Raw genomic sequence first — 102,235 nt, forward strand, 5'->3', positions numbered from 1 at the left:
TGATCCCAGGTGTCCCGCCGCCTTGCGCAGCATGCGCCGCTTGTGCTTTCGCACCAGTGGCCAAGGAGCTTGAGTGGGGTTCTTCTTCGAGCACGGTGGAAATCCCCTGTACACCGTTCTTCCTTATATGCGACTTGGTAATTTCATTTTGTGATAGCGTGAAAGATGTTCCATTGCCTCGAGATACTACATGCGGTACATTAGTCCGACCTGCGGAATTCTGTGATGCACCACTAAATGAAATTGTGTCCTTTGCCGACGCGCGTTTGTCGCTTACGCTGCCGGCTCGTCTTTTACCTCCTCGACTTTTGACGTGGAGGCTTCCCCTTCCTCATCCTTCAATACTTGTTGATACATTGCTCGGATTTGGGCACGAGAGAACTTGGGCTGGTGTTTGACGAGCCAGGTACTTTCGTCCTTTGGGCACTTGTTGTCTTGCTTCCGATGACCCTTGTGACCGCAGCGGAAGCATCTCCCTTCTTTGCGCAGTCTGTCGATCTCCATCGGTTGCCCTTGCCCTCCGTACGTGGTCCCCGTACCTGTCTTCTTGTCACTCTGGAAATTCCCAGAGCTCCCGGCTTTTCCCGTTCCCTTGTTCTGCTGACCCTGCGTTCCCTGGTTTCTGCCTGCGTCCTCCGCTAGCCCTACGCGGTAGTTGTAGTCCATTTGTTCTACTCGAAACTTCCATTCGGCATATGTACGGGGCAGCGCGGTGCCTGTGGCATGTATTGCAGTTTTCACGTTCTTGCGGATTGCTGGTTTGAGTATCTCGATCATGTATTCTTCGTTGTGGCGCTTTCCGGACTCTTTTGCTAGTCGCTCAAAGTCACGGAAAAATTCCTTTGCCGATTTGTACGTGTTTTGGCGGATACGCTTGAACTCCTGTAATTTGAGTTCTATTTCTGCATCGGTTCGGAACTGGTCTTCGATGATCTGCCTGAATACGTGCCATGCGGGATATCGCAGGTATCCGCACGTCTCGTCGTAGAACTCATCCCGGGCGTGATTCCACCAATGCAGGGCTTTGTCCGCGAGTCGGAACGTACAGAACACCACCCGGTTTGGGTTTTGTCCGTGTGCGTTCATGGTGAACTGCTGAGGGAATACGTTGAAATAGTCTTCGCACTGGTTGAGGAATCTGTCCACATCGCTGGACTCCCCTTTAAACTTTTCAGGGGGGTCCGCCAGTTGTGGTTTCACTTGTCCCCACGGGTTCGTGTTGGCTACTCCAACGATGAATGGTGGCGGCGTGTTTGGTGGTTGTACAGGGTCGGCGGGGATGGGGATTGCTGCCGGGCGCGGTAGTGATCGTAAAGCCGGGTTGTGATGTGGGGTTAAAGGTCCTTGTGGCGCAGGGGCTGGTACTGCGGGTGGAGCTGGTGCCGCAGCACCTGCGCTTCCTGGGGTTCCTGCAGCCGCAAATAGCCTGCTAGGGTCAACGTACCCTGTTCTTCTGAGAATGGATAGGTGGCTTAGGTCCACCGTACTTCCACTCGACGCTTCTGATGGAACTGGGACTTTGTATCGTTCTCCGGGGTCCGTGTAGTCGTCTGGGTGTACTTGGTTCCATAGGATGTTTGTGTGGAAAACGGTTTCCCGGTAAATTACCTGGGCCCCAATTTGCGATGTTTTTTCCTTTTGAAAGTACCTTCCCTGCGGTGAACTGTTCCATGACAGTTCTCGTGGCAGCTTCTTTTCAGTCCATCGCAACATTTCCAAGTATGTCATATTTTCTAACTCGGCCTCAGTAGGCTCCCGAGCTAGATCCTTCCACGAATTCGGGGATAATATCCTCCTCTCTGTACTCTCCGACCCTATGCTGCTGCTGTAAGTCGAAGTCCGCCCTATTCCAGGGTTCTCGTAGATTTCGCCTTCTTCTAAGTCTGATAGGTCGGACTCGCTCGAAAGGCTCCGTGCTTCCTGTGACGATGCGGTTCCAGTTTCTGATAATTCGGGCCCACTCATTGACCCTGAGAATGACCTGATCGAAGTCAGGTCTTCGGGGTCGGTCCCATACCCAGGGTGCGATGTAGGGAACGGGGGCCGCAAGGGGGTATTCGGCCGCGAGTGGGTAGATGGCATAGGGGACGATGGATGCGGGGGGTTCAATTCCCTCGTACATTCTCCATGCGTCGGCGTAGTCCTGTGTGCATCTGCATATATCGCAGCTGGCGTCAGCGTCGTATGTGGGCTCGCACTGGTCGAGCTCGGTAGTGGCTTCTCCGGCCCTATCGTTGATGATGATCGGGGTGTTTGGTCACGTGACGAGGTTGAGGTAGCTGCCTTCATCATCTGAGGAGTCACTGCAGGTGTAGTGGTAGCCCCACGTTTCCCCTCTGGAATCAAGGCGGGGAGGGGACCAGTTGTTGCGCGGCCCTGGGAGCTCGTCGCTGTTGTCGTCCTCTTCTGTATCGCTGTCCTCCTCATCTGTACTGCTTCCAGTTCCATCTTCAGCCTCTCCTCTTTCTCCCAGATGATATCTAAGCCCTCTTTGATAGAGGCGCTGTCCGTCTGAATCATACCCAGGGTTGGCGGCTGAGTTTTCGGTTGAGGTGGGGGAAGGGGCATCCCAGGGGTTACTTCCTTCATCTTCCCCTTCTTCTTCCTCGGTAATGGGAGAGAGAACACGCTGGTCCATCCCTTGTTCGTAGACTCCTCGCTCTTCTTCTTCTTCAACGACTGGGCCTCTTTGTGCGGGCCATCCTTCCACCTTGGAGTGGGACTTGTCGGACTCGTCTGAGTCGGAGTCTTCCTCTGTGATCCACTCGTCGTCAGTGATGAAGATGAAATAGATGAGGGGTGCGGGTCGGTCGTCAACGTATTCGGGGGGGGGGGTGTGTTCGGTCGTCTAGCCTTCGGGTTGGGGGCTTCGACGGGGATAGTTTCTTCGGAGACTGGCTCCTCATTTCGTCGGTATTCGTATCCATATAGGAATGCGAGGTAGGCTACGGCAATAAAGCCTTGGAGTCCAAAGAGGTCGGTGAGGTATTGTTCGATGGGGTTCATTTGTTACTGTTCGTCAACGTGGTTGTTGATGAAGAGTAAGAAAGTCTCGAACTAATTGTTAGCGACCGATTACACAAACAAGATTAAACAACTAAGCGTGACTCGCACTTCGGTCAGGCGCTTTATGTTGCTCGCAGGTTTGCGTGCAGGGAGCTATCGCTTAGTAGAGCGAGAGTGAGTTCAGACTAAGTTATCGGGTGAATAAACTTTAGTTCGAGACTGAGGTTTAAGACCTGCAGTCGAGCTACTTAAATACAGTTTGGGTCGTGCTAAATATACTACAAGTGTCTGCAACGGTGCGTTAAACACACGGAACCCTCATGGTGAATGCGATCAAGTCCGGAAAACTGGCATAGCAGGATTACGATGAGGACGATAAGATAAGATAAAGCGTGAAATCGTAATAGTCTCTCCCTCCCATTTGCACCCATACAGCTTCAAGTTCAATTGAATCCACCCAAGGACAAAACAGTACTGAGTGAATGTTTACAGGAGCAGATCTGCAAGCCTGCTTTCTTCACCTTCTGTGAAGAACGTGCTTGAGGGCATGAGAGGTGGCTTGCTTTGATTGGATATTGGGTCATCCAGTGGACTATAGCAGAAGTGAGCCAGGCTGAAAGTAGAATGGAGAGGGAAAATTACTAACCATCCCAAGCACACACTTCTCTAATTCACAACCCTGCACTTAGCTTTGCTCATGTCATTGTCATCTCTCCAGATGTGATTTGAGTGATCTGAATATGAACTTAGAGGTCCTTTTGTTGCATTGCATAGCAGGAATGCCAGATGTAGTAGCTGGGGCATCAAAGAATCTCATCGGGAAAACCACCTCTTGAGGAGGACATGTTTGGATTGGTCGGTGTAGTTTCAGAGTCTGACTGAGACCAGGTGAATCATCATTTCTGATATGTCAGAGGGCTTGCTGATTACAGCTCACAGAGTAGGAAACCTGTGGAAGCGTGCCAGTCTGATAAAATATGGATGGTGTTTGGTCTCAACATATAGAGAGAATGGAGAGCCTGACAAGCGGCCAGTAGGCATGTCGGTTGAAGAAAAGGACATCACTGTCTTCACCATCCATATCATCCTATGACTCATCACTGATGGAGAATGAGTAGTGGTGTGGTGAGGAGAACAGTGGATGGAGTATCATTCTATGGTGAGGTTGTCTTCAAAAGTTTCTGTGATGTAGGTCAAGGGGGCACATGCAAAGCTATCTCTTGTAGTGCTGGTGATGTCGATGAGTCCTGGCATGCATCCATCAACAGATGGGGGAATGCATCAAAGCAAACCGTCAGTGAATGGCTTATCAATATCCTTGGAGTCATTAATTAAAATGTGATAGTGATGTCGTTGAGCTTTTCAATGGCCTTTGTCTTGATGAAGATGAACAGGCTGCCTCAGACACCAGATGTCCATCATGAACTATACTAGATGCAATGTCAATAAGATTTCAGTGAGATAAGAATGACGGACATACCAAAGAATCATACATTCTCCCAACTGAACCATGCATAGCCCTCAGAGGACATCAACACCTCTATGGCCACCCTCGTTTCCTCTCAGGTCATTTTCTGCTCAAATTAATTGACACATTGACACGTTGTCTATGCAAACCAAGTCTGAGTGTCGTTCAGGTTGAGGAGTGGCCACTGGCAGAAGTGCACCATTGAGGAATCTCCATGCCAAGACATTGAAGACAATGTGCACACACAGTTCAGTGGAGCAAAGACAAGCAGACGAGAAATGTTGGTGGTCAATGTGCATGCTTGAGTCAATATGTATGCTCAACAGTAGTGGAAGATGGAAGAAGAGTTTTGATCCTGCTCCCAATCAGTGGTATTTCACCCTCAGAGCTGATTGTCCCTTCCATCTGATGACTCTCTTTCAGAGGAGAGACTACCATGTACTGATAACTTAAATTTCTCATACTCACACAGGCTGGCAATCGAGATAATTTGTGCATTAAGTGTACTATCAAGTACTAAAAGACCCTGGCAACATCATATTAGTTCAAGCTTCTCAGATCTCATTGATGAGAACACCACCATTGGATGAGACCATGAATGCATGCAGAGAAGTCAGAAAGCTCAATTGATGCGTATCCCAAAAAGACAGCCTGAGGTCCTAACTTTGCACCATGTATGTCACCTCCCCATTATGCATTGATGTACTAATCACTCCTGCTCTTGCAGTTACCCATGTTCAGGATCCCTGCTCCTAAAATCAGGCACTGCCAGTCCAGTCACATGTATGAACCCGAGAGTCACTTACCATAATGACTAACATGCCAAAATGCCAAGGGAGCGAAGAGTATCATGAGGTCCAGAGGTCTATCTGGCAAAAGGTCAGTCAATAATTGGAAGGTAATCAATCAAACTAACATGGAGCCACGTCATAGCATATGGGTAAGCTATGGTTGCATTTCCTGTCAGGTCCATTTCGTACTAATTGATATTGTAAATGTCGTTCTTCAGTACATTAGTTTTCACATATAGAACTGAACATTTTCACATTAGCAAAAAGTTCATGGTAGCAGTGGGTGGTGGGTTATTACTGAGGAAACCTAGGAAGCAAAGGCAACGGGCTGACTTGAACACAAAGGACTGTAGTGCTAGCAAGGGCTCCCTGCTTGCGATGCATAGAAGGATGATAGCAGCAAGTATGTGAACATTGTGAAGGACCTGCGCTTCTTGATGTACTTCTTTAACCATTATAAACAGAAAGCGAAAAGCGAAAAGTGATATTAGTACAAGTCAACGAGATGAGGATTGTGAATATACCTATGTAGGAGTCATAGTATGGTGCATCATCCTGTTCTTCACTTGAGTCCTCTCGGCCCCTCCCACTGAACTCACAGCAATGTAAACCAAACTCCGAGAGTCGTTAAAGTTGAAGCATTGTCATTGTTGGGATATGCAAATTCAGGGCCATAAGGTGCTGGTTGGAAGGATCCGAATTCTGAAGTGACAGTGGTGGAATAGGCTCTGTGACTGTGGACCTCCTGTTCAGCAGAGGCTAGGTTCAGAGTGCAGTGCTTGTCATGCATTACATTATTGTGGTGTGAGCTGTGATTTCATAGGACCAAGTGATGATGGCTTTCGGTCAAGAGGTCCTAGTAGCCATGTTGGAGGATGTGAAATGGAATTTCGACTAGTAACATGGCAATTATGAACCATCTCCATTTTCTTGTAGCTTGGACTACTAGTACTAAGCCCTGCATACATTCATAATAGCATTAATAAAGCTAGCAGTACCAATGTCCACAATGGCTACAATGATCAAGCCATGTCAAGGGGCAGCTCGTACAGTAGGTGAAGGCTACAGATATCTCATATGACATGGCTTTGAAGTGGATAGTGACCAGGTCAGCCAAATTCTGAGTTGTTGAGATACTCCTGCTCTGGAAAGACAGCATGATCAAAGTCAAGTCATATGTTCCAGCCACTGCCATTTGATAACTAATCTGGAAGGAAGTTTGCATTCTTGGTGACACAGTAGTCAAAAATTTCTGCATTGGTGTTCTAGGCAGTGTAGGTGAAGGAGAACCAGAGACCAGGGAGGAAGCAGAGAAGGAAGACAAGGTGGCAATGGACTAGGGTGCTCCGGAATGACACTGAGGGCTCTGACAACATTGTCGACAAACAGGCTCTCCTTTGAGTCATTCATTGCTGAAGGATTCCTTCTCCTCTGGATGAACAAACTAAACTGCAGATGATGGTCATGTCAATACGAGTTCAGCATTCAAGATGATTCATAACATGTTAGATGACAGCGACATGACCCTTGCAGTCACTGAACATCCTTCACTGACTTCCTATAGCTAGTCATTTACCTACACTATGTCTCCCTTCCACTATGACCAAGGTGAAGGAATGAACTAATACCAATCTCTGTTGCGACATATAGATGTCTCATTGAAAGGGACGTTCACATTGCATCCTACTTTATTGGGCTGGGATTCGAATATGTGCTGTGAGGTCTTGTATTCCACAACAGGAATAGTGGATGGCCATCAATGCAGCACACCAAAAGGTGGAAGTCGGCCCATCTGGCAAGAAGGAAACAGGCAGGTGCAGGTTCAGAGCTCGCCTCTTTTTACCATAAGGGTTGATGTGTTGGTGAATGATAGCATACCATTCTCTGAGTAGGGTAGCATGCCTGATAAAGTATCAGTGACACCAGGTAGTTGTATTAGAGAGCAGAGGATTTAGCCTAAAAATACAGCTGAAGAGTGATGGGTGGGGGAAAGGGTTTTGCCAATGATCTCATCGTATGGCATCATGTCTGTCATTCGCTGCCAGCTTGGGAAGAAAGGATGTTCAGGACCAGGGAGGAATGATGAATGGAGGTAGTTGGAGATCCATGAAACATAGGCTTGCTAACAAGTTCCAAAGACAAAGAATGTTACTGGTCAGTGTTGTCTGACCAGCCATCTCTCTATGTGTGGCCTGACTCGTGTGTTCTTACTGCATATGAAGTGATAGGCAAGACCAGCCAATGAAAATGACTTTTCGTAGTGGTAGTCTCATGTTCGCTTTGATATTTCAAAGGCACATATCATACAGATGGGAATCACTAGCAACTATTGGAATGTGAGTGACACTGTTAGGTATAAGAGCAACACTGGCATACATTGGGTGGATGATTGCAGAAGGACAATGACAGGCAGAGGGGTGGTTTTTGGAGTCACTGTTCATCAAGAAACAAAGAGATAATCCTTGAACTGGGGGAATCCTTTATTCGTTCTGCCATGCCTTTGATTTTCATCTGTTTTCAGATTCTTGTCGCCTGAGGAATAATCAGGTCAATGTAAAACACCATGAGCCATGAATACTCAGTGTACACCAGAGAGATGACAAGGAACATTGGAAGAGGGCATTGATATGAAGACCACCATAGGAGACTAGTCATACATGTGTGACAGCATATGGATTTTGGCAGATGCAAGAACTAGAGGAGGAAACAAAAGGTCAACTTGGGCATGACATGTGAAGCTCAAGGTGGGAAAGAGGGAAGAATATATTGTGATGGGTGAGAGAATGAGGAGCTGGCATGTCAGGAACGTTGTCACTGCCTACAAAGATGACCAAGATATAATGATAAGTGTTGAAATGTTGACTGCCGGTGTCTTTTTGGACTTGTGTATATGGTGGCTGTGCTAAAGAACTGTTGCGATTACCAAGAAACATGATGAGAGGGTGGCAAAAGTCACATACTCTCATGAAGGAGTTTCACGCAGTGTGTGACAGGTGTAAAGGCTGGTCATTGCAAAAAACCTGAGCTACTACAGCAGTACGTAGCTCTTATATACTACTAGCTAATATCAAATAGATCCTATCAAATGCATTGAGAATGGTGGAGCATGTGGAGCAACAACGAGAGGGAGAAATGAAGGGTAAGGACTAGGCCAAAGGCTGGCTTGTTACATATGAGTCATTCACTGAATGGTCTTCTTTCATGCATCAAGGCCTCAAGATGCCAGTGGTAGCCAACAATGACAATGGCAACTCCCCTCACCTTCTCTCATAGTGTACCAATGAGTCAGTGAACTCAGGCATCGATAACTTTAATATCAGTGCTTCACCCATCATATGATCTGATACTACCGGATTCACAACTGTGAGGTGCCTGTCATTGGTGCTAGAAGCTCAAGTTGTGTGATTCTGTGAAGGTGATTGTTGTCGCTGTGCATGCAGGGCCCTCAGGTACTTTCTCAAGGTTAGACCTTGGACGACCAATGGTTCAATTAATGTTTTTTCTTTTTGGATACAATATATTGACGTTGTACAATTCTCATATGTCCCTGCCTCGACTACGGCTCAGGAGGACAGGTGCCAATCAACAATTATCAAGAATGCAACATGACTCATCTGTTTCCCATCATCATGGAGGAATACTATAGTGCACAACATCACTGGCCCAGTTGTTGTTGAAGTTGTGTTTTTGATCATAACCACAAGGACAAATTGTGACTTGAGGCTTGCATACATCCAACCTTGCTCTTCACCACTAACCATGACAGATGTTGCCCTAGGAATAGCTTCATCCATTACCACCCTCATCCAAAGCATCACTACTGCCATTAAATGTGTCAAGAACGTACACAATGTGCTTACAGAAATTACCCAGTTCTTGACAGAGCTACAGTATATGGTGTTGCAACTGCAGCCTATTTACACATGTAATTTTGCAATCTAGAGTGTTTTACATGCATACTGAGATATAGTGAGCAAGCAGACTAAAACTACGCATCGACACTAATGCTACGTGGTGCAATGATATGGAATATAACTTATGGCATAAGAAGCAATGGGATTCTAAACAGGACTTAGTCACAGCACTGTACCTGATGGGCATGCATGATGAGAAGGCCAAACCCTATACCCAATGCCTTAGGCTCTAACTTACAAGCATGCTCGTGGGAGCTAGATAAAACCTTGAAGATTGCAGTGATGCTGAGAGTACTTAGCGCACTCGCTAACTGTGACATGTTATACCTGAAAATCCAGGGAAATCCTTAAGCGAGATGACAGATATCACCGGCACAAACTTGGGCAATGGGCTTCAGCTGAAGTCCACAAGCCCGCGTCCCATTGTTCTGAGTCCCATTGTTAGAAGACTCACTTATTGCCATGTCTATGAGAAGCCTCTGTGAATCCAAGAAAGAAGTCTTGAACAACATACACCAGGACTGATAGTTCCAGGTGCCTAGACCTGTCAGTCGCTAGAGAACAAGCCCATGGGTGTTGGGAGAGCATCTCTTGGCACACGTTTAGCAAGCTCACTATAGAAATGAGACTAAAACTGGGAAGTCCGACTCAGATGCTCAGTAAGGCAGTGGTGGCAACATGCTATGCATGTAGGAGTCTGGGTACTGCACGATGTTTGTAATTCTAATTCCCCTGTAGTATAAGTAGGCTGGTTACAGTAGGTAGAAGCCAAGTTTCGAGCCCCCAAGTTCCCGTGCACACATTGAAAGCAGTACTGTAACAAAGGATCAGTTTGTGACTTCGAGCTTTGTGTAGAGTTAGTGAGCTCACTCAGAGAAATATGAGATACCCTTGAGAAAAGACTTTTGTGCACTTAGTTCTGAGAGAATAAGAATCAGTGAAGCTGTTCTGTTCCATTTGAGTGTTGATAAGTCCGTTTGGAGTATGTTCTGAAGAGGAAAAGTGAGATCTGTTCTGTTCTGTTCTGTCTGTTCTGTTCTGTTTCTGTTCAGTCTGTTCTGCATCAGTTCTGTTTCGAGTTTCCGTTTTCTGAATCTGTTTCTGAGCACTTCTGAAGTGTTCTTGAGTTGAGATCATCTGTTGAAGTTGGTTGGAGAACCCCTACATACAGTTGTGTAGCAAGTGGGCTAAGTCAGTACTTGCCTGTGGTGTTCTTTTAGTGAGCTCACTAAAGTTTCGGCGTGTATTGCCTCTGTTTCTGTCAGGATCAGTGTCCCTTGTGTATTTTAACTCAAATCTGCCTTGAAGGTTGCATCGTGCCAGTGAACGACCTTCCTGTAAAAGTTCCTAGACTTAGGGATTCATTAGAGAAAGCTTAGCTTTGCTAAGAGCACTGAGAATAAGAGAAACTCTTCGAGATATTGAAGTATAGTTGGATCGCATTAGAAATAATCGCTCCCCCTAGAACTTACGAGGGTGATTGTAGTTTGTGTAGTTGTGTGAGTGTGTGTGTGGGTTTTTGAGGTTTGCCTTATAGCCCACTCACTATTCCACAGGTGCCCACAGCCAGCCTCCTCAACAGAGATCTATCTGTCTGTCCTAGGCAAGCTTATTAAGCTATCCTCCCAAGATGACCCTTGGTTGGAGACATTACAGCAATTGTGTGGTCCTTTCTAGGAACTTATGGAGTTACTCAGGGGACTCAATAGAAAGCTGAGAAGTGGTTCTCCTGGGTGGAAAAAGAGGGCAACGAGATTGCTATGATTGTTTACCAGGCAGAGCATGGACAATGATCTGAAGAAGATTGAACATCTCAAGACCTTGGTCATGAGTGCTGTGCAGCTCAACGACATGTAAGTGACTCCTGCATTCACCTCTTGGAGGCTAAGTTTGGTATACAGCATGTTATCTCATGCAATCAAGGATACAGTTGCAGATGTCAATGGCACAGTTGATGTTATCTTAATGGGTGTGCTCATGGTTGAGATCTATAGTCATATTGACTGCTGATATGCTCATACCTGGCAGACAACAAAGCTGAGAGAGTGGCAAGGTGGCTGACCCCTTTGGATTACATCACCATTCAACTGGCAAAGCTGAAAGAGCATGTTGGTACACTGGAGAACAGTTTCTTGAGTCCTCAGAGTTTAAGAGTTGGAAGGACAGTTCTATGGAGTCCCATACTTTGTGGTGTCCTGGTGGTTGTGAGTCAAATATCACCATTGTTTCCTTGAAGCTGATATATCTCTTTAGCAGGCATTGGAATGACTGTCTTGGCCTCCATCATCATCAACTCTCTACAGTTGCTGGACTATGAGGAGACATTTATCCAGAAGAAGACACTTGTCCTGAATATCTTCTGTGATTACCAATGTGAATGTGTGAATGCACAAACTGTAGAGAACATTCTCCATAGCCTCTTGAAACAACGAGTCCAAGCACATGGCCTCTCTGACTTGATTGCATTCCTCTATGACAATAACACACCCCTTTTCCTCGATAATCTCACCAAAATCCTTGCACAAGAGCTGAAATCATTTACTGTGTCTACATTATCCTTGATGCCTTGGAAGAATTTCTGGAAAATGATAGAGGTCAAGAGAAGCTGATTAATGCCCTGCAGATGCTGGGCAGCAATACTTGACTTTTTATGATGTTGAGAGACATCCCCACAATAGGATCACTGTTTAAGACAGATACCTGGTTGGATATTCAAGCTACCGATGAGGATATCAAGATGTATATCAAGACCAAGCTCTCTTCTGGCCATCTTGCTCACCACATCAAGGGACGAGGCGATCTGCATGAGGAGATACTCAGTGGAGTAACAATGAAGGCTGATGGCATGTGTGTCAACAATGCAGCTGCACATGTTGCACCTATTGACTGACTCTCAGTAGGTTTCTTCTGGCAGGCATGCACATAGACTCACTTGCTGAGATCTCAAATCAAAAATCACTTCGAGATACACTCACAAAACTACCAGGCAATATATGGGAGGTATATGACAATATGCTGGAGAGGGTTAATAGCCAAAGTGAAGACTGTCAAGAACTTGCGCATCATGTATTTGGGTGGATAGCCTTTGCCAGGCACCCTTTGACAGTGTTGGAACTGTGGTATGCATTGGCCATGGAACCAGGGATGACAACTTTAGACCTCAACAATCTCCATGATGAGGACTTTTTGGGAGATGTCTGTGCTGGGCTTGTCATCAAGGATGAAACCCATAGCGAGTGGGAAGATTTTCAGCTGAGTGGAGCTACAATGAAGTTCATGTGTAAGTGTGAATGATCTAATTTTTTCCTACATAAGCTAAAGATGAGTTTTCTCTAGATCAAATGACCTGAGAGTATTTTCATGACTGCCAATGTGCCGAACTCTTTCCTTGCATCCAAGAGACCATCATGCACACCTGCTTGTCATATATGTCACTCGACGACTTTGAGCTTCCCATAGATGTTGATAATGCTGACAATGACAATGTTCTCTGCACTCTTGCTGAAAAGCATCCATTCCTGCACTACTCGTCTGTTCACTGGGGACACCATGCTAGCGGACCAGTGGAACATTCAATAGAAGATGAAATCATTGCATTTCTCACTGATGGTGCTGACTCAGCAAACTGCAAAAAGGTCACAAACATCTTTCATAAAAGAACCATATCCAATGAGGTGCCTGTTCCAATCCAGTTTGCTATGGATTATGGCCTCTTACATATCATGGACATTCTCCTCCTACATGAAAAGTACCCATGCAAGGAACTGCTGTTGCTGACAGCTGTACAACAGGAGGATCTTGAGATAGTGGAGCTGCTACTGGACCAAGACAATGTTGATCCAAATGCCCAGTCACCCTCATCAAAACAGACACCCTTGTTGTATGCTGTAGAAGAGCAGGACCATACATGTATTGTGGAGATGTTATTGCAGTCTGGGTGGGTTGATGTGAATAGCAAGGGCAGGAATGAATGGACACCCCTTATGATGGCAGTCAGTCATGGAATCATACCAACTGTCGAAGCCTTACTGAAACACTTGGGAATTGATGTTTTGGTGAGAGACAATGATGGTAAAGCTGCATACACTCATGCTTGTCACTCAGGACCAGACAGTGGTGGGATGATTATGCTTTTTAAGAAATATGGATGCAGCGCCAAGTTAGATAATTATCAGCCTATCTATTTGATGCCTGTCAACTCCCTATATTCCCAATGAAGGAGCAGGTCCTGTGATCTAGATAGCATTATTTTATGTAGAATTAAATGTACTTTTTACCTGATTCACAGAATAGTTGTTGCGACTTGCAAAGTCATATGAGTTTAATTTGCAATTGTCTCGAGTTGGGCCTCATTACAACTTACAACTTGTATACATTTCTAGCAGCAGCAAGTTCAAGTGAGCCATTGGTCTACTTGATGATAAATCAGTATAGCATACAGAGAATTTGTTCCCAAAGATAAATATGTGAATATGATTGTGGGAGTACCCACATTTTGCGAGTGCAGGCAAGCATGCAGTGACTGGAGACTTGGGTGCAGGCGGTACTTCCAGTAAATCCTAATAAATAAGCTGAGAGTGGACAATACCAGCTCCAGCAAGGAAGAAAGCGATTTCTATAACTTCTGCCATGGCAGGCCCTGGGAAGCTCCCACCAAGGTTTGTTCAGCAAAAACCCTGATTTTTGGCCTCAAATATGCAAAGATTGGCACCTAAAATATGCTAACTTGGACAAGGCTTCTGTCGGTCTGTCCGTGCTGGACAGCACCGTGGGCCAAATTTTGGCATCTTTCGCCTTATATTTTCCAGATGAAATTTCAGTGTCACTTCCATCCATCCTTCAGATCCCAAAAAGTCTTCACTATGTGCCTCTCCAACTACAGGGATTCCGCCAGGTGCCATTCATCCAGGCCTCAGAGGCTCTAAAATATGCTAACTACAGACAAGGGTTTCAAATTTTGGGTCTGAAATATGCTATCTACGGACAAAGATTTCGCTTTTTTTGGGCCTAAAATATGCTAAAATCCAGACAAACCTTGGCGGGAGCTTCCCGGGGCCTGCTGTGGCTGGTGGGAAAGTTGTATGCAGGCGGGCTCAAGCCATGCTTTGCCTTGTGGCCAAAGTCAAAGTCGAAGTTGCAGCCATGCAGAAACTGGCCTATGATGTTGTACTGGTATCCCCTGTGATGATCAGAAACAGTAGAAAAGACTAAACTAGCAGTGATGAACCTTGACAACATCCAACATCTACATCAACCCCCATGATTCCCAGACAATGCCCTAGATGCTTGAGCCTCCTGTTGACCAGCAGCATGCACCATCAAGTGGTTACCAGGTGCCCATCCAGCAGCTCCCTAGTGCTGGCTTCCATCTTCCATTGCAGGGGACCTCTCACTCTGGCTTGCCACCAAAGTATCTTGCTGGACAACCAATTGTTAATTGGGACCCTACCCCCCATCTACTTTGGCTCTGCCATCTTCGATAAATCCGTCCATCCATGCAAGATCAAATACAACCGGCCTGATTTACCTGCACCTTGCTCAGTTGTTGTTGACAATGCAGTTATCTTCCAGGCCCCCAGAAGCTCCCACCAAACTTTGTCCGGATTTTAGCATATTTTGGGTCCAAACGTCGTCGAACAACGTCGAACTTTGTCCGGATGTTAGCATATTTTGGGCTGGCGCTGACGCCATCGCTCTGACATCTGAGCCAATATCAGTCTCGATTTGGATTTCGGACTCCTCTCCGCAATATTTTCCAGGAAAATTCCAACGAAAATTTGTAGTCATGTCGAATACAGGTAAAAACGGACCTCAGTGCTGGCGGATATAGCAGAATCAGACGGCCGGTTCCGGCCCGGGAGGCTCGAAGACGCGACTTTGCCCGAGTTAGCATACTTTGAGCCCCAAAAGTCGCATATTTGAGGACCGATTTTCGGATTTTTGCCGGACAAAGTTTGGTGGGAGCTTCTGGGGGCCTTATCTTCCATGAGGGGCGTTACGATCTGCTCCAGTTCAATCTCGATACCATGGAACTTGTACGCGCATCTGAAGGGCATATCCCGACTGGCAGGAGGCTGGTTAAGGGCGGTTATGAGGAGGATGGGATGCCGCTGTACCATGGTATAGCTATGCACCCTAATAGTAAGCATAGAGTACCAGGAAAGACGAGCCCTCGCTTGTATGTACTGTGTGCTGTCGTGTGCTGTAGCTGGCCAACTTCTTCTTTAGGCGTGGATGCGTGTACTCTTATAGTAACGATGTGCACCTTGCTACAGACTATGAAATCTTGTGCGCACAAATACTTCTTCGCATTGCTTTGAATATTATTTAACTACGTCGGTAGGTGTTGGAAGTAATGATGCAAGTGTATAAGACGAGCGAAGACCCATTTGAAAGTATTTCCCCGAATGCAGTGGGATGTAACAATGGATTCATTTCGGTGCAAAGCATCATCATCTCAGTCATATGGTAGAATGTACAGAGGAGTAACTTAACCTCGCCCATTTTTTTTTCAACTCGGATGATGCAACCAGATTTTGACCAGACAAGCAAGGTATGGGTTAGTGTCGAAAAGAATCAGTGAGCCCATGCCAAGAATGTGCGCAGAAAAAGAAGAGAAAGGTTGCAAGATGCCGCAAGGGTCTTTGAACGAACCCCTGCCAGTAGTGGAGAGATATCACGATGGGGTCATGATACGAACCCGCCCAAAGACACAAGGAAGAGAAAGAGGAGACCAAAGAATGACAATTCGTGAGTGGTCGATACAGGAAGGATTTAGAGAAGTCAATGATGATGTTTGCAGTGGAAGGCCCAGGAAAGGGCGATCCGAAACTCCGATCACAGCTTCCCTTCCGTTTCCCACCGTCATCGAGGACTACGGAAGCCCTCATTCATTGCCTGTTACGTTCGGCTAGCAAAAGCTTGCATGCATGCCACAGAAAACCCTTCCCTCGTTGATGTTTTAGCCAATTTCTGGGCGCGGAGAGTTCTCTAAGGGTAGTGGCTCCCCATCAACGCAATGGGAGAAGGGAGGCGTAGGATTCGGCATCGTGTAGGTGGAGGGCTGAACAGAAGAACGTGTCCATGGTCGTCGTCATCGCTGCTAGTCGCAAGCAGTTCTTTTGGGTGTACTAGGTCTACCATCCATACCCGGCTGAACTTGTACTGATGGTCACCAAGAAGCTTGAGCCATCCACCGAACCTTCACTATCCTTTTTCACGCGTCCTCTGTCCTTCAAAGCTTCACGCCCAAGTCATCCTGCCGTCTCTTGGTCCTCTGTTTCTTGCATATGCCAAAATCTATGCGCCATGCACGGCTAGCCTCCTACTAGATGTACCAGCCGTTGGTCTTCTTACCGATACCTCTCTCCGATGTCTGTTTATGGCTCCCGGCGTTTTACACCGGTGACTTGATTGGTTCACATGCGATAAGGATCATAAAACAGATGAAAATAAAAGACACGGAAGAACGAATAGTGGATCCGTCCGGTCTACAGGTTGTCGCTTTTTTCTCGACGGACCACGACTGCGAAAATCACTCTCATGCCAATCACCAGAATTCGTGAGTGACGTTTCGGTGACTTGTGAGGGTCGCAGGCAGGGTAGCGTGTCGCTGTCATCCAGCATGATACGGACGACTCCAGGGTATGTCTGTCTTCATCATCTCGAACGCTGGACTCGTATTGACGCGATTGTCATTTGCAGTGAAAGTGGGGACGGCGATGAACGACTTCAAGGAGAGTCTGTTTGTCGGCAATGCCGTCGGGGCACTCAGTCCCATTCCGTCGTGGCTATCTCTATATCTTCCTTCTCCGCTTCCCTCCCTGATCTTCGGTTTACCTTCACCCACACTCCGATGCACAAAATACTGACTACCCGAGAACACGTATTTCCTTTTAAATGGTGGTGATTAGAACGTACGGCTTGACTCTCCAGAGCAGGAATATCGACAACTCACGAAATTCGCTACTCCGCTATCCATTTCAATACTACTTCATAAGCAAGGTGTACGATCATTTCTTCCCGTCTACCTACTTCTTTATGCATATCGGAGAGTCCAGAGCTCGGGTTGCAGCGTCATTCCTTGCCCCGCTCGTCTTTCTCCGAGTCCACACGAAGACGCCGTTACAATTATCCCGCTGAACAGCATTGTAGTCCAAAGAGGTTAACCATTATCCCCAAGTGCGAAGTCGCTTTCAATACTGCAGATGGGATGGTGGACTACCTCTGTCTCGACCCTTCCCAGGAAGGAACTCCCTCGTTTCTTCTTGATTTCGCGTCTGGTAGAGAAAAGGGGACGTTTCTGCCCTCTATGATATTCGTTGCCCCCCCGCGGTTTTTACAACATAAAACATCAACAGCTCCTGGGTGGAAACCGCAACATGTTATTGCCCTTCACCGCTACGCGAGTCGTCCAAATCATCGCCTTTATCTTTCTTTTTGTGATGTTTCTCTCCTCCCCAGAATCCCTGTTCGCTTCTATCGGCTTCCTGGTTGAAGACCGCATAGAAGGGGTCTTACCTGTTCTATGTAGCGACATACTGAGTCAAGATCAACATTGCATTTTGTATAATCAGTGCCAACACAATACATTAGGACCAAAATCGCATACATACGTAGAAATAAGTGTAAATGAGGAGAATAAGTAACACAGAAGAGACGTGCAGTATGAACATAACGGGTCTGCAAACCAGCAGGACAACCCGGTCGACCACGATATGTATGGGGAGAGAAACGGGGCCATAGGAGCTTTGTAGTTATTCTCGTAGGACGCACTAGAGTCGGTTTGGGTATATCAATGACCTCTATATATCGTCGACAGGTACTCCAATAGTGCGAAGGAAGACAAAAGACAGACGAAGAAAATGGCGGGGAAACGAGCCGGACCGGATTCAGCATATAGCGTGTACGACGCCCTGTCATGAATAGTCTGTTCACTCAGCGAAAGCTTTCCTCATTCGAAGACACTCGCTTCAACATATCCTTTCTTCTCATCCGCCTCTCAGGCTGTTCCCCCATGCCCAGACAGCGTCATAAAATCCCCTTCTAGCGGAACGCCCTTCTCAAACTTCGCTAAATCCGGGTTCACCACTCATGGAATACCAAAGAAAACTCCATCCACCTTCCCATCCTCAACATACTGCACCGCCTCCTCGCCTGTGAATAATGCATTCGCGAATACATTCGTAGCGGGATTCTTCAACAAGGGGGTATACGTTCCGAGGACATCATGCTTCGTTGCACGCCGAGCCCCGTCAATAACAGGATCGAGATTCCCTGCGTACCGCACGAGTGCAACGTATGCGATCCCGAGTCTGTCAATCTCTGAGATGAGGTACCCGAATATGCCCAGCGTCTCTTGAAGCGGCATTCTGTTCAATTCATCAGTACAAGTACAAGCCACGTCACTTGAAATGAGGACATACCCGACATCATTATACCCTTCGGCGGGGTTCAACTTGATACCGACCCTGTTGGCACCCCAGACGTCTACCGCGATCTATTCTCCACGCTCCGGCCTCATTGATCTGTCCGATGTTTCGCAGTGCTATCGAGGAACTGGTGGATCAGATACCAGTTCGCGCCGTAGATCTTTACGCCGTCGAACCTGGCCTGTTTCGCGTTGATAGTAGCCTGTTTCCATTGGCAAGTAGAATTCGAGGGTCGTCGATTGCAGTAGGTGTGACATAGCCTGGCTGACCAGGGAGGAAACGGAAATTTCCTCCTCGGGCAGAGATTACTGAGGGTGGGAGTCCTGAGGCGATTTGCTCTGGTGCATCGGGGTGGCTTAGGCGTCCAACTATGTATTAGTATATATTTCCTGCAGTAGAAACACAGGGAACTGACGATGCCATAGCTAGAAAGTAGACCGTGTTAGAGGCTACTAACGAGACGAGGGTATAATAAAATATACCTGTGCGAAGATCACGCCTCCCTCTTCGTGAACAGCGTCTGTGACATTCTTCCACCCGTTGACCTGCTCTTGAGACCAGATACCAAAAGCATTCTGGCAATCAGCATTAAAAATCGGCGTAAGCACCAGCACGAAGAAGGGCGTAAGAGAAGGGCGTGCCCTTGTTAAGCAATGCGAATGCCTTCCGTGACAATCAAGCCAGCACCCCCTGCGGCGCGTTGTCGGTAGTACTCGGTGTTGAGACTATTGGGGACGTTCGTGGGGATGGCATGGTTCCGTGTCAAGGCGGACATGAAGAACCCTATTCCTGAGGGTAGTAGGACCAAGTTTGAGGGGTTGGAAAAGAAATCTGAGGTTCGACATCGGTGGAATGCGAGAAAATGCTTGTTGGTTGTAACTCATGAGGATTTTTGAGGAGTAGCATACTTGTTATGTATACGTGTCGCGACCAAGGCCATGCGTAAAGGGACCCAGTATGAAGCATGACCAAACGTAGAAAATTTCGAGTTTCTTAGTAAAATTCCGGTCCTTGGGGTTGACTGTGTCCAGGCACCAAGCGAAAAAGTTGAGTCAGAAGCTACGCGATTTGAAGGATTTGATGACTGGGATCAGCTGTGCAAATATGAACAACTAGTGAATGACCGAGGTATCTGGGGGAGGGGTTTACTTGGGTGCTACTTATCGGCCCGAAGTTCATGTTCCAGCCGGCACCAAGTTCAAGAGTTGAACGTTCTGAACAATCGGCGGTGGCATAGTAGGGCGAAACCATAAGTGTTTGATGGTAAGATGTTCGTCTTGGAAATTTTCGGCGGTGGAGAACACGGCAGCTGTCGGTGAACTGTGGTAGATGCAAGTAATGTTAATAGAAGAGTTCAGTGAGATGAGAATGGCCGACGTACTCAGGACGCCAATAGCCCTCCCGTCCCTCGCTACGCCTGCAAAATGCCACATTATGTTCCTGGCTTCCTCTTAGGCCATCCTCTGCACGTTGACGCGTCGAACCAAGTCTGAGCGTCGTTCAGGTTGAGGAGCGGCCGCCGTTGGGGGTGCAAAGTCGAGGAATCGCCATGCCAAGAAATCAAACGAGGCTTGAAGCTAATTCCGATCACAGCTTCCCTCCCATCTCCCACCGTCATCGAGGACTACATCGACAACACCATGTCGTCCGAGTCCCATTCAAGCTGAGGCGCCGCTATCCTCGGAGGAATCTCCGTGCCCAAAATTTGGACATGACGTTGACGAGGGAAGGGGATTATGTAGCGTGCCTTCAGACGGGCAATACTTTCGTTAGATAAACCGGCGTGGAATACTGGTGGTTGAGCTTCGTAGGAGACATTTTGATCGGAGTTTCAAATCGCCCTCTCCATCCCGGACCATCCGATGGCTCCCTTTCAACACTAGTATACAATTTGGGCTTCTCAGCTCCACACCGACTATAACGAATCGGCGAATACTCCAGTCATCAATGTACTAGGTAGCCTGGCTTGCGACTTCTCCAATCACTACATTTGCCAGTTGCCCCATATTATTTGAGTCTGACAACGTCCCCCTTTCCTACCGTGTTACAGCATGCTTTATTTTGGTTGAACGCTCCAGAAAAATATCATTAACGCACGGACAAGGATGCTGCTGGCAATAGGTGTAGGTATTCGACAGGAGGGAGGACACGTCGTAGTAAGAGAATACATCCACGGCAGACTGCGATTATACCACCTGTGAGCTCGATGACCCAGAGTAGTAGTTGAGAGAAGGGATCAGAGCTGGATGGCTGGAGGCATTTTGACACTTGTATTAGAAGAGCGGGCTACGAAAACGAGGGTTGGGCTCTCTTGTTGTATGACGTCGCCTGGGTTGTACACACGCTCAAGGAGACATATCTACTTTTGGAACACATCCTGCGAACAGTCAGCTCTTGACAATAGGAAGAGTGACAGCGAAGTACGGTTACCAGCGATGTTAGGCAGAGCAACGATTGTGGTAAATCGAAAAGCACAGTGATTCCGTTCCATGGTGGGTTTGGCCGGAACTGACGTTGGCTTTGCAGCCTGTCATATAGCCACTGTCGTCGATCACCTATCTCGAGCTCAACGGGCCCGTCGATACGTGATATCCAGCCCCAACCTCTCAAAGTTTCCTTTCGGATGATCAAGCCATGATCTTTCAATGGCATATTCCAAACGACGCAGATACTCCGCCTCGTACCACTGACAATTACCAGCAATAAAGGGGGCAAAAATAGCCATGATTTTGGTAAACGACACTCTTTGATGGTCGCCCTTGCAAACAAAACCATGTTCGCATACTCAAACCACGGAGGGAACGCGCCGGCCATGCCCCAGTCGACCAACAAACGTCGCCCCTCTTGTCCACGATAATATTACGCATATTGAGATTGAGATCCATATGACATAGGACAAGAGGGTAGGAAGCGTCGAAGGTGGAATATAGATGACTGGAGCCACGGCGCCACCTTCTTCCACCACAGCGAGGTAACCTTCAGCCCTTTCCACCTAGGCTTCGCCTATACTTCATACACTCACAATTCTCGCAAACGTAGTCACAATCATTCCTATTTATTTATACATTCTAATCCAAAAATGCTAGTATCAAAGTAAGTAGAACGACGGAGAATACCCGGTCTTCAGAATCATCTCCACCCCAGGCTTGAGGCTTGCAAACAGGTCTTTGGTGGTCTTCTTTGGAGCCCATCCTATGGCCTTAGACCTATTTACCACACAACGAGAGTTGGATCCTAGGAAGTCAAGCTAGACCATGATAACATGAGAATTGAAGTACCACGAAGGTTGATATGGTATGAACTCACACTGCCGAAATACTTGGCCATTTCCTCTTTCGTGAACGAGGTAGGCTCTTTCTCTGTTGCTTTACCCAACTCAACCAGAACGGCACCTAGATGCAGGGACAAGTCGTACAGAAGATGCTCTCCGCTTGCACCGAAGTAGAATCCTTCGCGGCCGTGACCAAGAGCCGGGTTTTTTCCATCGACGATAGCGTCATAGAGCTTGAGGTAAAGATCAGCCTCTGTGAAAAACGCATTAGAGCGCGACTGGGACGGTAGAAATCAGAACTAAAACCTACGGTCATGAATTTCGACATTGGGCCACAAGTTCTTCCCTTCTCCAACCATCCCAGCACGTCCGCGATCAAGAGACGCACTAATGAGAGACGGTACTTGGATGGATTGACGGTTATGAATCCCTGCGTCGGCGAGCCTTCCCGAAGACAAGCCATAAACAGTAGACGGGAGAATGATATAAGTTTTCGCATAGCCTTCAAACGCATGGGCGTCAGTATGTGCTTGCCAGTACGCGAGTATTCATACCAACCTTCCTTGTCCGCGTTAACGATAGCAAGGTCCACTGGTCTGTGTATCTGAGTGATCGGGAGTGTCTCAATCTGATCAGGGTTTAGATCATCGTAGATAGTTTCTGTAGCTTTCAAGCCTCCCGAATTATCCGAGAGTACACCCGTTCCCGACTGGTTTGGTTTCCTCTCATTAACTTCAATGCACTCTGGATAAAATGTCATAGGACTTACTGTGTTGATAAATACCGGTGCTTTTCCAGTCTGTTCGAACCGTCTTTTGATCCCTCGGAGCGTGGCCTCCGCCCCACGAAGGTCGTCACAATCCGCCATCGCCACAACAGCGTCTGCATTCGCTGCACTATCCTCGAGCAGCTGCAAGTCCGAAAGCGATCCTAGGATGGGCTCGACGCCGAATTTCTTCAGCTTTTCGGCCTTCTCTGAGGACCTAACAAGAGCAGTGATATGGAAAGAGGACGCGTTTGGATGACTTAGGAATCGTTCAAGAACGGTGCCTCCGATGTAACCTTCAAAGCACAGATGAGATTACTTCTGGGTTGCTTAGAGAGTTTGATGCTACATACCGGTGACTCCAGCCATAAAGAAAGTAGTTTTGGTGGTCATCGTTGGAAGATTGACAGTGGCTGGAAGTCAGTATGATGCTCTACGCTCGACTGCTGCCGGTTTTATATCTTTCCTTCGTTGATTATTCATCGAGCTTACGAATCAAGCCTTCCGGTCAGCGAGATGTGCACCAAGTGAAGCTGTGGAACTGTAACGAGAGATCTGAATAGTAATATAAGAACAAGAAATCCTTGATTTCTTGGGTTTGGGGGGGGGAGAACTCGGCTTTGAGAACTGTGAGTTGAGCAGAAGGGAGACCGGCAATAAAACCAGTCCCGAGATGAATACGGGGATGAAGAGATGCCGGAAGCTCAAACTCGGTTGTCCGGGGAAACCTGAAATCAGCTGAAAAGACGTAGCTGCAGCGTCAGGCCAGGCGCTACCCAAACAAAGAAGGGAGTAGGTGGGTGGGTCAAAAGAGAACGGAGAAGTGACGAAGCGACCAAGATGAAGAGAGCGAAGAGAGAACGAAGCGAAAATACTCTTGCACCGAATAGCGCAAGACGATCGCGTTGTTTGGCTACATACCTCTGTTGAGCCAAACATCTGGGGAAATGCGACGAAACGCTGGGGGAAAAGATCTCTCTTGGCACTACGCTTTACTTGGCTAAACACAGAGTTTGAGCCGTTCGCTCCTCACGTCAAACTTGTGTGGCAAATATTCGAGGAGAAGTGTGGTCAGTGAGGCCTTGATGTTCCATGGAACGATACTGGAGCATATTTGCACTTGGGGTTAAGCTAAGCCGAGGTTTTTCGGTGTTCTCCATTTGTTCTCCAGGACAGACTTGGGAGTGTGACTTGATATGACATCCGAAACTGGCGTGATCAAACCCTCGCTTGCCGGGACTGGCTTTTGTGAAGGACAGGGTGCAATCAACGGCTCCAGAACGACTCGGGGAAGTAACGACGATGACTGCAGAATAGTAGATGCCGTCTTGCTAGGGGAAATCGCAAAGGGCGGGGGAAACGATGCGACGGAGGTCACAGATACCTCATTGATTTCACGAGGCAGCTCTGGCGTCGCTGAAGGCTCACGAGAAGGTGCTAATACGAGAGAGTGGCCAAGGATAGGGCTAGATGGTGTAGATGCATCCTGGTTACTGGTGTGTTCGTATACGCCCATTCCTCGTGTCATGTCTGATGATTCAAACCCCAGGTTCCAATCCAGAGGGTCGCTATCTGATTGCGGACCATAGCCATCTTCATCTGCACTGTCGTCAGTTGTGCCATCGTCCTCCGATGATGCACTCTTTTCATGTTCTGATTCACTCGACATCCCATGGGTCTCGTCACCGCTCTCGTTGTCGATCAGCGTGTCGCTGTTATTCGTCGTTACGGTAGTACTACCACTCGAAACCAAATCAGTAGTCCTTTGCAATATAATCAATGTTATGGCTCATCTTATTACTGAAACCGCGAGCTTACCTTCGAACAATAGACGTCGTATGGGCCTCGGAAATGACAAGTGCACCAAGGTCTACTTTTTTCTTTTTATTCGGTCCTCTGGTCTTCGGGACTGCCCTACGCTTCTTCCATACCTTTTCCGTCGCTTATATTTCTCCATTGGTGATTTCCCACAGGCTGGTGAACCAAATTACTTGATCGCCTGCTTCCTCGTTGGGATGCACGTAGGGCTGGACAAGAAGATGGACTGGCATTATCCCAAGACATGAAGGTCAAGAATCTGGAAGAAAGGAAATCAGGAGGGAGAATCATCTTTGATCCTACGATGGACGACTCACCCTCCCTAGTTGATGGTTTTCGTGCCTTCACGAAAGGGACAACACAGAGCCGTTCAGAGTACCGTCCATTCATGAGAACATTGGCCCACTCGTTGAAGACAACACCAAACACTGCGCGCGCAGCTCGTTCGTCAGAGAAGCCAATAATAGAGAAGAGATGTGCAGTGTGAACGGAAAGCGCAAAGAATAAAAACGGAATGGCAAAACATCTAGAATCCGTCAAGGGAATGTTAGCCAATCCAGTCAGACTTGCTGGAACCAGTTTGGGTATATAGAGGGTATCATTACTAGGTGATTTAGGAAACGCTGCGGTGGACGTGGTGGACCGTGGCTGAGATCTGAGAAATGAGCCGGACCGAACCCGGCGAGTAAGTTTAAACTCTCTTTTCGTCTCCCATCACCGAGGACTCTGCTTCGACTCGGCAGGCGCGCCCGTGAAGCCTCTCAAAATCGTTAACATTCTGGCATGTTTCTAGAGAAATTTTGCTAGACACTAAGATGCGCGCGCTTACAGAAGCCGTTTCCTTCGTCAACAATTACCGGGTGCGGAGATTTCTCACTTTGTGCCTCCTGGAATAGCGGCTTCCCAGCTTGAACGGTACTCAGACGACATGTCAATGCGGCAGTGCTGTGCTAGGAGGAAGGGAGGTACAGTCGACGTTGTGTCTGGCTGACGGATGGAAGGGACCTTTCTCCCATCATCCCGTGGGCAATTCTCAGCACCATTCCCTTGTACCCAAGTCTATTCTCAACTCTGCACCCCCAACGATGGCGGCCTCTCAACTTCAACGACTCTAGAACTTGGTTCGCATAGACGACGCGTCAGCGTGTCAATTTTGAGCAGAAGATGGCCTGGAAGGAGGTGCGCACGGAATTTGGCTTTTATGGGCGAAGAGAGGGATAGGAGGGGAGGTCAGTGAAGAGAGTTGACCATGCTAAGAGTTTCCGGCGTTCTGTGCATGGTTCAGCTGGAGAACGTTCTTAGTTGTACGAGTCCTGGATATGTTCACTATTCGTATCTCGCTGAAATCTTATTGACATGACTAGTGCCCCAGGTAGTCTGCTCATCTTCATCTAAGAAAAAGCTGTCGAGAAGCTCAACGTCGCCGTCGGATCCCAACGACTCCAGGGAGAAACCGTTGGTTGGCAGTCTCTGATGTGTCCTCGTTTGTTGAGGGAGCCTACGAGAGATATCATTGCATGTCTCTTCTTCATCCCTTGCCTCCTTCGTTCCCTTGATCCACACCACCGAAACTTTCGAAGACGACTTCGCTATCAAACATCACTCTGTTCATCGTTCTCACAGCCCGGCTTTTCCAAATACGAGACGTAGTTTCCAACGCAATAGATACGACTCGTACAAGGGCTATTTCATTTCTCCGAATGAGATACACACCAGCTGCTCGCCAAGTATTTTGTCCGCTCTCAGGATATCCGTCTGGCGCTAGGCAGTTATCGCAACAGCTGCTGGATACTTCATTCGCTTCAGGATCCTATCCATCGCCGATATTCAGCATATGACCATTCAACCTAACGCAACAAAGAGGATATCAATTACATTGTGATAAGCGCAATATCTCAATCAACTACCAGTACGTATCTATACCTCGTTCATATCGACTGAAAACTGATTCTTGTTCCTTTCCTAGCGGCTCGTCGAAGCTGCATCCTTACTCATGTGTACGCAGGTGTTTTCACATCCTTAGTAAACTGGGAGTCAAGCACCTCGAGATCGTCAAAGTCCACGATATAGAACCTTGGGCTGTCGACTACCTCCATCTGTATGGCTTAGTGTTCTGTTTTCGCTGGCGAAAGGACACACATCGGCCTACCGATTTTAAGGACCCATGTCTAGCTCGCGAAACAGTTCAGCGATGATGCCCGCGCATCCCAGGCCAGTCTACTCAACTGCTCAAAAGTCGATATCGGAAGGGAGCTTCGGAGCGAGTTCAAAGAATACACGTCTCCCAGGGTGAGTCCGAGTCTATGCGCATCTACCTCTCGTCACTCATTTAGCTGCTAGGGCTCGTGATATCGAATTCTTCTATGATCTGAAACGCTCATAATTCTCTCGCTCGGTACGTTCCTCGTTGCTTACAAGTAGTTAAACATTTGATGATAACAATCCAGCCGACATCTCAAGAAAGGGGTCCGACTGTATTTTACTACACAATGACTAAATATCAAAAACAATAAGAACAACTTGAAGAGTTATTGCGGTCAACAATCCTAAGGAAGTTGTCAGCAGATACATCCAAGTCAGTAGAAGAGGGCATCATCACCTTATTGAAGATCCTCAATGGGGCAAGGACAAAGTCATCATGTATAGGAAGGGCGAAGTGAACATCTTTCTCCAGTCCCACAACACGACATACCGTACCCTCAGGTATCATGAAGACTTCGCTGAAGGTTTTGACTTTCAGGCCGAGGGCCCGTTCAATCGAGATCAATTCCTCTGCTGTCCCACCTCCATCTGGACGCCGTACTCCATAAACATGGATGCCACGGGGTGTTGGAACCGGTCGACCAGAGTCGGGGTTGATAAAGGCGAAATGGTATTGACGCATGTCTGCCAGATCTCCGCGCCATATGCCAATTTTGACTTTGTCATTGATATCAACGACGTACATGACCTCGTTAGGAGTAGGATAGCGCTAAATGTCAGTGGAGAGATCAGTCAGAGCAATCATAAGAAAAAGAGCGTACGCACGCCGATCTGCTTCTCCGTTCCTGAAACACTGGCGCGGAACGCCTCAAGGCGGAGTCAGCCAGCCTCGACAGAACCGTACTGAGATACATAGAAATCGAGGATTTCCTGGTGGGTGCGGCCGGGATAGGTGCGATACACCCAGTCCACCCAGTCCTCCGACTTGGAGTCAGCGGTCGTAGAAGACGATGTAGTAGGTTTCATAGCCATGGTACCGGTGGTGGTTCGGAAAGAGCGTTGCACCTGTTTGTGCATTGCCTTGGGTAGCCGGTTAGCCGGAGGTCACCGGTCAATGATCTTCAGCCGGGAAATTGATTATGCCAGCCTGTAAGTATCAGCTGATGACAGAGCTTTTTCACACGGATTTTTTCTCCTCTCCTTGTAACTGTTACCTCCGAGTTGTGAGTCGAAATGAGAAGATACCAGATGGTGATGTGGCCTCCTACTATCCATGCCCACTGAGTGGACGGGCCGTTGTGAGCCATGGGTGGACATCGGAGAGTCGATAAGGAGAGATGCGTTGGTATGAAGACCGATGGACTGTACAGTTAACAGGAGGCTGATCATGCATGGCGCGTGTGTGATATTGGCATGAGCAAGAACTCAAGAACTAGACGACGGTATTGACTGGGGCGCGAAGGACGGAGGGCGCGTGGAAGAAGGATAGGGCGACGGCTTTGGTGAATGACTCAAGCTTCTTGGAAGCTTGGAGACCTTCTTTGACCGTTATGAACTGCACATAAAATCATCATCTGCATCAGTACAAGTTCAGCGGGATAAGGATGATAGACTCACCTAAAATTTGGAGAGCTTTGACGGAGCACGAAAATATTCAAAGACACCCCGACAACAAGCCCTTGCAGGAGCTCAACCTCACTAGACAATACACCTCGGACAACGAACAGTCATGAACATATCCCTCTCTTCCCACCCAAGGCCGGTCCTCCGCCTATACGATGCCGAATTCTCGGCCTCCCTTCCTCCTTCCACACCTACTATCGCGTTGGTCTCGCCGTCGTGTGGGTTCCGGATGTGATCTGATAGATCCGAGTACGGGCATTGAAGGTGGCTTGTTGCATCGCACAGCAGGAATGTCAGATGTAGTGGTTGGGCCAACGCTTCCCATCAGGAGACAGAAGTCAAAACATCTGGCGGGGAGGCCTCAGACTGGCGAGTATAGCTTCAGAGTCTTGTTGAGACCAGGTGAATCATAACATTTTTGGTTGGAGAGGCGACGCGTTGGAGGGAGCACCGATAAAAGCTCGCAGAGTAAGAAACTTGTGGTAGAGAGTCGGTCTGATAGATTGTGGTTTGTGTTCGGTCTCACTGTACAGCGAGAGGACGGCGAACTTGACGAGTGGTGGGTAGGCATGTCGTTGGGAGAAAGGATATCGCCCTGTTCTCGTTATCCATATCGTCATACGACTTGTCACATGTCACCGTTGGCCCGGCACGCTAAATCTCTTGTTTGGAAGAATCATACCGGTCCAAGGTGTACTGCGGTGAAGCAGGGAGGAGGGTGAACGTGAATATTATTTGATGGCGAGATCGTCTTGGAAAGTATATTTCGGCAGTGCAGATCAAGAGAACGGAGGAAGCAAGGAATGAAAAAGAGACGCGTAAAGATATCTCGTAGTGTCGGTGATGGGTCCATCAATAGACTAGGGAATGTGCCAAAGGAGACCGCCAGCCAACGAGACACGCTTGCTGCCGTACTCGTTGCGTAAAACTTAGGGATTTGAAAAACTCGGTGATGTAGATCAAGGAGACGGAGAAGGCGAGGGATGAAGAAGAAACGCGAAAAGATATCTCTTGCCGTGCTGGTGACGAGTCCTGGCCCACATCCAGCGACGCATCAATGGAGACTGCCAACGAACGGGTTTTCCTTGAAGCTGTTGGAATCCGGCTTCTCAATGGCCTTTTCCTCGATGACATGAGCAGGCTGCCTCGAGAAACTGTACGACTACCAGATGCAATGTCAATAATATTCCAGCGAGATGAGATGGTGGACGTACTAGGAATCGGATTCGTACAGCGAAAGACATTCTCCCAGCTGAGCTAGCACACAGCCCTCACGATGCCGATCGGTCCTCTTCACTGACCTCCCTTCTCTACAGCCACTTGTCTCCCTCTCCCTGCCTACAGGATGCCAAATTCTGTGCCTCGTTCGACCTTCTACTCAAAATTGACTCGCTGACGCGTCGTCTATGCGAACCGAGCCCTAGCATCGTTCAAGTTGAGACATTGCCACCGTTGGAGGTGCAGATTGAGGAATTCCCGCGTTAAGGAATCGAACAAAACCTTGACGGGCGATGAGCCGTTGTTTGCGTGCGCATCTTCGGTCGAGCAAAGACAAGGAGATAAGGAATGCTGGTGGTCGATCGAGGTATTGTGTACCCAAGTCGATGCGTATCCTCGGATGGTGGTGGTGGACGAAAAGGAGTTCTGATCCCGCTCCCGACTCCGATCGGTGGGAATTTAGTCCTCCGAGTTGATTGGCCCTTCCCTCCCATGGCTCTCATTCCGAGAAGGCGACATTATTGTACTGATAACTTGAATCTCTCATATCCACGTAGGCTGGCGGTCAAAGATTCCGTGTATTAAATAAATGTACTATCAAGTGTTAAAATGTCCCGGCGACAGCGTCAGTTCAAGCCTCTCAGATCGTGATAATGCACGCAAAGATGTCCGTAGAAGGCCGGATTGATACGTATCCAGCATCGAATGATGGCCAATGCAAAGGTGTTCGATATAGTGCCAGTAAAACGACAGCCTCAGGTCGTCGTAAAGACCTACCTTCGCACAGCGCGCGCCACCTCCCTATTTGCATGCATCGATGTACTAAACTCTCCTGCCCTTGCAGTTGGCGCGGTTGGTCACACGCGTATAAGCGAGAGAACTTGCACAGCGGCAGCGGCAGTGGTATCGATGCCAACCTCTACGAGGACTGGGACCGAGACGCTAAGGGAGCGAAGACTATCGTGAGGTCGAGAGATCTACCTGGTAAAAAGTCAGTAAGTCATTGGGAGGGAATAGATGATACTAACATGGAGCGTATATGGGTAAGCTATGGTTGTCGGGCTCATTCCCTACTAACAGAGTATTACTTGAGGATGAGATTGTCTTGGAAAGCATATCGAGTCGAAGGAGTAATGCATAAAGATAACTCTCGTGCTGGTGACGGGTCCTAGTCTGTATCAACAAAGACGAGGCTTCAAGCTTCAAAGGAGGCTGTCAATGAACGACTGTTCCTTAGAGTCGTTGGAATGCGGTGACGACGAGTATCCTCCCCCGCTTTCGCCCTCGTTTTCTACGGCGTCGTCTTCCTTCGCACCCTCGGAGCGCCTACCAACGATACCCGAAAATGGCAGGCTAAATTTACGAAAGCCTGTTCCAGAGCGTCCTACGGGACTGGGTGCGAGGCTCCTTTACGGTACTCACACTCTCTGTCATGAGGCTCCCTGTCCGCGTTGCAGTCGCCGTGGTCAACCGGACTGTACAAAAAGGTGTACTATTCGCTTGCTGTCCTGTTTGTTATTTATTCTGCAACCCTTACCGTTCATACTGCATGTGTCATTTGTATCATTCTCTTCTGTCATTCTTAGTATTATTTCCACATATCTGGTCTTTGATTTCTTTGCTATAGACTATTTGGGTTGCCCGTGCCCTCTCCCCGCCTCTGTTTTTAGAAGATAATAAGAAAGGAAAACCGAGTGAGAAAGGCGTCGACGTACCATGCATGGTCGCCTGCAGCACGGAACTTCTTACTCTTGGGAAGAGACGTAGGCGAAGAAGGGGTGTCGTACAACACAGGTACCGAAACGAAACCTTGGTCGTAGCTGCCGACACCAACGTGCGTCTTGGGCCGCTCCGGGCTATCCCACACGGGACCAGTGTCTGTGGTCTCAAGCACATCACACTCTGTCAAGGCCTTTCGAATCAAATCCAGCTCTCCTTCCCGTCGAGAACGCTCCGCCTCATAGAAAGCAGTGACTCCGGTGATCTCCTCGTAGTTGTCCGGAAGCCGCTGAAGAGCTTCCTCGATGGCGCGTTGAAAAGGAAGGATCGGAAACCTGTACTCAAAGCCATCTCTGAAGTGGTATGCCAGATTCAAGATATGCCACCATTCCAGGATGACCGGCTTCAGCGGTTCAAAATATGGATCAAAGTAGTCGAGTACATGTTCTTGGAGATGTTCTGGACCGGGATTGTCGAATAGCTTCCTCTTATTATACAGGATGTCGCTCTCAGGGGCATCAAAGAAGAAATAAACGAGGGTACGGATTTTTCTCGTTTCGTAGGTGTCGTTGTCATCAGCCTCGGACAGGGACTTGAGCGCATGTTGCAATGGTCCACCAGGACCTGCACATGTGAGGCATATATATATATCACCACCCAAAAAAAGGATTCCATGTCGTGGATGGCGACATGAACAACATTCACCGCCTTGTCAAGAATTTTGTGACTGATATACGGTAAGGTGCCCTGTTTATATATTTCTATAATTAGTCAATGAACATGAAGGGGAATAACAACGACAAGTATTTACCGTACGTTCACCGTGTTGAGCAACATGACTGGCAAAAGAAGGAGGCATCTTTGTCTGCGGGACTATGTTAAGAGTGGTTATGTAACGAAACGTGTGGCGACTGACCTCAGGCGTTATGAAGATATGAACATCCTTAGGTGCGATTGTCTGTACACGAGTTCATCAGAAATCTGAAAAACGATTGTCGAAAAACTCACAATGCGTGTATTACTCCTTTTGATTTCTATTGAAAGAGACTTGAGAAGAGCCTTATAGTAAGTCACCAACTGCGTGTCATCCATGCTTGAAGGAAGTGAGGCGAACAAGTCCGACAGACCATCCGACATCGGCGGATACTTGTATACTTCAATCACTTTTGGAAGCGGGATGTCAACTTGCATGTTGTCTTGAAGAGGGCCTGGATCATGGTAATCCATGTCATGTTTGGAATGATCCATGTCGCTGATTCGCCCGTTCGTATCAAACAACTTCAACAGACCCGTTTTTTCGTCCTTGGCCAGGCATATCAACATGTTACCTGATGACAATCATTAGTTGTCATAAAAAAACAAAGAGGGTTGAGACGAATCTTACCAAGAAAAGTTCCATGCACCGTCGTCAAAAACTCTTTCATGGTTAGTAAAACCTTTAGCGGCCATCCATAGTCTTTGAGAACCAATCGCGTCAATACACGCTCCACTACCGTCTCTGAGGTGACAGGAAAGTCTAAAAAATCGCGCAAACCACTGATGACATTGACATGCAGCACCTCATCCGGTGTCGCTTTTCGTTTCGCTGTTTTACTTGCTTGGCTAGTAGACCTCTGATGAAAAGGATAGGTATGCACATCCTTTCGAAGGTCGGAAAATGTCCTAGTTCCCGGAACCTCGTGATTCAAGTAGACGCGGCTAATATGGTCACCGGGCCCAGCAATCTCATAGAAAATCATTTTCAGACGTTGATGTCAACGGTCTCCAACTTTGCTTCAGAACGACAACCTAAGGAGCGAGTGAGAATATTTGTACGTTGCGCATAATGTTTTCCCTCACCTCTTTTTTCGCTAAATCCATTGCAAGCCAGACAAGAGTTCCACGTCCGCACATTATTTCTGACCGAGCGACGCTGAGCGCACGGATCGTGACGAGAAAATGTGGTTTAGCGTCCGCATTACGCACTGTAATGAGCCATCGAACGAGATGCAGTGAGGGTAGTATTTCAAAGTAATTTAAAGGTATCTCTGGGGAATGGGAATATACAGCCTTCTCTGAGAGTCCCCTGTATAATTTCATGGTCCTATCCCAGCCTAATTGGAAAGGATCCGCGGTGGAGAAATGCGCTATCACTCGGATAAACTTGTCCGGCTCCTGAAACAAATGTGAGAATATGTATCTTCGGGCGGGTACTATTGAGGCTCATACATTGTGGATGTCGATGTTACTATCAGCTCCCACCAAGCCCGAGCGGTCGCAGTACCACAGAGACAGACTCGAGTGGAAGAGAATCATCCCAAATACATATTAGCGATCATACTGCTCTCTTAGGATCTGTCGCATATATCCACAGAGCTGCGTGATTGTTTTTTGTGCTTCTTCGAGCTTGACCACCGTCTTCGGCTTGATCTCGACAGGCACAATGGTACGGACCCACGATACCTGAATCTTCTTCAGCTAAAGGCGGCATACATTTAGCAAAATTCGTGACGGTCTCCAACGTTCTTACCGTCATTTGGTCCATCTATGCAATGGATTTGACGATAAGTGTGCGGAAGAGCTCATGAAATGACGATTACCTACCGTATCGGGACCAGACTCCGGGATATTGTTCTGTATAGAGACAGTCAGTTTCGTCCATCTCCGCACAATGCTTGAACACATCACAAACTTCGGCTTTAAGGATAGCCTCACTCAGCGTTTCCCAGTCGTCCTTGTTTCCTAAAACATTCACTACATCAGGGCGATTAGCAGCCGCGTGTGTGAACGACTTGGGTTTCGATGAATGCCGGTCTAGCCAAAAACGCTTTGGAGCTTCGTTCTCGCCACACGCCGCCTGGCCAACAGCGTTCGCCGCGTCAGCAAATGCAATATAATACGGCAGTTCAGAACCCCGAGGTTGGGCAGGGAGAGATTTCCATCGACCAGCGGACGCATCGTACGCTCCTATGCCTTTCAGGGTATTGAGAAGAGCGGAGGAACTATCGCATTTGGGAAAGAAAGTATCGAGGAAGTCGTCCAAGCGGGTGGTTCTGGTACTGAACCTGAGGTCAGCTTCGACGCCTTTGAGGACATGTTTAGTTAATGTGGGGACACCAGTACCATCGAGCGTCATAGAGCTCTTAATCAACACGTCAGAACGATATTGGCTAGAAGTCGAAGGCCCTTGTAACTGATAGTCAACACCACTGGGTGGCATGATGTGCTCTTGGATAGACTGACCTAGATGGAGTTTATGTATACACGCATCTTATGATTACCATCGCCCCGGGTCAAGAATTCGCTCGAAAATGGCAAGTCTCTTTTAGCCTGCAGTAAGAAACCGTGATGGTGGATGTGTAGGGATGTGTTGCCAAACAAGGCCACATCCAAGAGTCGGTCCATCCGGTCCGATTCACCTAAACTCACGGGCAGCGAGTGCCACTAGCAAGGGGGAGGCGCGGCACCAATCCGGCAAAGGGTGTTGGAAAATAGGCGCAGCGGTTGGAAGGAACGTGATGGCGCAGTTCGAACGAGGTATATTTCATAGTAAAGTACGCAGGAGGAGGCTGAGGAGGTGGTGGTGCAAAGCCAAGATCGGTAAAAATAAAAGTAAAATAAAAGCACGGGAGGGGTCCCGACCTTAAACGCAAAACCGACAAGGTCGTCGAATGGAGGGAAAGAGTGCGCTCATGATCAGATTAGATTTAGATTTCGCACCACTTTCCCATAATTTATCGGGTCGTATTCTAATTCAGCTTGAACAAGTGGATACATCCCGTTTCTTCGCCCAAAGGGAAAGAGTCGGGGACCCCGCAACTGCCGCTACTACTGGATCGGTACTACGAGTATGCTTCACACCGGACAGTTGAGAATTTGTGTGAAAACAAAATGTGCACAATACAATGATGAAATCCAGGGCTGGTTGCGATAACTGTCTGGCGCCAGATGGATATCCTGAGTGTCTCCCAGCCGACTTATCATGTGTAGCAGTTAATCGCGTCGGCCTGGCATAGATATTACGACAGATGGCTAGCAATTGCCTAGCGAGAATGAAGCTGGATGTATACCTGGGTAGGATTAGCTAAACGCTGGTAAGAGGGGGTAGCTTACGGTGGAAGCGATCTGAAAGACTTGAACAATGGCGGTAGAAAAGATGATACTTCGTTTTCTTATGCAGAATACAGCCTTGTACTCCATGCGAGCAATCTGTATGAGCGCGACGAGGACGTGTATGCAGTCTGGACTGTGAAGCATGGACTGCGAAGCACCGAAATTGTTGCGTTAGCCACGTTTCTGCCTCCTGTTTGCACCCATGACGCTTCGAGTCCAATTGAATCCACCCAAGGACGAAACAGTCCTGGGTAAATGGTTGAGAGACCAGGCGCAAGCTTGCTTTCTTCACCCTCTGTGAAGAATGTGCTTGGGGTTGAAACGCTGAGGGCGCAGGAGAGAAGTCGCTTTGGTTGGAGATTGGATCGCCGGCGGGTGATTAATTGGACTGTAGTGGGAATGAGCACAGCTGAAAGCAGAACGGAAAGGAAAATGCTTGCCGTCCCAAGCACCTTCTTCTCTAATCCACACTCATTGGTTTAGCAAGTTCGCACATGTCGTCATTGTCTGAGCTCCGGATGTGATTTGAAGTCAAGCTGGGATCTGAATACGGGCTTTGACTCTTGAGACGCTCCTGTTGTAAAACGAATAGGAATTTCAAGCATAGGAGTTGGGCATCAAAACGTCTCATCAGGAGATGGAAGCGGAACTATCGGGGGAGGACGCGCGCTGGAGGGCGTAGTTTCAGAGTCCGGCTGAGACCAGACGAATCATATCATTTCCGGACAGATCGGTAGGCGATGCGTTGGAGGGAATACTGATTAAAATTCACAGAGTATGAAACCTGTGGTAGCACGCTTGTTTGATAAAATGTGGACGGTGTTTGGTCTCGACGTATAGAGAGAGAAAGGAGAACCTGACAAGCAGCCGGTATGGGCATGTCGGCTGGAGAAAAGGACATCGCTGTCTTCGCCATCCATATTCTACGACTCGTCGCTGTTGGCCTGGAAGCTACATTCTAAGTCTCGTACTTGGGAAAACAGGACTATCGTGTATTCGGGACGAGTAGCAGAACATGTATGGGGAATGATTATGCGTAATGGTGTGGCAAGAACACTGGATGGAGTATTATCCTACGGTGAGGTTGTCTTCAAAAGTTTCTGCGATGTAGGTCTAGGGAGCGGGAGCCAGGCGCGTAAAGATATCCCTCGTAGTACTGGTGATGGACCCCGACCCACATCAATAGACGAGGGAACGTCAAAAACAAACCGTCAGTGAACGTTTCAACGGCTTATCGATATCCTCGGATTCGTTAGAATGTGATAGTGATGTCACCGAGCTTCTCGGCCACCCTCTCTTGATGAAGATAAGCAGGCTGCCTCGGACACCAGATGACCATCATGTACTAGATGCAATGTTAATACGATTACAACGAGATAGGAATAACGGACATACCAAAAAGTTGTAAAGCTAAGAACATTCTCCCAGCTGAACCACGCACGACCCTCAGGACGCCAACTACTCGTAGCATGGTCGTCTTTCTTCCTCCCTTCTCTACAATCACCCTTTCCCTCTCGTCCCTCTTTCCACTTCAATAAAATGCCAAATTATGTGCCTTGCTTCCTACGAGGCCATCCTCTGCTTAAAATTGAAGCAATGACACACCGTCTATGCGAACCGAGCCCTAGCGTCGTTCAAGCTGAGACCACCGCCGTCGAACGTGAATTTGAGGAATCCCCACGCCAAGGAATCGAACAAACCTTGACGGACGATGAGCCGTTGTTTGCGTATGCATCTTCGGTCGAGCGAAAACAAGCAGACGAGGACGGTTGTGGTCTATCGAGGCAATTGTGTGCCCGAGTCGATACTTATCCTCGGATGGTAGTGGAAGACGAAAAGAAGAGTTTTGATCCCGCTCCCGACTCCGATCGGTGGGAGTTTCGCGAGCCGTTGCCCTTAGCATTCAACAGGATTATCCGCTTGATTGTCCCTTCCCTCCCATGGCTATCTTTCCGAGAAGGCGACACTATGTACTGTACTGATAACTTAAATTTCTCACATCCGCGCAGGCCGGTGATGGAGATACTAAATCGCGTATTGAATTTACTATCAAACACTAACGTACTATCCCGACAGTTCAAGCCTCTCATACGGACATTACGGAAGAAATGGAGGGAGCGAAGTACAAAGAGCAGATGGCTGACTTAAACGCGAAGGAATGTCTTGTAGTGCTCGTAAGGCTCCTCGCTTTCAATGCGTGAAAGGAAGATAGCGATACACATGTGAATGAACCGTACTTCTGGATTCCGACAATAAGGATCATATTCTGTACATGCTCTACTTTGAAATACAAGTTGTGGTATTGGAGGATCACTGAAAACAACCACTTCTTTCTCGAAGCTTAAATAGGCGCTACGGCAGGTAACTTTACAAGTTTACAAACACCTGAGATAGAAAGAAAATATGGAATAACGAGTAGAAGGTTGGTCTCATCAAACTGGACGAGTTCATGAAAAGGTTGTCAAGAAGCTCAAGAAGGCCCACTTTCCGAGGGAGGAGGCCTTCGAACCTCAGGTGTAGGCAACCTGCAAATCAACGTCCCTCTACTTACTAGAGGGACGTTAGGCCTCTAGTGGTAGGTTGTTCACCATCAACGTGTCCACCGCTGACAATATCCTCGTACCCAGGCGGGAACGTTGCGGCACTATTGTTGCCACCATCATCAGCGTCTATCCGACCCGCATCATTTTCCCGCTGAGGCCAGCGTTCACCGGAGGCCATACGTGATGAAGAGGGGTGTGCCTGTCCCAATGGTGCATTTGAAATTGAAGGTCCAGCAGCCACTGAAACTCTTCTTGCTCCCTTTGGCATATGATGAGAGGTGGTCTCCATCACGGTATACGGGGTAGGGATAGGCGTATTTGGGTGAGATATAATGAATGGGGACTGTTGATGGGGACTGATATAGGAACTCGTATTCATGTCGTTATGCTCTGGCTGTGTACGATGGCGATGTCGCTTAAAAAACCATATAATTAAGCAAAGGGAGATGACCGCGACGCCTCCTACAACTCCTCCAACGATGGCACCTGTGGGGGAAGGTGAGGTTCTGGTTGATTGAGATACCGGCGCCGGAGTGGTAGATGAGGTCACAGAGATGAAGGAGAAGGAGGATGCTCCAGACGTCAACGTCAAGCTTTCTGTAGCAGTAACATTGTTATCCTCAATCTGGAGTACAAATTTGGCCAGCGTTAACTCCGAAAGCCCCCGTGCGTCGTCCTGGTTGGTTAAGATTATCTGATGTATTCCTAGCTGATCAAAGGATTTGGTGTACAGGATGATCTGCATGTGTGGTGAGAATGATAGTGCAAATGGATGGTCCAGATAGATGCTCACACTCACCGGAGGATTTTTACCATCGTCAGTGCTGTTGACAGCGTTGATCTTCTCGAATTTGGAACTTTCGGGATCACAGTCGATACATATTGCATACAATGCCCCACAGCAGCGAGGTATGCCGTAATAGTAGAAAGCATTAGCTGGTGCTGAAAAAAAAAAAGAGTAAATGTCATTTCACAAGAGGTATGTCACAGGGTCTGCACCAGGAAAAGTGAAGGTTACGTTGGCTGTCAGGTCCTGTGTCCAAGCCATTACCCCAACCTCATTAACGCTAGAAGCATCATATGCACTGAGTTCCCATGACCCTTCCCATTTGAAAACATCCAGGTTTTCGAGGCTATAAGAGTAGTTACTATAGCTGACCATGGCGAAGTTGTATTGTGAAGCTGCAAGAGTAAGGGAAAGAGTAAGACCAGTGATGAGAAACCACGAGAGAGGCTTTTAAAAACAACACACAGCATCTTTGAGTTAAATAGCATGGAGTCAAACCGCCTGAGTAAGTATCATGATTGCAATCAGGGGTCAAGTAAATACTAAACGATGTTGAAACAGGCCAGTACAACCCAAGTATTACAACCAAGAAACCACCTGTTGAGCTTTTCAGCTTAAGACATGACAGAAGTTCGCAAATACCAAAGGATTTTTTAGTACAAGTCTCACAGTAAGTAAGCTTGAAGCATGAAAATTTGAAAATAGAAAATAGAAACATTGATATCGATCATTCGTAAGGCGGGAAATTCAATTTGGACTTGTAATCGATTTCCTTGGCTGGCGCCAGTAACACCACCTTGGCATGGAGAGCACGACACTGTTAGCATTTCTCCTCATCGTCAGGCTGGAGTCTTAACGAGATGCAGATTTTTACCAAATTCTCTCCATAGCTCGATCGGCGGAGTCGCTCCCAGAAATAAAGGCTGCATATCACAAGATGCTTCGGCGCTCCTGTTGGGACCTAGGCCGGTTATCTATCTATCTACAGCACTGCCCAGACAAGAATTTCTTTCACAAGGAAAGCCGAACCTGCATAGATGTAAGTAACGGTAGATCAACCTTCTTTTCTCGATCAAAGAGGCTTATTTTATCCTGTCAGATTCTGTTCCGTGACACAGGTATGATGTCAAGATCCTTCCAAACAGAGTTACAGGATGGTCGGCTGGCACAGGGTCATCTTGGTTTTGATGAGGAAGCGTTGATGAAAGGTTTAGACCATTCGGTGTGGGTGCACAAATGCCGCTGCGGCGTCTACGCAATAACAGACAAGTAAATGGAATTCGGATATCATTCTATCGCTTGCAGCAGCTGCTCCGAGGTCATATGGGTCGAATACGAGTTTGTGGTGCGAGCAGAAGTCAGTAGAGGGTCTTTCGTAGCAGTTTTCTGTAGGCTGATGTCACACAGGCTTATCTAAATTGGGGTGTATCAATCAGTGTTGTGTCGAGGGAGCCGAGGTCAGGCACAAAGTCAGGGACAAGAACCTTTTCCTATAGCCTTCGGTATGGCTCATAGGACTCGCCAGTCTATATCACCTGGACCTGGTTATCACCACGCCTTCGTATTGTGTTCACGCTGAGATTTAAGCAGTTCTGAGTCATTTCTACAGTAGTTCAATATTAAGCATGAACAACGGAAGCTAAAGCGTCATCAGTATCAGAGGGTATGCAATCACTACAACGGGAGTGCGCGCGGCACTCTTCCCCACCCTGAACGCCATCGCGTCTGCCCCTGGTCGCGTTTCCGACTGGCCAACCGAGAACGAATATCAATATCTAATAAGCCCCCCCGGATCGACATCAGCATCAGCATCACAGTCACATAGCTCATAGAATTCCGGGCCTGGCCTAGGATTCCAATTCCTCTTCCAAACTCCATGTTGCACTGCGCTGATGAGTGACAAACCACGACATTGATTCAAAATTGAATAAATCATGAAGAAGGAAGGAAGTAGGTTTCATTAGTCGTCAGTACTCCTGGATCGTGAGTCGGAATTGAAGTCACAGCCATACAGCCAATGATAGCGTGCTGTAATCCTCCGTGATGGAGCCGCCGTGATGACAGGAAACAGATCACTCGTGTTACGTTCTTGAGAATTATCGATTAGCATTCATCCTCCAGAGATATATTCAAGATGGCGAAGGAAGAAAATGATACAATGTCGATGTATTGCATCGAGAGAGAAAACATCGCAGACTGCTTGGCACAGCCTAGTCTACCTCTGAAATCAGGTGCAGCAACTCCGGCGGTACCAAATATGATACGACATCGACGCAGGAGTCTTCTACAATGGATTTAACGGCCAGCTGGTACACTACGAGCGCAACCCAATAGAGGCACCGAAGTTGATGGTATCTAGATCTGACGGAGAGTGAGTAGTAGGCAACTACGAGGTGAAGGAGTGAACAAGCATCGACCTTCGTTGTGGCGTATAAAAATCTCGACGTCCCCTGTTGAAAAGGTCATTCACTATGGATCCAACTTCATCATGGAGCACGGAAGGTCTGTGTTAGCAGGCCAGGATCCGAATATGAAGTGGGAGGCCCTTCCCGCGACAGGAATACATCAGGAATGGAGGCGGGACTGTCTGGTGAGGAAGCGGCCGGACTAGCTGGTACAGGTTTAGAGCCCGGCTAGAAATTTTTCACGTATGAGTCGACGCGTTGGTATGAAGAAGACAGACGGCCAGTACAGTTAGCAGGCGCCATTCGTGCATGGTGCGTAGATGTTGGTATATGCAAGAACTGGACGACAAGGAGACGGCAGGTTGATTTGAGCACGAGGGGCAGACGACGCGTGAAAAGGGGATGGCGACCGTTCGATGAATGACTCAAGCTTCTTGGCGACCCTCTTTGACCGTTATGAACTGCACATGAAAGTACCATCAGTACCATCAGTACGACTTCAGCGAGAAAAGGATAGTAGACTTACATAAGATTTGGAGAGCTTTGACGGAGCACGATTGTTGTCAAGGTCACCGCTGGAGCTCCATGAGAAAATTTGCTTCACTAGCAATACACCCCTCAGGACGACGAACAGTCATAGGTGCGCCCCTTCCTACCCATGGCCGGTCCTCTGTCTTAGGCACACGATGCCGAATCCCGTACCTCCCTTCCTCCCAGCTATCTCCCTATCGCGTCGGTCCGGAGTCCGAGTCCTATTCAAGTTGAGGAACCGCTACTCTTGGAGGTACCCGAAATCTGGCCATGGGAAGGGGCTTTTGAAGTGTGCGTTGCTCGGTGCACAGGCGAGGAATATTGGTTGTCATTGGTGGGAGGAGGGAGAAGTTTTTGATCGGTGTTTCGGATCGCCTGATGACTCCCCTTCAATACTACCGTTGTAGTATACAACTTAGGCTTCTCAACTCTACATCGACTAGAGCGGGTGAGCCGTCCAGCCGTTAATGTACTAGGTAGCCTGGCTTGCGACTTCCCAAACCACTACTTTGCTAGTTGAGTCTGAGGTCCTGCCAGTGAATGGTCAGGGTGGAGTCAACCCAGAAGTGAAGACTTCGACGAGCTACTAGTAAAGGAACAGGAATCAGCCTTCAGTGGATATAAACCAGGCATAGATACGTACTAGTAGTTGATTAAGAGATTGAGCAATCCCCATGTGGTTGATATCACGGTTGCTCCGTTGCGCTGAATGGTTGCATGCTAGATACAGATGACGTGTAGGGTCGTGACGTATTCGGCGCTGGTTGCGATGACTGCCTAGCGCCAGACGGATATCCAGTCGACATATTATCATGCGTAGCGGTTAACCGCGTCTGCCTGACATAGTTATTACGGCACGCAGCTAGCGAGTACCTGGTGAGAATGAGGCCGGATGTATACCTGCGGAGGATTAGCTGACGACGCTGTACTTTCATGCTAGGAAGGGGTTAGCTTACGGTGGAGACGATCTGAAAGGCTTGAACAATAGCGGTAGATAAGATGAGACTTCGTTTTCTTATGCAGAACACAGCCTTGTACTCTATGCGAGTGACCTGTATGAGCAAGACGAGGATGTGCACGCAGTATGAACTACGAAAAATAGACTGTGAAACATCGAAAATTTTCGCATCAGGCCACATGTCTCCCCTTCCCGCTTGTACACATCATGTTGCTTCGCATCCAATTGAATCCACCCAAGGTCCAAACAGTACTGGATGAATGTTTACGGGATCAGGCCGACCGTGACGAGCCTGAAAGTATTAACCATCCCAGCACGTTCCCCTCTAATTCACGTCCCTCTGCTTAGCTTCGCTCACGTTGCTGTCGTCTAGGCTTCAAGGCCCTTGACACATTGTAGTTGGTGCTCGGTCTCGTAAGTACAGAGAGAGGGCAAACGGCCGGTAGGCATGCCGTTGGGGGAAAAGGACACCGCCGATTTCTCGCCATCCATATCATCGTACAACATGTCGCCTTTGGCTTGGGAAGCTATATCAGTCTCATGTTTAGGAAAATCGGACCATCATACATACGGGTCGAACGGCCGAACATGTATGGGAAATGCGTAGCGGTATCGCGAGCCTGAGGACAGCGGCGGACGCAGTATTGTTTTGATAGTGAGGTTGTCTTAAAAAGGTTTGGTGATGTAGATCAAAGAGATAGGGAAAATGAGGGACAATGACTGCTGTTGTCGTGGAGATATCTCTTGTAGTGCCAGTGACGGGTCCCAGCGCAAATCAACAAATGACGACGCGTCAAAGGAGATTGCCAGTGAATGGCTGTCTTCGGAGTCATTGGAATGCGATAGTGACGTCTAGCTTCTCAGTGGCCTTTTCCTCGATGACATGAGCAGGCTGCCTCGAGGAACTGTGCTAAATGCAACGTCAATATGATTTCAGTGAGATGAGAATGGCGGACGTACGAGTCGTACAGCGAAGGGCATTCTCCAGCTGAACTATACATAGCCCTCACGACGCCGGCCACCTCCAGTACGATCAGTCCTCTTCACTTACCTCCCTTCTCTACAACCACTTGCCTCCCCCTCTGCCTACAGGATACCAAATTCTGTGCCTCACTCAACCTTCTGTTCAAAACTGGCACGCTGACGCGTCGTCCATGCGAACCGATCCCTAGCGTCGTTCAGGTTGAGAGACCGCCACCGTTGAAGGTGCAAATTGAGGAATCCTCGCACTAAGGAATCGAACAAAGCCTTGACAGGCGACGAGCTGCTATTCGCGTACGCATCTTCTATCAAGTAAAAACAAGCAGACGAGGAACGCTGGTGGTCGATCGAGACTTTGTACGTGTATTGCCGAGTCGATACCTATCCTTGATGGTGGTGAAAGACGAAAAGAGTAGTTTTGATTCCGCTCCCGATCGGTGAGAATTTCGCCCTTCGAGTTGATTGCCCCTTCCCTCCCATGGCTCTCTTTCCGAGAAGGCAACACTACTCTACTGATAACTGAAATCACTCGTATCGACACGTAGGCTAGTAATCAAGATTCCATGCATTATATAAATAAATGTACTATCAAGCACTAAAATACTCCGACGATATTAATTCAAGCCTCAGACCGTGATAATGGGTGCAGAGATGTCCACGGAAGACCGGATTGATGCGTAGCCAGTATCACATATGCATTATGGCCAAAGCAAAGAATTTCCACCTTCATGAAATTACTCCGACCTTCTAGTGTCTTTGGGTGTCCATCAAAGCTGTGCAACAAAATATCATTGAAAGGCGGCCTTGGGTCGTAATAAAGACCTACCTTCGCACGCATACATCACTTCCCCATTTGCATGAATTGATGTACCGATCACTACTATCACACGCATATGAGCCGGAGCATACAGCACCGGCGACGGTGGTATCGACGCTAATGAGGACTACCGAAAGCGCCAAGCCTGAAGTAAAGACTATTATGAGGTCTGGAGGTTAATCTGGCAAAAGCCAGTAAGTAATTGGGAGGTACCGGTAATGAGTCGAACTAACATAGTCACGTTATAGCATATGGGTGAGTTATGGTCGCGTTCCTTGTCAGTTCCATTCCGCACTGGTTGATATTCTCGGCACTGGAATCGCCGTTATGCAGTACGCTAGGGCTAAACTTTTTTGCACTAGCAAACGGTTCACAGCAGCAGCTGGTGGATATTGAAATGGGAAGAAGACAAGAACGAAGAGCCAGCAGCCTGATTTGAACGCAGATGGTATTGCAGGGCTGGTAAGGCTCCCTGCGCGTCGGAAGGAGGATAGCGACACGTATGTGAAGGACTCGTGCTTTTGATAACCTTCTTTAACCATCGTGAACTACACATGAAAGTGGTATCAATACTTGTTCAACCGAACGAGGATCGTGGACATACCTAGGAATCGTAGCACAATGATGAATCCTGTTTCTTATCTTCCTTCTCCGCCCCTCCCAGTTTCCTCCCCAGCAGAAATAATGAGCTTGTTTCAACATAGTCGATATCACGGTTGCTGTATTGTGTTCAATGGTATGCTGAACATTGGTAACGCGCAAGATCCTGACGCAAGTGAAGTATCCAACACCAATTGTGATAACTGTCTGGTACCAGACGGATATCCTGAGAGCGGCTCCCAGCCGACATATTATCACTGGCATGCGTAACAGTTAACCGCGTCGGCCTGGCATAGATATTACGACGCGTGGCTAGCAATTGTCTGGCGAGAATGAGGCCGAATGTCTCCCTGGGAAGGATTAGCTAAAGACGCTGTGCTTTCCTGGTAAGAGGGGTAGCTTACGGTGGAGACGATCTAAATGGCTTGAACGATGGCGGTAGACGAGACGAGACTTCGTTTTCATATGCAGAGCACAGCCTTGTACTCGATGCGAGTGATCTGTATGAGCATGACGAGGACGTGTACGCAGTGCAGACTGTGAAACATAGACCGTGAAACACCGCAAATTTTGCATTAAGCGCATTCCTCCCTCCCATTTGCGCCCTTCGTTCGTATGTCGCTTCGAGTTCACTTGAATCTGCCAAATAGTCCTCGGTAAACCTTAAATCCGCAAGACGCTCAGGTATCTTTGAATTCCGTGAAGAACATGCTTGAGGGCGCAAGAGGCAAGTCACGTTGGTCGGAAATTGGATCCCCAATTGAACTGTAGCGAAGTGAGTACAGCTGAGAGTAAAACGGAGAGGGAGAAAGTACTAACCATCCTCACCACGCATTCCTCTGATTCACGACCCTGCATTCTTAGCTTTGCTCATATCGTTGTCGTCTGGGCTCCGCAAGTGATTTGAGTGATCTGAATATGGCCTTAGAGGCCCTTTTGTTGCATCGCACAGCAGGAATGCGAGACATAGCGGCTAGGGCAACAAAGCATCTTATTGGAAGATGAAGATGGAACCACCTCTCGAGGAGGATACATTTGGATTGGTCGGTGTAGGTAGGTTTAGAGTCCGACAGAGACCAGGTGAATCATATCATTTTTGGTCAAACGAGCCATACGTCGGAGGGCACGCAGAGTAGGAAACCTGTGCTAGCACACCGGTCTGACAAATTGCGGTTGGTGTTCGGTCTCGTTGTACAGAGGACAAGCGGTCGAAGCATGCCGTTGGGAGAAAGGACACGACTGCTTTCTCGCCATCCATATCATCGTACAACAGGTCGTTGTTGGCTTGGGAAGTTATGTCAGTCTCATGTTTGGGAAGATTGGACTATCATACATACGGGTCGAACGGCCGAACATGTATGGGAAATATTAATGCATAGCAGTGTCGCGAGAAGAATGACAAACGCAGTACTGATTGATGGTGATGCCGTCTTCGAATTGATGTAGATCAAGGAGACGGAGCCCTGGAGGAGGCGAGGGATGATCGATGTCGATGAAGTTTGAAGAAAGAACGCGTAAAGATATCTCTTGTCATGCTGGTGCCGAGTCCTGGCCCGATTATGCATCGAAGGAGACCGCCGGTGGACAGCTTTTCCTTGAACTTGTTGGAATGTGATAACGACGTCTAGTTTCTTGATAGTCTTTTCCTCGATGACATGAACAGGCTGCCTCGAGCATCGGAAGACCATCATGAACTGGACTAGATGAAATATCAGTGAGATTTCAGCGAGATGAGAATGGTGGACGTACGCGGAGTCGTACAGTGAAAGACATTCTCCCATCTGAACTCCACAGCTACCCCACATCCCTGCCGTCCGCCTACAAAATGCTAAATTTTGTGCCTCACCCCACCTTCTCTTCTAAATTGATACGCTGACGCGTTGTCTATGCGAACCGAGCCCTAGCGTCGTTCAGGTTGAGAGACTGCTACCGTTGGAGGTGCAAATCGAGGAATCTACGCGCCAAGAAATCGAACAAAACCTTGACGGGCGATGTCGATGAGCTGTTGTTTACGTACGCATCTTCGATCGAGCAAAGACGAGGAGACGAGGGACGCTGGTGGTCGATCGAGGCTTTGTGTGCCCAAGTCGGTGCGTATCCTCGGATGGTGGTGGACGAAAAGAGGAATTCTGATTCCGCTCCCGCTCCCGACTCCGATAGGTGGGAATTTCACCCTCCGAGCGGGCCGTTGCCCCGGACCTTCAAGTTCACATTCAACAGGATTATCCGCAAGTTGATTGTCTCTTCCCTCCCATGGCTCTCTTTCCGAGAAAGCGACACTACTGCACTGATAACTTAAATTTCTCACATCTACGCAGACCGGTAATTGAGATAAAGCACGTATTGAATTTACTATCGAGTACTAATGTATCCCGACAGTTCAAGCCTCTCACCAGATCTCAGCGACGAAAGCATCGCCACTGAACGAAACCGTGATAATGCACACAGAGCTAATGTCTGCAGACTGCCTGGTTGACACGTATCCAGCATCATATGTGTTACGGCCGAGGCATATTATGTCCGCCTTCATGAAGTCATTCCGATACTTAATATGATGCCTCCCGCGTCTTTGGGCGTCCTTTAACGTCGTGCTCAAACTCATCAATATTCTACTACAAAATCTCATTAAAAGAGGGCATAAGGTAGTAAAAGGGCCTACCTTCGCACCACGTATGTCACCTCCCCATTCGCATACGTCACCCTAGCAGTTACCCACGTTTGGGACGACGGCTTCTAAAATTAGGCGCCATCTGGTTGCACGTGTATGAGCCAGAGAAATTGACACAGATGATAGATCCAGCAGCAGTAGTTTCGATACCAATCTCCATGAAGACTAACTCGCATAATGGGACCAAATCGCCATGGGAGCGACGACTATCGTGAGGCCCGGAGATCTATCTGGCGAAAGGTTAGTAAGTAATTGGGAGGTAGTTGATTGGACTAACTTTGAGCCATGTTATAGCATATGGTTGCATTTCCCAGTGTGGGATCCATTCCGCACTAATCGGTGTTCTCGATGTTGGAGTCATCGATGTTCAGTATGCCTGAGCTAAACATTTTTGTGTTAACAAACGGTTCACGCCAGCGTTGGGTGGCAGTTATTACGGAGGAAATGGAGGGAGCGAAACACGAAGAGTGAAGGGCTGACTTAAATGCATTGAAGGAACGTCTTGTAGTGCTCGCGAGGGCTCCCCGCTTTCAGTGCGTGAAAGGAAGATAGCGATACGCATGTGAAAGACTTGTTTTGCTGGATTCCGACAATAAGTATATAATCCGTACATGCTCTACATTGAAATACAAGTCGTAGTATTGGAGGACCAATGAGAACAACCACTTTCTCGAAACTTAAATAAGTGCTACAGCAGGTAACTTACACGTCTACATACACCTGAAATAGAAAGAAAATATGGAATAATGAGCGGAGGGTTGTCCTCATCAAACGGGACGAGTTCGCGAGAAGGTTGTCAAGAAGCTCAAGAAGGCCCGCTTTCCGAGGGGGGAGGCCTTCGAACCTCAGGTGTAGGCAACCTACGAATCAACGTCCCTCTACTAGAGGGTTGGACCTCTAGTGATAAGCTGTTCAACATGTCCACCACTGACAATATCCTCGTACCCAGGCGGGAACGTTACAGTATTGTTGCCACCATCATCAGTGTCTATCCGACCCGCATCATTTTCCCGCTGAGGCCAGCGTTCACCGGAGGCCATACGTGATGAAGAGGGGTGTGCCTGTCCCAACGGTGCATTCGAAATTGAAGGTCCAGCAGTCACTGAAGCTCTTCTTCCACCCTTTGACATACGGTGAGAGGTGGCTTCCATCACGGTATACGGGGTAGGGATAGGCGTATTTGGGTGAGATATAATGAATGGGGACTGTTGATGGGGACTGGTATAGGAACTCGTATTCATGTCGTTATGCTCTGGCTGTGTACGATGGCGATGTCGCTTAAAAAACCATACAATTAAGCAAAGGGAGATGGCCGAGATGCCTCCTACAACTCCTCCGACGATGGCACCTATAGGGGTTTGGGAAGCGGAAGGCGAGGTTCCGCTTGATTGAGATACCGCCGGGGTGGTAGACGAGGTCACAGAGATGAAGGAGGAGGATAATGCTCCGGATGTCGACGTCAATAATTCTGTAGCAATGGTAACATTCTTATCTTCAGCCTGGAGTACAATTTTGTCCACCGTTAACTGTGAAGGTCCCCGTGGATCGTTCTGGTTGGTTATGATTATCTCGTGTATTCCTAGCTGATCAAAGGATTTATGGTACAGGATGACCTGCGTGTATGGTGAGAATGATAGTGCAAATGGATGGATGCTCACACTCACTGGAGGAATTTTTCCATCGTCAGTTCTGTCGACAGCGTCGATGGTGTCGAATTTGGGATTTTCGGGATCATAGTCAGTATATATGGCATACAATGCCCCACAACAGTGAACAGTTCCGTAATAGTAGAACGCATTAGCTGGTACTGAAAAAGAGTAAATGTCATTTCGCAAGAGACTCAGAGTTATGTCGTCACAGGATCTCACCAGGAAAAGTGAAGGTTACGTTGGCCGTCAGGTCGTCTGTCCAAGTTAGCGTACTAAGTTGATTAATGCTAGTAGCATTGTAGTCAGCGAGCGTCCATAATCCTGCCCATTTGAAAACAGCGAGTCTGTCGTCATAAGAGTAGTTAGTATAGCCAACCATGGTACAGTTGTATTGCAAAGCTGCAAGAATAAGGGAAAGAGTAAGACCAGTGATGGGGAACGACGAGAGGTGCCTTTAGAAACAGCACACATCTTTAGGTTAAATAGGATGGATTTCTCAAGCTGGAGTCCTCATGAGATGCAGATTTTTACCAAATTATCTCCATATTTCGGTCACTGGCGCCTCTCCCAGAAATCAAGGCGGCATAACACAAGATGCTTCTATAGCACCGCCCAGACAAGAATTCATTTCGCAAGGAAAGCCGAGCCTGCATAGATGCAAGTAACGGTAGATCAAAGAGGCTTATTTTATCTTGTCAGATTCTGTTCCGTGACACAGGTATGATGTAAATATCCTTCCAAAGAGAAATACAGGAAGCCTCGGCTGGTACAGGTTATCTTGATTTTGATAAGGAACCGTTGATGAAAGATTTGGACCATTCGGTGTGGGTGCACAAATGCCGCTGCGGCGTCTACGCAATAACAGACAAGTAAATGGAATTCAGATGTCACTCTATCGTTTGCAACAGCTGCTCCGAGGTCATATGGGTCGAACACAAGTTTGTGGTGCGAGAAGAAGTCAGTAGAGGGTCTTTCGTAACAGTTTTCTGTAGACTGATGTCACACAGGCTTACCTAAGTCGGGGTGTATATCAGTGTTGTGCCGAGGGAGCCGAGGTCAGACACAAAGTCGGGGACAAGTACCTTTTCCTATGGCCTTCGGTATGGCTCATAGGGCTCGCCAGCTGCTATATCATCTGGACCTGGTTATCACCACGCCTTCGTATTGTGTTCATGCTGAAATTTAAGCAATTCTGAGTCATTTCTACAGTAGTTCAATATTAAGCATGAACAACGGAAGCTAAAGTGTCCTCAATATCAGAGGGTATGCAATCTTGAGTTGATCTTGAGTATGCAATCACTACAACGGGAGTGCGCGTGGTACTTTTCCCCACCCTGAACGCCACCGCATCTGCCCCTGGTCGCGTTTCCGACTTGCCAACCGAGAACGAGTACCAATGTGTATCTAAGCCCCCCCGATCGACATCAGCATCAGTATCAAGGTCACATAGCTCATAGAATTCCGGGCCTGGCCTAGAATTCCAATTCCTCCTCTAAACTCCGTGTTGCCACCGCGCTGATGAGTGACAAACCATGACATTAGACCGTATCTGCTGCGATATATATTGCCATCTTCTAACATTGAAGAATGTTCGGTTTCGCATTATTACGACATGGCTTCGGGGATGTGTGAGATTCCAACTTCAAGAGTAGGATACCTATGTCCTCTGTTGCACCGCTGCTCAAGCTTCACTATCATGTTTCAGCAATGGAAAATCACTCTGTCATGGTTGCTGGAGGCGGAGTTGGTGGAGTTATCATTGTAGATGAAGAGAGGAGTAACTTACGTGTCATCCAAAGAAAACATGATCTGCGCATGAGAAAATATTGCGGAGCAACCATATATTTCATAGCAGATACGGTCTATTGATTCAAAATTGAATGAATCATGAAGAAGGAAGGAAGTAGGTTTCATTAGACCATATCTGCTGCAATATATATTGCCATCTTCTGACATTGAAAAATGTTCCGTTTCGTATTATTACGACATGGCTTCGGGGATGTGTGAGATTCCAACTTCAAGAGTAGGATACCTGTGTCCTCTGTTGCACCGCTGCTCGGGCTTCACTACCATACTTCAGCAATGACAAATTGCTCCGTCATTGTTGCTGGAGGCGGAATTGGTGGACTTATCGTTGTAGATGAAGAGAGGAGTAACTTATGTTTCATCATGATCTGCGCGTGAGAAAATATTGCAGAGTAACGATATATTTCACAGCAGACACGGTCTATTAGTCGTCAGTACTCCTGGATCGTGGTAGTCTCGTTACCATCCTGTATATGAAGCAAGCTGTCGATATCTTGCCACATAGAAGGGACTGTCACAGGACTAGGATCGTGGGTCGGAATTGAAGTCACAGCCATACATCCAATGATATCGTGTTGTAATCCTCCATGATGAGGCCGCCGTGATGATAGGAAACAGATCACTCGTGCTACGTTCTTGAGAATTATCAATTAGCATTCATCCTCCAGAGATATATTCAAGATGGCGAAGGAAGAAAATGGTACAATGTCGATGTATTGCATCCAGAGAGAAACATCAACATCATCCCAGTAGTCGCACTAGTCCTGCCCTTTCGGACCCGCCTGTACCTCCCGCATGTACGGATTCGATAACCTTCGCAGACTGCTTCGCAACAACCTGGTCTACCTCTGAAATCAGGTGCAGCAAGTCCGGCGGTACCAAATATGATGCGACATCGATACAGGAATGGGTTCAACGGCCAGCTGGTACACTACGAGCGCAACCTAATGAAGGCATCGAAGTTGATGGTATCCAGCGTGAGGTAGATCCAGTAGAGAGTGAGTAGTAGGCAACTACGAGGTGAAGGAGTAAACGAACATCGATCTCCGTTGTGGTATATAGTTATCTCGATGTTCCTTACTCAAAAGGTCGTTCATTTTGGATCCGACGTGGAGCACGGAAGGTCCGTGTTGGCTTGTACATGAAAAGAGACACGATTCGTTTCGTCTCAGCGGTGCTCTGAACCTGGACTAGCTAGTCCGACCATTTCCTTGCCAGACGGAAAATTCCTGGTGTGCTCCTTTTCGGATGCCTCCTCTTTACCTCTCATATTCGGATCCCGGTCTGTCGACGCGTTGGCATGAAGATGGCCGAGTACATTTAGCAGGGGCCATTCATGCATGATGCATGGATGTTGTTAACATGAGCAAGAACGAGACGACGAGGAGACAACGGGTTGACTTGCGAAGGACAGAGGATACGCGAAAGAAGATAGAGCAACGGTTTGGTGAACGACTCAAGCTTGTTGGCAACCTTCTTTGATCGTTATGAACTGCACATGAAAGTGACATCAGTACGAGTTTAGCGGGATAGGCATGGCGGACTTACCCAAGATTTGGAGAGCTTTGACAGAGCACGATGCAGAATCCTGCAACTCCCTCCCTCCCAGTCATTTCCCTCTGCACAAACTATCGGGTTGATCCGTCGTCCGATTCTCATTCAAGCTGAGGAACCCTTACTCTTGGAGGTACCCGAAATCTAGCCATGGGAGGGAGCTTCTGTAGTGTGCGTTGCTAGGTGCACAGGCGAGGAATATTGGTTGTCGATGGTAGGAGACGGAAGAGAATTTTGATCGGAGTTTCGGACCCATCTTATCCATCCGATGACCCTCCTACAACTCTTCTCAGCTCCAGAGCGACTAGAGCAAATCGGCGAACCATCCAGCTGTCGATGTACTAGGTAACCTGGCTTGCAATTCTTAGACCACTGCTTTGCCAGGTTGCCAGTGCCTTGAGTCTGAGGTCCTGCTCCCATGACCAATTGAATAGCTAAAGTAGAGATAAGCCAGAAGTGAAGACTTCGACGAGCTACTAGTACAAGGAACAAGAATCAGCTTTCAGGCGATAGAAGCGAAGCACGGATACATACTGGTTGTTGATTGAAACATTGGGCTTGTCCCAATGTGGTCAATATCCCCGTTGCTCTGTTGAGTTGAATAGTTGCATGCTGAATATCGATGACGCGTAGGGTCGTGACGGCGAGTGAAGTACCCTGTGGTAGTTACGACGACTGCCTAGCGTGAGAGCGGCTCCCAGCCGACATATTATAATATATAGCAGTTAACCGCCTGGCATAGATATTACGACAGGTGGCTAGCAGTTGCCTAGCGAGAATGAGGTCAGAGATGTATACCTGCGGAGGATTAGCTAAACGCTGTGCTTTCCTGGTAAGGGGGGGGGGTTAGCTTACGGTGGAGACGATCTGAAAGACTTGAACGATGTCGGTAGGTAAGACGATGCTTCATTTTCTTATGTAGAACACAGCCTTGTACTCGATACGAGTGGTCTGTATGAGCACGACGAGGACATGTACGCAGTGTGGACTGCGAAACATAGACTGTGAAACACCACAATTTTTTGCATTAAGCACATCCCTCCCTCCCATTTGCGCCCTTCGTTCGTATGTCGCTTCGAGTCCAGTTGAATCTGCCAAATAGTCCTCGGTAAACCTTCACGGGAGCAAATCCGCGAGATGCTCGGGTATCTTTGACCTCCGTGAAGAACGTGCTTGAGGGCGCAGAGACAAGTCGCGTTGGTCGGAAATTGGATCCCCAATTGAACTATAGCGAAGTGAGTACAGTTGAAAGCAGAACAGAGAGGGAAAAGTACTAACCATCCCGAGCACACACACCTCTAATTCACAACCCTGCACTCTTAGCTTTGCTCACGTTGTTGTCTGGGCTCCAGATGTGATTTGAGTGATCCGAATATGGACTTAGAGGTCCTTTTGTTGCATCGCGCAGCAGAAATGCCAGACATGGCGGCTGGGGCATCAAAGCATCGCATCGGGAGAACCACCTCTCGAGGAGGACACGTTTGGATTGGTCGGTGTAGGTTTAGAGTCCGACTGAGACCAGGCGAGTTGTGTCATTTTTGGTCGGGTGGGCGATGCGTCGGAGGGCTCATCGATTACAGCTCGCAGAGTAGGAAACCTGTAGTAGCACGCTTGTCTGATAAAATATGGATGGTGTTCGGTCTCAATGTATGGAGAGAGAACGGAGAACCTGACAAGTGGCCGGTAGGCATGTCGGCTGGAGAAAAGGACATCGCTGTCTTCGCCATCCATATCGTACGACTCATCGCTGTTGGCTTGGGAAGCTACGCCACAAGTCTCGTATTTGGGAAAGCAGGACTATCGTGCATTCGGGGCGAGCGGCGGAACACATATGGGTAAGTGTAACGGTGCTTCAAAAGTTTCTGCGATGTAGGTCGAGGGAACGAGGGCCAGGTCAAAAACAAACCGCCAGTAAACGGCTTATCAATATCCTTGGAGCTGATACAAAGTGATAACAATGTCGTCGAACTTCTCGATGAAGATGAACAAGCTGCCTGGTGACCACCATGAACTGTACTAGATACAATGTCAATAGGATTTCTGCGAGATAAAGAATGACGGACATACCAAAGAGTCGTACAACCAAAGACGGTCTCCCAGCTGAACCTGTCGATTCCTCTATAGCCACCCTCGAACACCAGATTCTGTGTCTCGCTTCCTCCTATGCCATCCTCTGCTCAAAATTGACACATTGGCACGTCATCTATGCGAACCAAGTCCGAGCGTCTCTACCTCTTTCGGTTCCCTTCTCTCCAGTTGTCACGATGACATGCATCGTCTGTGCGAATCAGACTGCGAAAGTCGTTCTACTGTTGGGAGACGCAAAGCATGTCCGTGGATTGTGGAGCGGTCCGTGAGATCCAAGTTCCGCTAGGAGTCGACGTCCTGTTCAGCACAGACTAAGCTCAGAGATTGAGGTGTCTGTCTTGCGTTGCATTATGGCGGTGCGAGTATCGAAGATGATATGAATCTTGGGAGGAGGGCTCTCGGTCGGTAGGTCCTAGTAGATGCGCCGGGAGATGTGAAATGTATCGAAAGCGTATGGTAGAGCGTAATCGAGCAAAGTTCGTCTTCGTTGGTGGCGGTCTCTTTAGAACTCAGGTGGCTGTGCTACGAACCCATCCAAAACCCTCTCCCCTGCCCTCTCTCCGATGGCTCTCAGCTTGCCATCCATCCAGGATAATTACGATTCTACATGGGACAAACTGCTTCAGAGCGCTCCGTCTCCCCTCCGAAACCTCCTACAATCACGTTATTGTGATTTGAATGCAGTTGCACTCCAGCTGTTAGGCTGTTAGTCACTGGGTAGACAAACTCACAAAGAGCTTCCCCTGCCTGTGCTCTGTATTTATACTATTTACTCCTGAATCTAGTACTTTCTCCCCATTTCCTCCGGGTTCCATCTTACTAAGCATGCCGAGACATGCCGTATCACCGGAATATCACAACACACGTCCAGACCATCAAGGGTGGATTCACATCTACGCGATTGATGCTTCATCGCGAGGATGGCTGATTGCTAATTTCGATGCATTCAGCGAGGCCTACCCTGCTCGGTTAGTAATATTTCCCACATCAATCATGGTCACTGATGGTTGCCTATTAGACTGGAAATCATTGAGGAACAGCTCATTGTTAAATACCCAAACCATATCCATGAGTTCGCTACATCTGTGATTTCACGGGCGGTCTACCAAACCACCGATCTCAAACATAACGGTCCCACAGACATCCCTCTTCTGGGCGGTGGTATAAAGCAACCGAACTATCAGGTTTTTGATGATCGGGACCCAGCGCCCTGCGACAAGGAAGCCGAGATACTTTATGCGTTCCCTTCTCTCATCGTCGAATGTGCACCCACAGAAGCCGAGTACGATGTCATCCAAGACATTGTACTTACTCTGCTCATGTCACAAAAGCACCTCTCAGGCCTTGCACTCAAGATATACAAAAAGAGCGACGGCATGATTGACAAGCTCGTAGCGCACCTCTTTATCTATATGGGACCCAGGGGGGTTGAACGCGGTACCAACTACTCAGAGCATGCGAAGAGAAAAGCCAGAATACTTTACGGTCACAACCCTAATGACAGTTGGGTCGAAGCGAAAACTAACGAGGACTACGACGCATTCAGGCTGTATGGTGATCTTATTGAGGATTCGGATGAAGGGCGTTGGTATTGGGACGTAGAACGTGTGGAACATATTATCGTTGGCATTTGTCTCCTATTATCTGCTTGGATTGAATATTGAAGCCTGACTCTATGCACCCAGATTGACACTGAGAACCATGGGAAGGACCAAGACATCATTATACAAAGAGGCCATGTCTATCGGAATACGCCAGCAGCTGACTATTCCAGCACCGCGTTGGTCTTTCCAGCAGACGAGCTCTGGAAGGCTCTCCTCGAGAGCCACAGGCAGGATGTCATCCGGAAAGTTGCTGATGAATCTGTGGCAAAACTTTATCCTACCGAAAGATTTGTGGAGACAGTGCCACTGAAGCGGGAACGTGAAATGCTGGAAGAAGTGCACAGCAAGAAGAGTGCCAGGACATCCTGACTGTATCTGCAATTATGAAGTGGTTTGTAGCTGGTTATGTGTGACTCCAGGGTATGTCTGCCATCGTCACCTTGTTGGGCTTGCACTAACGCAGCTTTCATATGCAGGTCGAGGTGGTCATTGAAGACTATCAAGATGCACAGCCTTTGCAATATGAGCTTGAGCTCGCATAACGTATATATGCGATCCTGGATATGCATCAATCAGGCCTTCCATGGACATCAACCTCTCTGCGTATGCTCTCCTTCCGTGGTGATGCTCTCGTCGCCGAGATATGAGAACTTCATCTAGGGAGCTGATTGTCGGGATATGTTAATAATTGATAGTGTACTTGCTTTAACTACGTTCAAATATGCAAGGACGCGTAATAATAACGGCTGTACCTGCCAGACAATCTTAGCACCAAAGAAGGGATTACAGCGCTGAGTGAATCCACTCGGTCAGGGGAACCACGAAGTCTGACTTGACGTGCCCCAGAATCCGAGGTGGAGGAGGAATGTCAATTGTGGGAAGAGGTGGACGACACAGAAGACGCTCAGAGCACTAATCCCCTCCACATTACGAGAACACAGCCAGCATGACACACACTAGGACGACACGCTCACGACACACTCCACGGCTTCAGGCTCGGCCAACCACAGAAACAACTTGATTAGCCCAACACAGAGTGAAAAAGTGACATAAACGTCTGTTACTATACTCCATACTCTATACAACACGCCGAAATACCGGAAGAAATCATACCAATGATCGAAGGGACTAGAGTCGGGACAAGAGGGAAGGAGGGAACCTGACAAGTTGTACCTCCATCGTGTCTTAGTAAATAGTGTACATGTAGTGGTGGTTAATAAAACGCCGAATCCAAAAAAAAACACCCGCCGCAGAGTTACATAGCCAAAGCCTTTTTCTTGATGAACTCATCCAGCGCATCAAGAACGACACAAACATGGTTGAACGATTCCATCTCTTGTGAAAGGATTTTGGTGATAGCGTTAAAGGAAGGTTGTGTCCCGTCACGAAGACACTGGCTATAGAACATTAGGATCGCGGAAGAGAGGCCCTTGTCTCGAACAAGCTGCTCCAAGAAGTCACAAAGCACCTTGTCTATGCGTTTTGCGGCCCCAGATTGGAAATCACAAAAGATACTCAGGATGAGTGTCTTTTTCTCCTGGTCCACTGGTAGCGACCGCAGATAGTCGATGATGATGGACGCCAGGATGGTCTTTCCGACACCAGCTGGAGAGATACATATATCAGGGTCAAGAAAACAGTGAATCGGATATCTGACTGACGATCGCCGGGAAACCACAGGCACGACGATACTGCCGTACCGTCTACCCACTGTCGGAACGGTTCGGACTGAAGGAACAAGCGACCAGCATCCCCCACCACCTGCTGGCTCAGCTTTTCAGCTTGTATGGACTTGAAATTTGAGTCAGTGAGCGAAGAGATAACACGCATCACCATGCCAGCATCTGCCATCTCAACCCATCAGTGACCAGTATGGAAAACACAGATAGCGCGCACAATCCTGGTCCTTCTCCATGTTACTTCGGATTTGCGATAGCTCGCCATCGATACGCATGACGTGGTCGCTGACCTTGACGACATTTTTGCCTACGAGGTTTACGTCGTCCTTGATGCGTTTGGTATTATCCGAAATGCCGTCGACCTTTGCGTCGACAGTAATCAAGGTTTTGTTGAGCGCGCGAGATAAAGCCCTGGGGTGGGGTACCCACGCTTAGCATCTGCTGGCGAACTGACGAGACCCTATGTACTCACGCATGATCGTGCTGTACGGCGACCATCACCAAGGACTTGATCCGCTCGATCTTCTTCAGAGCCTCCTCAACGCTCTCCTTGCTGAATTTCCACAGCAGTCTCTGCTTCATCTTTCCCAAAGGCCCATCCGATGCAGGCTCCAATTTCGTCTTGACGCTTTTCAGTAATTCATCTAGCTGTGCAAAAGGGCCTGACAGTCTTTGCACCGTCTCAAGCCACGGGTCGTCTGCCGCCGCCGTCTGGGTGAGCCGATGCACCGTGTCCAGATAGATCGCAAGGTTCGAGAGCTCCCTGTCGAGCTCGTCTCGCTCTTTGGGTGCGTCTTTGACATCTTTGAGATATTTGACGATAGTATGAGAGACGTCGAGGAGGGAGACGATGGAGGATGCGATTCCAAGAGCCTCTGCCATAGTGGATGATGTGGGGAGAGAGGAAGCGCCGTCAAGCTGTTTTCAATACGCAATACAGCAATGCAACGTGGTGGACATACAGCAAGATGGTACAGCCAGGCCTCACCAAATCATCAACCACTGGCTTCGATTCCCACCTTCACGCTATCACTTCAATACTTAGATGATACTTCTCACGCCTTTGGGCGTCTGTCAAAGTCGTGTTCGTGTTCGTGTCGCAAGTACATCAGTGCAGTGTTGTAAAATCCAGGAAAAAACCACTGATGCCCTACTTGTGCACAATCACTCTAGTTTTCCGATGGAGTACAACTGTCGGAGGGAGCTTCCCGGGCACCATTAGAGGCGAGAGAGTGCCTGAGATGCGGCGCAAACCTCGAGTAGTCTTCTAAGCGTGCTTCACATCCCAACGGCTGCGAATTGTTCGACGAACCCGCTTCTGGGATCTCCGAGACGATTAGCCGACATGCATGGACTAGAAGGCTTTCAGTCGGGATTCCCATCTCCGGTATTGAAATTGAGTTGGCTCAATATCAATCGCAACGCCGTCTTCATGTAGGCTCGGAGGATTTTTTGGGGGGCTGACAAGGGGAACAACGGATGACGCTGCAACTCGAGCTCTGAACTCTCCGGTATGCATACAGATGCAGGTAGATGGGAAGAAATGATTGTACGCCTTGTTTATGAAGTGGATGTGAAGTGGGGAGCAGAGAAGTGAATCTTTTGAATTGTCGATATTCTTATTCTGCAGAGTCAAGCTGTATATTCCGGCCACCACCACTTGGAAGGAAGTACGCGTTTTCGGGTAGTCAGGATTTTATGCATTGGGGTTCCAGAGAGTGTAGCTGAGAAAGGAAGCGGGAATGGGAGATGCAGAGACGGGCACGACGGAAATGCGCTGAGGGCTCCGACGACATTGCCGACAAACTCGTGAATGATTCCTCCTCTCTACGAACGAACTGCAGATGACAGTCGCGTCAATACAAATTCAATGTTCGAGGTGACGACGGTAGACATACCCTGGAGCCGTCGCTGGTACAGTGAGCAGGAGGCTGGTCATGCATGGCGCGTGGATTTTGATGTATGAAAGAAGCAAGAGACGGCAGGTTGACTTGGGCATAAAGGACAGGATACGTATAATTGATCCTGCACATCTGAGACGTTCCCCTGCAATCGGACGCACAAGAAACATTCACAGCAATGATACTAAGCGCTGTTCGACCAGCTGAGATACGAGGAGGCTGATGGACGTGAAGAGAGAATCTAGGGGAGAGAGACGTCACCAAAAGAAAGATAAAGGCCAGGATTTGGACGACTCACGTAGCGGAGAAGGATAGTAAACCTGTAGCTGTTGATGTTCTCTACGCTGTAAAAACCTTGGACGACATCGTGTAGTTACCAGCTTGGGAAGTACTAGGCAACCCTAACATTCAGGAAGAATATACCGGTCCAAGGTATGGCGGCGAGAGCGGCAAACGCCGGATGTTTTTGGAAGATGAGATAACCGTCTTCGAGCTGAACGTTAACCGTAACGATGGCTAAGACACCGCCTGCCCTCAGTGCGGGGATGCTGTCCCGAAGTCATCTCTATATCTCCTTCCACTCAAAACCACCGTGATGACACGTCGTCTGAGTGAAGCTGCGGAGGAATTCCCACACCAAGAAATCGAACAAAACTACGATGAAAGGAGGAGTTTTTTTGTGTGCACGTGTCTTCAGTCAAGGAAAGTAAGCGAATGAGAAGGGCAATGCGTCAAGTAATGGTGGTGGTAAGGGTGAAGAGGGATGGTGGACTATCTGCGTTATCGTGAATAAACGTTAAACGTTGACCGAAGGGTCGCTGCAAGGAGGTGAGTCGATCCCAGCGATTGATGCATGTCGAGCATTAGAGGCGTTCTGTGGAAACGCGTGCCTGTGTTGGAGGTCGTGAATATCGGTACCTCCCAAGCGTTACCGAGCATAGTCGCTTGAATCGTGAACACGCGGACCTGTAAAAGAACCTTGAGAAAGAAGGAAAGGAGTAAAGCAGCAGGCTCACTATCGGTGTCATGGCGGCAGAGGTTAACGAAAACTTGTATTACTGTGAGTATCACGCGTAGGAACTTTTCTAGATAATTGTCACTGGATAAGATTCTGCCACCGTCTCGAATTCCACGATGCATTCTCTGTGGTATACAGCGTCCGGCGGTTTCTTTGACGCTTATGCACTCTTCAGTCACGGTATGAGTCCAGAGCGAACCTTCAATCAGGAAAGCGGGGAGCGACATGGCAAGTTATCTGCTGATAGTGATAAGCAAGAGTCGGGGCAACACAGCCACTGCATACGCGCGTCCAAAAGAGGCATTCAACGCTTGTCATCATCATCTTCATCACAAAGGATTCTTCTCTCTTCGCGCCTCAAGCTCGGGTTCAGCGTTCAAACGTTCAAGCTTAAGCTCATGCTTCACATGTGTCGCAACTCATAGCTAGTCCTTAAGATCCATATTGGTTCGGTTCCAATCGAACGGACACTCACTCCATAGAGAATTTACGTATTAGCCCGGGCAAAGAAGCCTTCGTCAGCACTATCGACGCTCAATACAACGTCGATGACTCTGTATCGACTCAGGCGGAGTCATTTGCCGGTATTCCTGACGAACGTTCGACACACAACGTATTCACAGAAGCCCTTTCCTTCGTCAACGTTATGCCTAATTCCTCGGTGCGCAAATTTCCCCAAGGAAACGGCTTCTCAAAACTCCAACATGACTCGGATTACGTGTCGACATGATAGATTCAGAGAGAGACGCAGAGATGGGGGTACAAAGGAGGCGCTGGATTCAGCAGCGTGCAGGCATGAGAAGGGAGAAATGTTTCCGTGACTTTGGCTCACCGTGGATTCTGGAGGGAGGACAGCTGAGGGTGCTGCATTCATCTTTGTCGAGCGTGTCGCACACTCTACCCCAAGACCAAATCTCGTACGCCCACAAACCTCATCCCGCCAAACTCGTATTGATATCGTCTTCACCTGCAGTTCATAATACCAAAGATTGTTGACGAACACCGTGACTCTGTTCCCGTGTACACGCGTCCTAATTTCTTGATCTAGAGCTCTCAAAGACACCCAGGCTTCATCAAATCTCGCCACACTCCATTCAGCCTGTCGCCTCCGCTTCTTGCCTGCGCCGACATCCACGCGATGGTTCACGCTAGCAGGCTGATTTGTCCCCATACAATATGAATCGATCAAATGCCCGACTCCCAGCGTCAGATCTCGGAAGTGGACTAGGCTATACAGCTTATCTTGGCCTTTCGTTGCCTTTGTATGCCGCAAAAATGGGGTACGGAAAACTCAATGAAAGTTTTGTCCTATCAACCTTTCGTGTACCGAGCCCAGCTTTCTTTTTCCCGGCCGAAAAGTTATTTCCTTTGTTCTGATCGCGGAGGAGGCCGTTTTCAGGTTCCCTTCCTTCGTACGGAAAATTTCTCATCTTTCAATTCATTTTTGTGAACTCATTTTTTTTAACCATTAGGCGTTCCAACGAAATGTGGCAGTATTTTGAGGTCTCTTCAACATCTTTTGGTTCCGGCTCCAGCAGCACGGAATGTAAGCGCGTCTGCAAGGGTAGGACTTGTGCAATCATGCTTAGTCTTTTCTTTCTGGATGCACTATATCGACATCATTACACCCAACTTCACCGGCCTGAATATAGCTCCGAAGATGTATCCCATCTGACAATTCTGAAGGACCTAACATGAATGATTTACGACATCATATAGGCATAGCTGTGACTTTGACTTTGACCACAAGGGTGTGCGCCTTGCTACTCGGGCCTCCCAGCCAATCTTATGACACCGGTTACGAGACAAAAATGCTGGATTCACCCAGATAAGTATACATGAACAGTCGCTGTCCTATCTCCATTGATTTCGGCACTTGTCTTCCACTTGTTTAAAAACGCGGCCCAACTAACCTAGTCCTCCACGCTTGCAAGACTTGCATCTACTACTACCTAACAAGCACTTCTATCCCGAAATCGATCACCATGTCTTCAGACCCCTCTGTACCCGATGCTCGCGCTGTCGCCGAGACCATTGACTCGAAGGACCTTGTCTTCGGTCGTACAGTTGTCCCAGTTGTGGACCGAAACAAAGCACCCAAGAAGGGCAAGCTTGGTGAGCACTTTCTTCCGTTAAGTGATTAGGCCGAATGATCGTTGACACGCTTTCCAAGGCTTTGAATATGCAGAGCACTGCTTCATTGGAGACGCGACCACCCTGACCCTCGCGAATGGCGCAAAGGTTGCCGCTTCTGACCACAAGTTCCGGCTCAAAGATCAGATCAGTCTGACCTACGGCCAGATCAACGGCCTTGCTGGGGACTTTTATGGGACCTACGACCCTATCAGTGACGGCAAAGACGACCAAGACCGCTCTGCGCGCTTCGTGCGAGCGTACAACACACTTGCTGATGGTGGTCCCCGCCTGCCGAAGGAAGCGATGGACATCCTTGCGGTGTTGCAGGCGGAGGTCGATGCAGTTAACAAAGCTCTCGCGAACCATCAAGATCCCTCTGTCGTCTACGCTCAGCTTCCCGATGTGAGCGCAAAGTTGGAACTGATCACTTATGGGCGGAGTGGCATACCTGCGTACCTTGGGCTAGCGCAGATCAACTGGGACCATTTTGGAGCGGATGCGCGTACGGCATATAATGCTGGACATGCGACTGCGATTCAGAAGGCGATCAGTGGGGATTTGGATAGTGCGTACGCGATGAATGCGTTCGCTGATCATTTCCTGGAGGATTCGTTCTCTGCTGGCCACCTCCGTACCCCGCGCCGACTCCTTCATAGGAGCACGGATATTACAGCGGATGCTTGTGCCAAGGTTTGTTTGACCGTCTTTTGCAAACCTCGAATCGACTCTGATGTTTACCTGTAGTTTATGCACGATGAGGACAACGCGATCGGGATAGAGGCGAAGAATCCAGGAGGTCAGTCATGGACGTTGTACGGGGACAAGCGCGCACTCGATTCCGTCAATGAGGACAACAAGACACGCTGTGTAGATTCGGTGCAAGCCTCCGCAGACGAGATCTACAAGGCGTATCAGACCAAGCAGGCACCTTCGCCGGCCAACTACCAGGCGTGGACTTTTGCTCCCACGCTGGAGTCGGCGAACGCCCATCAGACGCTAGCGACGCTTTTCACATTCAAGAACGAGAGGCGCAAGGTGATCGAGAATCGGAGGCTGTGGAATTTCAAGACCGACTGGTGGTTCTGGTCCACTGCGCTTGAATGCAAGACTAGCGGCTGGTGGAACTACCCGATTACGATCAATGGGGTGCAGAATGTCCTTCCCTGGAGCTCTGTCGCCGTCACTACTCCGAGGGTGTGGCACATTCACGTGTTCTACCAACAGCCCGGCGGTGGTATACTTCAGAGTGAGCATCTGGATGGACTGTGGGGTGGCGGGCCCAGCAAGGATCCCATCTTCAATGCTATGTTGTTTACACCGTTGGCTGCTATCAACTTCAATGGTGGAAAAGAGGTTAGTGTATCAAATCGGCACAAAGCGCGTAAATCCTCTGATGGCATCAATAGGTTCGTGTCTACTACCTCGACGAGCAGTACATCCTTCAGGAGTACTGCTACTCGGCCGATCAAAGAAAATGGTTCCCCGGAGAGCTGGGTAACATGAAGATCCAAGCAGCTACTAATACGTCGATCGCGGCTATGCAGTATGGCGACGACCGGGGAGGTGTCCACATTCGCGTGTACTGTCAAGGTAAGGAAGGTAGCTGAACATCGTCTCGATGCAATCTAAATTACCGAGATCAGAATTGGGTTCCGGTGCCATCAAGGAATTCTGCAATGACGGCTATTGGTTCAGGGGGGCGACCCTTCCGGTCGCTCTCAGTGGGTCAAGTCTCGCGGCGGTGGCCTACTCGTGGAGTGGTCTCCAGCTACGTGTCTACTATCAGACCGACGACCTTTCCATCAAAGAACATTGCTTAAATGATAACAGTGGATGGTTCCCAGGTCAGTGGCCGGTATTATAGAATTTGATTCGCTCGTTTAACCAGGTTTTCGGTCTATCATAATAGTAAATCGGACTTTGGGAAAGCTCCAGGATGTGTCCCTATCAGCGCCCTTGGTTATGGTACGAGCGATGGGGGCGCAGAACTGCATGTGTACTGGCGCAACTTGGAAAACAAGATCGTTGGAACGAAGAACACTGGCTCCTGGGGACTCGTCAACACGGTCGTTGGAGGTCTCAAACCTGGCACTCAGTTCGCTGCTGCTCAGTGGAGTAATGGGAAGAATCTGAGGCTTTACTATCAAACTGCCGATGATTCTGTCTTGGAGATGGTCAACGACAGTGGCTCCTGGGTGGGCGGAGCTACCGTTGGCAATGCTCGTTAAACAGATGGCAAGATTTACTGCGCGGGTATGTCTTGGTTTCTGTCAATAAACTTTGATTGCTTATGATGCAATAGCAGATGTGTCCTAAATCTGCTTACTATGGAATTCTGCTTTACTTCGCTACCCAGATATCTTGTTGTTCGTGTTGTTCTCGCAGCTATTCCATGATACAATGTGTACATCTTAAATAACAATCTCTATTATCGATCGGCGCGCTCTACTCCACCGAGGACCCGAATAGAGGAAACTCACCGTGTGCTGTCCAGTAATTCGCGCACTCAACTGCCTAACATCGCTGGGACGGAAAGAGAGTTTGATCTCACCGGATCGGGCTGGGTCCAAACTCTGGTTCTTTCTCAGCCATCAAGTCCATTAAGTCTTCTTGCTCTCATTTTGCACTATTGGATCTCCTAGCAACGATACACACAAGCCGTCCACAGCGCGTCTCAGGGGATTGGCGCTTAGCGCTTAGCTACGAAGCTCTTATTCTTCGATTCTGGGTGCTATCCTGTTATTCGTAATTTCCTTGTGGTTCCTTACAGCCGGCCACCGATGCTTAACACGGCGCTTGTATGCATGAACAACCCATACTTATCGGGTTTCTATCAAACAGGTGATAGAAGTTGCACCTATTGATGGCTATCTAACACCAAAGCTTTTTTTAGCAGCGTTCACCCAATGGACTCTATACAGGGTCCTACACTATAGGAATTCTTTCCTATCTCCCAACCACTAGCGCCAGGCCCATGTCCCCGCAGTCATCTTCAAATCTCGCAGACTGTCCACATTTATTTTTTGGTACGTGAGCAATTCACTTCTTATGTATCTCGCACTCTAACTCGATTTAGTGATACATGCAAGAATGATCGCTGATCTACTGAGGATCTGATAACGAAAGCCAAGATTCTTGTATTGAAACTTCAAAAAGCGCGACGTCCATTCCTTACCCCACTTCTTCCCCACCCCCCTCCCCCCGACTACTTCCCTTGCTCAAGAAGGTCGTTATTCATTCGCAGACTTTACTTGTATTCGTTATGTGCCACGATGCAGATTTGACAAAGTTACAAGACACGCCTTACGTCGTCGCGTTCCACGAGAATGATCGTGTCAGGATGTTGGGGTTTTTTGAAGAAGCGTCCGCTCGGACAATCTATGACCACGTGTCAAAGGAATGGGCCAAGGTACTCATGGATAGGCGACGATCTGAGGTGCGTTTTCATATCGTCCGCTGTGGTCATTAGCACTCATCGTAACCATAGATTTTGGAATCTTATGGCGACAATCGTTGGATCAAGCAATGCACAGAAGAGGTTCTGAAGTTCAACGTGTTTGCTGTGGTCCGTGCCCATGATGTGTCTTTGTCGCCCGACAATGCGCCCTACGTTGTCGCATTCCACCAGCGTGACTGCGTCAGGATGATAGGTTATTCGGAGCGTGGAGTCGCTCAGACGGGATACAACAGCATCTCTAATGAATGGGCCAAAATATTTGTCAATAGACAACGTCGGGAGGTTCGCTGACTTTTCGTATGTCTGTGCGATGGCTCTAACAATGAGAATGATAGGTATTGACTTCTTACGGGGTCAAACACTGGAGCAAGCAGTGCGAAGAAGAGGTCCAACGGCTCCCCGCTTTCGACGATACTGCTCTTCTGCAGATTGCTCCTTACATCGTGGCATTCCATCAAAGCGACTGTGTTCGAATGATCGGTCTGTACACTGCAGAATCGGCTCGAGCAGTGTACGGTGCAGTCTCAGAGGAATGGGCAAAGGTCGTCTCTGATCGGGAACGTTCTCAGGTGCGACTGTGACTTGGAACTTTGTGATGGTATTATTGAACCAGATGGACAAGGTGTCAGCGTCCTACGGCTCTGACTACTATGTCAAGCTATGCAAAGAAAGGATCTCGCAGCTGAATGCCTCCAAGTTCAACGGCACCGTGCCATTGCAGCATGCTCCTTATATAGTCGCTTTGCACCAGAGCGATCGCGTCAGGATGGTTGGCTTCTCCAAAGAAGAGTCTGCTTGGACGGTTTATAACACCGTCTCAAACGAGTGGGCTAAGATACTTATGGACAGACGACGCTCTCAGGTATGCTTTTCCGATTAAATTTATCAAGCCGTTGTGGTATACTAATGACATATCTACTTCAAAGAACTTGTTCTCTCATGGCGGTGCCCGCTGGATCAAGCAATGCAAGGAAGAGGTCCTGCGGGTGCCTCTATTCGAAAACCCTATTTTACTGTCGCAGAGCGGGCCTTACGTTGTTGCGTTTCACCAAAATGACTGCGTTAGAATGATTGGCCTCCCCACGGAGGGATCTGCTCGAGCGGTTTACGACATGATCTCCATGGAATGGGCGAAGATCCTCGTGGATAAACGAGATTCTGAGGTAGGTTTTCACTATATGCGGGTTTCTGCGATAACTCGTTGAGAATGACTACCAGTTGTTGGCGTCTTATGGTTCCCGTTACTATACCAAGCAATGTGGGGATGAAATTCGCAGGCTCGATACATTCCAGAGCATTATGCCGTTGCGGACTGCGTCTTACATCGTCGCCTTCCATCAGAGCGACCGTGTCAGAATGCTTGGCTTCTCTGAGGACCGAGCTGCGCGCGCGGTGTACGGTGCTGTCTCCGACGAGTGGGCCAAGGTTCTCGTGAATAGACGGTATTCTGAGGTGAGTTTCTGGCCCTCCGTGTGTTGCGATGTGTTTCTAATCAGCTACTAGATGCCATTGGCGTCGTATGGTTCTGCGTACTATGTCAGGCAGTGCGAAGAAGAGATCCTTCGGCTGTAGCGACATCTGAACTGCTAGTAACCACTTCAGTCTTGTCCGAATGTATTAACTCTTTTGAAGAAATGTACTGAAATTGTAATAGCGTGCAATCCAGCCTCTTTCTCGGGGTTTCCTCCTTTTCTTCTAGGATCTGGGGATGAGTAGGTTTCCTAGGCGAGAGGAAAGTTTCTTACGTGGGTTAGGAAAGATAGCCAAAACTAGCGATTATAACAGCAATAAACAACTTGAGAAAGCTGGTATATACCGGTCCAGCGTTGGACTCAACGTAACCGCTCGCAGATGTGTCAGTTCATACACAAAACAGAGATATAACACCAAAGAAAGCAGGAAGGAAGAGAAAAAAGCTTGGTCGCGTGAATCTGACCCGGCAGTTGCCGCGAACTTTATCTCCTTGCCTCATCCACGGTATATGCCCCCATGCCATTGAACGTATTGAATGACCATGGAACCAATGGTCAGATCATTAGAACGAGAAAGAGACCTACGAGCATAGTCCTGAGCGGGAAAATTACCAGGGATTGAGGTAAGGGACTGTCTTTCCCTCGTTGGTTCTACCGCTGACTGAGCAGTAAGGTGTTAGACAGATGATGTATAGTCCTGGATTACGGTTACCAAGTTTTCGGGGATTAGTGCGAGGAGCCATGATGCATGAATCTCGAAGCGTGTTAAGCGCGTTGTTCAGAATGAAGGCGGCCGTATCATCCAGAACTTCACGACAAGGTCATACGTACGAGCTCGGCTTCGTATACGCTGCCTCTTGGATCAACTAGGTGACTCTTGGAAAAAGGATACAAACGCATCATCAGGATCGAGGTAAGGTTGTATCATCCCCTTGTTTTCATATCCATCATGGAAGAGTGTCGGCCAGGCAATACATAATCGTAACCAGTTGAAGAGAGGGCTTGGGGCGAAAGATTTTGTGCTTTCAGGGATATGTAAGAGCTCGCCTGGGTAAGTGTATCATCCATATTGCTCAAACTGAAGCTAACAAGACTACATCAGCGAGGCGAATGGAATGGTTTATTCGAATATGTCGTATTCGCGTTTGCCAGCATCTATAGCGCTGATCAATTGGTGTGTTGTAGTTTCCCGGAATTGCACCTTTTCGTTTATGACTCAATCTGAACTAGCTGTTCGGAAAGTCGAAGGAAGAAAAACGGTAAAACAATAGCATTCTTCAATTTTCACGTCCACCATGGTGTGCTGCTCCTCACTTCTCTTACTTTGTTATACGATTGTTTTCCTCCAACAGTATACATTTTTTTGGAGCCCAAACAACACCTAGGATGGGTTCACAGGGGGTAAACGGCTCGCGTTTGTAGCGTTTGGAGGGAAAGGTGCGTTTAAGTACTATAGTATTTTCATCTGTGACATAACAGCGCATAGCATAGGTGGAGCACGCTCACAAATGCGTCGACACCCATCCCTGCCCGCCCCACGCGCATTCATCAGAGCATGTTGCTCCCAACCATTCCGTCCCTCCCCTCCCTTTACGGTCTTCTCCTTCCCTGCATCGTCTAGCGCTGGTATGATACGCGGTTGTCTGATGAAGGACATCGCGTTTGAGTTGGCTGCTATGAAGATGGTCAATAGCGGAGGAAGGGAGAAGGTCGTATGGTGCAGAAGAATGGACGTAGAAGATGCACTATCCGGAGATGAGGGCATCACGGGTATTTACTAGGAAGGAGGACTCGGACGTAGCGAAGGGACGTCGTCTGTGGTAAGCGCTAGCTTGGAGTGCAACCTGTGTAATAGGTGCAGAATACATCGGTGTTCATAGACTCTTGACTATGGGGTGCCTACCTTTTATTCCGGCCATGGTGGCCCTAATCCACTTCGGCGCACAACTCATATCTATGTGAACACCTTGACGATTCCTGAGTGCAGCTTCTGGATTCCAATCGTCTGCGACTATTACTGGTTAAGACGGCGGCATTTCCATTGATGTGAATTAGAGAAATCCACCATCAGTCGACATATCGACTGTCTCTTCATCGCGAAGGCCACCTGAGATAACAGCGACCGATAATCGGAAGAGCGAAGGCAGCATAAATGGGATCCTTGGATAATCAAATCTTCGAGAATTTGCATGTTTTGTCAGACTGGCCCGAGCGTCTTAGGATGGAACCCATACAAGTTACATGGCTTGCATAAATAGTGGGCATGCATATAAGAACAAAGCCGTATGCCATACACACAGCGTGTCACTCATTTAGTCTCCAGACCCTTGCCTCCACGTTCTGCAAGAAGTACTGCTACCTCATCGTGTTCCGTTTCAACTGCTATTTCGTATGGACTTTTGCCATCGCTGTCCTTCACCATGATGTCAATACCTGTGTGATCCAGTAAACGTTTGACAATGTGCGCGTTGCCCAAATAGGCAGCAAGGTAAAGAGCGGTCCTTCCCTTGCTATCGGTCCTATTCACATCCATTCGACCCGACTTCAAGAGCATCTCGACGACACCATACTGACCAGAGAGAGCAGCAGTATGTAAAGCCGTAAACCCATTGTCCCCTGGAGTATTAGGATCATCATCTTCCCGCTCCAAGAAGATCTTCACAATGTCACCTCGACCTTTTCTTGTAGCAAGTATAAGGGGGGTCTGGTATTTAAATCGGATGGAGGTATCGATGCCAGGCTGCGACAACAAGAGCTTCACCACTTCAATGTGATTACCCAATACGGCGGCTGATAGTGCTGTGGGTCCAGAAGGAGGTAGCATGTTCAATGATTTCATGTCTTTAGACTCTAGAAGTGCTTTGACGATTTCTTCGTGACCATTCGATGCTGCGGCAATGAGAGGTGTGCAGGAAATAGCCCGAGTTTCGGGGTTTCCATACATCGCGAGTTGGTATGAGATCGGATTAAAGGACCCATAATGGCGATGGAAATCAAGATATGTGACCTTGTCAGCTTGGTTCACATCCACGTCGTCTCGTGACAGTAACATGTTTACTATATCAAGCTGCCCTGCGCGCGCTGCTATACACAACGTGTTTTCCTCCTGCAAGTCAACCCCTTCATCGACCAGCATCTTCATGACATGTGCCAGGCCATAATGGGCAGCAAACCATGCGGGAGTGCGTGGTGCTTTAGGTTCTGTGCCTGGCCATTGCTCACAAGACAGAGCAATTACTATCCGAGTTGACAAGAAAGCAAGGATCTCCTTTTCCATAGAGCCTGGCGAGCATTTCCTGGCATGGTATGTCCAGTTATTTGATGAATATTTGAGAAAAGGGCAATGGTCTTTCCGGTCATCGTAATACCCTAGTGCGAAATTACCGGGAGAGTCAAAAATGTCGAATGACATGTATGTCAGGCAGGTGCGGGTGATATCTGACTCCTGGATGTGGGGGGAAAGCCTATCTTTGTGCAAAGTGAAATATTCTTGGACAGTATAGTCTAGTAAATTATTCAGCAGGTGAAGAGAGAGAAACCGAGATTTGAATACTACTCACGTACAAACCTGACCTCTCCTTTGCTGCCAATGATGACAAGGCCCATGCAAACACTTGTAATAATGTCCTCGTTGGTAATAGTAGCTGGATCGAGTTGTTTAGTTCCTGGTTCTATGGCCAATGCGTACTGCAGTTCCAACACTGTCAAGGGTCGTGCAGCAAAGGTTACCCAGCCGAATATGCGATAGGCGAGGTCTTTGTTCGGTAGACTGTCTATCCTAGCCAGCAGATACTCATACGTCTGCGTAATGGTATCCGGCAGTTTATCCAGCTCCTTATTAAGCTGCGCATGATTAATAGAACGGGCCAACAATTCCATGTGCATCCTTGCTAGAAGCAACCTGTATCAACACCATCAGCAGACAGGATAGAGGCTATGCCATTGGAAACCTACACGCCATCCGCCTTCTCCACAACCGCCTTGAGTATCTTCTCGTACAGATTCTTGTTTTCAGAGAGAAAGGTAAGAAGATTTCCCTTCATGAGCCCGGCCATGATACACTTTTCGACATCAGTATCACTTGCTCGGATCTCCAGTTTCGTATCCGCCTCGAACAATGACCGCATCGTATCAAGGTTTCTCGAAGTCACAAGGAGACGAATCTGGCTACCTAATGCCCTCAGGGCATCAATGAGCCCTTTCCGGCGTCCGTCGTCGTCGAGTTCATCCAAAGCATCCAAGACTATGTAGACGCAGTCGTATGACTTCAACTCCTCAAAAAGAAGGCTTATGCAGTCTTTAAGTGAAGGCTGCGTCTCATCATAACAGTACCAATCGTAGAGGAATTCAATTGAGGCGGTCAGGCTAAGGCGGGCTTGCCAGTAGACGAGCTGCTTCAAGAGACTACGCATGAGGTTGGTTACTGTCTGGTCCACCGCGCTGTTATAGTCGCAAAAGATACACAAGACAAGTGTATCTTCCTTATTGAACTTCGCGCATAAACGCTCGACGGTATTGGAGGCAAGGATTGTCTTACCGACACCGGCTACAGAATATATAAGCATCAATGACAAAACTCAAGGTCCTAGTACAGTACTCACGACCGCCAACACACCACAAAGTGAAGGGCGCTACGGCAACATCTACCCAACTTAGAAACTCTGGGGACTCAAAAAACCACTCTTCCATGTGGCTCGCGCACTGCCAGTGTTTCAGTTTGTTGTGTCGAACAGTGTTGTAATCCAAAGCGCTCAGCCACATCACCGCATTTACGATTTTGCCACCTGCAAGGTTCATGCACATCAGCATTCAATACGAAGATAAACCTTGACCATGAGCGCACCCGGCAATTGGAACAGCCTGTTCTTGTCTTTGGTTGTCAAGGATTCCCAAACCTTAACTTCGATATCACCTAGCATCTTCTGAATCGCAAGAGATAATTTACTGTACACCAAACTTAGCCTTGTACGAGCGAGCGAAAGGAGATCCCTTACAGATGATCATGCTGTCCGGCAACCATGATCAAGGACTTGAGACGCTCGATCTTCCCCAAATCCTCTTCCACGCTCTTTTTAGTGATTGTCCAATCCAGCCTCCGCATAAGCCGTTTCAGCCGAGATGATCCATCCTTCAGTCTCGCCTTGAGTTCATCAAGTAACTCCATAAGCTCCTTGAAATGATCCTGCAATTGCTGTAATGTCTCCAGCCATGGGTCGCCTTTGGTCGACGACCGAATCTGCTGTCCTATGCTGGACAGACCAACCTCGAGATACCGTAGCTCCGTCAAGAGCTCGTCACATTCTTTAGGTGCATTCTTTACGTCCTTTAGATAGTTGATTACAACAATAGTGTTTTGAATGAGGGCGGTAACGGACGAAGCGATTCCAAGGGCCTCTGCCATGTCTGGTGGTAAAGAACAAGGTCGTGTGTAGGAAAGCTCGGTACTTCGCCTCGTGGTCGAAATCGAAGCCAGCAACCGGTCATTGATGTGTTGATGTAATCCTCTGTGGTGATGAGAAACAGATCATCTATGTTACGTTCTTCAGAATTGTTGATTCACATACGTCTTTCAGAACTATAATTTAAGGTGGCAAAAGAAGAAAACGGTACAATGTCGATGCATTGCGTCCAGAGAGCAAACACTGAACCGTTGATCACACTAGTCTCACCCTTGCAGATGCGCCTGCACCTCCCGCATGTATAGACACGAAGACCCTCACAGAGTCTGGTCTACCGCCTATGTCAGGTGCAGCAAGTCTGGTGGGCATCAAATATGATATTATCGATGTACGAGCCTCTTGCAATGGGTTCATCGATGATACAATATGAGCGCAACCCAACAGAGGCACCGAAGCTGATGGTACCTAGCATGAGGTAGATCTGGTGAAGAGCGAGCAGGCAACTACGAGGTGAGGGAGCAAACCAACCATCCCCGTTAGTCCCCATTGCAGCGTATAGATATCTCGTTATCATATACCTTCCGTATTGAAAAGGCCGTTTACGCTGGATCCGACTTCATCATGGGGCATGAAGGTTTGTATTGGAAGGCTGGAGTCCGAATATGAACTATGAAGCCCTTTTGTTGTATCCTGTAGCAGGAATGTCGGACGTAGAGGTCAGGGCATCGAAGCAAAAGATGGAAGTGGAGCTGTATGGTGAGGAGAAAACAGCCGGACTGGCTGGTGCAGGATCGGAGCCCTGCTCAGACGAGGCAAATCATGTCTCGTTTCATCGTGTGAGTCGATGCATTGGAGGATGGCAGTTTCCAGAGTAGGGAAGTTGTGATAGCGCGCTCATCTGATAAGTTAGATTGTAGTGCAAGGTGTGTAGTAGGTGCAGAGTACATCGATGCCCTGCATGTATGCGCCATAGGATGCAGCTTTGAAGCGGTTAACGACCAGAACAGGTTGTCGAGATATTCCTGCTTTGGGGAGGGTAGCCATCATCGCTTAGAAACTAATCCAGAGGGGGAGTTCGCGTTCTCGGTGTTCGAAGACCGGCGAGTAGTCAGAGAAGAGACAGTAGACTTGGTTGCGAAGCAATGGTGCTGACGGCTCCACAGACATTGTTAACGAACAAACTCTCCTTGGATTCGTTGCTTCGTCACTGGAAGACCCGTTCTTGCCGTACTTGATGGTCTTCCTCTCGACGAAATTATTATTACGAACTGCAAATGAAAGTTGTGTCAATATGATTTTGATGAGACGATGACACGGCATACACACTCTGGACGGAAATTTCCCTCAAGGGCTCCCGTTCCTCTCTAAGTCTTCTCGTGCCCGCCCATGGCTGCTCGTCCGCCTGCACGATGCTACTCCTTCCTCCCAACCCATCTCCACATCTCCCTCTGCCCCAAACTATCTTGTTGATGTATTGTTCGAGTCCCGCTCAAGAGAAGCTGCTACCATTAGAGCGAGGGAAGGTCTTTAGAGCACGCGTGTCATCGGGTGAGGAAAGCCTTTGCTAGGTGAACTGGCCAGGAGGATTAGTTGTTGAGAGAGGCTTCGTGTGCGCGTGCTCGGGTCGATGCAGAGTCCTCGATGACGGGGAGAAGAGAGTTCGGTCCTGCTTGTTCCCAATCACGTCCATCTAGAGCATCCAGTAGCGGCAGTTGCCGGGTCCCCGATTCTTTCCCTTGGGCGAAGAAACGGCATGTACATGTATATCCGCTTGTTCAAGCTGCTCAATAGAGTGGTAGTGCAAAAAGCTCGCTCGGTGGCTGCGCCGCCAGCTCGCATTTTGCACACTCTAAATCTAATCACCTGAGTGCGCTCCGTTCGACGACCTATACTAAGATTGCAAAGAACGATAAAATTTCCGGCATTAAAATCGAACTCATTGATGAATTGTCATTTCACACACTAGAGGCCCCGAGGAAGGTGAACGTAACTCAGTCTGCCATCTAGTATGCAAGAGATCACAAGTTGGTGGGCATCTGAACAGCATCTTATAATTACATGCCCTATGCACCTGGCACCATCACAAGAAAGAAAATATTCAAATCTCTAATACTGCGCACCTCATGCCATCACAAGGTCGATTAGTCCACAATGAACACATCACAACATTCATCAAACTGTTACATGGCAGTAAAAATCTGACCATGAAAGGGTATGTACTTCCCAAAAACCAGACACAACAATCAGCACACATCACTTGCAAGTTGCAGTTGCTGTAGCAAAATGTTCTGATCTGCAGGTTCACATCAACACTGAATTCTCTCACTATATCAAATCTACATGATGTAACAGGAAACTCCATTGAAGATAAGCGGATGCATAATACCACAACGTGTTACCAGAGTGATAGCACTGAGGCAGATTTTTGCAAGATTTTTATTAACCCGCTGGCAGCTGAGTGGGGCTGTAGAACAGACAGTAGTTGAGAGCATCTGCAGTCACAGAGCAGAAAAAGGACAGTGAAGGTAGGAATCACTTGCGACATGCAAGCAAAAAAGGTGATAGTAGGTGAGAGGAAATGAAGAGGAAATTGATGTCGACAGTTTTCCGACCAGCCCGCAAACCAATAGGAAGTGTTCAGAAAGAAAGACTTCTCAGCCACAGCGGCAACCGCTCGGCAAATAAGCCGTTGCGTGCCGGATGATCGCCTATCACCAAAAATTACTAAGCCGACCCCGAGTATAGCCCCTGTCCAGACACTCTATCGTTTCCTCATTCTTCGGAAAGAATCGGGAATTCCTTTCCCGTTTCCTTCGCACTATTGAATTGCTTAGCAATGCTACCTTCGCTATACACAAACTGGATCTAGCAAGTCCTACTGGATTAGTCACAAGGCACTGTTTCTCTCGTCAGGTTCAATGGAGGAGATAAGCCATGCGAGAAAGACATACGCGGTGAAGGCTTCACATTCAACACATCCAGATATCGCCGATTGCACAGACATATCAATGTTCTCGGCTGTTTCTAGCGCACTTGTTCTCATTTTGTCCACATATTCATACATCGCCTTTGTTCCATCATCTATTCTCTCCTGAACCTCTCCTAAGATATGCTTGACCTTCTCCATCTGCTGCTTCAGGACCCCATATCAAGCCGAGCCATTTCCTCCTCGCATGGTGGGGTCGAAAAGACTGAAAAAAATGCATCTCTCCAGCTCGCATACGAATTCTTCCGTCGGACCGCGGAGCGGCTGTAATAAATGCCGGAAAACGGCTCGACCTGTAGCCTAGTGCATGACGAATGAACCTTATCTTTCTTTCACAATCGTTTCTTACATCTTTGTCTACTGAATTCAACAAGTTCATGTGTTTTGAGGCCAAGATCGCCTTGATCATTATGCGTTGCTTCCATGAGGGGTGTATGAAACCTACCCAATGCACAAACAAGTGCAACGCGGGTCCATTCTTTCCGAACCACCATGGCCATGAAACCTACTACATCGTCTGCTACGACCACTGACTCGGAAGACTGGATTGACTGGGTGTATCGCTCCTACCCCGGCCGCACCCACCAGGAAATCATTGATTTCTATGTATCCCAATACGGTTCTGTCGAGGCAGCCCAACTTGCCATTGAAGAATTCCGCGCCAGTGTTCCAAAAACGGAGAAGCAAATCGGTGTAAGTACGCTCTTTTTATGATGTCTTTTGCTCTGACCAATCTCGGGCCTCCATTTAGCGCTATCCTACTCCTAACGAGGTCATGTATGTCGTTGATATCAATGACAAAATAAAAATTGGCATATGGCGCGGAGATCTGGCAGACATGCATCAATACCAGTTCGCTTTTATCAACCCCGACTCTGGTCGACCAGTTCCGACACCTCGTGGCGTCCATGTTTATGGAGTACCACGTCCAGATGGAGGTGGGACAGCAGACGAATTGTTCTCGATTGAAAGGGCCTCTGGCCTGAAGGCTAAAATCCTGAGCGAAGTCTTCGTAGTACCTGAGGGTACAGTATGTCGTGTTGAGGGACTGGAGAAAACCGTTCACTTTGCCCTTCCTATACATGACGACTTTGTCCTTGCCCCGTTGAGGATCTTCAATAAGGTAATTGATGCCCTCTTCTACTGACTGACTTGGATGTCTGCTGACAACTTCCTCAGAATCGTTGACCCCAATAGTCATTGTGTAGTAAAATACAGCTGGACCCCTTTCTTGAGATGTCGGCTGGATTGTCATCATCAAATCTTTGACTACGTGTAAGCAACTCCGAGGAACGTACCAAGCGAGAGAATTATGAGCGTTTCGGATCATGGAAGAATTCGATATCGCGAGTCCCCTAGCATCTAAATGAGTGACGAGAGGTACATGCGCATAGACTCGGACTCACCTTGTGAGACATTTCCCTGGTGTATTTTTTGAACTCGCCCGGCTCCCTTCCAATATCGCCTTTTGAGCAGTTGAATAGAATATTCAGAATGACTTGGAATGCGCAGGCATCATCGCTGAGCTGGTTCACGAGCTATACATGGGTCCTTAAAATCGGTAGGTCGATGTGTGTCCTTTCGCCAGCGAAAGCAGAACACCAAGCCGTACGGATGGAGGTAGTCGATGGCTCAAAGTTCTATATCGTAGACTTTGACGATCTCGAGGTGCTTGACTCCTAGTTTACTAAGGATGTGAAAACGCCTGCGTAAGGATGCAGCTTCGACGAGTCGCTAGTAAAGGAACAAGAATCAGCTTTCAGTCGATATGAACGAGGTATAGATACGTACTGGTAGTTGACTGAGATTTTGCGCTTATCACAATGTGATTGATATCCCTTTGCTGCATTAGGTTGAATGGTTGTATGCTGAATATCAGCGATGGATAGGATCCTGAAGCAAATGAAGTATCCAGCAGCTGTTGCCTAGTGCCAGACGGATATCCTGAGAGTGGACAAAACTTGGCGAGCTGCTGTATATCTCATTCGAGGAAATGAAATAGCCCTTGTACGAGTCGTGTCTATGGGGTTGGAAAACTACGTCTCGTATTTAGAAAAACTGGGCTGCGAGAATGATGAACAGAGTGATGTTTGATAGTGAGGTTGTCTTCGAAAGTTTCGGTGGTGTGGATCAAGGGAACGAAGGAGGCAAGGGATGAAGAAGAGACATGCAAAGATGTCTCGCGTAGTACTGATGACGGGAACGGATCCCCACCAACAGACGAGGACGCGTCAAAAAATACTGCCAGCCAACGGCCTCTCCTTGGAGTCGTTGGAGTGTTCCGGAAACGTTGAGCTTCTCGACAGCCCTTTCTTAGATGAAGATGAGCAGGCTACCTGGGGCACTAGTCATGCCAATAATATTTCAGCGAGATGCGAATAGTGAACATACCCAAGACTCATACAACTAAGAACGTTCTCCAGCTGAACCTTGCACAGAACATCGGGAACTCTTAGCATGGTCAGCTCTCTTCACTGACCTCCCCTCCTGTCCCTCTCTTCGCCCATAAAAAGCTAAATGCCGCGCCGACCTCCCTTCCAGGCCATTTTCTGCTCAAAATTAACATGTTGACGTGTCGTCTATGTAAACCAAGTTCCAGAGTCGTTGAAGTTGAGAGGCCGCCATTGTTAGGGATGCAGAGTTGAGAATAGACTTGGCTACAAGGGAATGGTGCTGAGATTTCCAATGAACAGGCTCTCCTTGGAGTTGGTGTTCGTGTTGCCGAAGGAGCCGTTCTGGTCGTACGTCTTGACAGTCTTCCTCTCGGCGAATGACTATCACGATCTGTACATGAAAGTCGCGTAAGTGCAGGCCCAACGAGATGACGACGGCGGACATACGCAACACACGGGATAATGGGGGTTTTCGGAGAAAGGTCCCTTCCATCCGTCAGCCAGACACAATGTCGACTGTCCCTCCCTTCCTCCCAGCCCATCTCCGTCGCATTGACATGTCTTCCGGGTACCGTTCAAGCTGGGAAGCCGCTATTCCAGGAGGCACAAAGTGAGAAATTTCCGCACCCGGTAATTGTTGACGAAGGAAATGGCTTCTGTAAGCGCGCGCGTCTTAGCATCTGAGAAATTTTCTCTAGTCTAAGCAAACATGCCAGAATGTTAACGATTTTGAGGGGCTTCACGGGCGCGCCTGCCGAGTCGAAGCAGAGTCCTCGGTGATGGGAGACGAAAAGGGAGTTTGAACTTACTCGCCGGGTTCGGTCCGGCTCATTTCTCAGATCTCAGCCACGGTCCACTATGTCCACCCCGGCGTTTCCTAAATCACCTAGTAATGATACCTTCGATATACCCAAACCGGTTCCAGCAAGTCCGACTGGATTGGCTAACATTCTCTTGACGGATTCTAGATGTTTTGCCATCCTGTTTTTATTCTTTGCGCTTTCCGTTCACACTGCACATCTCTTCTCTATTATTGGCTTCTCTGACGAACGAGCTGTGCGCGCTGTGTTTGGCGCTGTCTTCAACGAGTGGGCCAAGGTTCTCATGAATGGACGGTACTCTGAGGTGAGTTTTTGGGCCGTGTGTTACGGTAGTTGCTAATCAGCTCGAAACCATTGGCGTCGTATGGTTCTGTGCACTATGTCAGGCAGTGCGAAGAAGAGGTCCTCCTGCTCGATAACATAGGAGGATGCAAACCTGACCAGTGACCGCCACCATCTTTTTCTTCCTTGTTTTGTTCAGAGCCGCCTCATCCTAATGTCCTGATTCTGAGCTTCCACACTTCAGGAAACGGTGAAAAGTCTTACTCCGGACGTTATGGGGCTATCTATGTCATCGTACGACTTGTTTCGCGATTCTTCGTCGCGTAACTGCAACTAATTTTTTTCTCAGCCGCCAACTGCCGGACAAGCTCTCCTCATCCATCGATTTATTGACCGACGACCAAGTCAAAGTGCTTATCGATGTAGCAGTAAGCCGCAACGATGTGGTCGGGATCAGACACAACCCAGGTATCAGCTGGATGCCTGCCACGGCACGGAGAATCGCCCCAGACGCTGTCGCGAAAAAATGCGATCCTCACGGTCGATGTCCATCCGCATTCCAAAGGTCCGGCGCACTCTTCCTATGCACGAGAAAGAATCATTGTCAGGCTGTTATTCGATGTGGCTCGTGATGGACTTCATCGACGGCGATGTAATGGAGACGACATGGCCACAGATGAGCTGGTGGAATCGCTTATGGACTGTATGGAAGCTGCGGAAATTCATCCGGGAACTGCACCATGTTCCCGTTCCCCGACCCAACGTCCCAGGCCCATTCGATTCCACTGATAAGGCTTTGGCATGCAGCGGATATAATTTCTCCGAAACCGGGGCGGGACCTTTCGAGTCGTACAGTGCCATGGCGGACTGGTTCGACCACCTCCGCTACTCCCTCCTCGTAGACCTGCATATGAACTACGGGAGTTTCAAACCACATCTGTATCCCATGTTCGACGCTTCCCATCCTCCAGTTCTATGCCATATGGATCTTAATATGCGTAATATTATCGTGGACAAGAGGGGCGACGTTTGGTTAGTCGACTGGGGCATGGCCGGCGCGTTCCCTCCATAGTTTGAGTACGCGAACATGGTTTTATTTGCAAGGGCAGTCATAAAAGAATGCCGTTTACCAAAATCATGGCTGTTTTTCGTGCTTTTTGTTGCTGGTAATTATCAGTGGTACGAGGCGGAGTATCTTCATCGTCTGGAATATGCGTTTGGAAGATCGTGGCTTGATCATCCGAAAGGATATTTTGAGCGGTTGGGGTCGGATATCACGCTTCGACGGGCTTGTTGAGATAGCTGTTCAACAGGCCGCACAGTTTCAGTCAAAGCTGTCATTGAACGGAATCATGCCTTCAGAGGTACCACGATCGCTTGCTCTGCCATCATCACTGATAACCGTACTTTTCTTTCTCTCTTCCTATTATCAAGAACTATCGTTTGCAGGATACGTTCCGAGAGCAGATACATCTAATTGAGCCTGTGTGTAAAGTACCCCCCCGCTGTCGAAGAAAAAGATAGTGTTCACTACACGGATGGCGGAGAAGACGTGCATGGAATATATGAAGTCTACCACGACAGTCTGGAAAGCTTCAGCATGATGCACTGTTTCTCACGGAACCAGAGATAGCGTCTTCCTTCCCTCTTCGGGACTACTGTTCTGCGATACATCCCAGCTCTTGTTGATAGAGATCATCTTTCATTGTCGAACACCTACGACTCCTTTCGACGTTGCCAGAGAAGTCGGTACAGCACGCTGCTCACTCTGGATAACTCGCTCCCAAGTGCGGCGTTGTGTTGACCAAGTCATCGGGCTCGAGCTTGAAAAATGTCGATTCTATCCAAGACTCCATATCCAAGCTAGAGAGATGGTCCTCTTCCAGTCTTTTCGACGGCATTTGTCCCGCCATGTGAAAGGGCTCCGATTCGTGAGCGTACTGATTGTCGCGGCCAGACCTGAAGCAGCAGATTCGGAGGGTCGAGCATGCCCTTTGAGAGGTTCGGCGCAGGATAGATGATGGAATGGAGGGGATGTATGAGCCTTTGGGCGGAGCTGTGAGAAAAGCATGCGGAGGCGTGAGAAGGAGTACGAGACGCAAACCAGTCCTCTGTGGAGGTTAGAGAGCGATATCTGGATGCGAGTTCGAAGCCTTCACTGCTTTCATATCTCAAGATCTCATGGCTCATCTCCCCGCCACCACGTTTACCTCATCCTTTTGATCGCCCCATCCTTTTGCCTTCATTTTCTACGGCATCGGCTTCCTTCGTACCATCCGAGCGCCTGCTAATGACACTTGAAAACAGCAAGGCTCAATTTACGCATTGTTTCTTTCATGAAGGTCCTACGGCCGAAGTCGAACTGTACCATGTAAAAGGATCGTTTGCTATCTCGTATCTATTTATCGCATATCTGACTTGTGCTATTCTCTTCCCTGTGCTTATTTACACGAATCTGCTCTTGAATTTCAGGAACGATACTCTGCAATGTGGAGATTTGAACGACTCATGTTCGATATCCTTGACGCTATAGATTAGTGAAGATCGGAGAAAAGAGATAATCGGCAAACCTGGATCCGAGATACACTACAGACCATTCATCGCCATCTCCCCGCTCGAGAAACATCTTCACAACATCGTCTCGGCCCATCCTTTTGGCAAGCATAAGCGGAGTCTCATCTAGGATCCGGATAGAGGTGTCGATGCCAGGCTGACGAAGCAAGAGCTTAACCACTCCGACGTGGTTACCAAGAACGGCTGCTGATAGCGCCGTGGGTCCATCGGGAGGCAAGAAGTTCAATGACGCCATGCGTCGGGACTTGAGAAGCATCTTGACAGTTCGTTCGTGTCCATTCGAAGCCGCCGCAACAAGGGGTGTGCAAAACGTGGGATGAGCATCCTTGACTTCAATACCATTTTGATAGTGGCGAAGACATGTGACTTTGTTCGCCTGGTTCATGTCCACGTCATCTCGCGACAGTAATAGTTTCACTACGCTGATCTGCCCTGCGTGTGCGGCGACACACAAGGTGTTTTCGTGCTGCGGATCAACCCCTCGATCCAATAGGATCTGCATGACATGGACCAAGCCATGATGAGCAGCAAACCAAGCAAGAGTGCGTGGTATTTCAGGTTCCGAGTCTGGTGGTTGTTCGAATGACAGAGCGATTTGTGTACGAGTCTCTAGGAAGGTGAGGATCTCTTCTTCCACGGATCCCCGAGCGCATTTCCTAGCATGAACCGCCCAGTGATTTGACGCGTACTTGAGGAAGGGATACTTTGCGGAGATATCAGAGAGGAGGACGTTTGGAGAGCGAAATACGTCGAATGACATGTAGGTTAGACACAGGCGTGTGATATGTTCGTGGATGCCTGCAAATTTTCCGGCTTGCTGAGAGAGAATGTACTCGCGGAAGGTAGGGTCTAGCAAATCATTCAGGAAAGAGAGAAACTGAGATGAGGACTAACTCACGTGCGAACCTGACATACTCTTCGCCATCAACGACGACAAGCCCGACACAAGCACTTGAGATAAGGTCGAAATCGAGGATTTTATGGCGGTTAAGCTTCTTCGTTCCTACTTGCACGGCCAATGCATACTGTAGTTCCGGGATCGTTAGGGGCCGCTGGGAAAAGGCGACCAAGCCGAATATTTTATAGGCGAGGGTCTTCTCGGTCTCGGTCTGATGTTCGGCCCTTTCCAACAAATGCGCATACGTGCTTGCGATGGCTTCTGGAAGCTTCTGGAGCTTCTCAATGAGGTCGCCACGATCCTCGCTATGGGCGAATAAACTCAGATGCGCGTCTGCTAGGAGAAACCTACAGAAACACAACGGTGTTAGTGACTGAAAGGAAATCAATAGGATATAAATCCTACATGCCCTGGGCCTTCTCCACGACCATAGCGAGTATGTTCTGGCGCAGGGCGTCGCAGTCCCTAACGAAAATACGGAGACGGTCATTATCACGAAGCCTACTCATCACCAATTTCCGGATGTCGCCGTCGTCTGCTCGAATAGGCAACTCTTCATCTTCCTGAAACAGCCGTTGGATGGCTGGTTTGTTTCTCGAAGTGACGAGGAGACGGACTCTGTTCCCGAATGACTTCAAAGCGGAAACTAACTCTTTCTGATTGTCAACGAATTCATCGAAGGCGTCAAAGATGATATACACGTAAGGATAGCCTTCCAGATGGAGAGAAAGAACCTCCATGAGTTCACCGAGGGAAGGATCCATTGCACCTTTGAGGCTCCTGGTGTGCATGGATTCAAGAGTGGAAGAGAGCTCGTTCTGTGTGTATATCAACTGCTTTAGCAGGGAACGAATTATATCGGGCACGGTCTTGGCGTCCGAGGTTTGGTAGTCCCTGAAGACACGAAGGACGGGGATGTATTCTTTGGAAAACTCGGTCCGTTCGCACAAATGAGCGACAACAACGGAGGCGAGGACTGTCTTTCCGGTGCCGGCTACGAAATTCATGAGTTTGTGCAAATACGCTTAGGGGAGTCTGGCCTGAGACTCACGATCGCCAGGACACCACAAAGTGGAGGACTTTGCGGTACCATCAAGCCAACTCGTAAACTGGAGTGCCTCGAGGAACCATTGTCCGGTACCCGCAACATGTTGTTTCAGCTTGCCGCGTTGAATGGAACTGTAGTCCAGAGGACTGAGCCAAGCGGCTACCTCGGCTTTTTTGTCTGTGATGTATGTATGCATCAGTATACAATCCAAACTGGAGTTTTCAAGAATGAACATACCCCTCTGTCTACTCATAGCAACATCTCGAATAGCGTCTACTTTGCCCTCAAGGTCGCATAGCTTTTGCTGAACATTGAGAGAGAATGCGCTGTATACCAAATTTAGCCTCTGAGGTGTCAAGCATAGTAAGAATCACTTACAGGGCCTCGTGCTGGCCAACGACATCCATGACCAACGACCCGATATCCTCAACCTTCCTCAAATCCTCTTGCGCTCTCTCTTCAGCAAATGACCACTGGAGCCTCGGCGCCACCCTTTTCCACCACAGCGAGGTAACCTTCAGATCCTTCTCGATTCCAGCAAGTAATCCACTAAGCTCTTTGAAAGGGTCGTTCAATTGCTGTAATATCATCAGCCACGGGTCGCCTGCGGTCGATAGCGACGTGATTATTTTCACGGTAGACAGGTGGATCTCCATATGCCGTAGCTCCCTCATGAGCTCGTTGCGTTCTTTAGGCGCGTCTTGTACATCCTTGAGATACTTGATGACTGTGCGAGACTTTTGGATAAGGGCAGTAATGGATGCGATTTCTACCATGGTGTTGCCGTTTGAGTCTCAAGTCGCAAAGAGTCTTAGACGTTCCGCCCTTTAGCACGGCCACCCTACGGATCCCCCAGAACGAGTAATTGTGCATCCGGCCATGTACATCACGGTGTCGCCCTATGGTATCCATCAATTCCGCATGAAAAATGTTCCTCCTTGGAACCTCTGGAAGGTGAGGCGACGCATCCGGGAGGAACCCTTGCTTCTTGGCGACATTATCGATAAAGATGGGCAACAACTATTGAAAAGTCATTTCAAAGGCTATAGATAAAATGAACCTCAATACGAATTCAGTGCGAGGAGCATAGCGGAACGTACCTGCAATGCCCTTCTCAGCCTACACTAAGCACGCACGGCACCGAATCCTGTCTACCTTCCAAATCATCTCTCCTGTATTTTTCCAAGGCGCGTCAGCATGCAGAAGAGGGTTGGGTGAGGGAGAGAGAACGAATGTGGTCGACAAGTTTCAAACTTTGTCGTGACCGGCCTATGCGGCTTTGGACTCACGTGGCGGCTGTGCTGAAGGACCGCGGCGGACCGGTCCTTCTCCCGAAATCGTTGATTCCTACTTGCCCACAAGCCGCGTCTACTTAGTGTTCAGCCATCTGAAGGGACCGAGAACAAAGTACTCGTCTATCGTGAGAGGGGATCGAAACTCTCCTTCCATCTCTCTACTATCTACTATCATCGAAGACTCGAATTGCGCACACACGGCCTTTCTCTCAATCTCCTACATTCACCATATATCTGTCTTGCGAAAGCTTCGCTCGACTGACGACATGCAGAAATTCTTCCATCTGTAATCTCGACTCTGGCGATTTGAACGATGCTCGGATCCTGGTTCGTGAGGCCGAAAGGACACCATGTTCATTTTGGGTGGAGGTAGGATTCAAGGTGGAGAGCGGGAGGGGAGGGACGTGTCTGTGACTGTGGGATGACAAGGGACGAGTGAAAGAGGTTGACAGTCCAGAGGCCCTCTGAGGGCAGTCATCGTCCTGAGGGGTGTGATTTCGCTGAATGGCGCCGCTAGCTCTAATGCTACTGGCTTGGCGGTCTAAAACCTCCATATTCGCTTATTTCAGCCTGGCGGCTCACACTGCAATGCAATGCAAGATACCCCTCGGAGCCTAGCCTGGGCTGCACAGAAGATTCAGAGTCACCGAACCCATTGCACCACCATCACACCAGAATTCGGATCCTTCCAACCAGCACTCAAAAGCTCTGTATTTGTACATCCCGATAGTGGCGACGATTCGACTGGAACGACTCTTTGAATCTGGGTTCACGCGGATGACGCGTCACCGTGACAGCTTTAGAGGAGGAAACTGGGAGCAACAGAATTCGGCATCATTCTACGACTTCTTCTACGTGAGTATGTCCACGATATGAGTCCCGTGGAACTTGTACTAACATCACTTTTATATGCAGTTCATAATAGTTAAAGAAGATTATCAAAAGCACGAGTCCTTCACACACGTCGCAAGTGGTGAGCCCTCAGCGGCCCACAAGACATTCCTCCGCGTTCGCGTCAGCTACTCTGCTCTTCGCGCTTCTCTTCCTCCATTCCCTCAGTATAATCCTCCATCAACTACTGCAATGAAAATTTTGCTGACATGAAAACGTTCAGCTCTATGTGAAAGTCGATGTACTGAAGAACGACGATTACATCAACTAGTATGGAGTTAACCCGACAGGGAATGCAACCATCACTTATCCAAATACTATAACACGGCTCCATGTTAGTTTGATCGATTACCTCCCAATTACTTACTGAACTTTTGCCGAATAGATCTCTTGACCTCATAAAAGTCATCCGGACCATGGATACTCTGCGGAGGGTGGGGTGATTAAGACGTGGGTGCATGTGAATAGGAAGGAGACGCGAGGGTAGGCTCCCTTACAACCCATTCCCAGACCATGATCATCGAGCCGTACATTTCTTTATCGTTACATGAGTTCAGAAAAGACTGAATTATTTACGTGCAGATTTTGTATGGCGCATAGACCTTTATTGGGTACAACCAGAAAGCCGTGTCCCGATACCCAACATCTCGCTTCACGATTTCGAGAACTTGTGATCTCTGTTTCGTTATCAAGTAAGCTGGTCAGTCGCCGTAACTCCTGCCGTGGATTCGCTAAGTGTGAAAATACTCAGTTCTATGTGCCGCATGGAAGCTGCACTGAAGAACAATGATACAACGTCGAGAGATCGGCTCGCACAGAATGGACACGATAGGAAGTCTCTACCATAATTCATCTCCGTGTTAGTTCGATCTTTTACCTTCTAATCGCTTATTGACCTCTCGCCAGATTGGCCCCCTGACCTCACGGTAGTCATCGCCCCTTCCTTTTCAAACAACTTGCAGTGTCCGTCGGGATGTCAAGCATGCTCGGAATTTCAATCGGGGAGCTGGGGTCTGCACTACATCCCAGGCACTTTCTCAAAATGATGCCCATGATGCACCTTCCGATACCCGTATTTCGCAGACCGCATCACCTCTGTTTCAACGTAACGATGATGAAAGCCAAGTACCATGATCATATCACAGCGTTACATTCGGCATGATCGCTCCAAATCAATAACCAAACCACGACATGTTTTCTCGGAACTTTTTTGATCTCGACCGGATGATCTCCAGTTCCTCGGATACCCATAGAACTCCTGCAATGGAATTACTGCCGCTAGTCTCGTCCCGTCGAGTATTTCTCTAGAAATAGCACGGCTAGATGAAGATGTCGCCGGGTATACGTTAGGATGGGTTCGCGATCTCGACTGGTATGTTAAAATAGGTTCGTGTTCCCACAAACATTTTGTCTAGTTTGTCTAGTCTTGACTTAAGCACCTGCCGTTCTAGTATGTGGCATCGATAAAGCCTCGAATCTTATGTTATATTCGGATCCTGGCCTAATATCCAGTCAAAGTTAGTACAGAACACGGATGATGATGGGAAATGCCGTCAACACGTATCTATATGCTGCGATTATCGCACAACGCCATTGATCCGGTTCCTGTAAGGCTGTGGCTTCGATTTCAACCACAAGGCCATAGCGCCTTGCGACCTGTCTGCTTACAACCTTGCTCTTCACCACCAACCATGTCAGAGGTCATAGGAGCCGCTTCGTCCGTTACCGCCGTCATCAATAACATCATTACTCTCATCAGCTATGTTAAGGACGTATCCAACGCACCTGAAGAAATGATCCAGATCTCGAAGGAGCTAGAGTATCTGAGGATCTATCTGACCGCCATAAAAGAGCTCATGTCGCTGTCGCCCGAAAATGACCCGTGGCTAGAGACATTGAAGCGGTTGTTCCCACCTCCGGACGATGCTCGAGACGATGTCCCGGGCGGTCTTTTCAAAGAGCTTACGGAGTTATTCAAGGAACTCGATAAAAAGCTGGTCATTGATCCGCCTCAGTGGAAGAAAGTGAAAAAGAGGCTGCTTTGGACGCTTACCAAAACGAGCGTGGAAGAGGATCTGCAGAAGATCGAACGTTTCAAGACCTTGGTCATGAGCGCTGTGCAGCTCGACGACGTGTAAGTGACTCCTTCGTTCAACTCTCGGAGGCTAAGTTTGGTATACAGCAAGTTATCTCATGCAATTAAAGACATGGTCGCAGACCTCAAGGGCACGTTCGATGGTTTCATACGAAAGACGGAGCAGTTACAGATGAGTGCGTGTATCGTCAAGATTCATTGTTGTGCTGAACATTGATGCATGTGTACCTCGCAGGAACAGAGGATGCGGAAATGGAAAAATGGCTTACTGCAGGCTATGTGGATTACAAGTCTATTCAAGAGCAAACACTAAAAAAGTGCACTGAAGGCACCGGACAGCGGTTTCTTACTTCCCCAGTCTTTCTGAACTGGAAAGATGGTCCTTCGGCGACTTGCCTGTGGTGTCCTGGCCAACGTGAGTTCTACGTTCTTGTTCAGCTCTGTTGGAGGCTTGAAGCTGACGTATCCTATAGCTGGTGCCGGAAAGTCGGTTCTAGCCTCCATCATTGTTGAAGATTTAGAAACACTGGTCAGTCCGAGAAAGGCACTTGTTCTGTGCATTTTTTGTGACTATGAAGAGCCAGCTACGACCCAAACCATCGTCTGCAGTCTCTTGAAACAAACAATCCAATCTCAGGGGCTTTCTTCCCACTCCAAATCTGTCTACATCGAAGAGTGTGTCAATAATGGTAGAAGACAGCCGTCGGACCTCACACTTTCAGACACACTTTCAAAACAGCTGAGATCGTATAAGGGTCATGTCTACATTGTCCTGGATGCGTTGGATGAGTTCAATGACGATGATGGAGGGCAAGGACAGCTGATCGATACATTGAGGTCGTTAGGGGATAATGTCCGTGTTAGCGACCGATTTCACAAACAAGATCAAACAACTCAGCGTGACTCGCACTTCGGTCAGGCGCTGTATGTTGTCCGCAGGTTTGCGTTAAGGAGGCTATCGCTTAGTTGAGCAAGAGGGAGTTCAGACTAAGTTATCGGGTGAATAAACTTTAGTTCGAGACTGAGGTTTAAGACCTGCAGTCGGGCTACTTAAATACAGTTTGGGTCGTGCTAAATATACTACAAGTGTCTGCAACGGTGCGTTAAACACACAAGACCCACATGGTGAATGCGATCAGGTCCGGAGAACTAGCATAGCAGGATTACGATGGAGACGATAAGATAAGATAAAGCGTGAGATCGTAATATTACCCCCCTGTTAAGGCAGTCGTCCCGACTGCGACATAACTTGGTTTCGGAAGATAGGCTCCTATAAGAGAGGGCGCATTTGGTTTTATCAGGTATTCTTGAATTGCCTGTACCAAGGGGTGGTCCGTTTCCGACTCGGTTACTGATTCATGTTCGGACCAAGAGTCGGATTCGTCTTTGTTTTCCCACCACTCCGCTGGAGGTCGAGTGATAAATGAGACTTGTTCGAAGTCCTCGATAGCGTCTCTTGCGTTATCTAGGTCTTGTTCATCTACCCAGGAATTTTCCTCCCTTGGGTATCCCTTCCATTTGACGAGGTATTCGATTCCGGTGCCGCGCCTTCTTCCCCTTCCTCTTGCCCTTTCTCTTCTGTCCACAATTTCTTCCACTTCATATTGTTCCTGTCCGTCTATGAGGTCCGGTGGTGGCGGCAAAGGCTGTACTTGGATTGGGAACTCCGGCGGATGGTATGGGGTGAGGAGTTTCTCATTGAAACGATCGTGGATTTTCCAAGCTGGGGGGAGGCGTAATTTATATGCTGAAGCGCCATGTTTGGATAGCACTTTGAACGGCCCAACTCGTTTGTCGCCCAGCTTCTTCATTGGTCGCGGAAGGCTGAGGTTTGTGGAGTCCAGCCATACCTTGTCCCCTGGTTGATATTCCACCGCCGGTAATTGGTGCTTGTCGTATTGTCGTTTCATGATTTCCGCTGCCTTCTCTAATGCTTTAGCCGTTTGTTCATGGATCTTTTGGATTTCAGCCACAAATTCTCTAGCGGCTGGGTTGGTACCTTCTTTGATCGTCAGCGGGGCTAGGTGTGGTTTTTGTCCATGGTTGATTTCAAACGGCGAATAACCGGTCGCAGAGTGTTTGTGGTTGTTGTGTTGGAAAGCTGCGAGAGGTAGCCATTCGCTCCAGTCATTCTGTCGGTGATTGATAAATATGTGGAGATACTTTTCAATCTCCTGGTTTGCCCGTTCCGTCTGTCCATCGGTTTGGGGATGATAGGCCGTAGAAGGGTTTCCTTGTATGTGTAGCATGTCATACAGCTCCTTCATGAATTTTGATACAAACTGGGGTCCCTGATCCGAGATCACCTTTTGAGGCATTCCATGCTTTGCCCATACGTGGTCTCGCAGGATTTTAGCCCATCCTGCTGAGGTTAGCTCGGTCGAACATGGCACCGGGATGACTTCTTTTGAGAACCGATCCACTATCATGAGGATGGCATTGTACCCATTTGAGTCGGGTAATTCGCCTATCATGTCCACCGTGATATGTTCCCATGGTCGAGAAGGTACAGCGTGTGGGTGTAGTGGCGCTCTGCGACGTTGGGTGTTTGTCTTGGTGCGCTGGCAGGCTTCACAACCCTTCACGTACCGTTCTACATCGCCTTTTAGTTTCGGCCACCAGTATTCTCGTTGTACGAGTTCCTTGGTTTTTTCTATTCCGGGATGTCCAGCGGTAATGTGATCGTGGTGGATGGCGATGAGCTCTCCTCGCAGCTTGGCGTCTCGAGGTAAGTATAACCGTCCATCGTAGTGCATTAGGCCGTCTTCTTGGGTCACTCCTCGGGGGTGATGAAGGGATGCTTCGATCCCTTTGTCCCACTTGGTAATGTCCCTTAGGGCTGTTCGAATGCACTTATGGATTTCTTCTTCTCCTGGCATGACTAAAGCTCTGAACATTTCTGGTTTGAGCATTATCATTTCCTTGTTGTCTTCCCCTCCTTGATCGTGGTCTGCTCTCCTGGATAGTAGGTTGGCTTTCTTGTTTGCCGTTCCTGGTTTGTGGTGCAGCGTAAAGTGGTATTCCGCTAACTCCGTTACCCATCGGGCTTGCCTTCGGTTGAGCTTTTGGGGTTTGCGGAAATACTGTAGGTTTTGATGATCCGTCCAGATCTCAAATTCCTGATAGGCACCCATCAAGTAGTGTCTCCAATCCTCGAGGGCCAACATGATTGCCAGGAGCTCTTTGTCGTAAATTTCATAATTTCGCTCCGTGACTGTTAGGGCTTTGGATAGGAACGCTACTGGCCTCCATTTTCCTTCCTGTTCTTGGGATAGGACTGCCCCTATCGCTCCTTCGCTTGCGTCTGCTTCTACGCGGTATTTGCCCATTCGTGTGGGTATGGCTAGTACCACCTCTTCAGCTAGCTTTCTTTTGATTTCCTGGAACGTGCTTTCCTGAGCTGTTCCCCATTTCCATTCCGTTTTTCCCGTTAGTTGAGTTAGGGGTCGTACATGCTTGCTGTAATCTCGGATAAATCTTCGGTAGAAGTTGGTGAAGCCTAAAAACAATTGTAGTTCTCGTTTTTTGGTGGGCTGAGGCCATTCCGTGATTCCCTTGACTTTTACAGGGTCCATGCGTATCGATCCTTGACTGATGATTACTCCGAGGTATTCGGTTTCCAATACCTCAAACTTGCATTTTTCCGCTTTTAGGAATAAATTGTTTGCGCGTAGGATGGCTAGAACCTCGCGTACCACTGTTTGATGCTTGTCTTTGTCTTTGGTGCAGATTAGGATGTCATCCAGGTATACAGTGACATCTCCTCTTGCAATCTGCTCCTTGAACAAGTCGTTCATCATCCACTGGAATGTGGCCGGAGAGTTGGTGAGTCCGAAGAACATCACCAAGGGTTCAAACAGTCCCCTATTGGTTCGGAAGGCTGCCTTCCATTCGTCTCCTCCTTTGATCCGTACATTGTTATATCCCCACCGTACGTCCAGCTTCGTGAAGTATTTGGCGTCCTTGAGTTGATCCATCAATTCCCCGATGAGCGGTAAGGGGTAGCGGTTCTTGATGGTCATCTCATTCAGCTTTCTGTAATCCTGTACGGGTCTAAGTTTTCCGTCCTTCTTTTTGACGAAGAAGAATGGTGATGCCATGGGTGATTTGGAGGGCCTAATCCTTCCTGATTCTAGGTTTTCGTCTAGGAATTTATCCAGTTCTTCCTGCTCGGCCGGATTGAGAGGATAGACCTTGCAGTCTAGACTGGCCTGAGCATTAGGGATTAGCTCAATGGCGTGGTCCCAGGGCTTGCGAGGGGGCAGTTCGTCGAAGTTCTCTTTGGCAAAGACGTCTCGGAACTCCCGGTATGGTTCTGGTACTATTTCTTCAAACGTCTTGGCCCCCTTGGCTTGGTTTGCTTTGGCAGCTAATTCGTTAGCTTTGCTCCCCATGGCTCGTACATGTAAGGCTTCCTGAAAGTCTATGACCAGGATGGTATCTCCCTCTTCTATCTCGGTTCCCCATTGCTGCTCCGGATCTTCGTCGGGAAGGCGAAAAGGTATCTGGCGACAGGCGCACCTGGCTAACGTTACGGCTCCCGTTTTCCAGTCGATGATGGGATTATGCCGCTTGAGCCAGTCATGTCCCAGGAACAGGGGTACGTTTCCTAGATCCACGACGGCTAGGTCGATTTTTTCATGATGGTCCCCAATTGTCATTCGGAGCTCTACTACTTCTGTGATATCTCCTCCCTTGTTTCGACTCCCATCCACGTTGTATACCGCCTGTGCTTTTGGCAGTTTTACCCGTGTTCATTTGTTGTTCTTTACGAACGTTTCGGTTTATACAGCTTCCGGTGCAGCCACTGTCGACTAGAGCGTCGACAGCGTGTACCTGTCCCGGTTGTCTAGGGTCTCGAGTTGTCTCAAACGTTGACGCGTCCTTCCCCTTCCTCCTCGAATGTATTGCGGAGAGGGCACACAGGTTCTGCATGTTTGCAAGCATTGTTCCCGCTGTCGGGTAGGTTTCTTTAGAAGATCCGAGTAGGTCTACTACAGGTCTTCGTCCACCTCGATGAGTCGTCGGGGGTGTACCCACATCCGAAGGGTGGCGAGTCTGCCGTCCATAGGGTTTTTTCCTGCCTCATTTTTCTTCGCACCCATTCCGCGCTGTGGGGCTTAAGCCACCCTTTGTCCCATTTGTCGTTGTAGTACTTCCTCTTCTAGGTCGGGTGACTTTGTAGTCTTCTGGGTACTCCTCAGTGTGGATCACCGGGTCTTCCCCTTGTGACTTAAGACTTTGTTGATAGCTATAGTCGTCTTCCTCATCGAGCACTTCTTCCAGGGAAACAGGTTTTTTATTACAAATGGGGAGTTTCACATAATGGTCCCACCGACCCGCCCACCGAGAGACACGAGCTCCCGGTGCCATTATGTGTTAGCGATGACGAGGGGAGACGTACCGTGATTGGAGGGGAAATGATGATGTCCCCGGTCGTCTGGACTGTTGTTTGCGGGGCGGCATTTTTCTTGCTGGGGATTCGCGTTCCCTCTTGCGGCTCCGTCGGGTCAGGGTAGTTGGCCGCATAGGGCAGGTGCGTACGTTCCGCCTTCAGGCGAGGGCCCTGCATCGTTCCGCTCCCGCCTGGAGGCGCCTTTGCCCACTACTGGGCTCGGCCGCTCTTCCTCCGTTTTCTGCGCCGGTACCTACCCTCCACGGAGCGATGTTTGACTTTGATCCCGGGTATCCCGCCACCTTGCACAGCCTGCGCTGCTTGTGCTTTCGCACCGGTGGCCAAGGAGCTTGAATGGGGTTCTCCTTCGAGCACGGTGGAAATCCCCTGTACACCGTTTCTTTTATGCGACTTGAATAATTTCATTTTGTGATAGCGTGAAAGATTGTCATTGCCTCGAGGTACTACATGCGGTACATTAGTCCGACCTGCGGGATTTCTGTGACGCACCACTAGATGAAATTGTGTCCTTTGCCGACGCGCGTTTGTCGCTTATGCCGGCCAGCTCGTCTTTATACCTCCTCGACCTTTGACGCAGAGGCCTCTCCTTTCTTCGGTCCTTCAATACTTGCTGGTACATTGCGCGGATTTGGGCAATGCCGATGAAGACTTGGGCTGGTGCTTGACGAGCCACGTACTTTCGTCTTTGGGGCACTTGTTGTCTTGCTTCCGATGACCCTTGTGGCCGCAGCAGAAGCATCACCCTTTGCAAGAGACGATCTATCTCCATGGGTTGACCTTGGCCCCCATACGTGGTGCCCGTTCCTGTCTTCTTGTCACCCTGGGAATTCCCGGAGCTGCCAGCTTTTCCCGTTCCCTTGTTCTGTTGTCCCTGCGTTCCCTGGCTTCTGCCGGCATCTTCCGCTAGTCCCACACGATAGTTGTAGTCCCATCTGTTCTACCCGGAACTTCCACTCGGCATAGGTGCGTGGAAGCGCTGTTCCCGTGGCGTGGTATGGCGGTCTTTACGTTTTTGCGGATTGCCGGTTTGAGTATTTCGATCATGTACTCGCTCATGTGTGACGTTTTCCGGACTCTTTTGCTAGATCGCGTCGAAGTCGCGGAAGAACCCTTTCGCCGATTTGTACGTGTTCTGACGGAGGCGTTTGAACTCCTGTAGCTTGAGTTCTACTTTCCGCGTCAGTTCGGAACGGATCTTTCTATGATTTGTCTGAAAACATGCCATGCAGGGTATCGCAGGTATCCGCATGTTTCATTCATAGTATTTGTCTCGGCATGATTCCACCAGTGCAAAGGCCTCGTCGGTGAGTCGGAATGTGCAGAAACACACCACCCGGTTAGGGTTCTGTCCATGCGCATTCATAGTGAATTGTTGGGGAAATACGTTGAAATAGTCTTCCACACTGGTTGAGGAACCGGTCTATGTCGTCGTTGGACTCCCACCTTGAACTTCTCGGGGGGGATCTGCGAGTTGCGGTTTCACACCTGTCCCCACGGATTCGTGTTGGCCACCCCTACGATGAAGGGTGGCGGCGTATTCGGTGGTTGTACGGGGTCAGCGGGGGATAGGGATTGCTGCCGGTCGTGGTGTAATGATCGTAATGCCGGGTTATGATGTGGGGTTAATGGGTCTTGTGGCGCAGGAGCTGGTGCTGCGGGTTGTACTGGTGCCGCAGCCCCCGCGCTTTCCTGGGGTTCCTGTGGCATGCAAATAGCCAGCTGGGGTCGACGTACCCTGTCCTTTTGAGGATTGATAGGTGGCTCAAGTCCACTGTGCTTCCGCTCGACGTTTCTGATGGTGCTGGCACCTGGTACCTCTCTCCGGGGTCCGTGTAGTCATCCGGATGTACTTGGTTCCACAGGGTGTGTGGTGTGAAAAATTGTTTCTCGGTAAATTACTTGGGCCCCGATCTGGGAATTCTTTTCCTTCTGGAAGTACCTTCCTTGCGGTGAACTGTTCCATGACAGTTCCCGTGGTAACTTCCTTTCAATCCATCGCAGCATTTCCAAGTATGTCATATTTTCTAGCTCGGCCTCAGTAGGCTCTCGAACTAGATCCTTCCACGAATTCTGGGATAACGTCCTCTTCTCCGTATTCTCCGACCCTATGCTGCTGCTGTAGATCGAAGTCTGCCCTATTCCAGGGTTCTCGTAGATTTCGCCTTCTTCTAAGTCCGATAGTCAGACTCGCTCGAAAGGCTCCGTGCTTCCCGTGACGATATGGTTCCAGTTTCTGACGATTCGGGCCCACTCATTGACCCTGAGAATGACCTGATCGAAGTCGGGTCTTCGGGGTCGATCCCATACCCAGGGTGCGATGTAAGGGACTGGGGCTGCATGGGGTGCTCTGGTGCGAGCAGATAGATTGCGTAGGGAGTGACGGAGGCAGGGGGCTGGATTCCTTCGTACATGAGCCAGGCATCGGCGTAGTCCTGTGTTTGTCTGCATATATCGCAGCTGGCGTCTGCATCGTAGGTGGGGCCACATCGGTCAAGCTCGGTAGTGGCTTCCCCGGCCCTATCGTTGATGATGATTGGGGTGTTGGGACATGACGAGCTGAAGGTAGCTTCCTTCGTCGTCTGAAGAGTCATCGCGCGGCGTAGTAGTAGTAGCCCCAGGTTTCTCCTCTGGAGTCCAACCTGGGAGGTGACCAGTTGTTGCGTGGCCCTGGGAGCTCGTCGCTGTCACTGTCCTCCTCTGTATTGCTGCCTTCTTCATCTGAATGCTTCCAGTTCCATCTTCAGCCTCTCCTCCTTCTCCCAGATGATATCTAAGCCCTCTTTGATAGAGGCGTTGTCCGTATGAATCATATCCAGGGTTGGCGGCTGAGTTTTCTGTTGAGGTGGGGGAAGGGGCGTTCCAGGGATCACTTCCTTCGCTTTCCCCTTCGCTTTTCTTCGGTAATGGGAGAGAGAACACGCTGGTCCATCCCTTGTTCGTAGACTCCTCGCTTTCTTCTTCTTCAACGACTGGGCCTCTTTGTGCGGCCATCCTTCCACCTCGGTGTTGGACTCGTTGGACTCGTCTGAGTCGGAGTCTTCTGTGATCCACTCGCTGTTGACGAAGATGAAGTGGGTGAAAGGTGCAGGTCGATCGTCGACGTAGTCGGGAGGGGGTGTGTGCGGTCGTCCAACCTCCGGGTTGGAGGCTTCGACGGGGAGAGTTTCTTCGGAGACTGGCTCCTGGTTTCGTCGGTGCTCGTATCCATATAGGAATGCGAGGTAGGCTATGGCAATAAAGCCTTGGAGTCCAAAGAGGTCGGTGAGGTACTGTTCGATAGGGTTCATTCGTTACTGTTTGTCAACGTGGTTGTTGATGAAGAGTAGGAAAGTCTCAAACTAATTGTTAGCGACCGATTTCACAAACAAGATCAAACAACTCAGCGTGACTCGCAGCTTCAGTCAGGCGCTGTATGTTGTCCGCAGGTTTGCGTTAAGGAGGCTATCGCTTAGTTGAGCGAGAGGGAGTTCAGACTAAGTTATCGGGTGAAGAAACTTTAGTTTCGAGACTGAGGTTTAAGAGCCTGCAGTCCGGGCTACTTAAATACAGTTTGGGTCGTGCTAAAATATACTACAAGTGTCTGCAACAGTGCGTTAAACACCAAGACCCACATGGTGAATGCGATCAGGTCCGGAGAACTAGCATAGCAGGATTACGATGGAGACGATAAGATAAGATAAAGCATGAGATCGTAATAGTCCGTCTCCTTGTGACATCGAGAATCTTCGACAAGATAAGACTGCTGTTTGAGAAAGATACAAAGTTGGATATTCGAGCCGCTGATGAGGATATCGACATGTTTGTTACGAAAAGGCTCTCCCGAGGTGACCTTGCCAATCTCATTGGCAAAGACGATGCTCTGCGCAAAGAGATATGCACTGGAGTCACGACAAAGGCTGATGGCATGTACGTTACCCATGTAGTCGCATCTTTACACCCACTGACCAAGTATGCAGGTTCCTTCTGGCAAAGCTACATGTGGATCTACTGGCCCAGACTATAAGTCGCGGTAGGCTCCGAGAAGAACTGGGTAAACTGCCAAAAACAATAAATGGCATGTTTGATAAGGCACTTACTGAGAGAGTGAATAAGCAGGGAGATGATAAGAAAAATCTTGCGCATGCGATTAGGGATGTGCACCGTATCCGTAGTATGGTGGTTACGTACGGTGTATACGGATACGGGTCCATATCGTGGATGACTTTAACGAACCCAAAATACAGCCGTATTCATACGGTTTGAATACGGTCATTGAGGAAGGGACAGAGAACTATCTTATTCCATAAAGGTCAGTACCTATGACCTAAAAGAAGCATATAGTACTCACACTTTGGCACCAGATATCCATCGTCGTCGTCAAAGTGTCCGTATACGGACAACGGTACGGACACGGTACGGATATGACATCAACCGTACCGTACTGTGGCCAATAATTTTTATACGGTCTACGGTCGTATTGCTACGGTCGTATCCGTAACGGTACGGTGCACATCCCTACATGCGATATTTGGCTGGGTAGCCTTTGCCAGGCGCCCTTTGACTGTGTTGGAGCTGTGGCATGCATTGGCTTTGCAATGGGGTACAGAACCCTTTGAGCCCGACAACCTCTGTGACATTAACATTTTGGGAATGTCTGTGCTGGGACTTGTTGTCATGGACGGGACATACAGAAGCTCAGGTCCTTTTCAAAAGTCAGCGCCTACAATGAGATTCGTGCATAAGTGTTAAGAATCTAATCCTTCCCGCATAGGCTGAAGATGAATTTGCTAGATTATACAGTGCAGGAGTATTTTATATCTCAACAAGACAGACTTTTCCCTGACATCCAAAAGCAAATTACACTCACCTGCCTGATGTATATGCGTAACCCTGCCCTTCACATATCCAACCACTCCCACCGAAACCCCATTCCAGGGCCAATTCCGGGGCCAATTGCATACATTGTCATAGGTTCCGTGGCATTCATGACCAAAAAATTAATTGAAGAGTATCCGTTCCTCGCCTACTCCACCTGTTTCTGGGTATATCACGCTCACGGAGCAGTGGAACGTTTGTTGGAAGATGAAATCATTGCATTCCTCAGTGTAGCACGTCATAGACAAGTTGCAAACACTTTCCGAAAGGGCAACATCGAATCCCGGCCCAGACTACACGGCACTTCACTCTGCAGTGCATTATGGTTTGGTGCACATCATGAAGGTTCTTCTGGACCGAAGAAGGCCCGATCCTCATGAACCTGAGGCAGTGAAACTGCTCCTGTCACGAGGCGATGTCGACTTCAATCAGGCTGACCCGGAGACAGGACGTACACCACTCATGGAGGCAGCACGTGAAGGTCATGAAGAGATGGTCAAGGCGATCTTGGACTTCAGAGAGTCAGCATTATTCCGTACCATTTATGATGCTCATCAAGGAGTATTTGGGACCTTGCCTGCGACAACTGGTATCAATGCTGCTTTGAATAACAAAGGAGCCGATTCCCCACTTCCCATTGCTATGCATTATACCCGGTCTGACACACCCTTGGGACGAGTTGATCCAGATGCCCAGTCACCTTTGACGCAATGGACACCCTTATTTTATGCCGCAGAATCTGGGCACCCAAATATCATTGAGATGCTATTACAGACAGGTCAGGTTGATGTGAATAGGAGGGACCACGAGGGACATACCGCCCTTATGGTTGCGGCTTATTACGGAAGAACATCAGCTGTCAAAGCCTTACTGGCAAGCGCAAGAATTGATATTATGGCAAAAGACGATAGTGGTATGACTGCATACTATCATGCAGGTCGTGGTAGATGGTCAGGGGGGGATTCATGAGACGGTAGTAGTACTTCTCGAAGAAAAAGGAGCTGTGGTTAAGGATGGTGATTATCAACCTACCTATCTGACGACTGCCTACCTTCCCAATGGGCAATTATAGCGTAAAGTAGATGTTACGACATCTCAGTACCATTGTTTAAGGGGGGGGGGGGGGGGGGGCAGTGGCTATTGTTTGTATAAAACATTCATCTCGATATCTTGTTAGCATCATATATTTGGCCCTAGAGTAAGTCTCTGAGCTATCCTGATTTCTTGTCAAGGTCGAGTAATTAGAGGCGGGGGCAGGGCACTGGTCAGGGCTATTCAGGCAGTCGTGGTGGACCCAGGTGAGATCAAGCACTCTTTCCGTCTCCCCCACTATGCAACGACTCTTGCATACACCCACAAAACCCCTCTCAAATTCCAGTATTCTTCATTTGCCTAGCAAATTTTTTTGCTCGACTGAAGACACACAAGCAAACAAAAGTTCTTCTCCTCAATCAAGATTTCTTGATGCCGAGATTCCTCAATTTGCAGCCCCAACGGTGGTGGCTCCTCAACTTGAACAACGCTGGGGCTTGGTTCGCATAGACGTCACACCAACGTTGAGCGGAGGATGGTATGGGAGGCGGGGGTGGCTGTGGTTGGGAAGAGAGCGACGCGTCGGCGACTGTAGGATGTAGAGGATCAGTCGTGGAGAGCTCAAGGATATCAGTGACTCGGAAGATGGCTGACCGTGCCGAGAGCGGTTGTTGCCCTATATATAAGGGGTGCCGGCTTGCACTCGACCAAAAGAAGTCTACTGCGACTTCTAAATTTCACGGGTGTGGCAAGCAGATTCTAGCATTAGGTCTCCTGCTCGGGGGTATGTCTACCATCCTCTTATTGAGGCTATTTTAATTAGTAAGTCGTAATACAGCAGCCTAGCCACCTTGGTTGAGAAGGTCATCAAGGAACATATATCGCTGTTACATTCCAATGATTCCGAGGAGAAGGCCTTCACACATCTCCTTGACATGCCGCCATATCCTCGTTTGTTGATATCGGCAGCCCTCGCCAGCATTACAAGAAATCCGTTCACGCTCAAGTCACTTTTCCTCTGCAGTCTAACCGCAATGTTGGGGCTTGATAGCGAATCCTGAGTATCGTGACTACCGGTAAGCGAGCCATCGGTTTGGTTAACAGCTACCTAACTAATATATTCCTCAGGTATAATATTCGGCCCTCGTTGATGGGTATCAGCTTCGTTGTTACTGGTAGGTAAGCTGGTCATTGTTACATTCAAAGTTCAAACTGTTAACTTTTTACTCTCTATCTTAGGCTTTTTTCACGTAGGACAACGCAACCAGATTTTGACTGGAAGAGCAAGGTACGTACATTATCGACTAACCGTTATTGAAAAGGTACTCATCACAGGGGTGCTGGGCTTTTTCTCGTCGGCTAAGCCTTTGGGAGAAACGAGGCTATAAAGTTAAAAGGTTCCGAGGCGTGACCTTGGAATACATCCCTAGGTTTGACAAGGAGTTAATTGTAGGACTACCTAGCTACAATCTCGGTTGGGAAAGCAATGCAAAGAAGCATTTGTACGAAGATTTCATAGCCAGATTTGAGAATGTGCTCAACATGGACCGAAAGTCAGGTTGTATCCAACCCTAAAGAAGCCATGTGAATTAGCCAAGTACAGCTATATACTTCCACCATTACTTCCAGCACCTGACGATATAGTTAAATAATATTCAAAGCAATTCGAAGAAGCATTTTGTACGCACAAGATTTCATAGTTGGTTTTAACAACGTGCTCACCGCCATTGAAAGTTACGTTACATCCGGCCCTAAACAAGAAGACATTAGTCGACTACAGTACCTGGCAAATCGCAACACACAAGCGAATGCTCGTCTTCCCTGGTATTCTAATATTATTGAACATGGCCACGCCATGGTACAGCGGTATCCGATCCTCCTCGTAGCCGCCTTCAACCGGCCTCCTGCCAGCCGGGATGAATCCGTAAGACGTGGTTACAAATTCCATGGTATCGGGATCGAACGGGAGTAGATCGTAACGCCCATTATGGGCTACCTCGCGACCTCCAAGGGGACTGAGCAAGGGTCACGTAGATAGGGCCCGATCTTGCATGGATGGACGGATTTATCGAAGATGGCGGAACCAAAGTACATTGGGGATCCGTCAATATCATAGCATGGGGGTGGTCCAGTAAGATCCTGCGGTGGGAAGGTAGTAGAGGGACGAATGCAATGGAATACGGAAGCCAGAGCTTGAGGGCTGTTGGATGGGCGCCTGGGATGGCGCGAGTTGCTGATCAATACCGGGCTGAAACATCTGATCTGGGAGACAAGGGCA

The 102,235-nt window shown here is 48.5% G+C and overlaps 28 protein-coding genes across 28 annotated transcripts; 15 read left to right on the forward strand and 13 right to left on the reverse strand.

Moving 5' to 3' along the window:
- Window positions 1-10,961: 10,961 nt before the first annotated feature.
- Window positions 10,962-13,396, forward strand: EV420DRAFT_1735703 (uncharacterized protein; the record flags this gene model as incomplete). Its single annotated transcript, XM_060480013.1, has 7 exons — window positions 10,962-11,032; window positions 11,081-11,148; window positions 11,208-11,383; window positions 11,483-11,773; window positions 11,872-12,026; window positions 12,080-12,459; window positions 12,639-13,396. The coding sequence occupies 7 exons, from the start codon at window positions 10,962-10,964 to the stop codon at window positions 13,394-13,396; spliced, it is 1,899 nt and encodes a 632-aa protein (XP_060323094.1).
- Window positions 13,397-14,360: 964 nt separating this feature from the next.
- Window positions 14,361-16,173, forward strand: EV420DRAFT_1584858 (uncharacterized protein; the record flags this gene model as incomplete). Its single annotated transcript, XM_060474773.1, has 4 exons — window positions 14,361-14,611; window positions 15,170-15,357; window positions 15,408-15,467; window positions 16,164-16,173. The coding sequence occupies exons 1-4, from the start codon at window positions 14,462-14,464 to the stop codon at window positions 16,171-16,173; spliced, it is 408 nt and encodes a 135-aa protein (XP_060323095.1). The 5' UTR covers window positions 14,361-14,461.
- Window positions 16,174-18,270: 2,097 nt separating this feature from the next.
- Window positions 18,271-19,385, reverse strand: EV420DRAFT_1486488 (FMN-linked oxidoreductase; the record flags this gene model as incomplete). The annotated part of the gene is made up of 6 exons (XM_060470397.1): window positions 18,271-18,550; window positions 18,605-18,668; window positions 18,787-18,978; window positions 19,026-19,035; window positions 19,093-19,185; window positions 19,284-19,385. 6 exons carry the CDS (start codon window positions 19,383-19,385, stop codon window positions 18,271-18,273), a joined length of 741 nt encoding a protein of 246 aa, XP_060323096.1.
- Window positions 19,386-21,645: 2,260 nt separating this feature from the next.
- EV420DRAFT_1203380 (uncharacterized protein) lies at window positions 21,646-23,406 on the reverse strand. The gene is made up of 6 exons (XM_060466347.1): window positions 23,001-23,406; window positions 22,651-22,943; window positions 22,440-22,590; window positions 22,192-22,383; window positions 21,917-22,134; window positions 21,646-21,857 (listed from the first exon to the last, which is right to left on the reverse strand). The coding sequence occupies exons 1-6, from the start codon at window positions 23,038-23,040 to the stop codon at window positions 21,699-21,701; spliced, it is 1,053 nt and encodes a 350-aa protein (XP_060323097.1). The 5' UTR covers window positions 23,041-23,406; the 3' UTR covers window positions 21,646-21,698.
- EV420DRAFT_1735716 (uncharacterized protein) lies at window positions 23,407-25,395 on the reverse strand (the record flags this gene model as incomplete). The annotated part of the gene is made up of 5 exons (XM_060480014.1): window positions 23,407-24,410; window positions 24,466-24,578; window positions 24,639-24,691; window positions 24,783-24,991; window positions 25,343-25,395. 5 exons carry the CDS (start codon window positions 25,393-25,395, stop codon window positions 23,774-23,776), a joined length of 1,065 nt encoding a protein of 354 aa, XP_060323098.1. The 3' UTR covers window positions 23,407-23,773.
- Window positions 25,396-27,002: 1,607 nt separating this feature from the next.
- EV420DRAFT_1486491 (uncharacterized protein) lies at window positions 27,003-27,699 on the reverse strand (the record flags this gene model as incomplete). The annotated part of the gene is made up of 4 exons (XM_060470398.1): window positions 27,003-27,011; window positions 27,158-27,436; window positions 27,493-27,520; window positions 27,572-27,699. The coding sequence occupies 4 exons, from the start codon at window positions 27,697-27,699 to the stop codon at window positions 27,003-27,005; spliced, it is 444 nt and encodes a 147-aa protein (XP_060323099.1).
- Window positions 27,700-29,093: 1,394 nt separating this feature from the next.
- Window positions 29,094-29,551, forward strand: EV420DRAFT_1486492 (uncharacterized protein; the record flags this gene model as incomplete). The annotated part of the gene is made up of 2 exons (XM_060470399.1): window positions 29,094-29,201; window positions 29,249-29,551. 2 exons carry the CDS (start codon window positions 29,094-29,096, stop codon window positions 29,549-29,551), a joined length of 411 nt encoding a protein of 136 aa, XP_060323100.1.
- Window positions 29,552-31,174: 1,623 nt separating this feature from the next.
- On the reverse strand, window positions 31,175-34,426 carry EV420DRAFT_1753070 (uncharacterized protein; the record flags this gene model as incomplete). Its single annotated transcript, XM_060480436.1, has 12 exons — window positions 31,175-31,851; window positions 31,964-31,988; window positions 32,039-32,092; window positions 32,144-32,185; window positions 32,236-32,555; window positions 32,612-32,951; window positions 33,067-33,381; window positions 33,436-33,502; window positions 33,548-33,684; window positions 33,737-33,751; window positions 33,811-33,840; window positions 33,899-34,426. The coding sequence occupies 12 exons, from the start codon at window positions 34,424-34,426 to the stop codon at window positions 31,175-31,177; spliced, it is 2,550 nt and encodes an 849-aa protein (XP_060323101.1).
- Window positions 34,427-36,915: 2,489 nt separating this feature from the next.
- EV420DRAFT_1486494 (uncharacterized protein) lies at window positions 36,916-37,520 on the forward strand (the record flags this gene model as incomplete). Its single annotated transcript, XM_060470400.1, has 2 exons — window positions 36,916-37,294; window positions 37,396-37,520. 2 exons carry the CDS (start codon window positions 36,916-36,918, stop codon window positions 37,518-37,520), a joined length of 504 nt encoding a protein of 167 aa, XP_060323102.1.
- A 73-nt stretch (window positions 37,521-37,593) lies between these two features.
- Window positions 37,594-39,179, reverse strand: EV420DRAFT_1584895 (uncharacterized protein). Its single transcript, XM_060474774.1, is given in 4 exon segments — window positions 37,594-37,638; window positions 37,650-38,601; window positions 38,662-38,804; window positions 38,862-39,179. 3 exon segments carry the CDS (start codon window positions 39,022-39,024, stop codon window positions 37,870-37,872), a joined length of 1,038 nt encoding a protein of 345 aa, XP_060323103.1. The 5' UTR covers window positions 39,025-39,179; the 3' UTR covers window positions 37,594-37,638; window positions 37,650-37,869.
- Window positions 39,180-39,364: 185 nt separating this feature from the next.
- On the forward strand, window positions 39,365-40,237 carry EV420DRAFT_1316346 (uncharacterized protein). Its single transcript, XM_060468684.1, has 4 exons — window positions 39,365-39,468; window positions 39,516-39,688; window positions 39,749-40,006; window positions 40,057-40,237. Exons 2-3 carry the CDS (start codon window positions 39,587-39,589, stop codon window positions 39,920-39,922), a joined length of 276 nt encoding a protein of 91 aa, XP_060323104.1. The 5' UTR covers window positions 39,365-39,468; window positions 39,516-39,586; the 3' UTR covers window positions 39,923-40,006; window positions 40,057-40,237.
- A 3,767-nt stretch (window positions 40,238-44,004) lies between these two features.
- EV420DRAFT_1584910 (uncharacterized protein) lies at window positions 44,005-44,983 on the reverse strand. Its single transcript, XM_060474775.1, has 4 exons — window positions 44,946-44,983; window positions 44,555-44,889; window positions 44,351-44,486; window positions 44,005-44,297 (listed from the first exon to the last, which is right to left on the reverse strand). The coding sequence occupies exons 2-4, from the start codon at window positions 44,574-44,576 to the stop codon at window positions 44,144-44,146; spliced, it is 312 nt and encodes a 103-aa protein (XP_060323105.1). The 5' UTR covers window positions 44,577-44,889; window positions 44,946-44,983; the 3' UTR covers window positions 44,005-44,143.
- EV420DRAFT_1203766 (uncharacterized protein) lies at window positions 44,769-45,931 on the reverse strand. Its single transcript, XM_060466348.1, has 4 exons — window positions 45,761-45,931; window positions 45,346-45,706; window positions 44,946-45,291; window positions 44,769-44,889 (listed from the first exon to the last, which is right to left on the reverse strand). Exons 1-3 carry the CDS (start codon window positions 45,774-45,776, stop codon window positions 45,072-45,074), a joined length of 597 nt encoding a protein of 198 aa, XP_060323106.1. The 5' UTR covers window positions 45,777-45,931; the 3' UTR covers window positions 44,769-44,889; window positions 44,946-45,071.
- Window positions 45,932-48,213: 2,282 nt separating this feature from the next.
- EV420DRAFT_1769586 (uncharacterized protein) lies at window positions 48,214-49,787 on the reverse strand. The gene is made up of 3 exons (XM_060481036.1): window positions 49,478-49,787; window positions 49,274-49,416; window positions 48,214-49,222 (listed from the first exon to the last, which is right to left on the reverse strand). The coding sequence occupies exons 1-3, from the start codon at window positions 49,635-49,637 to the stop codon at window positions 48,491-48,493; spliced, it is 1,035 nt and encodes a 344-aa protein (XP_060323107.1). The 5' UTR covers window positions 49,638-49,787; the 3' UTR covers window positions 48,214-48,490.
- A 3,714-nt stretch (window positions 49,788-53,501) lies between these two features.
- On the forward strand, window positions 53,502-55,059 carry EV420DRAFT_1735736 (uncharacterized protein; the record flags this gene model as incomplete). The annotated part of the gene is made up of 4 exons (XM_060480015.1): window positions 53,502-53,511; window positions 53,541-53,592; window positions 53,971-54,453; window positions 54,478-55,059. 4 exons carry the CDS (start codon window positions 53,502-53,504, stop codon window positions 54,617-54,619), a joined length of 687 nt encoding a protein of 228 aa, XP_060323108.1. The 3' UTR covers window positions 54,620-55,059.
- Window positions 55,060-55,531: 472 nt separating this feature from the next.
- Window positions 55,532-56,852, forward strand: EV420DRAFT_1651184 (uncharacterized protein; the record flags this gene model as incomplete). The annotated part of the gene is made up of 5 exons (XM_060478524.1): window positions 55,532-55,674; window positions 55,725-56,328; window positions 56,392-56,646; window positions 56,710-56,730; window positions 56,787-56,852. 5 exons carry the CDS (start codon window positions 55,532-55,534, stop codon window positions 56,850-56,852), a joined length of 1,089 nt encoding a protein of 362 aa, XP_060323109.1.
- A 370-nt stretch (window positions 56,853-57,222) lies between these two features.
- Window positions 57,223-59,014, reverse strand: EV420DRAFT_1204070 (uncharacterized protein). The gene is made up of 4 exons (XM_060466349.1): window positions 58,462-59,014; window positions 58,207-58,400; window positions 57,972-58,154; window positions 57,223-57,915 (listed from the first exon to the last, which is right to left on the reverse strand). Exons 1-4 carry the CDS (start codon window positions 58,869-58,871, stop codon window positions 57,566-57,568), a joined length of 1,137 nt encoding a protein of 378 aa, XP_060323110.1. The 5' UTR covers window positions 58,872-59,014; the 3' UTR covers window positions 57,223-57,565.
- A 3,525-nt stretch (window positions 59,015-62,539) lies between these two features.
- EV420DRAFT_1584947 (fungal fucose-specific lectin-domain-containing protein) lies at window positions 62,540-65,297 on the forward strand. The gene is made up of 7 exons (XM_060474776.1): window positions 62,540-62,652; window positions 62,807-63,023; window positions 63,082-63,734; window positions 63,789-64,397; window positions 64,451-64,634; window positions 64,688-64,892; window positions 64,954-65,297. The coding sequence occupies exons 2-7, from the start codon at window positions 62,894-62,896 to the stop codon at window positions 65,270-65,272; spliced, it is 2,100 nt and encodes a 699-aa protein (XP_060323111.1). The 5' UTR covers window positions 62,540-62,652; window positions 62,807-62,893; the 3' UTR covers window positions 65,273-65,297.
- Window positions 65,298-66,306: 1,009 nt separating this feature from the next.
- On the forward strand, window positions 66,307-68,407 carry EV420DRAFT_1735760 (uncharacterized protein; the record flags this gene model as incomplete). The annotated part of the gene is made up of 7 exons (XM_060480016.1): window positions 66,307-66,480; window positions 66,532-66,783; window positions 66,837-67,070; window positions 67,124-67,363; window positions 67,428-67,664; window positions 67,720-67,953; window positions 68,005-68,407. The coding sequence occupies 7 exons, from the start codon at window positions 66,307-66,309 to the stop codon at window positions 68,071-68,073; spliced, it is 1,440 nt and encodes a 479-aa protein (XP_060323112.1). The 3' UTR covers window positions 68,074-68,407.
- A 696-nt stretch (window positions 68,408-69,103) lies between these two features.
- On the forward strand, window positions 69,104-69,754 carry EV420DRAFT_1486504 (uncharacterized protein; the record flags this gene model as incomplete). Its single annotated transcript, XM_060470401.1, has 4 exons — window positions 69,104-69,147; window positions 69,204-69,271; window positions 69,372-69,410; window positions 69,465-69,754. The coding sequence occupies 4 exons, from the start codon at window positions 69,104-69,106 to the stop codon at window positions 69,752-69,754; spliced, it is 441 nt and encodes a 146-aa protein (XP_060323113.1).
- A 620-nt stretch (window positions 69,755-70,374) lies between these two features.
- Window positions 70,375-71,136, reverse strand: EV420DRAFT_1234316 (ankyrin repeat-containing domain protein; the record flags this gene model as incomplete). Its single annotated transcript, XM_060466566.1, has 1 exon — window positions 70,375-71,136. A coding segment is annotated over one exon (762 nt), but the record flags the coding sequence as incomplete, so codon positions are not given.
- Window positions 71,137-71,923: 787 nt separating this feature from the next.
- Window positions 71,924-73,374, reverse strand: EV420DRAFT_1279815 (uncharacterized protein; the record flags this gene model as incomplete). The annotated part of the gene is made up of 4 exons (XM_060468166.1): window positions 71,924-72,519; window positions 72,575-72,757; window positions 72,817-72,929; window positions 72,968-73,374. 4 exons carry the CDS (start codon window positions 73,372-73,374, stop codon window positions 71,924-71,926), a joined length of 1,299 nt encoding a protein of 432 aa, XP_060323115.1.
- A 384-nt stretch (window positions 73,375-73,758) lies between these two features.
- EV420DRAFT_1486506 (uncharacterized protein) lies at window positions 73,759-74,524 on the forward strand (the record flags this gene model as incomplete). Its single annotated transcript, XM_060470402.1, has 5 exons — window positions 73,759-73,833; window positions 73,967-74,006; window positions 74,069-74,208; window positions 74,283-74,295; window positions 74,346-74,524. 5 exons carry the CDS (start codon window positions 73,759-73,761, stop codon window positions 74,522-74,524), a joined length of 447 nt encoding a protein of 148 aa, XP_060323116.1.
- Window positions 74,525-76,376: 1,852 nt separating this feature from the next.
- Window positions 76,377-78,041, forward strand: EV420DRAFT_1735768 (uncharacterized protein; the record flags this gene model as incomplete). Its single annotated transcript, XM_060480017.1, has 4 exons — window positions 76,377-77,051; window positions 77,110-77,481; window positions 77,871-77,919; window positions 77,947-78,041. The coding sequence occupies exons 1-4, from the start codon at window positions 76,851-76,853 to the stop codon at window positions 78,039-78,041; spliced, it is 717 nt and encodes a 238-aa protein (XP_060323117.1). The 5' UTR covers window positions 76,377-76,850.
- Window positions 78,042-79,574: 1,533 nt separating this feature from the next.
- EV420DRAFT_1204443 (uncharacterized protein) lies at window positions 79,575-81,322 on the forward strand. Its single transcript, XM_060466350.1, has 3 exons — window positions 79,575-79,876; window positions 80,085-80,148; window positions 80,204-81,322. Exons 1-3 carry the CDS (start codon window positions 79,860-79,862, stop codon window positions 80,924-80,926), a joined length of 804 nt encoding a protein of 267 aa, XP_060323118.1. The 5' UTR covers window positions 79,575-79,859; the 3' UTR covers window positions 80,927-81,322.
- Window positions 81,323-82,304: 982 nt separating this feature from the next.
- On the reverse strand, window positions 82,305-85,619 carry EV420DRAFT_1584987 (uncharacterized protein). Its single transcript, XM_060474777.1, has 7 exons — window positions 85,475-85,619; window positions 84,753-85,394; window positions 84,612-84,700; window positions 84,378-84,551; window positions 83,732-84,320; window positions 83,327-83,673; window positions 82,305-83,277 (listed from the first exon to the last, which is right to left on the reverse strand). Exons 2-7 carry the CDS (start codon window positions 85,148-85,150, stop codon window positions 82,382-82,384), a joined length of 2,493 nt encoding a protein of 830 aa, XP_060323119.1. The 5' UTR covers window positions 85,151-85,394; window positions 85,475-85,619; the 3' UTR covers window positions 82,305-82,381.
- Window positions 85,620-88,251: 2,632 nt separating this feature from the next.
- Window positions 88,252-89,625, forward strand: EV420DRAFT_1651193 (uncharacterized protein; the record flags this gene model as incomplete). The annotated part of the gene is made up of 4 exons (XM_060478525.1): window positions 88,252-88,694; window positions 88,743-88,831; window positions 88,891-89,070; window positions 89,129-89,625. The coding sequence occupies 4 exons, from the start codon at window positions 88,252-88,254 to the stop codon at window positions 89,623-89,625; spliced, it is 1,209 nt and encodes a 402-aa protein (XP_060323120.1).
- An 8,242-nt stretch (window positions 89,626-97,867) lies between these two features.
- EV420DRAFT_1735783 (ankyrin repeat-containing domain protein) lies at window positions 97,868-99,997 on the forward strand (the record flags this gene model as incomplete). The annotated part of the gene is made up of 7 exons (XM_060480018.1): window positions 97,868-97,977; window positions 98,028-98,307; window positions 98,412-98,463; window positions 98,591-98,762; window positions 98,822-99,092; window positions 99,160-99,838; window positions 99,873-99,997. 7 exons carry the CDS (start codon window positions 97,868-97,870, stop codon window positions 99,995-99,997), a joined length of 1,689 nt encoding a protein of 562 aa, XP_060323121.1.
- Window positions 99,998-102,235: the final 2,238 nt, after the last annotated feature.

Source organism: Desarmillaria tabescens (assembly GCF_030435595.1).
Source record: "Desarmillaria tabescens strain CCBAS 213 chromosome Unknown EV420scaffold_91, whole genome shotgun sequence".
NCBI lineage: Eukaryota > Fungi > Basidiomycota > Agaricomycetes > Agaricales > Physalacriaceae > Desarmillaria > Desarmillaria tabescens.

What these genes read in the sequence shown, in the direction of transcription:
- EV420DRAFT_1584910 (XM_060474775.1), bottom strand. Translation starts at nt 44,576, where the DNA reads ATGTTAGTTCGACTCATTACCG. An exon ending in GTTAGTTCGACTCATTACCG is followed by an intron (nt 44,487 to 44,554) that starts GTACCTCCCAAT and finishes TCTTTACTTCAG; the next exon opens with GCTTGGCGCTTTCGGTAGTC. An exon ending in AGTGATGTATGCGTGCGAAG is followed by an intron (nt 44,298 to 44,350) that starts GTAGGTCTTTAT and finishes TTTGTTGCACAG; the next exon opens with CTTTGATGGACACCCAAAGA.
- EV420DRAFT_1584947 (XM_060474776.1), top strand. Translation starts at nt 62,894, where the DNA reads ATGTCTTCAGACCCCTCTGTACCCGATGCTCGCGCTGTCGCCGAGACC. An exon ending in CAGCGGATGCTTGTGCCAAG is followed by an intron (nt 63,735 to 63,788) that starts GTTTGTTTGACC and finishes GTTTACCTGTAG; the next exon opens with TTTATGCACGATGAGGACAA. An exon ending in ACTTCAATGGTGGAAAAGAG is followed by an intron (nt 64,398 to 64,450) that starts GTTAGTGTATCA and finishes TGGCATCAATAG; the next exon opens with GTTCGTGTCTACTACCTCGA.
- EV420DRAFT_1204443 (XM_060466350.1), top strand. An exon ending in ATGGGGCTATCTATGTCATC is followed by an intron (nt 80,149 to 80,203) that starts GTACGACTTGTT and finishes TTTTTTTCTCAG; the next exon opens with CCGCCAACTGCCGGACAAGC.
- EV420DRAFT_1203380 (XM_060466347.1), bottom strand. Translation starts at nt 23,040, where the DNA reads ATGACCACCAAAACTACTTTCTTTATGGCTGGAGTCACCG. An exon ending in CACCGGTATTTATCAACACA is followed by an intron (nt 22,591 to 22,650) that starts GTAAGTCCTATG and finishes AAACCAAACCAG; the next exon opens with TCGGGAACGGGTGTACTCTC. An exon ending in CGTTAACGCGGACAAGGAAG is followed by an intron (nt 22,384 to 22,439) that starts GTTGGTATGAAT and finishes ATGCGTTTGAAG; the next exon opens with GCTATGCGAAAACTTATATC.
- EV420DRAFT_1584987 (XM_060474777.1), bottom strand. Translation starts at nt 85,150, where the DNA reads ATGGTAGAAATCGCATCCATTACTGCCCTTATCCAAAAGTCTCGCACA. An exon ending in GTTGGCCAGCACGAGGCCCT is followed by an intron (nt 84,701 to 84,752) that starts GTAAGTGATTCT and finishes TTTGGTATACAG; the next exon opens with CGCATTCTCTCTCAATGTTC. An exon ending in AGAGTATGTCAGGTTCGCAC is followed by an intron (nt 83,278 to 83,326) that starts GTGAGTTAGTCC and finishes ATGATTTGCTAG; the next exon opens with ACCCTACCTTCCGCGAGTAC.
- EV420DRAFT_1584895 (XM_060474774.1), bottom strand. Translation starts at nt 39,024, where the DNA reads ATGGTCAGCTATAGTAACTACTCTTATAGCCTCGAAAACCTGGATGTT. An exon ending in CGTAACCTTCACTTTTCCTG is followed by an intron (nt 38,805 to 38,861) that starts GTGCAGACCCTG and finishes TTTTTTTTTCAG; the next exon opens with CACCAGCTAATGCTTTCTAC. An exon ending in ACGATGGTAAAAATCCTCCG is followed by an intron (nt 38,602 to 38,661) that starts GTGAGTGTGAGC and finishes CCACACATGCAG; the next exon opens with ATCATCCTGTACACCAAATC.
- EV420DRAFT_1204070 (XM_060466349.1), bottom strand. Translation starts at nt 58,871, where the DNA reads ATGGCAGAGGCTCTTGGAATCGCATCCTCCATCGTCTCCCTCCTCGAC. An exon ending in GCCGTACAGCACGATCATGC is followed by an intron (nt 58,401 to 58,461) that starts GTGAGTACATAG and finishes ACCCCACCCCAG; the next exon opens with GGCTTTATCTCGCGCGCTCA. An exon ending in CATGGAGAAGGACCAGGATT is followed by an intron (nt 58,155 to 58,206) that starts GTGCGCGCTATC and finishes TTGAGATGGCAG; the next exon opens with ATGCTGGCATGGTGATGCGT.
- EV420DRAFT_1203766 (XM_060466348.1), bottom strand. An exon ending in CCATTTAGATCGTCTCCACC is followed by an intron (nt 45,292 to 45,345) that starts GTAAGCTACCCC and finishes AATCCTTCCCAG; the next exon opens with GGAGACATTCGGCCTCATTC.
- EV420DRAFT_1316346 (XM_060468684.1), top strand. Translation starts at nt 39,587, where the DNA reads ATGCTTCGGCGCTCCTGTTGGGACCTAGGCCGGTTATCTATCTATCTA. An exon ending in AAAGCCGAACCTGCATAGAT is followed by an intron (nt 39,689 to 39,748) that starts GTAAGTAACGGT and finishes TTATCCTGTCAG; the next exon opens with ATTCTGTTCCGTGACACAGG.
- EV420DRAFT_1769586 (XM_060481036.1), bottom strand. Translation starts at nt 49,637, where the DNA reads ATGGTTGGCTATACTAACTACTCTTATGACGACAGACTCGCTGTTTTC. An exon ending in CGTAACCTTCACTTTTCCTG is followed by an intron (nt 49,417 to 49,477) that starts GTGAGATCCTGT and finishes ACTCTTTTTCAG; the next exon opens with TACCAGCTAATGCGTTCTAC. An exon ending in ACGATGGAAAAATTCCTCCA is followed by an intron (nt 49,223 to 49,273) that starts GTGAGTGTGAGC and finishes CCATACACGCAG; the next exon opens with GTCATCCTGTACCATAAATC.